The 126284-nt window shown below is 41.3% G+C and overlaps 6 protein-coding genes across 6 annotated transcripts; 3 read left to right on the top strand and 3 right to left on the bottom strand.

The window, feature by feature from the left end:
* The first annotated feature begins 15393 nt into the window (after window positions 1–15393).
* WFDC11 (WAP four-disulfide core domain 11) lies at window positions 15394–83886 on the top strand. The gene is made up of 4 exons (XM_078057250.1): window positions 15394–15430; window positions 77721–77802; window positions 82386–82529; window positions 83563–83886. Exons 1-4 carry the CDS (start codon window positions 15401–15403, stop codon window positions 83742–83744), a joined length of 438 nt encoding a protein of 145 aa, XP_077913376.1. The 5' UTR covers window positions 15394–15400; the 3' UTR covers window positions 83745–83886.
* On the bottom strand, window positions 16753–34778 carry SPINT4 (serine peptidase inhibitor, Kunitz type 4). Its single transcript, XM_036103846.1, has 5 exons — window positions 34664–34778; window positions 33775–33952; window positions 17961–17991; window positions 17715–17783; window positions 16753–16896 (listed from the first exon to the last, which is right to left on the bottom strand). Exons 1-5 carry the CDS (start codon window positions 34776–34778, stop codon window positions 16753–16755), a joined length of 537 nt encoding a protein of 178 aa, XP_035959739.1.
* Window positions 52867–57094, bottom strand: WFDC13 (WAP four-disulfide core domain 13). Its single transcript, XM_078057420.1, has 3 exons — window positions 57007–57094; window positions 54221–54371; window positions 52867–52984 (listed from the first exon to the last, which is right to left on the bottom strand). Exons 1-3 carry the CDS (start codon window positions 57092–57094, stop codon window positions 52867–52869), a joined length of 357 nt encoding a protein of 118 aa, XP_077913546.1.
* WFDC10B (WAP four-disulfide core domain 10B) lies at window positions 62913–68970 on the top strand. The gene is made up of 3 exons (XM_078057419.1): window positions 62913–63000; window positions 63934–64063; window positions 68919–68970. The coding sequence occupies exons 1-3, from the start codon at window positions 62913–62915 to the stop codon at window positions 68968–68970; spliced, it is 270 nt and encodes an 89-aa protein (XP_077913545.1).
* Window positions 83887–100599: 16713 nt separating the features above from the next.
* WFDC9 (WAP four-disulfide core domain 9) lies at window positions 100600–110925 on the top strand. The gene is made up of 3 exons (XM_078057470.1): window positions 100600–100690; window positions 101684–101831; window positions 110799–110925. The coding sequence occupies exons 1-3, from the start codon at window positions 100600–100602 to the stop codon at window positions 110923–110925; spliced, it is 366 nt and encodes a 121-aa protein (XP_077913596.1).
* Window positions 110926–118763: 7838 nt separating this feature from the next.
* On the bottom strand, window positions 118764–120510 carry LOC118543096 (eppin-like). The gene is made up of 2 exons (XM_036103864.2): window positions 120420–120510; window positions 118764–118954 (listed from the first exon to the last, which is right to left on the bottom strand). The coding sequence occupies exons 1-2, from the start codon at window positions 120508–120510 to the stop codon at window positions 118764–118766; spliced, it is 282 nt and encodes a 93-aa protein (XP_035959757.2).
* Between the last annotated feature and the right edge of the window lie 5774 nt (window positions 120511–126284).

The raw sequence follows: 126284 nt of genomic DNA, 5'->3' as shown, positions 1-126284 counted from the left end.
TTCTGACAGTGTGAGGTGGTATCTCATTGTGGTTTTGATTTGTATTTCCCTGATGCTGAGTGATGTTGAGCATTTTTCATGTGTCTGTTGGTCATTTGTATGTCTGTGCATGTCTTCTGCCCATTTCTTGAGTAGATTTTTTGTTTGTTGGGTGTTGAGTTTGATAAGTTCTTTATAGATTTTGGATACTAGCCCTTTATCTGATGTGTCATTTGTGAATATCTCCTCCCATTCCATAGGTTGTCTTTTAGTTTTGTTGACTGTCTCCTTTGCTGTGCAAAAGCTTTTTATCCTGATGAAGTCCTAATAGTTCATTTTTGCTTTTGTTTCCCTTGCCTATGGAGACATATCTAGCAAGAAGTTGCTGTGACCGAGGTCAAAGAGGTCGCTGCCTGTGTTCTCTTCTAGGATTTTGATGGATTCCTGTCTCACATTTAGGGTTTTCATCCATTTTGAGTTTATTTTTGTGTATGATGTTAGAAAGTGATCCAGTTTCATTCTTCTGCATGTGGCTGTCCAATTTCCCCAACAACATTTGTTGAAGAGACCGTCTTTTTTCCCTTGGATATTCTTTCCTGCTTTGTCAAAGATTAGTTAACCATGGAGTTGAGGGTCCATTTCTGGGTTCTCTGTTCTGTTCCATTGATCTATGTGTCTGTTTTTGTGCCAGTACCATACTGTCTTGATGATTATAGCTTTATAACACAGCTTGAAGTCTGGAATCGTGATGCTTCCAGCTCTGGTTTTCTTTTTCAACATTAATTCAGCTATTCAGGACTTTTCTGGTTCTATACAAATTTTAGAATTGTTTGTTCCAGCATTGAAAAATGCTGGTGGTATTTTGATAGGGATTGCACTGAATGTGTATATTGCTTTGGGTAGCATAGACATTTTTTTTTTTTTGTAGTTTTTAATTTTATTATATTATGTTAGTCACCATACAATACATCATTAGTTTTTGATGTAGTGATCCACGATCCATTGTTTTCGTATAACACCCAGTGCTCCATGCAGTATGTGCCCTCCTTAATACCCATCACCGGGCTAACCAATCCCCCCTCCCCCCTCCCCTCTAGAACCCTGTTTGTTTCTCAGGTCCATAGTCTCTCATGGTTCATCTCTCCCTCCAATTCCCCCACCCATTTTTCCCTTCCTTCTCCTAATGTCCTCCATGTTATTCCTTATGTTCCACAAATAAGTGAAACCATATGATAATTGACTTTCTCTACTTGACTTATTTCGCTTACCATAATCTCCTCCAGTCCCATCCATGTTGATGTAAAAGTTGGGTATTCATCTTTTCTGATGGCTGAGTAATATTCCATTGTATATATGGACCACATCTTCTTTATCCATTCATCTGTTGAAGGGCATCTCAGCTCTTTCCACAGTTTGGCTATTGCGGACATTGCTGCTATGAACATTGGGGTGCATATGGCCCTTCTTTTCACTACATCTGTGTCTTTGGGGTAAATACCCAGTAGTAGCATAGACATTTTAACAATATTTGTTCTTCCAGTCCATGAGCATGGAATGTTTTTCCATTTCTTTGTGTCTTCCTCAATTTCTTTCCTAAGTGTTCTGTAGTTTTCAGAGTACAGATCCTTTACCTCTTTGGTTAGGTTTATTTCTAGGTATCTTATGGTTTTTGGTGTAATTGTAAATGGGATCAATTCCTTGATTTCTTTTTCTTCTGCTGCATTGTTAGTGCATAGAAATGCAGCAGACTTCTGTGCATTGTTTTTATATCCTGTGACTTTGCTGAATTCTTGTATCAGTTCTAGCAATTTTTTGGTGGAGTCTTTTGGGTTTTCTACATAGAGTATCATGTCATCTGCAAAGAGTGAGGGTTTGAATTCATCTGATTTGGATGCCTTTTTTTGTTGTTGTCTAATTGCTGAGGCAAAGACTTCCAGTACTATATTGAACAATAGTGGTGAGAGGGGTGCCTGGGTGGCTCAGTCGTTAAGCATCTGCCTTCGGCTCAGGTCATGATCCCGGGGTCCTGGGATCGAGCCCCACGTCGGGCTCCCCTGCTCCACGGGAAGCCTGCTTCTCCCTCTCCCACTCCCCCTGCTTGTGTTCCTGCTCTCGCTATCTCTCTCTCTGTGTCAAATAAATTAAAAAAAAAAATAGTGGTGAGAGTGGGCAACCCTGTTGTGTTCCTGACCTTAGGGGAAAAGCTCTCAGTTTTTCCTTGTGGAGGATGATATTTGCTGTGGATCTTTCCTATATGGCTTCTATGATATTGAGGTATGTTCCCTCTATTTCTACATTGTGGAGGGTTTTTATCAAGAAAGGATGCTGTATTTTGTCAAATGGTTTTTCTGCATCTATTGAAAGGATCATACGGTTCTTGTCCTTTCTTTTATTAATGTGGCATATCACATTGATTGATTTGTGGATGTTGAACCACCTCTGCAGCCCAGAAATAAATCTCACTTGGTCCTGGTGAATAATCCTTTTTAATGTACTCTTGGATCCTATTAGCTAGTATCTTGGTGAGAATTTTTGCATCCATGTTCATCAGGGATATTGGTCTGGAATTCTCCCTTTTTGTGGGGTGTTTGCTCGTTTTGGGGGTCAAGGTAATGCTGGCCTCATAGAATGAGTTTGGAAGTTTTCCTTCCATTTCTATTTTTTTCATCAGTTTCAGAAGAAAACTTATTAATTCTTCTTTAAATGTTTGGTAGAATTCCCCTGGGAAGCCATCTGGCCCTGGACTCTTGTTTGTTGGGAGATTTTTGATTACCGATTCAATTACTTTGCTGGTTATGGGTCTGTTCAGGTTTTCTATTTCTTCCTGTTTCAGCTTTGGTAGTTTATATGTTTCTAGGAATTTATCCATTTCTTCCAGATTGCCTACTTTGTTGTCATATAATTGCTTATAGTACTCTCTTATAATTATTTGTGTCTCTTTGGTGTTGGTTTTGATCTCTCCTCTTTCATTCATGATTTTATTTATTTGGCTCCCTTCTCTTTTCTTTTTGATAACTTTGGCTAGGGGTTTATCAATCTTGTTAGTTCTTTCAAAGAAGCAGCACCTAGTTTTGTTGATCTGTTCTACTGTTTTTTTGATTCCTATATCATTGATTTCTGCTCTAATCTTTATTATTTCTCTTCTCTTGCTGGATTTAGGCTTTATTTGCTGTTCTTTTTCCAGCTCCTTTAGGTGTAAGGTTGGGTTGTGTAGACTTTTCTTGCTTCTTGAGGAAGGCCTGTATTGCTATATACTTCCCTCTTAGGACTGCCTTTGCTGCATCCCAAAAGTTTGAACTGTTGTGTTTTCATTTTCATTTGCTTCCATGTATTTTTAAAATTCTTCTTTAATTTCCTGGGACGCCTGGGTGGCTCAGTCAGTTAAGCGTCTTCCTTCAGCTCAGGTCATGATCTCAGGATCCTGGGATTGAGCCCCTCATTGGGTTCCCTGCTCAGTGGGGAGCCTGCTTCTCCCTCTGCCTGATATGCCTGCTCTGCCGGCAGCTCTTCCTGCCTGTGCTCTCTCTCTCTGACAAATAAATAAATAAAATCTTAAAAAAAAATCTTCTTTAATTTCCTGATTGACTCATTCATTCTTTAGTAGGATGTTCTTTAACCTCCATGTATTTGTGGTCTTTCCAAATTTTTCTTGTGGTTGACTTCAAGCTTCATAGCATTGTGGTCTGAAAATATGCATGGTATGATCTCAATCATTTTGTACTTGTTGAGGCCTGATGTGATCCTGATGTGATCCTGATGTGATCTATTCTAGAGAATGTTCCATGTGTATTCACAAGAGTGTGTATTCTGCTGTTATAGGATGAACTGCTATGAATATGTCTGTTAAGTCCATCTGGTCCAGTATGTCATTCAAAGCCATTGTTTCCTTGTTGATTTTCTGCTTAGATGATCTGTGCATTGCTGTGAGTGGGGTGCTAAAGTCTTGCTACTATTATTGTATTATTATCAATGAGTTTCTTTATGTTTGTTATTAACTGATTTATATATTTAACTCATCCCAAGTTAGGAGCATAAATCTTTACAATTGTTAGATCTTCTTGTTGGATAGGCCCCTTTATTATGACATAGTGTTCTTCTTCATCTCTTATTACAGTCTTTGGTTTAAAATCTAGTTTGTTTGATGTAAGTATGGCTACTCTGGCCTTCTTTTGATGTCCATTAGCATGATAAATGGTTCCCCAACCCCTCACTTTCAATTTGGCAGTGTCTTGGGGCCAAAATGAGTCTCTGTAAGCAGCATATCGATGGTTTTTTTTTTTTTTTTTACATCCATTCTGATACCCTACGTCTTTTGGAGCATTTAGTCTATTTAGAGTATATTATTGAGTAATATATTTAGAGTAATTTAGTATATTATTGAGTATATATTTAGAGTAATTATTGAAAGATATGAATTTAGTGCCATTGTTTTACCTATAAAGTCACTGTTTCTGTAGATTGTCTCTGTTACTTTCTGGTCTTTGTTACTTTTAGTCTCTCTTTCCACACAAGGAGTCCCCTTTAATATTTCTTGCAGGGCTGGTTTAGTGTTTTACAAATTCCTTCAGTTTTTATTTGTCTTTTGTAACTCTTTATCTTGCCTTCTATTCTGAATGACAGCCTTGCTGGATAAAGTATTCTTGGCTGCATATTTTTCCCATTTAGCACATTGAATATATCATGCCAGTCCTTTCTGGCCTACCGGGTCTCTTTGGACAGGTCTGCTGCCAGCCTTATGTGTCTACCCTTGTATGTTAAGAACCTCTTGTCTGGAACTGCTTTCAGGATTTTCTCTTTATCTTTGTAATTTGCAAGTTTCACTATAATATGTTGAGGTGTTGACCTAGTTTTATTGATTTTGAGAGGAGTTCTCTGTGCTTCTTGGACTTGAATGCCTGTCTCCTTGTCCTTATTAGGGAAGTTATAATTTGTTCAAATAAACTTTCTGCCCCTTTTCCTCAGCTCTTTATCTTCTGGGACTCTTATAATATGCATATTATTTCTCCTTATGGAATTGCTGAGTTCCCTAGGTCTACCTTTGTGATCTCATAGTTTTCTTTCCTTCTTCTTTTCAGCTTCCTTATTTTCCATAATTTTATCTTCTGTATCACGGATCTGCTCTTCTGCTTCATTCATCCTCGTTTTTATGGCACCACTTGGGACTGCATCTTGGTAATAGCATTTTAATTTTGGCCTGACTAGATTTTAGTTCTTTTATCTCTACAGTAAGGGATTCTCTGGTGCTTTCTATGTTTTTTTTTTTTTTTTTTTGAAGTCCAGCTAGTATCTTTTTATTTATTTTATTATTTTATTATTTTATTTTTAAAGATTTTATTTATTTATTTATCAGAGAGAGAGAGAGAGCACAAGCAGCGGGGAGCGGCAGGCAGAGGGAGAAGCAGGCTCCCTCCTGAGCAGGGAGCCCGATGTGGGACTTGATCCCAGGACCCTGAGATCGTGACCTGAGCCGAAGGCAGAGGCTTAACCAACTGAGCCACCCAGGTGTCCCCAGCTAGTATCTTTTTAAACATTATTTTAAATTCTAGTTCAGACATCTTATTTATATCCATATTGATTAAATCTCTGGCAGAGAGTACTACCTTCTGTTCTTTCTTTTGGGGTGAATTTCTCTGTCTCTTCATTTTGTCCAGAGAAAAAAAGAACGAAAAAGAAAAAAGCAACAAAAACAACGACAACAACAACAACAATAACCAAAGGAAAAAAACCCTAGATCCTGGGTGTGTTTTGGTCTGCTTGTAAAAGAAACTAGATCCAAAATAAGAAAGAAAAACATATATATATATATATAAACCTATACATATATATATAACATATATAAATTATTTTATTATATATAACAAAATAAAATGCAATAAAAGGAAACAAAAATTAAAAAATATATAAAATATATATAAAAATAAAAATTGAAGAATAAAAAAATTGAAAAAATAAGAAAACTGAAAAAATAATACTAAAAGACTAAAGAATAAAAATACAAAGAATGCTATATACTGTTTTCCCCAGGAGCTGAAGTTTTGCAGCCCTCTATGATCAGTAAACTTGGTGCCAGCCATTTGTTTGTACTGGTCTTCTGGGGGAGGGGCCTGCTATGCTGATTCTCGGGTGGACTTGCCCTAGTGGAAAAGCGCCTCCAGTGTGCAGGGAGGCAGGGCTCCGGACTCCACTAAGTGGTGCTGTTTTGCTCTCTGAAGGCTTTCAGTACTGATGGGCAGGTGAATATGGCTGCACCCACGCTCTAGCCCCAGAACTGAAAATTTGCACCCACACTCTTCAGTGAGCCCTCACAGAAAAGCAATCAACTACTCTTGTCTCCCCAGTTTCCATCAGAACTCTGTGTTCGCCCAGCCTGTGACTGAGCCTTTTTATCTCAGGCACGCAACTGAGTTTCCAAACTCCAAAATTTAGGGACTCCCAGGCTTGAACCTGTGCTGTTCCTCCAGGGGTGGAGGGGTTGGGGGAGAGTGTCTTGCCATGCTTCTGCCTTTTGCTGGAACCCCAGGAAAGCAATTGCAGGACCGTGCAGTGGTTCACAGTTTATGGCAACACAGAGCAGAAAGCTGGCACCTAGACTCGCTGTTCTCAGCCGGCTTCCCCACTCCTATGCCTGGGAAGTCTGCTGCACTCAGGCACCACCTGTTCTTCTTGTGACCTCTCAGATCCTGAGACAATGCTATGCCACCTGGGATTCCACCTCACAGTGCTACCTGAGCACCTTTAAGCCAGACACATCCCCCACTGTAGCAGACTTCTAAAAGTTCCGATTTCACAAGCACTGAGTATCTCTTGAATGACAGTCAAACTTGTGCCACATTCCAAGATCTGCTGCACAAATTCCTTCTCTTTGGGAGCTTTTCAAAAGAGAAACCAAATCATTCTTAAACTACTTTTAATTCTTTGCCATATATGAGGGAATTTTTCCCTTCGAGTTTCTCTAGTGATCAGATATAACCTTGGGAAGAGACCAGATTCAGCACTGGAATCTTTTAGTCTGTCTTTGGTGTGTACCCCAAGACCCTGTTTTATGTTGTTATCTGTGTCCTCCTTTTACCAGTGATCACCCCCTCAAAATATCTCACTTGAATTTAATATGAAACTCATTTGGGTTTCTTGTAGATTGATGTTCTGTGTTACTCCTTGGGTATATAGTTCTGTAAAGGCTGCAAATATTGTATGGCTCTGTGCCATTTTACTGATGTTTATGGGCACTTGCGAACATCTTCCTTCAGCACCATGGACAGCACACAAAAACCTTCTTAGAAGCAAATTTAGGACTGAGCGAGAACGAAACTTGGACAATTACTTGAGCCCCCAGAAGAAATCTGAAACTCCGAGGCTAAAATGGACTTTGGGTAATAATTGTTTTCAGAGAGTATTTTACTTATAGTAATTCTTTGGAATACTAGACTATAGTTCTGAAAGAGTTTTCAAGGAAATTACACTCAAGTCCTGTTTATGTAACACTGTGTTTCACAATAGTCAGAGGGAGGAAAATCTCCAGAATCCATGAATGGACACCAGATAGGTTATACCCATGATGCCAGGCCTAGAAAAAAGTTTTCTGTGGATTCAGAATGGCCTGGGATACTAGACTTTGGCTCAATACCCAGAAGCTACCTTTTTCAGTTGCCCCTTTTTACACAGGAGCAATTCCTGGGTGAAGGGCTAGGGTGACATCTTGAACCTATGCTTTCTGCCAGTTCCCAAGATGGTTCCAAGACTCTGCCCAAAGTCCAGAGGCAGGGGTTGCCATTGTTGGGATTGACCTATAATGCCCATGTATGGATTTACCCTGGGCTACAGTGCCCCCGACTGTTTATGGTCCTTAAAATACTGGTCTACGCTGCTCATATTGCAGGACTCCTTTGTAAGCCTGGGTCCTTGATGAGAATATGAATATGGCAGTCAGGGCAAAGAGGAATGACCCTCCATACTCTGACTATAGAAGTTCAGCTTGGTTCAAGATCTGCAGCTTTCAGGTGTAAAGTCACAATTTCTATATTGCTGGCACCTGGGGCACTGAAGACATTTCCTAGAATATGAGCATTGTTGAGGGTTGAATGCTCATTGATTTGGGGCAGATGAAATAATTTAATGATGATTATTTTGGTGCCACTTAAATGTAAATCCACTGGGATCAGTGACAAAATACAGAAGCAAACTCAGTTTTGGCAGGTCATACCAAGGAGATATCAACAGTGACTGCCTTTATACAGACTGACTCATTACATGGTTTGGGCCTTCAGAGAGGTTACCTGTGGTTTACAGTGGAAGAATCTAGGATGGGAGAGATGAGTGAATTTAGACCAGGTCTGACATACAGGAATTTTTCAGTTGAAGTTTTATATATCTAATCAGTATGAAAGGCAAATCTGGGCAAGGAAATTAGGCAAGAATTCTGAATTTGAAAATCTTCCAGTAATAGTTCAATTTATTTACTCAGAATAATTTTGGCATACTTTTGCATAAAGAATATTCCTTTTTCCTTGTTTCTTCCTTCTGTCATGTTAAGCATCGCTTTTTCCACCAACTCTTTCTCTGTTAATAAATAAATGTAGTGATTGTTATGGTCTTTGGTAGAATCCATGGGTCCTTCACATCTCAGAAGAACTTCAGAGCTGTTTTTAATTCCTATATCCATCCTGATCCATAATCCATCCATAAAATTTTAGTGAGTAAATATAGTGCTATACTCCAAGGATATACAAATTAATAAATTGAGGTCTCTGCTCTTGATCCTGACCTATTGTGTAGCCATTCACTATAGATACTGAACTATTCTACCAACTCTCACTGTTTCTCTTTTAACTCTGCAACAATAAGAGTTGGAGGCCATCATGGTAGTAGCGAGATGCTGGGTGGAGAGCTAGGGGGTCTGGATCCACGTCCTACTTCTGAATGAGCTTGGCAAGTCTTTAGCCTCTCTTGGCTTCAATTTTCACATTTACAAAAGAGTTTTGTTGGATTAAATGACCGAGACGTTAAAATTTGTGCCTATGACTGATTGTCCCCAACCCAGGTATAATCCCTTGTCCCATTGCTCAGTCTCCCCTGGCCTTTTATTTGCTTTTCCCTGAAAAAAACAGGGTTTCTAGTATTTGGTGTCATTGGATGGGGTAAGGAACTGAGAGACTTACTTTTCAGGAATGCAATATTTTTCACAGATATATTTTTGTTTAAAGTTGTTTCTGTTGCCTCCACAGCCAGAGAAGACGAAGGGCTCACACAGAAATGTCAAGGTGTTGTAGTAGAATCTGGTGTAAATTGACTTACAGGTGCCGAATACCGGAGGATAGTTGCAGATTTCTGGGCATGAGAATCCTGGAGTCAGGTTTTCTTTTCTACTGCTAACTGGGCATTCTTTTCCTCATGGACTTAGATGACTGATGGCCATCAGCCCATGTGAATCTACCTGACACTTTTTCATTGGGAGAGTTCCTTCAGCATAAATTTCACTGTATATATAATATGGGACAATGATTTAGACTCTGGCCTGGGTCAGGGACTCAGATAAGTAATTGGAGAAGGACAATAAGGTAGCTCAACTACCCTAGAGCTAAAAGCAAGAGAGACCTGAGGCTTCTGCCCTCTCTTGCAGAATTTCATATTAAATATAATCCATTTCCTAACTCTCCACAGGCTTTCCCATGGCATTGGAAGTGAACATGTCATCTGCTCCCCCAAGGCCATAGGTCAGAGCCCTTACTTTGACTTCTCCAGAGTCTCTGCAAACACACAAGCTAAATAGGCCTTTGGCTATCTACATCTGCTCCTGAAGGATAGGATTAAAATGCTTAATTTGGCAGGAGATCTTCCTTTCCTCCACCAGTGTCTGTGTCCTCTCCCATCTAGCTCCCCTTTTTACCTACCATGCAGACTCACCTGGCCTCACTGAGACCATGGAGGTGGGTAGTCAGAGCAGGAACAATGATGGCCACGTTGGAGACAAAGAAGGAGTTAATGTCAGTCTTCCTCAAATCCAGCTATAGCCCTTACCCACAACTGGGAATTTGCCATGTTTACTCGAGTATTTCACACGTATTCATCATGATAAGTAGAGGTGAGTCAGAGTGGTCTTGTACCTACGTGTTAAGTAGAATTAAAGCTCATCTAATATGCACACCCCCCCCCACACACCCACACACACACCAGTAAAGGGGTTTCCTGGACCCTCCTGACATTAATCCAGTTTTCATAACCCCACTCCTCTTCCTCGGAAATCCCTTCAAAAAAAATTAAGTTGATTCTATTTTCTGTCTTCCTCCTTCTCCAATCCATAGACGGAATTGAATGAGACTTCTGGAATCAGATGCTTTAGAGCCGTATGGTTTGAGATAAAAGCAAGACTTCATTTCTGCTTGTCACCCAGGCTGCCTAGACCACCTTTGCCTTCACAGTGTTCCCCTGGGCTGCCCTTCCTATTTTGCCTTACTTCCAAGATGTCCGCTTTCACACAATTCTTTTCTGAGATGTTCAGGAAACAGGATGCCTGAAAGTGTCTGGAGGGGCATGGACAAGATGAGGAAACACAAAGAAAAGAGGATCCATTCAGGCTTCATGGTGTTGCAGACAGCAGATAGGAGAGTCCTGGACTGGGCTGACATTATATCTTCAGGGTGGCGTTCCTTCTCTTGGGAGGAGTTGAACCCATCTCTCTGATTTCATCCCCCCAGGACCCAAGCCTGGGCACGGTTCTGGTGTGTCCAGAATCAGCCTGGTGAGCAGAACACTAAGTGCTTGGGTACCCAACCATGTAGCATTGCATGTTCATGGTTTGTCACAGCTCTATTGGTGAGCCTCAGCCTCCCCCTTCTCTTCTTCATATCTAGGGCTCATGACTACTCCTGGTTTGGGGCATCAGCATTTCTATAATGAACAGTTGTAAATAAATTATTATCAGTGCTTTAATATATAAATTAAAAAATTTGAAAGTAAGTTAATGTGGGCTTGAACCTAAGAAAATGGAACAAAAACAGCAAAATAAATATAAAGAAAGTAGACAAGATACTGATGAATATAACAGTTGAAATTAATGAGTTAGAGGGGCGCCTGGGTGGCTCAGTCGTTAAGCGTCTGCCTTCGGCTCAGGTCATGATCCCAGAGTCCTGGGATCGAGCCCCGCATCGGGCTCCCTGCTCAGCGGGAAGTCTGCTTCTCCCTCTCCCACTCCCCCTGCTTGTGTTCCCTCTCTCGCTGTGTCTCTCTCTGTCAAATAAATAAATAAAATCTTTAAAAAAAAAAAAAAAGAAATTAATGAGTTAGAAAAAAGAAACAATACAATTGTCAAATAAAATGAAAAATTTGCACTTTAAAAGCATCATTAAAATAGACAAAACTTTAGCAAGAATGGCCAAGAAATACAGAGAAGTGAGCATTTTCAATACTAGGGATGTGAAAAGGATAGAACTCAAGCATGGAGGAGATGAAAAATTTACTGGGAAATAGTTTGTACATTTTTATGGTTAAAAGCATAAAATATCTCCACAAAATGAAATTACTCAAACTGACTCAATATACAGCAGAATGCCTGAATTCATTAATAAACATGCATGAAATTGAAGTAAATGCTGACTTTATGGGTGAGATGATTATACTGTAAGTTCTACCAAACACTGGTCAACACTTTTCTGTGTCTTTTAAACTGTTCTAGTAAAAATATTTAAAAATTACAGAAAATGAAAAGGTACAGATCTTCCTGGACTTACTATGTTCTGATAAACCCATTGTAAGTCAAAAATATTGTGGATCAAAACTACATTTAATACACCTAACTTACCAAACGTCATAGCTTAGCCTAGCCTACCTTGAATGTGCTCAGAACCCTTAGATTAGCCTACAGTTGGGCAAAATCATCTAAGCCAAAGCCTTTTTTAATAATTAAGTGTTTAATATCTCATATAGTTTATTGAATACTGTACTGAGAGTGGAAAGCAAAATGATTTTATGGGAGGACAATGGTGGCCATTGAAAGCTGAAATATCGTTAAGTTGAACCGTCATGAAGTTGAAGGCCATCTATGTCTATCCTCACCATTTTCTTTATTGAATTAGAGAAAGAGTTACTTCTCTCCTCAGTCCTTCCACTCAATCTCCAGTTTTTTCCCATATGCTTAGAAACCTATCTCTAAGTATCGGTAGTATTCTTTGCTCCTTTAAAAGCTAGAATCATCTTTTTGAGGGCAAATTATGTTTTACCCATCTACTACCCATGCGTGTCTCCCAAGGGTAGAACAAATCAGTATATTTCATATAGGAAATGGAGTGCCAATTAATTCATTAAGTGTGTTTCATTAAGAGAACTTTTATATTAGTTTTAAAAAAACAAAGACATAATTGAAATCATGCCATGCAGCTAGACCTGGGACTTGGCTTTATCTCTTAACATTATATTGCTGAGCCTCTTAAATAGCTACATGGATTATATCAATGTATCATAACTTATTTCACTTTTTTTGCATTAATGGCCAGTTGGGTTGTTTTTGATATTTAATTATAAATAATACTGTAATGAATATTCTTATACATGGGTCTTTATGTATAATTATTTCTATGGCATAAATTTTTAGAGGTGGGCTTCTGGGTCAAAAGCATATACATTTAAAAATTTAGTAGATAAGGGGCGCCTGGGTGGCTCAGTCGTTAAGCGTCTGCCTTCGGCTCAGGTCATGATCCCAGGGTCCTGGGATCGAGCCCCGCATCGGGCTCCCTGCTCCGCGGGAAGCCTGCTTCTCCCTCTCCCACTCCCCCTGCTTGTGTTCCCTCTCTCTCGCTGTGCCTCTCTGTCAAATAAATAAAATCTTTAAAAAAAAAAAAAAATTTAGTAGATAATACCCAATTCACTGCAGACTTGATAACACTTATTTTTTGGTAAATCTAATGAGTGAAAATAGCAGGCCATTGTTGTTTTAATTTAGATTTCCCTGGCTGCTAATGGGGATGAGATTAATTATTGACATTTTGAGTTTCCTCTTTCTCACACTTTGGTAATTTTTATGTTGGGATATCTTTTTTTCTTACAGATTTACAAGAATATTTTATAAATTATGAGTCTTTTTGAATTATTTTATTTTATTTTTTAAAATTTATTTATTTGATAGGGAGTGAGAGAGAGAGAGAGAGAGAACAAGCTGGGGGAGCAGCAGAGAGAGAGGTAGAAGCAGGCTCCTCACTGAGCAAGGAGCCCAATGTGGGACTCAGTCCCAGGACCCTGGGATCATGATCTGAGCCAAAGGCAGACACTTAACTGACTCAGCCACCCAGGCACCTCATAAATTATGAGTCTTTTTTTTTTTTTTTTAAAGATTTTATTTATTTATTTGACAGAGAGAGACACAGCGAGAGAGGGAACACAAGCAGGGGGAGTGGGAGAGGGAGAAGCAGGCTTCCGGCCGAGCAGGGAGCCCGATGCGGGGCTCGATCCCAGGACCCTGGGATCATGACCTGAGCCGAAGGCAGACGCTTAACGACTGAGCCACCCAGGCGCCCCTAAATTATGAGTCTTAATAGTTACATTTGCAAATATTTTCTTCCAGGGTATTATTTTCCCTCTTATCTTGTTGTGGTTTCTTCAATCAAGTACTTTAAATATTTATATAATTAAGTCTGTCATTCATAAACAAACAAATTTAGGGGGGTGCCTGGGTGGCTCAGTCAGTTAAGCGGCTGCCTTCAGCTCAGGTCATGATCTCAGGGTCCTGGGATCGAGCCCCATGTCTGGCTCTCTGCTCAGTCTGCTTCTCCCTCTTCCTCTGCCTGCCACTCCACCTGCTTGTGCTCTCTCTCTCTTTCTCTCAGATAAATAAATAAAATCTTAAACAAATGAAACAAAACAAAACAAACAAATTTAGGGGTTTCTGAGTTTTCTTAGAAAGTCCTCCATCAGCCCAAATCTAGAAAAATGTTTTTAAAAATATTTTCTTCTATTAGTTTATCATTTTATTTTACTTTTTTATATTTACAACCTTAATATATTTGAAATTTATTTTTGTATGTGATGCAGGTTAGAGATCTAATTTGACTATCGAATCAAATGAATAACAAATTGTCCTATCATTTATTGAAGAATATGTCAAATTTCCCTGACTTGAATGTTAACTTCATCATGTTCTCAATTATACTTGGATCTATTTCTGGATTTTCTATTTGATGTGTCTATGAATGTTTTTCTATTTCTGTACCAGCACTGCACTTTTTTTTTTAGATTTTATTTATTCATTTGTCAGAGAGAGAGTGAGCACGAGCACGAGGAGTGGCAGGCAGAGGGAGAACCAATTTGGGACTTGATCACAGGACCCTGGGATCATGACCTGAGCCGAAGGCAGACACTTAACCATCTGATCCACCCAGGCGTCCCTGCACTGTTTTTTTTTTTTCCTTAAATGAGATATAATTTACATACTCTAAAATTCACAAATTTAAAGTGGTTTTTAATATATTCACAAAATATATTCACAAAATTATCTAATTCCAGAACATTTTCATCACCCCAAAAAGAAACCCTATACCCTATTGTTCCAACCCCTGGCAATCACTAATCTTTCTGTCTCTATAAATTTGCTTTTTTCTGTATATTTCACATAAACAGAATCATACAATCTGGGGCCTTTTGTGTCTGGATTCTAACTTAGTATCATAGTATTTTCTTCCTTTCTTCCTTCCTTCCTTCCTTCTTTCCTTCCTTTCTTCCTTCTTTCCTACCAGCCTTCCTTCCTTCCTCTCTCCCTCCTTCCCTCCTTCCCTCTCTCCCTATGTCCCTCCTTCCCTCTCACTTTCCCTCTTTTAGATATTTGAAATATGACTTTATTCTGCTTCCAAATGAAAAAGAATGGGAGTGACAGAAATAAGAAGATTTCATCCTTCAATATTGTGTTGTGATTGCAGCAGTCTTATATTGGAAACTCAAGAAGGAAACACCTGCATTCTAAAGCAGCTAAATATGTGGGTCCAAAAAATGAAGGCACTTTTTTTAGGGGCCACATTCACTCAGAAGCCCATTCATTTCCTTCAGCATCCTAAAGACGAAGCACACATTCTCTGAGCTATATGTTACTGTGGCAGACAGGCCGCACCACTGATATCACAGTTTTCCTACAAAACCAGACTTCTAATGTGGGGTCCCAGCTTCATTTTCTCACAGGTCATCATCCTCATTTAGGAAAGCAGCTGTCTGAGCAACCTCTAAATCATGCTCCTATTGGGCTGGAAAAGGAGTGCATGTGAGTTGAAGAGTCAAGGGGTGGAAGGTAGTGAGTATTTGGTTTTGTCTGCTCAGCATTACATCCTCCCATTATATGCCTCTGGTAATGGCATCCCAATTTTTCTTCACAGAACTGTTCCTCCACCTATTGGACTCTCAATACTGGTGTCCTTTCCTTCCTGTGAGAGTGGGCAGGAACAACTCATGAATGGGAGGATTGGAAATTGTGAATATTTGGGTAAGAGTCAAGAAATTCAGGCTTTTCATCTGGATTTTGGTTCATATTGAACAAATCTTAATTTTATTCTCTTATTATGCCAAGATATTTTCTTTTTGCTAAGGAAGTCAATTATTATTTTGTATTTGAGCATTATGAATGAGAAGTTTATTTAAAAAGTCCAGCTTAGGGGCGCCTGGCTGACTCAGTTTGTAGAGCATGCAACTGTTGATTTTGGGGTCATGAGTTCAAGCCCCACATTAGGCGTAGAGCTTACTTAAAAAAAAAGTCAAGCTTCTATGTATAACTGTTTCAATTCTGTTATATATTATGACTCCACATCACCGTATGATTAATAATATAAATTCTATGTGAGCATATTGTTCACTGATAATGTGATCGATATACAATTACTTAGTTTCTCTGCAGTGCTAGGTCATGCATTGTTAGAGGGACCCAAATGAGACATGATTCCCTTCCTAAGGCTTTTATAATGGAATTTTATTAAGGACTTGAAACCTAGTCAATGAGTAAAGGCTAAGTGTCTGTTGTTGGCTGGAGTACATTCTCCACAGTGTGGAGAAAGGTCAGGGCCAGAGGTTAGAGTAAACAAAATCTGAAGGTGATAGTTTCATGTTTTCAACAGGGTCAGCATCTTCACTTCACCAGGTCATCAACTCCTATTAGGACAAGGCCGAGTAGTGGCAGGGCTGAGTGGGAGAGGCCCTAGGCTATGACGGAGAAATAAATATGTTCCAGAGTGTTGAATGCCTTGAATTCTTCCCCTGTGTGTTCAGAAGAAGGGCTATCTGATGACACTATTATTTAAATATGGGGTTCCTGAAGTTTCTGTACGGTCATGTGCAATGTGCTGAATGTGAATGTCCTGAACAGCAGGTCCCCAAGGAGAGGATAAAATGTTCCATTTCAGTGTGTGGGGTCTAAGACATTAAGTGAAAATGTTACGGAGTAGAAAACAGTGAGGGTCATTAACTCCCTCCTTTGTCTAGTAAAATCCTATGAAAGAAAGATACTTGAGAAAAGTCTGGAGTACCTAGTGAGCCCATTAGCAGTCCTTCAAAATAAGGAAGGAATCTACATTATGAGATGAGTAGGAGATAGCCCTAAAGGCATAAGTACATTTTATGAACAAGCCAGTCACACCCTTAGCCCATGAAATATATTCTTCTCGTTGTGTTGTGTTGTGTTGTCACAGACTTTGAAATCCACACTTATGGCTTCTTCAGGAATTCCCAAAGAGCAGATGACTAATGGTGAAAAAATTATCTGGTTTGCACAATCCTTCCATGATTAGTGTTTTAGGACAACTGGAGATGAACTGCTTAGATGTTGACAGCTCCTGTTCCCTGAACGACAGTGAGGAATGGAAATTTTCTCAGTGGGTAGAACTTGAGGAGATATCCATCCTTGTCCACTTTACCTGGAAGCAAAGATTGATTGATTTGTGGACAGTTGTAACGGCCTGCCTGTATTGGAAGGGTAGTGGAATAAGTAAGATTAGAAAATTGGTGAGAACAAGTTTTAGAGAAGGGAAATGTAAATGGAATTTCATTATGATACATAATCATTGCTGAAGAGTAATTTGTTCAATAAGTGGACCCATAATGTGAGACTATTCATGCTCCAGGTAACTGTTCATTAAAGATGCTCAATATAGAAGATATTTCTAAAAATAAAATGGGAGCAGATATGTCACTTTGTAAATGTCATTATATTCTTATTTATTTATTTATTTATTTATTTAATGTCATCATTTTCATGCTTGAGCAACCCATCACTTGGTCAATAGACTCATGGAAGTCATAGCCATAGTGTTAGACATGGAGGCTATGCATATATTTACCCAAAGAGACTTCTAACTCCTAAGTGTTCTGTTTGCTATGATATCAATCTATTACCGTTCTACAATAGGACCAAATAGTAGGTCACCTGGGACAGTTGTTACATGTATACTGGTATAATAAACTTAGACTTTTTTTATTGTGGTAAAATATACATAAGATTTACACTTTAACCACTTTTAAGTGTACGGTTCAGTGAATTAAGTACATTCACATTGTTGTACTACCATCACCACCAACCATCTCCAGACTTTTTTCATCATTCCTTTAGACTCGCTTTTTTCTCTTCCCATTATATCTTTGTCAATACCAACCTTAACGGACTGAGTGAATACCCTATAGTCATCCTAGTGAATAATATTATATTGTTCCTGACCATTTTAGGAATCTATTTCCCAGAATATGAAGTAGGGAAATATATTAATGCCCGTATATTCACTTACCTTATGTTTTCCTATCTCTAGAGGCATCTTGTCTTGCTCAAAGTTTCCTCCTACACTTTCATCTCCTACCTTATGAGACCAAAAAATGGGGGGAAAAACAAAGAAAAAAGACAGTAAATGGAAATCACAAAATAAGAGTGCTCAAATTTCATGCTTAGGGGAGACGAATCTGTAGGAATAGTCTTCCATCGCCTTGGTTTTCTGGCTTTCTGAATAAAGTCATTTTCCTTGCCACCAGCATCTTGCCTCTTGACACTTGCCTCCAAGTGCTGGGTTGCTACAGCGAAGAGAAAGAGCTTATATTCAGTTACAGATAAACAAACAGAATCCTGACAGAATTGGACCAGTTGGCAATCTGAATCATAATGTACGATTTTTAATATATCTTTATGAGAAACTAAAAGACCAATCAGACAAAAATTCTAAATAACATAAACAATTTTATTTTACATATATACAAAAATCCAAAAATAGATAATGTAGGTTATTCTAAGGACAATCGGATTGGAAGATAATGCAAACTCTTGTCTGAGCACCACACTCATACGTTGAACTATCTATTGAACATATCCACTTCCATGTTTTGGACAAGTCTTAAGCACATCCTGCCCCAAAACATGCTCATGATTTTATACCCTTCCCTTGTCTCCTGCCAGGCCTTTCCTCCTCTGTTCTTTTTTTTAAAGATTTTTTATTTATTTTTTAACAGAGAGACAGCAAGAGAGGGAACACACACAGGGGGAGTGAGAAAGGGAGAAGCAGGCCTCCCGCAGAGCAGGGAGCCCGATGCATGACCTGAACGAGGCAGACGCTTAACACCTGAGCCACCCAGGCACCCCTCCTCCTCTGTTCTTATATGTATTAGTGAATGACACATCCATCTACATAACCACGCTCACCAGGGAGTCATCCATACCTCCCTCTAATGCATATCCCCATGATCCTGTCTGATATAGGAAATGCTGGGGTTTGGAGTTAACGGCCAAGAAAGAATTCTTGAGATGTCTTTGGTGCCAAAAGGTGGTTTTATTAAAGCACGGGGGCAGGACTCATGGGCAGAAAGAACTGCACTGGGGTTGCGACCAGTGACGTTATATACTTTCAAGTTGGGAGGGGATTAAGGACGGCACAAGCCTCCAAGGTATTTTGGAAACAAGGTTTCCAGGATCCTGAGGGGCCTAGCTATTGTTCGGAAAAGATCATTTATTACTCTTTCGTAAAAGTCTCCATCATGAGACTTTTCAGATGTATATCAGTGGGCCATATGCTTGGAGGATGATTACCAACATGCATCTTGGGGGGTAGAGATAAAGGAAGTTGCCAAAGGAATTTTTATATGTTAAAGTAGACTTGCAGGATCCTGGGGGCTCGGGCTAGGATTGCCTCTTGCCCTTAGCAAAGTTTAACACTGAGGCAGCTGAGTTTCTAGAGGAATGTCACTCTGCCTTTTTCAAGGACTTGTCAATGGGCTGTAAGTAGTAAGGAAATTCAATTTTTTCTTTTGCCTTTGTTTCCCACATCACTATCTATTTACAAATCCTTTTAATTTTAAAGATGTATCCACTGTGTTCACTTCTGTTCTGAACAAAAGATTCACAACAGCCGTCCGTGTTTCGGTTTCGAAAAGGAAAGAAAACTTTATTATTATTATAGAAACCTAATAGAAACAGAAGAGGAAAGGAATCTACACATAGATGAAGGTAATAGTAGGCAATAAATGAGAATAAGGCAAAGTTATGTCAAATCGGGTACTTACAACATCCAATGTCGTTAGCTGGGGGAAGCCCCGTGGAAACAGTCAGGCTGGAGTCCTGATTGAGAGGCCTGGGTGGAGCATCCTCCCCTCAGGTGAGGCTTTCAATTGACCATCCCCTAAGGACCATATTTATAGGGCAAATAATAGGGTTTGAAATGAAACATTTGTTCACCCACATGCAGTTTGGAGCAAGCTGCATTTCTGTTATCATGTTTTTATATTTTCAAGGAGCCTGGGCTATGTGTGTCTGCCTCCCCTCCCAGATTCCATTCCAGGGGACCAGCCCAGCTCCTTCCTGGAGCAGGAGGCTGTGAGACAAGATTCGTGAGACAAGATTTGTGGCTCTTGGCGTCCAGAACTGAAGGGCCAGTTCTGACCTGGAGGCCAGCTAATGTATTTTATTTTGTTTTATTTTTTAAAAAGATTTTATTTATTTATTTGAGAGAGAGGGAAAGAGAGTGAGAGACAGAGAGAGAGAGTGAGAGGGAGAGAAAGAGGGAGAGAGAGCACAAGCAGGCAGAGCGGCAGGCAGAGGGAGTGGGAGAAGCAGGCTTCCCGCTGAGCAGGGAGCCTGATGTGGGGCTCTATCCCAGGACCCTGGGATCATGACCTGAGCTGAAGGCAGACGCTTAACCGACTGAGCCACCCAGGTGCCCCTATTTTATTTTATTAAAAATTTTTTTAAATTTAAATCCAATTAGGTTAATATATACTGTATTATTAGTTTCAGAAGTAGAATTTAGTGATTCTTCAGTTGCATAAAACAGCCAGTGCTCATTACATCAGGTGCCCTCCTTAATGGCCATTACCCGGTTACCTCATCCCCCCATCTCTACTCCAGCAACCCTCAGTTTGTTTCCTAGAGTTAAGAGTCTCTTATGGTTTACCTCCCATCTTATTTTATTTTTCCTTCCCTTCCCCTCTGTTCATCTGTTTTGTTTCTTCAATTCCACATAGGAGTGAAATCATATGGTATTTTTCTTTCTCTGACTGACTTATTTCGCTTAGCATAATACCCTCTAGTTCCACCCACATTGTTGCAAATGGCAAGATTTCATTCTTTTTTGGTGGCTGAGTATATTTCATTGTATATGTATACACCACATCTTGTTTATCCATTCATCTGTCAATGGACATCTGGGCTCTTTCCATATTTTGGCTATTGTGGACATTGCTGTTATAAACATTGTGGTACAGGTGCCCCATTGAATCACCATGTTTGTATCCTTTGGATAAATATCTAGTAGATACTAGCTGGGCTTGAATATTAAAAAACCAGGCTCTCGGGGTGCCTGGGTGGCTTAGTCGTTAAGCGTCTGCCTTCGGCTCAGGTCATGATCCCAGGGTCCTGGGATCGAGCCCCACATCGGGCTCCCCGCTCCGTGGGAAGCCTGCTTCTCCCTCTCCCACTCCCCCTGCTTGTGTTCCCTCTCTCGCTGTGTCTCTCTCTGTCAAATAAATAAATAAAATCTTTAAAAAAAAACAAAAAAAACCGAAAAACCCCCAGGCTCTCAAGGTTATTCACATGAGTCTCCCAAATAACATTTCTTAGCCTGCTTGTGTACATGTAGGTCCAGGTGGTCGGTTATGCGGGACAAATCACAGAAACATCTGTCCTTATAGAACAACTTCTCTCATCTCTACTTAACCCTCTCCAGCCCATGCTATAGTCATTCTGCCCTTGGATGTCTACCAGAGCTCTCAACTGGTCTCCCTCATTCTACCCTTGGTCTACTTTAGTTTACTCTCTATATAGAAATCAGAGTGAGTTAAAAAATTATTATTATTTTTTAAAGATTTTATTTATTTATTTGACAGAGAGACACAGTGAGAGAGGGAACACAAGCAGGGGGAGGGGGAGAGGGAGAAGCAGGCTTCTCGCTGAGCAGGGAGCCCGATGCGGGGCTTGATCCCAGGACTCTGGGATCATGACCTGAGCTGCAGGCAGACGCTTAATGACTGAGACACCAGGCGCCCCTAAAAAATTTATTTTAAAACAGTTTCACACTCATAGAATTGTAAGAAGATTATGGAGAACTGTCTTATACTCTTTTCTTAGAGATCCTATTTAAATTCTGCCAGTTGTTCTAGGATCCTCCTTTTTAATGGAAAGGATCAATCCAGAAGTATGTGTCACATCTAATTATCATGTCACTCTGGTCTTTTTCAGTTTGAATCAATTTCTTGGCATTTCTTGACTTTTATGACTTTTATGAGGTTTTGCAGATTATAGGCCGGGTATCTTGTATAATGTCCCTCAATTTGAGTTATACTAATATTTCCACATGATTAGGTGTAGGTTATGAATTTTTTAAAAAGATTTATTCAAAAACTAGTGATGTACTATGTGTTGGATAATTGAACATAATAAAAGATTTAAAAAATCCTTTAAAAAAGATTTATTTACTTATTTATTTATTTATTAGAGAGAGAGAGAGCATGTGTGTGCAAGATGGCGGAGAGGCAGAAGGAGAGAGAGAGGGAGAAAAGCAGACTCCCTGATGAGCGTGGAGCCCAACGTGGGGCTTAATCTCATGACCCTGAGCCCATGACCTGAGCTGAGATCAAGAGTCAGATGCTTAACTGACTGAGCTACCCAGGCACCTTAGTTATGAATTTTGACCAGAATATTAACAGATGCAGTGTTCTTGTCATTACATCATATTAAGTGGTTCACAATGTCTATTTGTCCCATTATTTGTGGTTGTGATTGTAGTCACTTGACTAAGATGGTGTCTGCCAGGTTTCTTTATTGTAAAACTGCTCTTTTGCCTTTGTTATTAAATATTTTGTGAGGAGATATTTACAGACTTTGCAAAAATTAAGTTTCTCATTGCGCTTGTGCTGACAGTAAGATTTTCCCTCCATTACCTTATCTGTCAGATTTTGGCTTGTATTCAGAATTGAGGGTATTTCTTTTTTCTTTTTTTAATAATGTTTATTTATTTATTTTTTAAGATTTTATTTATTTTTTTGACAGAGACACAGCGATACAGGAACACAAGCAGGTGGAGTAGGAAAGGGAGAACAGTCTCCCGTGGAGCAGGGAGCCCGATGTGGGGCTCGATCCCAGGATCCTGGGATGCTTAATGACTGAGCCACCCAGGTGCTCCATCACAAGGGTATTTCTTGAGTGACAACTAGATTTTGCAGAATGTTCCATGACCCTGGCCCTATCAAATCCCAACCCTATCATCATTATCATCTTCCTTCCTTCCTTCCTTCCTCCCTTATTTTTTTAAAAAATTGAGATATAATTGACATTTAACATTGTATAAGTTTAAGGTGTACAACATGATTTCTTATTTTCGCATATGTTGACTATAATCACTATGCTGTGCATTAGATCTCCAGGACTTATTTATCTACTATTTGCAAGTTTGTACTGTTAAACAAAAATCTTCCTAATTTCCCCAGCCTCCAGCCCCTGGCAACCACCATTCTACTCTCTGTATTTAAGAGTTTGGATTTTTTAGATTCTACATTTAGGTGATATTATATAGTATCTGTTTTCCTCTGTCTGTCTGACTTATTTCACTTAGCATAATGCCCTCAAAGTCCACCCATGTTTGTTGCAAATGGGGGAATTTCATTTTTTTCATGGCTGATTGACATTCCATTTTATATATATAAAATGGAACATTTTATTTATTTTTTCAAATTTTTATTTAAATTCTAGTTAGTTAACATATAGTATAATATTGGTTTCAGGAGTAGAATTTAGTGATTCATCACTTACATATAACACCCAGTGCTCAACACAAATGCCGTCTTAATACCTATCACCCATTTAGCCCATCCCCTGCAAACATCCCCTCCATCAACCCTCAGTTTGTTCTCTATAGTTGAGAGTCTCTTATGGTTTGCTCCTTTCTCTAGTATCTTGTTGAGCATTTTTGTATCCATGTTCATCAGGAATTTTGGCTTGTAATTCTTCTTTTTCATGTGGTCTTTGTCTGCTTTTGGAATCAAGATAATGCTGGCTTCATAGAAAGAGTTTGGAAGTTTTCCTTCCATTTCTATTTTTTGGTAACAATTTGAAAAGAATAGGTATTAATTCTTCTTTAAATGTCTGGTAGAATTCCTCTGGGAAGCCATCTGGCCCTGGACTTTTGTTTGTTGGGAGATTTTTCATTACTGATTCAATTTCTTTGCTGGTTATGGGTCTGTTCAAATTTTCTATTTCTTCCTGTTTCAGTTTTGGTAGTTTGTATGTTTCTAGGAATTTGTCCATTTCTTCCAGATTGCTCATATAATTGGCATTCTCTTATAATTGTTTGTAATCCTGTGGTGTTGGTTGTGATCTCTCTTTCATTTGTCATTTTATTTATTTGGGTCCTTTTTCTGTTCTTTTTGATAAATCTGGCTATGAGTTTATCAATTTTATTAATTTTTTCAAAGAACCAGCTCTTAGTTTCATTAATCTCTTCTACTGTTTTTTTTTGTTTTGTTTTGTTTCTATATCATTTATTCCTTCTCTAATTTTTATTATTTCCCTTATTCTGTTGGCTTTAGGCTTTATTTGCTGTTCCTTTTCTAGCTCCTGCAGATGTAAGGTTAGGTTGTGTATTTGAGACTTTTCTTGCTTCCTGAGGTAGGCCTGTATTGCCATATACTTCCCTCTTATGACTGTCTTTGCTGGATCCCAAAGGTTCTGGATTGTCATGTTTTCATTTTCATTTGCTTCCATGTATTTTTTTATTCTTTAATTTCTGGTTAACCCATTCATTCTTTAGTAGGATGTTCTTTAACCTCCATGTATTTGTGGTCTTTCCAATTTTTTTCTTGTGGTTGACTTCAAGTTTCATAGCATTGTGGTCTGAAAATATGCATGGTATGATCTCAATCTTTTTGTACTTGTTGAGGCCTGATTTGTGGCCCAGTATGTGATCTATTCTGGAGAATGTTCCATGTGCATTCAAAAAGAGTGCGTATTCTGCTGTTTTAGGATGAAATGCTGTGAATATGTCTGTTTAGTCCATCTCGTCCAGTGTGTCATTCAAAGCCATTGTTTCCTTATTGATTTTCTGCTTAGATGATCTGTCCATTGTTGTGAGTGGGGTGTTAAAGTCCCCTACTATTATTGTATTGTTATCAATGAGTTTCTTATGTCTGTTATTAATTGATTTATATATTTGGGTGCTCCCAAGTTGGGGGCATAAATACTTACAATTGTTAGATCTTCTTTTGGATAGACCTCTTAATTATGATATAATGCCCTGTTTCATCTCTTATAACAGTCTTTGGTTTAAAATCTAATTTGTCTGATATAAGTATAGTTACTCTGGCTTTCTTTTGACATCCATTAGCATGATGAAATGTTCTCCACCCCCTCACTTTCAATCTGGAGGTGTCTTTAGGTCTAAAATGAGTCTCTTGTAGGCAGCATATAGATGGGTCTTGTTTTTTTCATCCATTTTGATAACCTATGTCTTTTTACTGGAGCATTTAGTCCACTTACATTCAGAGTGATTATTGAATGATATGAATTTAGTGCCATTTGTATTACCTGTAAAGTCTTTGTTTCTAGAGATTTTCTTTGTTCCTTTCTAGTCTTTGTTGTTTTTGGTCTTTCTTTCCCACTCAAAGAGTCCCCTTTAATATTTCTTGCAGTTTAGTGGTCACGAACTCCTTTAGTTTTTGTTTGTCTGGGAAGCTGTTTATCTCTCCTTCTATTCTGAATGACAGCCTTGCTGGATAAAGTATTCTTGGCTGCATATTTTTTCTATTCAGAACATTGAATATATCATGCCACTCTCTTCTGGCCTTCCAGTTTCTATGGATAGGTCTGCTGCTAACCTGATTTGTCTTCCCTTGTAGTTAGGGATTTCTTTTCCCTTGTTGCTTTAAGGATTCTTTCCTTATCTCTGTATGTTGCAAATTTTACCAAGATATGTCTTGGAGTTGACTGGCTTTTGTTGATTTTGATGGGAGTTCTGGGTGTTCTGGATTTGGATGTCTGTTTCTTTCCCCAGATTAGGGAAGTTTCCAGCATAATTTGCTCAAATAAACCTTCTGCCTCTTTTCCCCTCTTTTTTTCTTCTGGGACTCCTATGATAGGAATGTTATTATGCTTTATGGAGTCACTGAGTTCCCTCAGTCTACACTTGTGGTTGAATACTTTTCTTTCCCTCTTCTTTTCAGCTTCCTTATTTTACATAATTTTATATTCTATGTCACTTATTTGTTCCTCTACTTCTTCCATCCTTGTGGTCATTACATCCAGTCAGTTTTGTACCTTGGTTATAGCATTTTTTTTGGTTTGACTAGCTTTTAGTTCTTTTATCTCTGCAGTAAGGGTTTCTCTGGTTTCTTCTATGCTTTTCTCAAGCCCAGTAGTATCCTTATGATTGTTGTTTTAAATTCTGGTTCAGGCATATTACTTATATCTATTTTGATTATCTCCCTGGCCGCGACCTCTTCTTATTCTTTCTTCTGGGATGAATTCCTCCATCTTGGCATTTTGTCTAGGTCTCTATCTTTTGTTTGTATGCCTGCGCCTTGTCCCATTTCCACCAGAGCTGAAGCTTTGCAGCACTCTATGGTCAGTAGACTTGGTGTGTGTATGGAGGGAGGCTTTGTGCTAGTCTCTTGGGGAGGGACCTGCAGCTGTTCTGGCTCTCAGTCACGCTTACCCTATTAAAAAAGGCACCTGTAGAGCACAGGGGGGTGGGGCTTGGTGTCAGCAGCTCAAGCCTCTGCTGTGTGCACTCTGCTGCTGAAGTCCATCTGTGCTGATGGGAGGGGTGAAAAATGGCACTGGCCGGCTCTCTTCCCTGGAGAGGGGAGCTCGCACCAGCTGCTGTTCAGGAAGCTCTCACAGAAGAGTGAACAGTCTCCCCTCTTTTGTCCCAGGCTTTGTCAGATTCCTGCCTTCACCCTGTCTGTGTCCATATGGACTGCCCTCCCAGCAGTGGCACAGTGCTCCTGTGTTTTATCTCAGGTGTGCAGCTGGGTTTCAAAACTCCCAAATTTTAGGGACCACAGACCAGCACTGATCCTCTGGGGGAGTGTCTTGCTGAGCTGTGGCTAGTACTGGTTTGTCCCAGAAAAGCAGTTGCATGACTGTGCAAGGGTTTGGATTTTATGGTAAAGCATAGCAAAAAGCGGGCATCCAGGTGAGTTGCCCTCAGCAGGTGTCTCTGCTTGTATGCTAATGAACGGGGCAGTGCAATGGTGCCCATTGGCTCTTCTGTACCCTGAGAGGCAGTGCCACCTCTCCCAAATGCACCCCAAGAAGGGAAACTGTCTCTCCCAACATGACCCAGGGGATTCTCAGAGCACGCTGTCTGCTCCCAGGCCTCTGGCCTCCTCCACAGGAACACCACTATACCTGCCAGGCTCCACCTGGTGAAGGTGCAGGCTTCTAAAACTTTAGTCTTTGAGCTCCACTGCTTCTAAAAACTTGCAATAATCAGCCCCTCTTGTTTTCCCAGTCAGTGGTTTTGGGGAAATGTTTTTCTTGTGCAATCCGCAGCATGCTGCTTTCTCTCTCTCTTTCTCTCTCTCCTCTCTCTGTGATCAAGTCTCCCTCCCCTCCACGGCCCTGTGATTCTTTTCTCCCCCAAATCACACCACTGCATCTCCTACCTTCCACCATGTGGCCTCTTTTCTCCCTCTAGTTGTGCAGTTTGTTCTCTCAGTTCTCAGATCGATTTCCTGGGTGTTCAGAATGATTTGATAATTATATAGCTGTGTTCGAGGGCTGAGGCAAGCATAAGGTCCTTCTGCTATGCTGCCATCTTAATTCCTCTCCTATAATGGAATATTATATATATATAATCTTTATCTAGTCATCTGTTGACAGACTCTTAGGTTGTTTCCATACGTTGATTGCTGAGAATAATGCTGCAGTAAACATGGGAGTGCAGAAATCTCTTTGATATCTGGTTTTCATTTCCTTTGGATATATACCTCGCAGGCTACAGGGAGATGGTAGGGGTATATGTCCACTTGTTTCCCGAGTCTCTGGGGAGGATCACAGCTAGCTTCTTGATGTGTACTAAATTAGAAGCCTGACTTTCAGGCAGCAACTTTCAAAGTATGCAGATGGGCCCCTTTTGGGGAAGGACTAGAAGAAGGCAATTTTGCCTGATTCCTCTGCATTGAACCCTGGGGGGATAGTCACAGTGAGTACTCATACACCCATTAACAACTGCTACTTTGTTTGCTATAGGCTTGTGGGTCTTGTTCCTCACTGGCTATCAGAACTAAGTGTTTTGGGGGCCCATCCCTTAGATGGGAGTCTTTTAAAAAATATTTATTTATTTACTTGTGAGAGAAAGAGAGAGAGAGAGCAGGGGGGAGGTGCAGAGAGAGTCTCAAGCAGCCTCTGTGCTGAGCATGGAGCCCAATGTGGGGCTCAATCTCAGGACCCTGAGCTGAAACCAAGAGTTGGATGCTCAACCAACTGAGCCACCCAGGGGCACCAGATGGGAATGTTAAAAGTTGGGGCACTAAATTTGTTTTCAAAACACTTTGCTCCTCAGGAAAAGGCTGGGAGTTCCTTTCTGATTGTACAGCACTGTGCTGGGGGTGGGATTTATGATGAGAGTGTCTCAGGCTTTCCTACCTGTTTCAATATTAGTATGTTCTCATTTGCCCAGTGTATAGGAGTCACTCAGCTAGTTTCTGGATTTGTTTGTTTCTTTCTTTTCTTTCTTTTTTTTTTTTAAGATTTTATTTATTTATTTGACAGAGAGATAGAGAGAGAGAGCACAAGCGGGTGGAGCAGCAGGCAGAGGGAGAGGGAGAAGCAGGCTCCCCGCCAAGCAGGGAGCCTCATGTGAGGCTCGATCCCAGGATCGTAACCCGAGCTGAAGGCAGACGCTTAACCGACTGAGCCACCCAGGAGCCCCTGGATTTCTTTCAGAAGTAATTGTTTCATGTGTCGTTGTACATTCAGTGTGTTCATGGGAGGAGGGGAGTTCAGGAGCATCCTATGTTGCCATCTTGGTTGATCCCCCACCTCCTCCCTTTTAAAGGACAGTTTTGCCAGATATAGGGTTCTTGGTTGACAGGCTTTTTTCTTCTAGCATTTTTACTCTATTAGCCCACTGCTTACTGACTTCTAAAGTTTCTGATGAGAAATCTGCTGTTATCATAATGAAGATCTGTTGCATGTGATGTGTCACTTTTCTCTTGCTGCTTCCAAGATTCTCTCTTTGTCTTTAGCTTTTGGAAGTTTGATTATAATGTGTCTCAGTGTGCATTTTTTTAAGTTCATCTCACTTGCAGTTTGTTGAACTTCTTGGATATTTATATTCATATCTTTCATCAAATTTGGGAGGCTTTCAATCATTTATTTCTTCAAACACTGTCTCTGGTCTTTTTTCTCTCTTCCTCTGGGACTCCCACAATGCATATGTTCGTTTACTTAATGATGTACAAATATCTCTTAGGTTCTGTTCACTTTTCTTCAATCTTTTTTCTTTCTGTTCTTTATTTTTTAAAAAAGATTTTATTTATTTATTTATTTTAGAGAGAGAGAGAGGACAAGTGGAGGGAGAAGCAGTGAGAGAGGGGAGAGAATTTGAAGCAGACTCTGTGCTGACCACAGTGGGAAAAAGGGCACTGACCCTTTAAACACTGGGAAGTTACTTTAGCATGAGGGGGAGGGGCTTGCAATAATAAGGGGAGGTGCTTCTTTGTGTGCACTATGTGATGGGAGACAGCAATTAGTGATCAGAGCATATATCCCTGATACTTGGAGGAGAAGTTCCTTTTCTGCCCACCTGGCTGCTGCAAGCTGTGTTTAAGCTGCTCCAGGAAAATGTGAATAGCTGCTTGGCATAGGATGAGGGTGGGGAATGTGTAGCTACTAGTGTGCTAAGAGCTGAAATTGATTGAAATTAATTGCAGTTACCATCCAAGCCTTCCCCTGGAAGTTACAAACCTCAATAGACTCCAGTCCTGAATATAGTTACATCAGACATATTCTGTCAGTGCCATTGTTATCTAGGTGGGGAGACAGATTCCTGGTGCTTCCTACTCTGTCATATTCCCCTACCTTAATTTTCATATTTTAAAATTTCTTTATTCTTTTCTAATATTTCAAAGGGCTCCTTGACCTAATCTACCATCACTAATTCATACTTTGGCTGTATCCTTTATATTTATCTCAGTTATCATGTCATTTATGTCACCTCTTTTATTTTCCAAATCCTATTATTTTTTATTGGTTCTTCTTTGTTAACATATGTCCCTGCTTTAACATATCAATACCCACTCTTATCTAGTTGAGAATATTATTTCATTTATTTCCTCATTTAATTCTGGGTTAATTAATTAATTAATTATTATTATGTTAAGTTAGCCACCATACAGTACATCATTAGTTTTTGATGTAGTGTTCAGTGATTCATTAGTTGTGTGTGACACCCAGTATTTTATATTGGCTATTTGGCTTGTTGTTTCTCTTTGTGTACATGTTTGTAGCAAATTTTATTGTGATCATTTGTCCATGAAAATGTGAGCTGTTTTTGCTTTTATTGTATATGTTAACCTTGAACTAAAAACTACCAGTTATTTTACCAGCAAAAGACAGATTTATTGGGGAATGAAAGAGAATTGCAGTCTGGACAAACAAGCTATGGTCAAACTTGTAGGCAAGTTTGGGGAACAAAGGAGAGGTATTTTTTTTTTTCTAAATTTTATTTTATTATGTTATGTTAATCACCATACATTACATCATTAGTTTTTTTTTAAAAATTTTTATTGTTATGTTAGTCACCATACATTATGTCATTAGTTTTTGATGTAGTGTTCCATGATTCATTGTGTGCATATAACACCCAGTGCTCCATTCAATACATGCCCTCTTTAATACCTATCACCAGGCTAACCCATCCCCCCACACTCCTCCCCAGAGGTATGTTTTTTTAAGGAGAAGAGGAGTAGGTTGGGAAGGCTGTTATAAACTAAAAGTCTGCTGGAGTAAACTGGGAGTTCAAAGTATGGTGGCTTCTCATTGGCTGAGCTGTTGCCCAGAGGGATAAGGAAAGTGCATTTTTCCTGTGGTAGAGTAGTATCCACATGCAAGGTCAAGTTGGTCTCTTCCTGTTGGGTCTACAGTTGACTAGGAGTGGTAGAGCTCCCCATCCCGACACCTCCCAACTCCATTTTGGTGAGGTTTCCCATTACTAATTTTCATATGTATGTGGTAGAGGGATGGTTGGTAGGGTAACTTGCATGTCTTTTGGGTGATTTAAAGTAGGTGGTGGAAAATTCCAGTCAAAACTCCACAATGATACAATCTGGGCTTATTTACACCCATTTGTTACTTCCTAAATAATACTTTTCTTCTTTCTTCCCCTCTGCTTGTGGAACATATCTACTTTTCTGCCCTACATCTGTTTTCTATGGCAATTTTTTCTTAGGTTTAGCTATCTGTCTGTCAGCATGGATAGGAAGAAGAAAAATAATAAACTCTGTGTCTACCTAGTCCAGTTGTACCTGTTTTTATACACTTCTTACTATACCTGGGCTCTGGAACCACCATTTTGTTATTTTAGTTGCACTTGTGGCACCTTGTAGGTATTACTGCTTTGGCTATTGAGCAGACAATGATAGATCCAGATTTTTGTGGTGAGGAGAATAACACAACTCAAAAGCCTTCACCAACTCATTCTTTTATTGTTGGTGCCCAGCAATCTGTCTTGGGCATTTATTTCATTTTCTCACCAAGATAGCACTGCCCTCTTTCATCAAAAAATTCTTAATCTTGATTTTAGTTATTTATATCCATACGTCTTTTTTTCTTTTTTAAGAGAGTGAGAGAGCATGAGAAGGGGGTGGGCAAAGGGAGAGGGAGAGAGAGAATTTGAAGCAGACTCCATGCCCAGCACAGGGCCCGACTAGGGGCTTGACCTCATAACCCTGAGATCATGACCTGCGCCAAAATCAAGAGTTGGATGCTTAACTAACTGAGCTACCCAGGCGCCCCCATATACCTTCCTTTTACTTGTCTGGCTTTTCCAGGATTTGGTTGGAAGAGGAAACAAACAGGGGGTGGGAATGTTATTTATTTTATTTTATTTTATTTTATTTTATTTTATTATTATGTTATGTTAATCACCATACATTACATCATTAGTTTTTGATGTAGTGTTCCATGATTCATTGTTTGTGTATGGGATGTTATTTTATCCCTGAAAGACTTTTTATTTTTGGGACACCCAGCTTTGTGACTCACAACAGGAAAATCTCAAAACTTTCATTTATGTTAACCAGTCAGGTTAACCTAGTTCCTATTATTTCAGGGTCCACAGCATGTCTCCAGCAGCTGATTTGGTTTAAGAATAATTTAGAATTCCCAGGTCTTCACCAAAGATGGAACATGCCAGAATTTGGGTTTCACCTGTTCAGAATAAACCCTGTTTGGATGATGGTCTGATCTTGAAGTAATCAGAGCTCTTGCAGGAAATGGTCTCAATTTAGGGCATTAGTTTTCCTATTCTTAAGATTGAGAAAAGACAGGCTTGCATATCTAGTTACAGGATCTCACTGGTTTATAATGCCTCTGATGTTGGCCCTAGCTACCAATAGTCCAGGTTGCATTCACAGGTGAGGGATTGGACTTGGTCAATAAGATGGACAGGGAAGGTATGCCAGAAAGGGATGCTTGAATAAACTCAGAGATGAAATGGTTAGGCTGTGTGTCCTACAGCTGGGAAGATCATGGCCATGTTGAGCCTTGTAGCATTATATTCAGACTTGGCAACTAGTGTTTGGGTGATTATTCTCTTGGTAGCTAAAACACAGTCATTGGATTGAAATTGACAGTTGTCAGCCAAGTCAAATTTCAATGATTGAGGTACTAAACAATGTTTAAGTAACTACTTATTAATAGGGACCAATTCAAGAGGCTAGTTAAACTAACTGGGGCTCCTGACTTGGTGGGCATGAATCAGGAAACATCACAAAGAAACATTGGTTATGAGTGCAAGGACATGTCATGTGAATGTGAGGTTCACTGCTCAGTTTGGTTTCAAGGACAAAAAGGAGCACTGGTTTGGTACTTTGGTACTACAAACTAGCTCATCCTGAGGAGGGAGGTGATAAAAACCTGTACAGATCTAGCTTGTCACACCTGAAACATTGTGTGTACATATGAGGAATGGTTCAGAGGGGAAAAGGCAGCTAAAGGATGGGACCGGCGGACATTCAACTCTGGATAAGGCAGGGGGAGGGACATTTAGCGAGTAGGGAAGGCTCACACAAAGTTGCTTTTATTTTAATGGTCATACAGTTATTTCTCAGCAAAGAGCATACTCAAGTCAGGAAAATGGCAAACAGATGGAAGTTTCCAGGATAATGGAAATATTACAAAGATCTTAAAATTGGTTTGAATTTTCTTAAAACTATGTTTCAGAATGGTGTATCAACCCTGACATTTGGCTTTTTTCCCCTGTTTAAGCAAAAACAAACAAACAAACAAACAAACAACAACAAAAAACAGATCTGTGTTATAGATTTTGGAAAGTCTCCCTGGATTAATTTAAGTCATTTTTATCCCAGGGGAAGTCCAGAGATTCCATATCTTTCAATGTCCCTCCTGTTACATTGATTGATCCCTTATTCTTTCATTCCCTTAAAACTTAGTCATTATCTACTATGTGCCAGGCATTGCAAAAATGCACTAGGGTTATTAAATAAATAAAGCAAAATTTCTGTTTTTGAGTTACTCCCAAGGTCACTTTCCATCTCACTCTCCTGGAAATCAGCCATACCAAAGCCTTGTTAGCCTCCAAGGACCTTCTTCTAGTTCCAATGACTGGGAAATGGTTAAAGTGTGGGCTGTGAGCTTAGTTGTATAAACAGCATGTTGCTACGGAGAGTTCACAGGTCTGGGATTACAAGGATTGGGTTTGGGTGAACTTGTGCATGTAAAATGGTCAAGCCTTGGGTGACCATCAGATTTGGTTAGAAACCTTGCTGTGTCATTTAATGTGAACTTGGGTCAGTTAGTTAACTCTACTGGACTTGGTTTCTTCATCTGCCACTTTAATGATATAAATCTACCTTAGGGTGATTTTAATTTTAAATTATACCAATATATGTAAATTGCTTAGTGCAATGCCTGGCACATGGTAATTATTCAATAAATGGTGACTATTGTTTTTTCTTCTGGACTTTTGATTTCCTAACTGAAAAATGACAAATGATCCTGAGATCCAACCCAACTATTAAGCTTTTTGATAAGGACAATCCTCCCTCTTCCCATCCCAAACCAGGGATCTTAGTCTCTCAGAGACTCTCCTTTTCCTCTCCCCCAAGGACCAAGGGCAAGATGGGATTCCTTACGTTATTTTGTATTCTTCGACACAGGCTATGTTGCATTCTATTTTAAGCTTGTAGTTGTTAAGGTTGCCATTACATCCGGAGAAGACAAAACTTTCACATCTTTTGGAGGTTTTGTTGTAGAAATATCTAAAATGAATTTCAAAGCAGCTGCCAGCATCCATATCCATTTTGCAGGGATCTGCATGAGAGGTTCCCATTGAGTTAGGGAGAATTAGTTAGGACTCAGCCAGAGATCTTGCCTTACAGGGCCCTTAAAAATTCCTCACATTAGTTTGGAAGTGGGTGGTAAGTGATTGAGTGACTTGACCAAGGGCATACATTTGCTAAGTGGCCGGGCCAGGATTTGGGGTGTCTGACTCACAGTGTAGACTGTGCCACCTCCCCATGCTCCAGAAGCACCGAGCCTGTACATATTACCTGTGGAAGAAACCTTCATTATCTTTCACATCTACATTGTGAGCTTCTGTAAATAGGGACCATGGGTTCAAGTGTTCTCTATGCACCCAGAACCCAGATATTGAAAATGCCTCAGTTTGCTCAGTTTCCAATCCCCCTTTACTCTCCTCTCAATACATATTCTTAAATGGTCTGGGATCTTTGAAATTTGTCATGAAACCCCTAATTTAAAATACTTCTGGTCCTTTGGACCGCCTACAAAAGACAGCCCCATCTGGAAAGGACTTATTTGCATCATCGTTTGTTTTTTCTCATCAGACATCCACAAGATCCCTAGAGTAAGTAATGCCCATAGTCAAAGGACTAAGAGTCTATGGGTCTTAGCACAAAAGGAGGACCTTCCTGGACCAGCTGGATATTACTCTTTTTTTTTGACACTTTTTCCCTCATTCATAATTGGTCTTTGCATTTATTTTCTGCTTCAAGTTCATACCTTTGAGGTCTCCACATATCATTTCAGCAAGTTTAGCAACACCACCCATTAATGGGGTACTCAGCAAGAGGAAGATGAAGAGCCCTAGGAGAAATCCCAACTCAGCAGACTTCATGATGCAGCAAGTAGGAGGTAGAAAAGTCTTGGTATCAGCTGATGTTATATTTTGGGCTTGTTACTTGAGATGGCTGAGCCCACTTACCCCAGGGGCCAGGACTGGGCATTACTAGGCATTGAGTTGAACAGTGAATGCTTGGGTACCCAGCCATGAAGCTGAAGGTCTCAGGCCAGTTAAACTCCTGATAGTGAGTCCCATGTTCATCTAGATACCATAGAAATGAAAGGATAAGAGCTTCTAGCATACGTTTAACCACGGAGGATAGAATGATTAGAGTAAAGAATTAAAAAAGGATTGCTTCCTTTCCTCTCTTCAGCCTTCCACAACAAGGAAGAGACTGATTCTAGTAAACAGGAAGAATTTAATAAGAACAATAGTAATAATGATAGTAACTAACCCCTATGGTAATTCCTTCATGCCAGGCACTATTATCTATCCATATGCACAAAATCATTATATTTCAAAAAAAGCACATGCACCTCACGAGTTAGGTGCAATTATCACCATCACAGATGAAGAAATGGAGACCGAGGTTAAGTTATATGTGCAAGGTCACTCATCTATTATGTAGTGGAATCAAGATTTGAACTCACTATACTATATTGCCTAGGAATATGAGACACCTTAATTTTGTTTTCTTGGAAGACTTTTGAAATTTTGGCTTTCACACTGAAACTCTTAAACTACCTGAAGTTGATTATTTTTGGTCAAGTATGAAATAATGGTCCAATTTAATTTTTCAATGGCTTTGGACCCATTTATTGATGAGTCCCTCTTTTATCCAGTTATATAATAACTTCTCTTACACATGTGGGATTATTTCTGAGCTCTTTATTTCACTCCTGTATATTCCTGCCCCAAAGCCATTCTTAATTACTTGAATTTTGTATTATCTTAGGATTTTGCATATTCACATACATTTTAGGGTCAATTTGTCAAGTTCTTCAAAAGACCCATCTTGGATATTGATTTTATTTTATTTTTAAAAGATTTTATTTATTTATTTGACAGAGATAACGAGAGCAGGAACACAAGCAGGGGGAGTGGGAGAGGGAGAAGGCTTCCCGCTGAGCAGGGAGCCCAATGGGGGGCTCGATCCCAGGACCCTGGGATCATGACCTGAGCCAAAGGCAGACGCTTAACGACTGAGCCACCCAGGCGCCCCTTGGATATTGATTTTAATTGCATTGGATTTATAGGTCAATTTGAGGAGAATGACATCCTTACAATATTATCTTAGGTATATACAATAATCTGTATATTGGTTTTCTTAATATCTTCCATCTGTATTGGTTTTCTTAATATCTTCCAAGAAAGGCTTACAATATTTCCCAAACAGGTCTTCTAATCTTATTTATATTTTTGGTATCATTGTAAATGGTATCTTTATACATTATATTTCTTTCTATTTGTTTCTGATGTACAAAAATGTAATTTATGTTATATATTAATCTTATGTGTAGCATAAACATTTCCTTAATGAGTAGTGATGTTGAACACCTTTTTATGTACTTGTTGGCTATTCATTCGTCTCTTAGAAAATTGTCGATTCAGGTCCTTTGCTCATTTAAAAATCAGAGTATTTGGCCTTTTTCTCCCCCTAATGAGTTGTATGAGTTCCTTATATATTTTGGACATTAACTCCTTACCTGATATATGGTTTGCAAATATATTCTCTCAATCCATAGATTGCTTTTTCATTTTGTTGATTGTTTCCTTTGCTTGCAGAAGTTTTTAATTTGATGTTTATGCTTACTTTTGTTTATGCTTGCTTGTTACTTGTTTATGCTTGCTTTTGTTGCTTGTGCTTTTAGTGTCTTGTCCAAAAAATCATTGCCAAAGACTAATATCAAGGAGCTTTTTCCTTATGCTTTTCTTCTATGAGTTTTACAGTGTCAGGTCTTATGTTTAAGTCCATATCCATTTCAAATTAATTTTCATGAGTGGTGTAAGATACAGGTCCATTTTCATCATTTTGCATGTGGATATGTAGTTTTCCCAGCATCATTTATTGAAGAGACTATCCTTTTCCCATTGTGTATTCTTGGTTCCCTTGTCAGGTATTAGTTGACCGTATACACGTGGGTTTATTTTTGGGCTTTTGGTTCAGTTTCATTGGTCTATGGGTCTGTTTTTATGCAAGTGCAATAATGTTTTGATTACTGTAGCTTTTTCCCCAATTAATTAACATATAGTGTATTATTAGTTTCAGGGTAGAGTTTAGTGATTCATCAGTTGCATGAACACCCAGCACTCATTGCTTCACGTGCCCTCCTTAATGCCCATTCCCCTGTTGCCCCACCCCCCACCCACCACCCCTCTAGCAACCCTCAGTTTATTTCCTAGAGTTAAGGATCTCTTATGAATTCCTGTAGCTTTTATTTTTATTATTTTTTAAAGATTTTATTTATTTATTTGACACAGAGAGAGATAGTGAGAGAAGGAACACAAGCAGAGGGAGAGGGAGAAGCAGGCCTCCCGCTGAGCAGGGAGCCCGATGCAGGGCTCGATCCCAGGACCCCGGGATCATGACCTGAGCTGAAGGCAGTCACTTAACCTACTGAGCCACCCAGGCACCCCTCCTGTAACTTTTAAATGTAGTTTGAAATCAGGAAATGTGATGCCTCCGGCTTTGTTTATCTTTCTCAAGTTCCTTTGGCTATTTGGGGTCTTTTATGGTCCATATGAATTTTAGGATTGTTTTTTCTAGTTTTGTGAAAAATGTCATTGGAATTTAATAGGGATTGCACAGAATCTATAACTCACTTTGGGTAGTGGAAGGGAAAATCACATTCTTCCTGTGTGCCCTTCACTCTCCCGACTCTACAATAACAACAGAGCCTCACTTCTGAGATCAGGTGTGTGTGTGTGTGTTTCCACACATCAAGCAATTCTGCAACACCAGCCTTACAATTTAACTAAATTCTGACACTATTTACCTGGAAATATCATCAGATCCCACAGATTAAGGGCTCACAAGACTGCACCTCCTTTACCCACACCAGATACTAATGGCAAGTCCAAGCTGTTACCTAGGCTTCTGACCAACCGGCTATAGGTTGGGGGGTCCCATGACCCTCTCCTTGGGTTTGAATAATTTGCTACAGCAGTTCACAGAATTCAGGAACAGTTTATCTACTGTGTTACTGATTTGTTATAAAAAGATATAATAGGTTTCATGGAGCTTGAAGCCTGTACAATTTTGGGAACCTTATTTTAGAAAAACAATGGGGGCGCCTGGGTGGCTCAGTCGTTAAGCGTCTGCCTTTGGCTCGGGTCGTGATCCCGGTGTCCTGGGATCGAGCCCCACATCAGGCTCCCTGCTCCGCGGGAAGCCTGCTTCTCCCTCTCCCGCTCCCGCTCCCCCTGCTTGTGTTCCCTCTCTTGCTGTGTCTCTCTCTGTCAAATAAATAAAATCTTAAAAAAACAAAACAACAACAAAAAAAACAATGCAGTGCAACAATGCAAAAACTACAGATAAGAAATTAGGTATGTAAGTCAATATTTATTTGGAATGAAAAAAGAAATTATAGGGCTCCTGGGTGGCTCAGTCAGTTAAGCATCTGCCTTTGGCTCAGGTCATGATCCTGGAGTCCCCGGATTGAGCCCCGATTTGGGCTCCCTGCTCAGTGGGGAGTCTGCTTCTTCCTCTCCCTCTGCCCCTCCCCCTGCTCCTTCTCTCTCTCTCTCTCTCTCACTCACTCTCTCTCTCTGAAATAAATAAATAAAATCTTTTAAAAAAAGAAATTATAACAAATCACAAGCTTACAATAGCTTATAAATACATCAAACATCATGAATCCTAGAAATATAACATTTCATTACTGTTATTTAAAATATTTTTTAATACCATTTTCCTATATTTTCTGGCTGATTATTCTTTGACCACCTCTTCTCATGACAGCGATTTTTTATATCTTATTTCTAGAGAGAGAACAGAAAGATAATTCAGTTTTTGCTCTAGCATGGCTGATAAAAGTCTTAAAGTTATAGTCCTGGAGAGCTAATGCACAGCATAGTGATTATAGTCAACAATGCTGTATTATAACCTTCAAAGTTGCTAAGAGACCAGATTGTAATCATTCTTACCACAAAAAAGAAATAACAATTATGTGACTCAGTAGAGGTGCTAGTTAATGCTATAGTGCTAATCATATTGCAGTATATAAATGTATCAAATCAACACAATGTAAACCTTAAATTTGCACAGTGTCATATCTCAGTTATATCTCAATAAAAAATTAAATTATTGGTATTGGGAAAGATCCTTTCTAGATTTATAACATTGGTAATGCCACATCTATAACTTTCTTCATAGTTTCTGGTTCGGGTGGTGCTATATGCCTGGGACAAACCCTTGGAGAATTCTAGCTCTTTGATCTTGATCTAATGGACTCTCATTGCAACCTAATAGCCACTGATCCAGCTCCACTAAGTCCTCACCACCCTCGCTGTGCCTGTCTTAGGTTCATGATATGGGCATGGAACCTTGAACCCTGGCTCCAAGCATGTTGCAGTGCAACATCTTATTGCTATTTCTTCTTAAGGTCAAATATGGGAGCATTTTGCTTGATGGCAAGCAAGGCAGATCGTCAGTGTGGGCTGCCCAGACGTGAATACAGAATTAACTTAAGACCACTGTTAAGATATGCTCCCACAGCCCCCCACTCTTCTAGCCCCCACCCTGGGTTGGGACAGTGCTTCCTGCTTCCATGTTTGGGTGGTGTTGCTCCTTCCTGTCCTCATCCTGAGAGAAGCAAGCGAGGGGCCTGGAGCTTAAGCTACATGAGTTTCATGGTAAATTAGTCTTTTCTGCCAAACTCAAGATCTCTTCAGAAGTCAGATTATTTGGGGAGAGTGGTCTCAAATCTACTGCTTCTCAATGCCTTCCTAAAAATGGACTAAGAAAAATAATATTGTGGGGGCCTGTAGGGAAGAAAAGATAATTAGCACATTTTTTCTTCTGGATTCTTTAAACACATCCATGGGTTATGCCATGTAGGGCCTCCAAGGAACTGAACTCTCTGTTGTCAGTGTATGCTTCATAACCCTTAAAGAAGTAGCCCCCCCACCAGGAAACTTCCTGGAATCTGACATGAGGCTGTCATGGAGAGTGTTGTTCACCTCACTACCCCGTGTTCTCTCTTTGAGAACATGTGAAAGAGCTTGTCTCTTTTGCCATTTACTACCATGATAATTTCCACTGTTCCTGAGTATCTTTTTGGGCTGACTTTATGCTCACTCTAAAGGTTGTAACTGTGCTGCCTTTATTGGGCTCTTACTACAAAAGCTTGGGGCCAACTTTTATGATAATTCCTAGCAAGTGTCCGTGACCCTGTAGCATGCACTTGCTATGCTCATCTCCTGCATAGTTCTACCATACTTTATAATTTTTGTATCTTCTTTCCTCTATCTTTCTTATATAGGCTAAACTTGTTTGTTTACATTTTAAAATTTTTGATTTTTAAAAGATTTTTATTTATTTGAGTGAGAGAGAGATGAGGGGGAAGCATTTGTGCAAGCAGGGGGAGAGGTGGGGGGAGGAGAGGGAGAAGCAGACTCTGTGCTGAGCATGGAACCCAACATGGGGCTGGATCTCAGGACCCTGAGATCATGACCTGAGCTGAAATCAAGAGTCTGACACTCAACTGACTGAGCCACCCAGGAGTCCCTAAATTTGCTTTTTATTTTATTTGTTTATTTTCAAAGATTTTATTTATATATTTCACAGAGAGAGAGAGAGACAGCGCACAAGCAGGGGGAGTGGCAGGCAGAGGGAGAGGGAGAAGCAGGCTCCCCGAGGAGTAGGGAGCCAGATGCAGGGCTCAATTTCAGGACCCTGGAATCATGACCTGAGCCAAAGGTGGATGCTTAAATGACTGAGTCACCCAGGCCCCCCTAAATTTGTTTTTAAAAATATTATGTATTATGAATCCTGGTAAGCTCCCCTAAATATTTCAAAACAAGGTTGAATGTCAATAAATAAAACCATAAACTGATTTGAACCTGGGTCTTCATATTAAATTAAAATTTTTTTTCAGGACACCATGCAGCTTTGAAGGTGTAAAGAATGGGATGGGGCCCCGAGGACACAGGTCCCCCTTGGTTCATTAGCTACTTGGCACATCCTGTCCTGCCCAAGGGCTGAGAGGTAGTGAAGTGGGAAAGATAGGAACTAAATGCAAGAGGAGCCACCAAAAGATTAAGTCCCAACCTAAAAGAATAGTCTCAGCTCAGATAAAAGTTCTCCCATCTTGTCCTAATAGCACCAAGTAGGAAGTTCATCTGAGCCCTTCTGGGTGCTTTACTCACTGCTCCAGATTATTAGACTTGATGATACGAGCAGGACTGAGACCCCAGGAGGGGTTACATTCCTGCCCTAGGCTTTACCCTAAAAAAGAGTTAAATATTGTGAGGCTAGACTCTAGGTTAGGATTTCCCAATGCCCTAGGAGGTATTCGTTCCCGTAGTTAGAACCCATAATTTTGTTCTCAATTCAGGAAGGAGCTCCCCCAAAATGACAAAAGATTGATGGAATGTAGGAGCTATCTCTGACTTTACTGAGTGGACAGTTTTCTGGAATGTGGTCCAGGGGAGTAACTTGGTACTTTGTGTTTGATCAAAGCTTAATAAACTGACTCCAGTTGATAGTGAGAATAGACATGCCGATAATATAGACAAATCCACCTGAGTCAGGAAGTGTGTACCTGGAAGGGGGACTACCGTGAAGCTAATGATATCAGAACTTCATGGAATCGCAACTGTTTCCCTGGCCAATGCTCCTGATATATCATCTTTCTTTCAGCATAAATGTTCCCAGGCAAGTCTTGAATGCTTGGATATGAGAGAAGAGGTGGCATTCTAAGACATGGGTCCATGAGTACATGCAATAGATGGAGGAGTTCTGCTTACTTGAGTATGGACACTATGTGACAAGGGGTCTGAGAGCAAGAGAAGTGTACTGCATGCTTCTGCATCAGATGCTGTGCCCAGTCCATTAAGCTCATTAGGACAAAACAAGACCCAAGATACTGTACTTTGATTCTACCAGTGCTGCTTTCTTTCCTGTGGCCTTGAATCCATCCTCCCTTTCTCTGGCTATCAGTTATTCTAACTTTAAAATGCAAGGATTAGACCAAATAATTGCACAGAATCCTTCTGGTTCTGAGGTTGTGGGAAGAAAGAATGTGGATTGTGTCTGTGTCCAACCATGAGTTTGAGGGTGAAAAAGGAAAAAGTCTGGGGTGGTGGGTAATAAAAACATAGAATTAAAAGACAGTGGGGAAACTGGGTAGAGAGAAGTATTTCAGCTGCTTGGCACTGCCATGCTGGAGATATGGACCCAGACATGGTAGAACCTGGCCATGAAAAGCTTGATGCCTGTTTGTTGGTTCCATGGACAGAAATGAGGACACAAATTTGATATTAGGTGGAACCATGAAATCCCTTGCAGTCAAGGAGTCTGGGGCCAGACTCTGGGGTTTGGGTTATTGTGGCCCTGATTTCCTTCCCAGACCCTGGTACACATATGTCCTCTTCTTTGACAAATCCCAGAGCCCAGGAGTCTTGGAGTTGGCTGACCCAAAGTTAGCATTTAATAAGTCTCAGTTGTTGGGATCTTATTTGTGTTGCTGTGTATTTTTCTTCTTGAGTCTTTTAGAGGAGGGACCTTTTGGGCTCCAATTACTCCCCCATCAAAATAACACCCTCACTCTTTCCTTCCTTAGTCCAGTGTGCTGAACTCAAGAAAATTGGCCATTTTTTCTGAACTATTCTGATCGTACTTTGAGCTTGACATCCAAGTTGCCAGAAGTGCACAAGGGAGAATGCAGTTGTTTTAACTATAGCTTTCTGACCAAAGAGGCATGTGAGGGCACCTGTGCATTCTCCAAGTAGGAATCTCACAAGGTACAGGAGTTCAGAGGTTCTGCTGTTAGGTTATAAGAGCCATAGATGAAGAAACCGAAGGTAAGAATTTGGTGGGGGGTTCACATGAGTGATGGCCTAGAAAAGGATTTTCTTTGATTTTCAAATGAACAGTGGCATCTAGTGCTAATTGTTTGCAAAATTTAGGAAGAATCATGATTAAAATTCCAAGTGTCTCTTCATAGCTCTTCCTATTAAGGCTGCTTGAGTTGTTGTGTTGCTGTCCTTTTAACTCTTGGGACTTCTGAACAGGGGAGCTCATCCTCATATCCTCCGTTTACTGTTTACCCCACCATCTCACCCCTTGTGTCTTGTGTTATATGCCTGTGGTAAGTGAGGGATTTCCAAGCAGATACCCCTGGCCCCAGGGAGTTTTTAGCATTTGAGCCCCAGGAAAAAACTTGATATGTTGTGAACAAATATAGCTCTCAGGAGCATTCTCAGATATGCTCCAAGGATCTCACTGTATCTTGCCAGGGTCCCTGTATTGTACACACCCTGTGTATTTCTCCATGAGGACTGTGCTTCTGAATTTTTTCTGTCATATTTGTATGGAAACTGCCATGCCAAGTCACTAGAACCAGAACACACAAGGCTAACTGGGAAAGGATCTAAATTCATAGATCCACACAGATAATTTTGTCCCAATGTCACTGTGACTTCTTTCTGCTTCCTTGGTCAATGCAGATGCACGATATTGTATTTATTAGCTTAATACTACTTGCTTAAATGGTGCTTCCCACCACTGCTCCAAAAGATTCCCTGGATTTGTTTAATGGAAAGTTTCTGCCCTTAACTCCCTTCTTGGTCATCTGACAGTAGGACCAGCTTCTCTGATTGATTCCTGCTTTAAAGTTTTCTCAAGCAACTCAGCCCGTGCTGATACACTACTATACTTATTATTTGTATCTTGAATTAACGCCCACTTTTCCCAAAGCCTTCAAGTTTCTTCATACCTCTATTATGTAGCATTCTTGTGCAATAGTCAATCTCCTGTTTAAGATCCTTGACTGAAATAATTCCTTGTATATAGTCAGACATTCACTTAGTTCTGCTCAAATTGACAAAGTTTGTTCCAATAAGGAGGTGTGGATGGGACACAAAAGGACTTAGTAAAGTTCCCATCAGGAGAGTCCCGTATTCCAACAAGGGCTAAATCTCCGACCCCTATTTTTTCTTTTACCACATTCCCTTGACTCTTACTTTTGCTCTTCCTGACTGCAATTTTTTTCCTGTATTCACCATCTCCACAGAGAATACCTCATTAGTGCTTTGCTTCTTTCTCATTATTTAAATGGTGGAAATAAGAAGTACAGCCTTATTCTTATCCTTCTGCTCCCATCTTTTTAGCTCCCCTCCCTCCTGCCCATTGGTTCCAGTGTAATGTTCACACTATACTATCATAGTTTTCTAAAAATTTCAGACTCCTTCAGAAGGAACATTTCTTTCTTTTTTTTTTTTTTTGAAATGCAAAGTATGAGTACATTGGATTCATTATGCATTTATAGTAATTAAGTTAATCTCTTTCTTGTAAGCCTTATCAAATCCATCATTATATATCTACTTTCATCCAATGGCCTCCAGGTGGACAGACTGTACTTCTTCTATATTTCCTGGGTCTTTGATTTTAGAATTGATCCTGTTGCTTGCTTTGGTCAAGGAATAATACCAGCCTTGAAATATGCTTGCAGAGTTGGATTTCCACTTTGAGCTCTACATTTTACCATAAGAAGAGTGTTTCTTGAGAAACTATTGGTCCAAAAAGAAGGAGAGACAGAGGGATCAAAAGTGGGCTCTACTCTCAGCCTGGATCCAAGCTCAGCCAAACCCAGTTTAGATTAGTTAGACATCTGTTTTTCTGCTGATGTGTGTGAGAGAGAAATAAACTTTTATTGTTGCTGCCACTGAGATTTACTGGTGGGGGATTGTTACTGAACAATGCTGACTAAAGCACCCATGCAAAAAATTCTAATGTAAATATTACCTGCTCACATAATATAAAATAATAGGAGAACATAGGCAATGGGAAATAACTAAAACAAACACACACATATATAATACTAATGACATTTATATTTAAAAACATCCATGATCCAGCAAAGAAGAGAAAATTATGGTCCTCTTTTCTAATCAGGAAGTGGTGGCTGATATTCATGACTTCTTCCTCACACTATTCATCCACATTCCCTTTTCTTTCACCCAGCAATGCATCAGATGGTTAGTGTTGTTGTTTTTTAAACCTGGTAGAATGTTCCAAATCTTCATTTCTGAAGCATGTGAGCTTTTTGTGGCTCTGTCTGTATCGGTTGCTGTAATCTTCTATTATGCCAGACTTAGAAAGTTCCTGTGTTCTAGCTCTCATTCCCGCCTCATTGTTGAGTAGCAGTCCTATTTCTCCTTTGTAATGGTGACTAATTGCGATAGCCAACAGGGAAACCCCTTGATTTGTTCAGCGAGATAAGGAGCGTGAAGTAGTCGCCTGGCAGTCTTAACTCCATAACATTCGATGGAGGAATTCTGCCCTGGGATACAAAACAACAACAACAACAACAACAACAAAACCAAACCCCCAAGCCCCCAAACCCCCCAAAACCAAACTGGCAGATCACAATTGCCATTGTTGGGGACACTCTTGGAGTCTTAGAAGAAAGATTTGTGGTAAGACAGAAGGGGAACTGGGAATCTTGGGTTGATGAGTCTTTGGAAAGCTTTTAGTCTATCCTTCCTCAAAGCATTTCCATAACCCATCCCCCTTAGTCCAAGGGGTGTTTTTGTTTCCAGACTGCAGCATTCCGTGATGAGGTGAAGCACTCTGTGCTGATTTCTTCTATAACTGCCCCTGGCAACACACTCAAGATGTCCACAGCTGGTAGCCTTCTTGCTGAAGTTTTTCCTAGATGTCTCAAGCCTGGCTACTCTGTTATTTCCTTGGCTCACAAGAAGACTCAGGCTTCCTCGCCTTTTCAGACTCTGGATGGGAAGAATCTCCCATCACTTCTCACCATCTAGATAATAGTCTCTATGCCTTTCAGCCTCAAGGGACACACCTCAATGTCTTCCAAGCACTCTTTCATGCCCTGCTTGGACAGCAGCATGGTAGAGGATCTCCTGTTCCTGCAGTTCAGCTGCACTCAACATGGTGGGACTAGGTGACCACAAATTTCCAAGTTGGTATATTCACAAGGGATTTGCAGGGGGGCAACAACATCTTCCACAGTTGCTGGAGACTTAGAGGAATCAAGATCATTGTTAAATTATCTGATCCTTCATCATGTGGTTTAATCATATTATCTCTCAGGGATGGACTACTTTCCAGAGCTATGCCTTGTTCCATCTTAGAAGATGTTACAAAGGTCAGAGACATGACGTTTATCTTCTTTGGGAGCTAATTTATGTGGAACCTAGAGAAATTTTTTAAAAACATAGAGTTTAAGGTGGAAGGTACACTTTGATTCTTTTCTAAAACAAGAATTTTTGTTAAAAGAAGGATCAGGAAAACATGAACAGTGATAGTAACATTCTCCTTAGACTCTACCAGGCGCTGTGGTACATGTTTTACCTGCATCATCTCATCTGGTCTCATGACACACATGAAGGTAGGTGTTATTCAACGACATTTACAGATGAAGAGACTGAGGCCCCAAGGAGTTGGAGAAGCCCAGCTTCCCCAGGCCAGCAAGGACAAAGCTAGACTGAGTCCCAGAACAGCTAGGACCTTTAGGCTTTACTCTGTCCTACCATCTTTTATAAATGGATATTTCCAAGCTTTTTTTTTGGTGGGGGTTGTTTTTCAGCCTATTCTAAGTTTCCAAAAGCAAATATAAATTTGTCTTTAAGAAAAATAATGTATAAAAGGAAGCTGAGTCCAGCCCACAAAGGAAAGTAGTCAGCTGATATCTGAGGGGTTCTGGACTATGCAATGAAGGTTTTCCTTTTTTTTTTTTTAAGATTTTATTTATTTATATGACAGAGAGAGAGAGAGCACAAGCAGGGGGAGCGGCAGAGGGAGAGGTAGAAGCAGGCTCCCTACTGAAGAGAGAGCCCCACATGGGGCTCAATCCCAGGACCCTGGGATCATGACCTGAGCTGAGGGCAGGTGTCCCCGCAATGAAGATTTTCTTTGTGAAAAAATAAATAAATAAATAAAAAGATTTTCTTTGTGAGTTGGGATGCCCGGGTGGCTCAGTTGGTTAAGCATCTGACTTCGTCTCAGGTCATGATCCCAGGGTCCTGGGATCAAGTCTCACATCGGTCTCCCTGCTCAGCGGGGAGCCTGCTTCTCTCTCCCCCCCTGCCTGCCACTCCCCCTGCCTGTGCTCGCTTGCTCTCTGTCAAATAAATAAATAAAATCTTTAAAAAAATATTTTCTTTGTGAGAAAAAGGCATCAAGTGTTAGGATTAGTCTACTCCTTGCTGCCTTCCTTCCTATTCCGTTTGAAAAGTCAGAATTGTATCCTCACTATGTGCGAGGTATGGTGTTAGGTTCTAGGGTTCTGTGGCAAAGAAGTCTGACACAGTTCCTGTTTTTATGAGATTCATTCTCTAGATAGAGAAAACATTAAGTTAAATGATGATAGGACAATGTGATAAGAGTTTCTATAAGGGCAAGATACAGCCCTTTAAAAGGACACAGAGTGGCCCATTCCATCTGGGGTGAATTGGTGAAGGTTCCCCAGAGATTTTTATTTAATATGAGGCTTGAAGCATGAGTGGGAGCTCATCAGGAGAGTGGAAGGAAGACATTCTGGTGGACAGAAAAACTAGAGTTTGACCATAGAGGGACAGAGGGCATGGGGCCTTGGAGGAAACCAAGCTGAATGAGGCAGCTTTCTAAGTGTGAAGGGCAATGAGGGGTTATGAGGCCTGAGCTGGAAGCAGGGGGAAGAGTGTCAATGAGAAATTTCAGCGGAAACAGGAAAACGTGCAGATCAATTCAGCAGCAGTGAGATTGACTGCCCAAGGTGGCAATCCCTTGGGAAGAGGGCTTCCCAAGCATTGCGTTTGTGTTCCAGCTCCACCACTGGCCCGTTGGCTAATGCTGTGCATGTGACTTTAACTCTATGGTCTTCAATTTCCTTGTTTGTAAACTGGGTATTACGGTTGCTGTGAGGACCAGATGAGGTGAAGCATGTCATGGCTAAAATATTAGCTCACATTGAAAAAGTTGGAAGCCCTTGGCAATGCCCACCGGAGCCCAGGTCTTATGGAAGATGCTGGCAAGGTCTGCTTGGGCTGTTCTGTCTTCCATTCTGAAACCACAGGAAGCTCGACACTGCACTCTCTGGGAATAAGATGAGCACTTTTCTCAGGTCCTCAAGGGCACTGCCATCTCCTCCCTTACCCAAGCTTCCCAGCCAACACCAGGACCTCCAGAGCAGTCATGGTCAGTCGAGGGGAACTGTTCTGCAGAAGACAGGCTGCAGGATTGGGGAGAGCAAACATTCTGATGTGTGGATCTAACAGATATTACAGTTAATGCGATACATCAAAGGGCATGGTCTTAGCCGAGCCTACCAGAAGATAATAGGATGGGGATGCCTGTTTCTATAGAAGACGCACTCAGGTTTACAGCAGTGTTTTTCTGCTTGTCCAAGATGAAGTCTTGTCTCTCTGGGCAATGCTTTGAGATGAGGCTTGCTAAGGCTCATATGCCCATAGCCATGCAACCCTGAAACTATAATAAAAATACTCTGTATCTTTGCACCAGCCACCTTCTGTTACCTTTCACCTGGATAGAACACCTGGGTTCTTACTTCGAGCTCAGTATCTTCGCACTGGCTGGGCCATGGATTATGTGACAATGCTGATGCGCTGATGGGTGGCCAGGGTGTGGCCTGAGAGGTTAATCATGTACAAGGCACAGAGGAAGTTAGCAGGGCTGACTCACCAGGGTCTGAACATGGTGGTGTTCATGCACGTAAACTCCTCCACTGGCCTTCACTTGTCACCATTTATCAAACTCCTTTGTACAGGGTGAATAAAAGGACTGTCTAAGGTGAAATACCCCTTGGCAACTCTGGTGACTTCAGAAGGACAGTTAGAAGACCTTAAGTTCCTCCTTTTTCCCCAAAAAGTCTGAGACAAAACCCACCAACTTATGAATTGTAGCTTGGTTTCAGTGGTGGAGTTACAGAGGATTCTATTTTGCTCTCTTGTTTTCTTGTAACATTGGTAAAATAATAAAGATGATCCCCCTTTTTTAAAGGGGAAAAATCTGGAACCTAGAAAGAATGAATTGCTGGCAGCTTCTAACCTTTACAGAGCCTTTGCAAGGATCAAGTTCTTCCATTCCACATGGCTTCATGTAATTCTCACAAAACCTGACATATGGATGTTCTCTTCCTCTCTCACGTGAGGAAGCTGATGGTCTCAGAGCTGTGGAGTGAGCTGACTAAGGCCACATGGAGTGCGAAGGGCTCAGCTTGACTCCCCCCACCCCGACATTATTACCCCAAAGGCCGGCAGAGCCTGTTCCTTGGCAACGGCTCAGATGTGAGCGCCCTGTGTTCCCCCCCGGGGCCATGACTCTGCCTCCTTTTGTTGCTCTGTGTGCCAGAACCCTCCGTGGACCGCATCTTGCTCCAGGGAATGAGAGCATAGCCTGGTGTGTTGGGAGGGGCGGATAATGGAGGAGGGGGCAATCGGGATGACATTGCCGGGATATCAGAGAGGCTAGAGGAGGAAAACTGGAAAAGCCCACACTGGGAAGGCCAGGCTAAACCCCAATACTTACAAAATGCTCTTGGAAACATGCCTCAGTTGCCAACCATGATGTTTCTTGTTTTTTAAAAATTTTTATTTAAATTCAATTTGGTTAGCATACACTGTGTTATTACTTTCAGGGGTAGAATTTGGTGATTCATCAGTTGCATATAACACCCTGTGCTCATTCCATGAAGTGTCCTTCTTAATGCCCATCACCCTTGTTGCCCCATCCCCCCACCCACCTCCTCCCCAGAAACCCTCAGTTTGTTTCCTAGAGTTAAGAATCTTTTATATTTTGCCTCCCTCTCTGTTTTTGCCTTATTTTATTTTTCCTTCCCTTCCCCTCTGTTCATCTCTTTGGTTTCTTAAATTCCACATATGAGTGAAATCCTATGGTATTTATCTTCCTCTGACTGACTTATTTCACTTAGCATAATACCCTCTAGTTCCATCCACGTCGTTGCAAATGGCAAGATTTCATTCTTTCTGATGGCTGAGTAATATTCCTCGTGTGTGTGTGTGTGTGTGTGTGCGCGCGCGCGCGCGTGCGCGCATTCTTTATCCATTCAGCTGTCGATGGACATCTGGACTCTTTCCATAGTTTGGTTATTGTGGACATTGCTGCTAAAAACATTAGGGTGCACGTGCCCCTTTGAATCACTATGTTTGTATCCTTTGGATAAATACCTACCAGTGGGATTGCTGGGTCCTAGGGTAATTCTATTTTTAACTTTTTTTTTTTTTTAAGATTTTGTTTATTTATTTGACAGAGAGAGACACAGTGAGAGAGGGAACACAAGCAGGGGGAGTGGGAGAGGGAGAAGCAGGCCTCCCGTGGAGCAGGGAGCCCGATGCGGGGCTCAATCCCAGGACCCTGGGATCATGACCTGAGCCGAAGGAAGATGCTTAACGACTGAGCCACCCAGGCGCCACCTATTTTTAACTTTTTGAGGAACCTCCATACTGTTTTCCAGTGTGGCTGCACCAGTTTGCATTCCCATCAACAATGTAAGAGGGTTACCCTTTACCTCCTCACCAACATTTGTTGTTTCTTGAGTTGTTAATTTTAGCCATTCTGACTGGTGTGAGGTGGTATCTCACTGTGGTTTTGATTTGTAGTTCCCTGATGCTGAGTGATGTTGAGCATTTTTCATGTGTCTGTTGGCCATTTGTATGTCTTCTTTGGAAAAATGTCTGTTCATGTCTTCTATCCATTTCTTGAGTGGATTTTTTTGTTTGTTGGGTGTTGAGTTTGATAAGTTCTTTTTATTATGTTCAATTAGCCAACATATAGTACATCATTAGTTTTTGATATAGTGCTCAAAGATTCATTAGTTGCATATAACACCCAGTTCTTTAGAGATTTTGGATACTAACCCTTTATCTGATAAGACATTTGTGAATATCTTCTCCCATTCCATAAGTTGCCTTTTAGTTTTGTTGACTGTCTCCTTTGCTGTGCAAAAGCTTTTTATCCTGATGAAGTCCTAATGGTTCATTTTTGCTTTTGTTTCCCTTGCCTTTGGAGACGTGTCTAGCAAGAAGTTGCTGTGGCCGAGGTCAAAGAGGTTGCTGCCTGTGTTCTCTTCTAGGATTTTGATGGATTCCTGTCTCACATTTAGTTCTTTCATCCATTTTGAGTTTACATTTGTGTATGATGTAGGAAAGTGATCCAGTTTTATTCTTCTGCATGTGACTGTCCAGTTTTCCCAACACCATTTGTTGAGGAGACTGTCTTTTTTCCCTTGGATATTCTTTCCTGCTTTGTCAAAGATTAGTTGATCATGGAGTTGAGGGTTCATTTCTGGGTTCTCTATTCTGTTCCATTGATCTATGTGTCTGTTTTTGTGCCAGTACCATGCTGTCTTGATGATTACAGCTTTGTAATAAAGCTTGAAGTCTGGAATCGTGATGCTTCCAGCTCTGGTTTTCTTTTTCAACATTAATTTGGCTATTTGGGGTCTTTCTGGTTCCACGCAAATTTTAGAATTGTTTGTTCCAGCTCTATAAAAAATGCTAGTGGTATTTTGATAGGGACTGCATTGAATGTGTAGATTGCTTTGGGTAGCATAGACATTTTAACAATATTTGTTCTTCCAATCCATGAGCATGGAATGCTTTTCCATTTCTTTTGATCAGAGTGCAGATCCTTTACCTCTTTGGTTAGGTTTATTCCTAGGTATCTTATGGTTTTTGGTGCAATTGTAAATGGGGTCAACTCCTTTATTTCTCTTTCTTCTGCTTCATTGTTAGTGTATAGAAATGCAGCAGACTTTTATGTATTGATTCTATATCCTGTGACTTTGCTGAATTCCTGTATCAGCTCTAGCAATTTTTTGGTGGAGTCTTTTGGGTTTTCTACTATAGAGTATCATGTCATCTGCAAAGAGTGAGAGTTTGAATTCATCTGATTTGGATGCCTTTTAGTTCTTTTTGTGTCTAACTGCTGAGGCTAGAACTTCCAGTACTATGTTGAAAAACAGTGGTGAGAGTGGACATCCCTGTTGTGTTCCTGACCTTAGGGGAAAAGCTCTCAGTTTTTCCCTGTGGAGGATGATATTTGCTGTGGATCTTTTGTATATGGCTTCTATGATATTGAGGTATGTTCTCTCTATTTCTACATTGTGGAGGGTTTTTATCAAGAAAGGATGCTGTATTTTGTCAAATGGTTTTTCTGCATCTATTGAGAGGATCATATGGTTCTTGTCCTTTCTTTTATTAATGTGGCATATCACATTGATTGATTTGTAGATGTTGAAACACCTCTGCAGCCTAGAAATAAATCCCACTTGGTCATGGTGAATAATCCTTTTAATGTACTCTTGGATCCTATTAGCTAGTATCTTGGTGAGAATTTTTGCATCCATGTTCATCAGGGATATTGGTCTGGAATTCTCCTTTTTTTGTGGGGTGTTTGTCTGGTTTTGGGGATCAAGGTAATGCTGGCCTCATAGAATGAGTTTGGAAGTTTTCCTTCCATTTCTATTTTTTTCATCAGTTTCAGAAGAAAACTTATTAATTCTTCTTTAAATGTTTGTAGAATTCCCCCTGGGAAGCAAACAAACTCTTGTTTGTTGGGAGATTTTTGATTACTGGTTCAATTTCTTTGCTGGTTGTGGGTCTGTTCAGGTTTTCTACTTCTTCCTGTTTCAGCTTTGGTAGTTTATATGTTTCTAGGAATTTATCCATTTCTTCCAGATTGCCTAATTTGTTGGCATATAATTGCTTATAATACTCTCTTATAATTATTTGTATTTCTTTGGTGTTGGTTGTGATCTCTTCTCTTTCATTCATGATTTTATTTATTTGGGTTCTTTCTCTTTTCTTTTTGATAAGTTTGGCTAGGGGGTTATCAATCTTGTTAATTCTTTCAAAGAAGCAGCTCCTAGTTTTGTTGATCTGTTCTACTGTTTTTTGATTCCTGTATCATTGTTTTCTATCATTGTTTTCTGCACTAATCTTTATTATTTCTCTTCTCTTCCTGGATTGAGGCTTTATTTGATGTTCTTTTTCCAGCTCCTTTAGGTGTACGTTTAAGTTGTGCCGTATTTCTTATGTTCTTGTGTCTGGTTCTGTAGAAGAAAAATATTCTCAAATATTCTCTGGTGAAGTTTTGTCTTAGAAATATAATACTTAATTTTCCATTACTTCCCTCATTAAAACTAGACCATGAAGCTAAGTTTTCTTGTCATAGGGAAAGCAGAACTTCAACAAACCAGGTGACAACAAAGAATCATACTTATGCTTCTGCACTGCACTGTAGAGCCATGAAAGGTGTGAAGTTTCATTGTAAAGTCCAGCCTCTTAAGAGAGAAATGGTTGCCTAACTGCAAAATTTACTGAGTAATCACTAAGTGGCATGTAATGTCTTTAGAGTTTGCATGGGTTATCTATTTTCATGTCACTATTATTGTTCCAGTATTAAAGATAAGGAAGCTGATGCTCAGAGAGAGATTGATTAATTTATCTGAGGTCACTCAACTAAGAAGTGGTAGGGCTAGGATTTGAGTCTAGGTATGTGGCTCTGGGCCCCTACTTCATCACTCTGTACCTTGTCTCATATGTTGGGTATTGTGCTCAGGGCAGGGAATAGAGCAGAGAACAAGACCATTTAGAAGGTCACTGGTTGAATCTCTTGCCTTGTGGGTCTTTGTACCGACTTTGCAAGGCCAAAATAAAGAGTCCTCATCTTATGCATGAGAAAGAAAGGCAAACATGGGTAATTGTCTTGCTCAAGGTTGTAGAAAGACATAGCTGAAAGATAGAATTAAAAACCAGGTGTCTCATAGCTCTCTAATGCCCTTTCTCTGCTCTGGGGGCACTTCCATTCAGCAGATATGGGGCCAGGGCTAATGCCTCGGCAGTTAACCAAAGCTTTGCTCAGGCTGCAGGATCTCCAGAGCCCAGGAACACTGGGGGCTAAAGGATGATATTTGGTGAAAGAGGGAAAGCAAAAACAAAGAAAACAGATTGGCTTTGGGATTTTGATGAGACATACAGTCCCAGATGTAATGTCCCAGGCTTCAGGATAAAGGTGGATTCTGGGACAGGGCAGGGTCTGTGGATGGAGGGGTTTGTGGGTGTGTTCAGAGAGGCATATTTAGAGATTCACAGATGTGGTGATGAGAAGGATTATGTAGTTTGGGAATGGAGGAAGGCTCTTTTATTCAGGGCATTAAAGAAAATTATTCTTGGCAAAGAGAAGGAGAATGTTAGAAAAATAGACCCACTGTAGGGGCTGGTAAGAGACTCTTCTGTTGAGCTCCCCAAGGCAGCTGGGTCAGAATTGGGCACGAGAAGCCCCTTACCTGTCATGATTTATATTGTTGTTTAATGTACAGACTATCCCACAGAAGGAAGAACAGCACTGAAGTCCGTTTTGGCAATCTTCCTGCAATGTACAGAATTGAGTACAGTTTCCAGGATCCGATCTGCAGGGTGGGGGTTCCAAGATATTCCCTGGAACACAGAACAGGAAAGAGAAGGGCCTAAACAACAGGCTGGAGTAGCATTCAGAACTCCCAAAGCCCAGGTAACTGCCAGAAAACCAGCCACACTGATCTTCCTCCTGTGGTCATAGGGAGGTGGAATCAGATTTTGTCCTTAGCTGCTGCCTTTCTCTGAGTTCTTGGCAGGGAAAACTGAGGCTTGGGTATCGGGATTGGAGACAGAGGTCAGCAGCACCCTGCACCCATTGGGGATTCACCATCCTTGCAGATCAAATACCTCATAGACTGTAGTTGGGTCCAGTTCAAGGGAATGAACAGTGTGTAGTGAGCAAGAGAGGGGTGTGTAGGTGCATTTGCACGGACTCATTGTGTAGTCCCAAGCAAGTTGTACAACTTCTTACTAACAACATAGTTTATCCTAGGATTGACCTAACATGTACTATTTGTGTGTAGGAAGAATGAGGGGGAAGGAAGATTTTGGGAAAGGATGAAGACCACACAGTACTGAAGATACTGGCATCAGAATGTTAGAACCCAAATCACAAATTATTTCATGGGATTGAGGGTGGGTATGTTGGAATGGGGTGCAAAGATTGGTTTCTCTTTCTTCCTGGGTCTCTCTCTCTCTTTTAAAGATTTTATTTATTTATTTATCAGAGAGAGAGAGAGGGAGAGCGCACAAGCAGGGGAAGCAGCAGGCAGAGGGAAAAGCAGGCTCTCCGCCGATCAAGGAGCCTGATGCGGGGTTCCATCCCAGGACCCTGGGATCATGACCTGAGCTGAAGGCAGACGCTTAACTGACTGAGCCACCCAGGCATCCCCCCAGGTCTCTTCTGATAAGGAAGCCAGAGCACCAAGATGCCCCCACTTTCTATTATTAGAGAAGAATAAGCATCTTCATGCTAACATCTTATTTCCCCCATCCCTCAGTACTCAGGTCCAAGTCAAGACCACCTCCACCAGGAGATCCTGCTGCAGGGCTCCAACTCAAAACCTTCTCTCTGTTCCTGAACTCCAAGGCATTAAGGATAGGTACAATTAGCCCCTTTATCAAAGCCCAGCCAGGCCCTAATTTTTGTACCTTGTGACTTGTCCTTTCTTTGGGGCAAATGCCGTAGGTGGAGCATTCTATAAGCCCTGTTGACTTATTGCTTTGCAAGTATTTGCAATTAGAAGGGGGTCCATAGGACATCATACTGACCTGGAGGGAACAAGTGATGAATGAAGCTGGGGCTGTAATTGTAACAGCAAGTAACACCAGAGAAAAAAGCCAAAGCCCAAGCTGTTGACAATTTAGCAGAGACCAGTATGCAGCACTCACCCTGATCTCCCAGTCATCCCGTGGGTCACTAGATCGGTGCAAGAAATTCAAACTGATCCCCACTTTGGGGAGGAGCTTGGGGATCAATGGAATAGTGTGAGGAAGGAGTCTGTGAGCCAAGGATCTCAGAGAGATGGATCTTCTCAAGTTTTGTGTCCTTTTCTAGGTATGTGATCCCAGTCTTACTCACAAAGACTTACCAGTCTTTCAGGAGCCCTTTTTGTGTTTCTCTTCAAATTTTAGCCCTTAGTTCTCCAAATTAAGTCTGCCCTCATTCTCTTGCATCTAGCTTGGCCTCCCTCAGTCTTACAAATCTGTGTGCCTTCTCTGAGACCCCTAAAACAGGAACTTGCCTCCCTAGACACCTGAAATAGTACACGCTTTCCTCTTCTGAGCCCTCAGTATTCTGAGGATGCTCTCCCCATAGAAGAATGCAGGTGGATAATAGTTCATTTCCCATTTGGCATTGGTTAAGGTCAACGTAACCATGGTCAGCGCTCTTGTTAGGTTGAGCTGGGCTGTGGTGGCTGCTGAGATGGGCTCTGTACTTTGTCACTGATGCTGGTCACTGGTAATTGTGCAGGTACCTCTGAATGTTTAAATTGTAAGGAATAAATTGTAAGACTTTCTTTCCTTCTCTCCCAAACATTCTCCAAGGCAGAGATTATGTAGGTTCCAGCTTGAGTTCTACCAACTTAATTTTCCTCTCTGTTTTTTAAAAAGATTTATTTATTTATTTGGGGGGTGGTAAGAAGCAGAAGGAGAGAGAATCTCAAGCAAACTCCTTGCTGACCACAGAGCCCTATGCGGGGCTCAATCTCACGGGAAGATCACAGCCTGAGCCGAAACCAAGAGTCAGACGCTTAACCAACTGAGCCACCCAGGCACCCCTCCTCTCTGTTTTATTGCTTGAAAAGTTGGCGCAAGCATCCGTGAAGAAACTAGGGCAGCAAGAATACACTGGATGATGAGGCTGATAACATTTACAGCAGTTAATTCTTATGGAGCGTTTATCATGGTCCATTAAGAGTGCTCTGTGTGTACATGCATTATCTCAGTTTCTCCTCCCAACTGTCCCAGTGTCATTATATCCATTGCGAACATAAAATCTGAGGTCCAGACACTTTGTCCAGAACCACGCAGGAAGCACACAGCAGGGATTCACACCTGGATTTTACTGACAATAAAACTTGGACCCTTGAACATGATACTGTATTTTTTCACAATGTTTATCCTCAGCCCTCAGATCCTCTCATCTCTATAGAAGCTGCTCCCCGCCCCCCGCCCCCCCCCGCCGGCCCCGGAGCCCAGACCCAGCACTTACTCATCAAATGTTCCTTGGGGCTCCCAGGCACCTGCTGTGGTGTTAAGTGAATCAACAGAAGAAGCTGCAGAAGCAGCACAGGCTTCATGCTGTTGGCAGGATGATGGGTGAGTCCTGGCTGAGGACTGCTGGGTTTGACCAGGCACAGCTAAGAGGAGGAGAAAGGGAAAGAGGGCCAAGTAAAGGCATGCTGTGACCAGCCTTGCACTGTGTATTCCAATGACAGATATCCAAGTACCTCCCAGCCACGCCCACCCCAGGGCCAGGTAGCGTTTTCAAATCTACACCCCTTTCATCCCCTAATCTTGTCCTTGTTATGTCTTTCCTCTCTCTAGGTCTTGTTAAGATCCTTTCACAAAGGGCACGTACTGCATAGAGCACTGGGTGTTATACACAAGCAATGAATCATGGATCACCACATCAAAAACTAATGATGTATTGTATGGTGACTAATATAGCATAAAAAAAAAAAGCCCTAAAAAATAATAATTTTCCCATGTAGAGTTCTGGCATGTCTTTGTTATATTTATTCCTAGAGGCTTGGCCTTTTAAAGTAAAATTGTAAGGAGTGGGTAACTTTTTAGTTATTTCTTTCTGTTTGTTGCTATTGCAGAGAAATAACTTTTATGTATTGATCTGTTACTAGCTACCTTGCTAAATTTTCCCACCGTTCATTTTAATTTCTTGGAGTGTTCCTTGTAGTGTTCTGGGTAGTCAATCATCATCTGCAAATTATGACAATTGTATATTTTCTCTTCAAACTTTATGCCATTTTAAATGCCTCCTTGTGTAGGCCAGGACCTCCATACATTACTGTAGAGAAGTAAGGATGTGCATATTCTTGTCTGATACCTGATTTAAAATGAAAGCTTCTCAAATGTCCCCTTTTAGGATAGGGTCTGTTTTAGGTTTCTCATAAACATCTTTTATCAAGTTTAGAACGTTCTCTTTAATTCCTGACAACAAGAAAATTTTCCTTAATTTATGTGAAATTATATTTACTGCTTTTTTCTGTTGATGTGTTGAATTACATTTCAGATTTCTTTTTTTTGTTTTGTTTTATTTATTTGTGAGGGAGAGGGAGAGAGGGGGAGAGAGAATGCACAAGTGGGAGGGGCAGAGGGGGAGAGAGAGAGAGAGAAAATCCCAAGCAGACTCTGTGCTGAGCTCAGAGCCCGATGCGGGGCTTGACCCCATGACCCTGAGATCACCACCCAAACCAAAACCAAGACTCCGTCGCTCAACTGACTGCACTACCCAGACACTCCCATTTCAGATTTTCTAACATTAAACCATTCTTGCATTTCTCCCATAATCGAATGTGATTATTGGATATTATCATTTTCATATCATTTGGTTCAGTTTGCTATTTTTAAGGAATTTTACATCTATGTTCGTAAGAGAGCTGGGCCTGTAACCTTCCTTTCTCACACTGTCCTTGACTGGTTTTATAGTAAGTTTGCACTGACCTCATAGAAAGTGCTGAATAGCAGCCCCTATTTATCAAATCTGTGGAAAGTTTTGTGTAAGTTACTTGAACCCTTAATTTCTTTTTTTTCCTTCTTGCACAAATATGCTCACTTGCACCTTGTTGTTTTCACTTAACAATATATCCTGAAAATTACCCTAAGGCAGTTCATAATAATTTCCCCCCTTTTTAGAACTGCAGTCTACACCACTACGTGCACACAAACTTAGTCATTCAGCCAATCTCCTTTAGAGGGGCATTTATGTATTTTCCAAGATTTTGCTTTTACAAATATGCTTCAGTGAACAGCCATGTGCATATTTTCTGTATTGTTGGAGGTATAACATCCAGGTAAATTTCTGCAGGTGTAATTGTTGCTTAAAAGTGTAGATTGATACATAGTTTTCTTGGATATCACTAAATTCTACTCCATAAAATTTATACTATTTTGTACTGCCACCAACCATGTGAGCATGGGTGTTTCCCACAACGGAATGTATGGTTGTGTTTTTTAATTTTTGCCAAACTAAGTGAGAAATGTTATCTCTGCAGTTGCTGATGTTCATTCACGTTGTAGTATATTCCGGTACTTCATTGCTTTTTATATCTCAATAATAATCCATTGCATGTATATACCACAATTTGCTTATGCATTCATCTGTTGATGGACATTTGGGTTGTTTCCACCCTTTGGTGATTGCAAAGAGTGCAGTGTGAAAGTTTGTGTACAAGTATTTTTTTAGTACCTATTTTCAATCCTTTTGGGTATATATCTAGCAGTGGAATTGATGGCTCATATGTTTAACTTTTGAGGAAATTTCAACTGCTCCCATGGTTGTTGGGCTATTCAACATTTTTTTTTATCACTAGTGCATTAAGAGTTCCAATTTCTCCACTTCCTTGCCAACTCTTACTATTTTCATTTTTTTGGATTATAGCCCTCCATGTGATTGTGAAGTAGTATCTAATTGTGGTTTTGATTTGCATTTCCCTAATGATGTTGAGAATCTTTTCATATGCTTGCTGTATCTTCATTGGAGAAGTGTCTATTCAAGTCCTTTGAAATTTTATAACTGGGCTGTTTATGTTTCTTGAATTGTAAGAGTTCTTTTTATATCTTGGCTATGAGACCTTTATCAAACATATAATTTTCAAGTATTTTTCCCACTTTATGTGTTGTTTTTTTTCACTTTTTGATAGAGTCTTTTGATGCACAAGTGTTCTTAGCTTTGATGAAGTCCAATTTATCTATTTTGTTGATGTTATTGCCATGCTTTTGATGCCATTTCTAATGATCCATTGCCTAATCCAAGGTCGTGATGATTTACTTCTACACTTTCATCTTGGAATTTTATAGCTCTTATATTTAAATCATTGACCAACCTTGAATTAATTTTTGTATATGATGTGAGATAGGGATCCAATTTTATTATTTTCCATGTGAATATCAAGAGTCCCCATACCATTTGTTGATGTGACTATTCTTAGTTTTGATACCCTGTTAAAAATCATTGGCCATAGATGTGTGGGTTTATTTCTGGACTCTGAATTATATTTATCAATCTATATGTCTGTCCTTATGCCAGTACCACACTATTTTGATTATTATAGCTTTATAGTAAGTTTTGAAATTGAGAAATGTGAGTCCTCCAATTTGTAGTACTTTATTAATATTGTTTTGTGTGCATGGCATACCCCTCGAAATTCCATATGAATTTGAGGATTGGCTTCTTCATGTCTGAAAGGAAAAAAAGCCATTGAAATTTTATTTGGGATTACATTGTGTTGTCATTTTAATGTCCTAGATCTTCCAATCCACAAATATGGAATGTCTTTTAATTTATTTAGGTCTTCCTTAATGTCTTCCAGCAATGTTTTGTATTTTTTGGTGCACAAGTTTTTCACCTTCATGGTTAAACTTATTCCTAGGTATTTTATCCTTTTATATCTTATTGGAAGTTGAATTGTTTTCTTAATTTTGTTTCTGGATTGCTAATTGCTGGTGTATAGAAACACAGTTGATATTTGTGTCTTATTTTTGTACTTTGCAACTTTGCTGAATTTATTAGTTCTACTAATTTTTTGTGTGTGGATTCTTCCCCAATTTCTCTATGTAGGATCATGTCATTTGCAAATAGACAGAGTTTTATTTCTTCCTTTCCAACTTAGATGGCTTTTTTTCTTGCTTAATTGCTTTGGCTAAAACTTCCAGTACAATATTGACTAACAGTAATGAAAGCTGAATTTTCATCTTATTCCTGATCTGGGGAGGAAAGCTTTCACTCTTTCACCATTGAATATGATGATAGTTGTGTATTTTTCATAGATACCTTTAATCATGGTATCTATGAGGAAGTTCCTTCTATTCCTAGTTTTGTGAATGTGGTGCGTTTTGTAAAATGCCTTTTCTGTTTCAGTTGAGATGATCATGTGATTTTTACCCCTTCATTCTTTTTTTTTTTTTTATTTGACAGGGAGAGAGACAGCGAAAGAGGGAACACAAGCAGGGGGAGTGGGAGAGGGAGAAGCAGGCTCCCCACTGAGCAGGGAGCCTGATGCAGGGCTCGATCCCAGGACCCTGGGATCATGCCCTTTCGTTCTATTAGTGAGTTTTATTACATATCACTGCAACTATAAGTACAAGTATTGCAGATTTTTTTTTATTATTATGTTATGTTAATCACCATACATTACATCATTAGTTTTTGATGTAGTGTTCCATGATTCATTATTTGCGTATAAAACCCAGTGCTCCATGCAGAACGCGCCCTCTTTAATACCCCTCACCAGGCTAACCCATCCTCCCACCCCCCTCCCCTCTAGAACCCTCAGTTTGTTTTTCAGAGTCCATCGTATTGCAGATTTTAAAAATAAACTATACCTGTGTACTGAAGGAGACTGTATTAGGAGTTTAGAACATCAGAATAGGGTTCAACTCTTCACTACCATCTTCTTCCCAGGTTCAATGACTATTGGGAGTCAAGTATCCCCAGGTTTCCCCTTTTTCTCTTCTTAGGGGAAAGTCAACTTTGCTTCTGAGAGCCTACAATATTTCTCCACAATATTTATGTTCAATGACCACCTCTTCCTGGAGAACCTGCCCTGAGCTCTTGGCTGATGAATTTCCTCTTCTGTCTGAACTCTAAGATACTTACAGTGTGCCCCTATTCTTCCCATGTCCTCCTCTAGTCTCTCTCTAGATAGCATATTATATTATATTAATTAATTATAATTAATATATATTAATAAATCTGGAAAATACATGTTAGTATATATATTTTCCAGCTTTATTAAGATATACTTGATATATTTCAGATTTTTTTCAAGCTGGGAAAGTACATGTGTGTAATATATCTAATTATATATAAATTATGTAATATATTGTTTTCTATTATTATCTTATTAAGATATAACTGACATAAGGTGTACAATATGTTGGTTTGAAATGCTTACATATTGCAAAATGATCTAACACCTCTGTCACATCACATAATTATCATTTCTTATTTGTGGTGAGAACACATAAGATTTACTCTCTTAGCAACTTTTTTTTTTTTAAGATTTACTTATTTGAGAGAGAAAGAGTGAGCGAGAGAGAGAGAGAGAAGGAGCGGGGGGGGGCAGAGGGAGAGGGAGAAGCAGACTCCCCAGTGAGTGGGGAGCCCAACATGGGGCTTGATCCCGGAACTCCAGAATCATGACCTGACCCAAAGGCAGACGCTTAACCAACTGAGACACCCAGGCGCCCTCTCTTAGCAACTTTCAAGTAGATTGAATGTAAGTGTTGTTACCGATAAATATTATGCTGTATGTTAGATAGCCAGAATCGGTTCATCTTACAATTGGAAGTTTATACCCTTTGCCAACATTTCCCCATTCCCCAATCTCCAGCCAATGGTAACCATCATTCTACTCCCTGTTTCTAACAGTTCAGCATTTTTAATTTCCATAAGGAGGTGATATCATACAATATTTGTCCTTTTTTGTCTGACATTTTACTTATCACAATGCCTCAAGTTTTATCCAAGTTGTCAAAAATGGCAGGATTTCCTTCCTTCTTAGAGCTGAAAAACATATATATATATAACACTGTATCTTCTTCATCTATATTCATCCATTGATGAGCTGAGGTTGTTTATATATCTTCCTACAAAAATAATGTTTTCTTCTTTTCTGTAAATTATTTTGTAATTAGAATATAGAAATATATCTTTCAGGGAGAAATTCTGTTTGCAAAGGAGGGGGTTAGTCATGTGAGAGCAGGAATCCTCTGCAGAAGCCCAAGTCCCACAGAGAACAGGCTGTGGTAAGGGCAGGCAAAGGGGCGGAAACAGGGCTCCTTGTTTGGCCAGTGGAAGCAGGGAGGAGCCCAGGATAACCACCCAGCTCTCCAGGGAAGTCTGTGCCAGACTGAGCGCTCTCCACTCTGCCCAGAGTCATGCCAACCCAGGCTCTGCTGCTCATCCTGCTCCTCTGTGTGCTGCTGCAGGCCCAGGGAGGGTACCGGAAACTGAAGATGATGCGGAGTAGGTGATGGACTAGGGTACAGGGAGGGGAAGGGGGCCAGGAAGGGCTGTGTCCTTTCTGAGGAGGACCTGAGAATTGGAACCTTTCAGCACATCCTGCTCAGGCCACAGCACTATGAAGACTCTGGGTCCTCCCAAACCATGGCCCTCTGGCCCCTTTACGCAGCCCTGGGAACAGTGATGGGGGTGCTGGGGGAACCTACGTCTTTTGATTCTCCATTCCAAATACCCAGACATAAACGGTACATAGAGTAGTGAAAGGTACATCACGGGCTGAGAATCACATGGGGAAACCAAACAACTATTCTTAGATTTCTGCACATGTGTGACACGTTATATCCAGAAATGTTGGTGGGAGTAGGTGTAGAATGAAAGGACCATGGGAAAGCAAGTTTTGGGGTGTACAGGGTCAAGTCAAAATTATCATCGGAGGGACCAGGATGGTGGCAGTGGAAGGGAAATAGTGCAAGTGGTATTTTCTCGGAAGAAGCAAGGGCCCTGGAGAAAGTGACCGTGACCGGAGAGAGGGGGCAGAGTGGGAAGTCATCTTCCTCTCTGGACCCTGCAAATTCTGGAGAGTGGGGAGGATCTGCAGGATGTCTCAGTCTCTGCTGAGTTCTCAGAGTGTAGATTCTATGGTGATGGGGGGGGACTTCATCAAGGCCATGACTAACATGGGAGACAGGGTCCTGGCTGCAGAGAATGCAGAGGGCCCAGGAAGGCCAAGTATTGAGATCTGTTGGGGGGAAATGGAGGGATATAAGATTTAAGATACTACCAATCACTAGGATTGAGTGAAGGGCAGAGAGTGAGTTCTCTGAAAGTTCAAGAGCATCATGAGTAGGACCTGGGTTCTGGAGTCTTTGAGGGAGGATTTGAAAGGAGAGCTCTCAAGGGATCTGGTTGCACTGACCCTGTTCCTGCTCCTTTTAGATCTAAAAGCCTGTGAGAAGAAGCCCAGCGTGGATCTTTGCAGCAGTCATTGTTCGTATTTTCTAGATTGTCCACGAGAAAATACCATATGCTGTTCAACCTACTGTGGGAATGTTTGCATGAGCCTCCAGTGAGTGGGTGAGGGGGTTGGGCTGTGCCTCCTGTTCCCCCAACCCTTTTTTCAGAACAAATCAGGAGGATCTCAGATCCCGGGCACCAGGATGCCAACAGGAATGCACCCTCCCCCGTCTGAACTGCTTGTTCCTGTCAAATAAACCAGAACAACTGTCCACAGACCTGCTCATTTTAGTCCCAGTGCTTGTGATCATCGAAGACCCAGTGCAGACCCTAAAGTGGCCCCCTCTCGTGGTCCAGGTCTCCGATCTCTCTCCCCTTGTCATTCTTCTCTATTCTCTCTCCTGTTGGCCCCCGCACCCTGCCAGGTCCCCAGGGCCCAGCCTCATTGTTGATCTGCTCACTGAACCAGTACTCCCAGGGAGAAACTGCTCGTGTATGGTATCTCCAATGCTAACCAGAACATTCCTCAGCCTGGGGTCAGAAGGGCCAAGTTAAACATGAGGCAGGTGGAGGCTAGACCCTGGCCACAGAGTAGGAGGTCCCCAGGGAGGCTTCTTCTTAAATTTGACCCACCCCCACCCCGTTCTCCCCATTCTCCTTGTGAGGTTCAGATAACTGTCCTTTTACAATGAAGAAAACCAATCCGAGGGAAGTTAAGGCACATGCTCGAGGCAAAAGAGAGTGAGTGGTCATGATGTGGCTAGAGGACGATGTTTGTCTGGACCTCCTGTTTGCTCACAGCTCCTCCATTATGGGGAGACCATGTGCATGGAAGTGAGTGTCCACACTAACATCTCCCACCCCATCCACCATCAATATGGCCACTCTTGGGATGGGGCCTGGAACGAGGTGCCAGGACCTGAGACTCCAGGGCCTTCCCTCAACTGAATAGTCCCCACCTTTCCCCAAGCCCCCTCCATAGGGTCTCATTCTGTCCCTTTTCTAATCCAGGGAGAAACCACATGATGGGCAACAGGTGACTAAAGGTGATGCTACTAAGGATTAATTGGCTACTAAGGGTGGCTATGGGTGTTGCCCATGGTCTCAGGGAGAATCGGTGGACCTTAATCACTGAGGGACAGACTCCGGACCACTCTGTGCAAGCACAGCTGCTCTGAGGTGGTCCTGGGGCTAAATCCAGGGACTAGGTCACATGTGCCCAGTGGGGACATGGAGTCAAGTGGGAAGAACCCTAGCAGGCAGGCAGGTGGGCCTTGCCGGAGGTAGGTGTGCAGTATCACACTCCAGTCCAGTGTTTCCTGCTGGGCATCAGTGAAGGCTTGTCCAGAGGAGGAAACCCGCCTCTCTCAGGCCAGAGCCTCTGGCCCACCTCAGAAGCATCCCAGGGCTCCTGGTATCAGAGGAGCTTCTCCACCTCTCCTCGGACCTGCCCTTGGACCAGGAGACCTTACGAAAGAGATCATGATCAAGCAGCCCTTGGACCAGGAGACCTTAGGAAAGAGATTATGATCAACCAGTAGCACAGACATCATCAGACACAGGTGGGCGGTGAGAGCATGCTCTGCAGGAGCTCTGACTTGGTGCTTCCTCACATAGCCTGACTCTGCAAGCATCTTCCCAGTGCTTGGCCATGCTCCAAACACCCTGGGAGAGACTATTAAGAGACAAGGCAAGGTTACCTGCCAGGGCCCACACAGGGAGTGACCTTCCACTTCTACAACCAGTGCTCCCTACCATGTGGGTACACCATGCTGCCGGCTGACCTATTCCTTACCACTGGCATGAGCACCTCGGACCATGAATTCTACTGGAAGCAGCTGGTCTTCTCCATCGTGATAACTGGTGTCCTGGCTGTGTTCCACAGAGCTCTCTGGACACTCACTCTACCCTGCCCCAGTGGACTCAGAGGCTACACCTAGAATGCTTTGACTGGAGGAGTGCTTGCCTGGCCAGCACTCCATGTTCTGTCCTATGGAAGAGCTGTGTGCCCCTATGGTAGGTCGAGAGGAGGAGACGGGACCCCTGCAAGGCCTTGACTCTCATGGAGGCAGAGGAGGGAGCAAAGGTTAATTCTGCCATGACTTGGGTGTCCAAAAAGCCAAGTCCCAGCCTGCAGATATTCGTTGATCAGGCTGGTCTGTCTGTGACAAGCACACGGCCTCACCGTTGTCGGGTTTCTGCAGTAATTGTTCTCCTCTCCTGCTCCAACCATGCTCCTAGCAAATTCTCTCTTCTCAATCCCTCTTCCTGATCATCAGAAGTAGCTCTCTCACATGTAGAGACTCAGCACACAACTTCACTCTCTTATTCAGGATGAAGTCATCTCCTCGGCCCTGTGACATAATAGAGCTTGAAGAGACTTTGATCACTGAATATCCCACAGGACATCATGCTGCTCTTTCAGGTCATTTACATTGTGCCAACTGGCCATGGGGAAATAGTAGGTATCCTAAGTGCTTTACCATGTGCATGCCAGAGTGTAGGAGATACACCTGATGATATCCCAGACTTTCCATATTGGTGAATTTCCAGAGATCTAGTGGCCTGGGGCTGATGGGGACAGTTTTTTTTTTTTTTAATTTTTTTTATTGTTATGTTAATCCCCATACATTACATCATTAGTTTTAGATATAGTGTTCCATGATTCATTGTTTGTGCATAACACCCAGTGCTCCATGCAGAACGTGCCCTCCTCAATACCCATCACCAGGCTAACCCATCCTCCCACCCCCCTCCCCTCTAGAACCCTCAGTTTGTTTTTCAGAGTCCATTGTCTCTCATGGTTCTTCTCCCCCTCCGATTTCCCCCCCTTCATTCTTCCCCTCCTGCTACATTCTTCTTCTTCTTTTTTTCTTTCTTAACATATATTGCATTATTTGTTTCAGAGGTACAGATCTGAGATTCAACAGTCTTGCACAATTCACAGCACTTACCAGAGCACATACCCTCCCCAGTGTCCATCACCCAGTCACCCCATCCCTCCCACCCCACCCCCCACTCCAGCAACCCTCAGTTTGTTTCCTGAGATTAAGAATTCCTCATATCAGTGAGGTCATATGATACATGTCTTTCTCTGTTTGACTTATTTCGCTCAGCATAATACCCTCCAATTCCATCCACGTCGTTGCAAATGGCAAGATCTCATTCCTTTTGATGGCTGCATAATATTCCATTGTATATATATACCACATCTTCTTTATCCATTCATCTGTTGATGGACATCTTGGCTCTTTCCACAGTTTGGGGACAGTCTTTTGAGACAGGAGACAAGTTTCTGCACCTTGTATTGCTTACCGTTTAGAAAGACACACCGTGTGGTGGGCCTCTTTGGATTTTGCGGATAATATCGGCCACTTTTGGGCATTCTCCTTTCATCTATTTCCTTGGGGAATGGAAGGCTGCTAGTTTTGAGTGAGACTTAGATTACAAAAAGATTCTGCAGTAAGCCCAGGATGTGTTGAAAGTTGCCTGCCAGCTGGGTCTTAGCACCTAGCATATGCATTTTATTAAATGTGTCTGTGGTAGATTAGGATGCTGATAGAACCATTGCATGTCCAAGTAGAAGAATCACAGAACACACACTTGGATTATTGAGGTCAGGCCTTGTCCTCTTCTTTTTTTTTTTTTTTTAAGATTTTATTTATTTATTTGAGAGAGAGAGAATGAGAGAGAGAGAGAGAGAGCACAAAAGTGGGGAGGGTCAGAGGGAGAAGCAGATTCCCTGCTGAGAAGGGAGCCTGATGCAGGACTCGATCCCGGGACTCCAGGATCATGACCTGAGCCGAAGGCAGTCGCTTAACCAACTGAGCCACCCAGGCGCCCCAGGCCTTGTCCTCTTCTGTTGATGGGTGCTTTCCATTTGAGAAGCAGCTCTCTACTTGCTAGTGGACCCTGGTAAAAGACTGCATGCCTGACCATGGGACATCGAGTCACTCTACAACTAGAATTTTCCATCAGAAATTAGGAGTTATCTGACCTATGAAATCTTAAAATGGGATGTGCATAGAGTCAGTCCATCATCAAATGCAAATGGTATAAATGAGAATGGGCCCAATCAGACCATTTCTTCTGGAAATGAGTAACCTATGCAATGAAGTGTTTGGGCCCTAAAGACCCACTGATATCTCCTCTTGCTTCATTCTTGCCCGTTGCCACTAAGTCTCCAAAGGACCTTCCCTTTCCACACCACCATGCATTCCCTAAGAAGTGGTGTCTTCCCATGTCTGCCTGTTTGCATCCCTCCTACTTTCCAATCCCTTCCTTACACTTTTTCAGGAACCAGAGATCTCATCTACCAGGTGTCAGCTTTGCCCTGGGTATTCCTCCATTCATTTTCAGACTTTCATTTTGTGAGGGTGATTTTACCTGTGTTCTATGCTAAGCCTTCTGCTCCTATCTCCTCATTTCCATGCAGTATCTGCAGTCTGTTTGTGTATGTCTCTGCTGTTAACCTTAAAAATAAAACCGTCAGCTATTTTACCAGCAAAAATGGGTTAATTTGGGAATAGCAGAGAATTGCAATTCAGGGCAAACTAGCTTTGGCAGAACCATAGGCAAGTCCAGAGATCAAAGGAGAGAAATACTCCTTTATAGAGGAAAATGGGAATTAATTGGGAGTTCCAAGTAAAATGGGCTTTTTATTGCCTGAGTTGTGATAGTCTCTTATTGGCTGGACTATTGCCAGGGGAGGAGGAAAACCTTCCTGTCTCTTGCTGTAACCACAAAGTACTAAGTAGCTAAGTAAGGTGTGATCCATTTGCAAGGAACATGTCCTGTTGGGTCTGCAATTGAGGACGATTAGTATGGTGTGAGAGCTCCCCCTGGTGGCCTCCCAACTCCATTTCAGTGAGGTTTTCCCTTATGAATTTTCACCCTGAATCTCTAGGGACTCCAACAGTACTAATCCGAATCTGCTGGATTTGAGTGTTTTATTTCTTTGCTCACAGATTGCTTGAAATTTGTAGCATTCGCTATTTCCTCACTAGACTGCGGCTATGAGTTATGGATTGATTTATTTGCTTTCCTTGTTGATCTGTATGTTTTTTTTTGTTTGTTTGTTTCTATTAGTTTCAGAGGTAGAATTTAGTGATTCATCAGTTGCATATAACACCCAGTCTAATTACATCAAGTGCCATCCTTAATGCCCATCACCCAGTTACTCCATCCCCCACCCACTTCCCCTCCAGCAACCCTCACTTTGTTTCCTAGAGTTCAATGTCTTATGGTTTGCCTCCCTCTCAATTTTTTCTTTTTTTTTTTTTAAGATTTTATTTATTTGAGAGAGAAAGCAAGAGAGAGAAGGAGAGAGAGAGAACGAGCAGGGGGGAGGGGCAGAAGGAGAGGGAGAGGCAGGCTCCCCACTGAGCAGGGACCCTGATGCAGGACTCGATCCCAGGATCCTGGGATCATGACCTGAGCCAGAGGCAGATGCTTAACCAACTGAGCCACCCAGGCGCCCTCAATTTTCATCTTATTTTATTTTTCCTTCCCTTCCCCTCTGTTCATCTGTCTTGTTTCTTAAAATCCACATATGAGCGAAATCCTATCCTTTATCTTCCTCTGACTGACTTATTTCACTTAGCATAATACCCTCTAATTCTATCCAGGTCATTGCAAATGGCAAGATTTCATTCTTTTTGATGGTTGAGTAATATTCCACTGTAAATACATACCACATCTTGTTTATCCATTCATCTGTTGATGGACATCTTGGGCTCTTTCTATATTTTGGCTATTGTGGACATTGCTGCTATAAATATTGAGGTGCATGCGCCCCTTCGAATCACTATGTTTGTATCCTTTGGATAAATACCTACTAGTGCGATTGCTGGGTCCTAAGAAAGTTCTACTTCTAACTTTTCGAGGAACCTCCATACTGTTTTCCAGAGTGGCTGCACCAGTTTACATTCCCACCAATAGTATAAGAGGGTTCCCCTTTCTCCACATCCTAGCCAACATCTTTTGTTTCTTGAGTTGTTAATTTTAGCCATTCTGACTGGTATGAGGTGGTATCTCACTGTGGTTTTGATTTGTATTTCCCTGATGCCGAGTGATGTTGAGCATTTTTCATGTGTCTGTTGGCCATTTGTGTCTTCTTTGGAGAAATGCCTGTTCATGTCTTCTGCCCATTTCTTGAGTAGATTTTTTATTTGTTGGGTGTTGAGTGAGATAAGTTCTTTATAGATTTTGAATACTAGCCCTTTATCTGATATATCATTTGCAGATATCTTCTCCCATTCCATAGGTTGCCTTTTAGTTCTGTTGACTCTCTCCTTTGCTATGCAAAAGATTTTTTATCTTGATGAAGTCCCAATAGTTCATTTTTGCTTTTGTTTCTCTTGGAGACATGTTTAGCAAGAAGTTGCTGTGGCTGAGGTCAAAGAGGTTGCTGCCTGTGTTGTCCTCTAGAATTTTGATAGATTCCTGTCTCACATTTAGGTCTTTCATCCATTTTGAGTCTATTTTTGTGTATGGTGTCAGGAAATGGTCCAGTTTCATTCTTCTGCATGTGGCTGTCCAATTCCCCCAACACCATTTGTTGAAGAGGCTGTATTTTTTCCATTGGATATTCTTTCCTGCTTTGTCAAAGATTAGTTGACCATAGAGTTGAGGGTTCATTTCTGGGTTCTCTATTCTGTTTCGTTGATCTATGTGTCTGTTTTTGTGCCAGTACCATACTGTCTTGATGATTACAGCTTTGTAATACAGCTTGAAGTCTGGAATCGTGATGCTTCCAGCTCTGGTTTTCTTTTTCTACATTAATTTGGCTATTCGGGGTCTTTCTGGTTCCATGCAAATTTTAGGATTGTTTGTTCCAGCTCTATGAAAAATGCTTATGGTACTGCCATACTGTTTTCTACAGAAGCTGCACCATTGTACATTCATTCCCATCAACACTGTACAAGGTCCCACATCTCCACATCCTTGTTAATACTTGTTTTTTTGTTTTGATAGTAGCCATCCTAATGGGTGTGAGATGGTATCTCATTGAAGTTTTGATTTGCATTTCCATAATGATTAGTAATGTGGAGCACATTTTCATGTGCTTGTTGGCCTTTTGCACATCTTCTCTGGAGAAATGTCTATTCCAGTCTTTGACTATTTTTAAATCTAGTTGTTTGTTTTTTTGATGTTGAGTTTTAGGAGCTGTGTCCATATTCTGGATATTAATTCTTTATCAGATGTATGGTTTACAAATATTTTCTCCCATTCCATGGGTAGTCTTTTTATTCTGTTGATAGTGTCTTTTGATGCACAAAATTTTTAAATTTTCAATTTGTTTATTTTTTCTTTTACCTGTGTCTCTCTTGCTGTATCCAAGAAATCACTGCTAAATCCAATGACACTAAGATTTTCCCTGGGTTTTCCTGTAAGAGTTTTGTAGTTTTAGGTTTTACATTTATGTCTTTGATCCATTCTGATTTGATTTTTGTATATGGTGTTAGGTGAAGGTCCAATGTCATTCACTTGCAGCTGAATATGTAGTTTTCCTAGCACCATGTGTTGAAAACACTGTCCTTTCCCCATTGACTGGTCTTGGCATCTTTGTCAAAAAATCATTGACTCTACATTCAAAGGTTTATTTCTGGGTTCTTCATTCTATTCCATTGGTTTATATGTCTGTCTTTACTCCAGTATCACACTGTTTTAATCACTGAAGCTCTGTATTAAGCTTTGAAATCAAGAACTGTAAGCCCTCCAGCTTTATTCTTCTTTTTCAAGATTATTTTGGCTATTTGGAGTCCCTTTGGGATACCATACATATTTTAGTATGGGTTTTTCTATTTATGCAAAAACATCATTGGGATTTTAAAAGGGATTGCATTGAATCTGCAGGTCACTTTGAGTAGTATTGACATCTTAATTTAATTCCTCCCATCTGTAAACATTGGATGTATTTCCATTTATTTATGTCTTCAATTTCTTTCAGCAATGTTTTGTAGTTTTCGTTTTACAAGTCTTTCATCTCCTTGGTTAAGTTAATTCCTGAATGTTTTATTCTTTTTGATGATATCATAAATGGAAATTTTTTCATAATCTCCTTTTCAGGTTGTTCGTTGTTAGTATATAGAAATGCACCTGATTTTTGTGTGTTGACTTTGTATCCTGCTACTTTTCTGAATTCATTTATTAGCCCTAACAGATTTTTCTTTGTGTGAAATCTTTAGGGTTCTCTACATATAAGATCCTATAATATGCATACAGAGCTAGGTTGACTTCTTTTTCAGTTTGGATGACTTTTATTTCTTTTTCTTTTCTAATTGTTCTAGCTAGAACTTCCAGTACTATGTTGAATAGAAGTGGTAAAAGCAGTCATCCTTCTCTTCTTCCTGATCTTAGAGGAAACACTTTCTTTCACCACTGAATATGATATTGGCTGTGGGTTTTTCATATATGGCTTTTATTATATCAAGGTAGTGTTTTTCTATTCCTAGTTTGTTTTTATTATGAAAGGGTGTTAAAATTTGTTGAATGCTTTTTCTGCATCAATTGAGATGATCATGTGGTTTTTCCTCCCTTCATTCTGTTAATATGGTATATTATATTGATTGATTTTCATATATTGAACTACCTTTACATTTCAGGAATAAATTTAACTTGATCATGATGTATAATCCTTTTAATACACTGCTTAATTCAGTTTGATAGTATTTTGTTAAGGTCTAGAACTTTTCTTTGGTGGAGAGTTTTGCTGAGATTTTTAATTACTGATTAAATTTTTTAATTAGTTATAAGTATATCCAGATTTTCCATACTGCATGACTTAGTCTTGGTAGGGTTTGTGTTTCTAAGAATGTGTCTATTTCGTTTAGGTTATCCTATTGTTGGCATACAATTGCAATCAGTAGTAATGTCCTTACTTTCATTTCTGATGTTATTAACTTGCATAGTTACTTTTCCCCCCTTAGTCCATCTAGTTAAATGTCAATTTTATTGATTTTTTTCAAAGAACCAGCTTTTGGCTTCATTGATTTTCTTTATTGTTTTTCTATTTTGTTGATCTGTGCTTAATCGTTATTATTTCCTTCTTTGTGCTAGCTTTGGGTTAGTTTGTTCTTTTTCTAGTTCAAGTTATAAAGTTAAGTTGTTCATTGAAATCTTTCTTGTTTTTTTCTCCACATTTTTATTTAAATTCCAGTTAGTTAATATACAGTGTAATATTAGTTTCAGGTATAGAATTTAGTGATTCATCACTTACATACAACACCCAGTGCTCATCATGACAAGTGCCCTCCTTAATACCCATTACCTATTTTTTTGGGGGGGGGGGAGAATTTTTATTTATTTATTTTTATGGTTTTTTTAACTTTTTAAAATTTAAATTCAATTAATTAACATATAATGTATTATTGGTTTCAGAGATAGAGGTCAGTGATTCATCAGTCTAAACATTACCTATTTAACCCATCTCCTTGTCCACCTCCCATCCGGTAACCATTAGTTTGTTTTCTATAGTTAAGAGTCTGTTTCTTGGTTTCTTGTTTTTCTCTCTCTCTTTTTCCGCTTTGCTCATTTATTTTGCTTCTTTCTTTTTTTAAAATATTTTATTTTTTTTAAGTGATCTTTACACACAACGTGGAGCTTGAACTCACAACCATGAGATCAAGAGTTGCATGCTCCACTGACTGAGCCAGCCATGCACCCCTGTTTTGTTTCTTAAATTCCACATATAAGTGAAATTATATATTGTCTTTCTCTAACTGACTTATTTCACTTAGCATGATACTCTCTATCTCCATCCATGCAAGATTGCATTCTTTTTTATGGATGAGTAATATTACTCTGTGTGTGTACATATATACATATATACCACCTCTTCTTTATCTATTCACTCATCAATGGACACTTGGGCTGTTTCCACATTTGGTTATTGTAGACAATGCTGCTATAAACATTGGGGTGCATATATACCTTTGAATTAGTATTTTTATATTCTTTGGGTAAATACCTAGTAGTGCAATTGCTGCATGGTAGGGTAGTTCTGTTTTTAATTTTTTGAGGAACCTCCATGCTGTTTTCCAGAGTAGCTGCATCAACAGTGTAAGAGGGTTCCCCTTTCTCCACATCTTTGCCAACACCTCTTGTTTTTAAATATAAACATTTATAGCTGTCAGTTTCTTTTTGCTGTGTCACATACATTTTGATATATTGCATTTCAGTTTTAATTCAACTCTAAGTATTTTCTAATTTTCCTTATGGTTTCTTTGATCTATTGGTTTTTTAAGAGTGTGTTGTTTAATTTCCACAACTTCATGAATTTTACAGTTTTACTTATGTTATGGTTTTTACCTTCAACTCATTGTGGTTAGATAATATCTATCTTTTAAAATCTCTTGAGACTTGATTTGTGGTATAACATATGGTCTCTCCCAGAGAGTGTCCCATGTGCACTTGAGAAGAATGTGTGTGCTATTGTTGCATTGAATATTCTCGATATGTTTGTTAGATCTAATTGTTTTATTGTGTTGTTTAAATACTCTATTTCCTTACTTATCTTCTGTCTAGTTGGTCTATTATTAAGAGGGGGTATTGAAGTCTCCAATTATTATTGTAGAACTATCTACTTTTCCATTGTGTCAGTTTAGGCTTCATATATTTTGATGATTGTCATTAGGTACATGAATGATTATAATTGTAATTATACAATTCTTGTTATATCGAACCTTTTATTAATATACAATGTCCTTTCCCACCAACAGTGTAAGAGGGTTTCCCTTCCTCCACAACCTCTCCAACATTTGTTGTTTCTTGCCTTCTCAATTTTTGCCATTCTAATTGGTGTAAGGTGGTATTTCAATGTAGTTTTGATTTGAATTTCCCTGATGGGAATGCAAGTTGGTACAGCCACTTTGGAAAACAGTGTGAAGTTTCCTCAAAAAATTAAAAATAGAGATACCCTATGACCCAGCAATTGCACTACTGGGTATTTACCCCAAAGATACAGATGTAGTGAAAAGAAGGGCCATGTGCACCCCAGTGTTCATAGCAGCAATGTCCACTGTAGCCAAACTGTGGAAAGAGCCGAGATGCCCTTCAACAGATGAATGGATAAAGAAGATGTGGTCCATATATACAATGGACTATTAGCCATCAGAAAGGATGAATACCTAACTTTCGCATCAACATGGATGGGACTGGAGGAGATTATGCTTAGTGAAAGAAGTCAGGCAGAGAAAGTCAATTATCATATGGTTTCACTTACTTGTGGAACATAAGAAATAGCATGGAGGACATTAGGAGAAGGAAGGGAAAAATGAAGGGGGGGGGAATCGGAGGGGGAGATGAACCATGAGAGACTATGGACTCCAGGAATCAAACTGAGGGTTTTAGAGGGGAGGGGGGTGGGGGATGGGTTAGCCCATTGATGGGTATTAAGGAGGGCACGTATTGCATGGAGCACTGGGTGTTATAAGCAAACAATGAACCATGGAACACTACATCAAAAACTAATGATGTACTGTATGGTGACTAACATAACATAATAAAAAAATTTAAAAAATACACAATGTCCTTTGTCCCTTGTAATCTTTATTTAAGGTCTATTTGGTCTGATATTAGTATAGGCACTCCTGCTCTCTTTTGACTACTATTTGTATGGAATATGTTTTTCCATCCTTTTACTTTCAATCTATTTGTGTCTTTGGACCTAAAGCAAGTGTCTTGTAGACAACATATGGTTGGATCATGCTTTTTTATTTATTCCACCAATCTGACTTTTGATTGGATAGTTTAACCCATTTTCATTTAAAGTAATTATTGATAAGGAGGGACTTACTTCTGTCAGTTTCCCATTTATTTTCTATGTGCCTTATAGCTTTTTTGGTCATCTATCTCTATATCTATATATAGATAATAGGTGGATGTACACAAAAATGTTAGCACAGGATGACAAAATTAACAGTAGCTTTTAAATTTCTCTGTCATTTAAAAATTTTTGCAAGGTATATGCATTAAGCATGAGGTCCTCTTTTAGTAGTACATAAGCACAAATGGTATTCTAGAAAGAAACCATTTTTTTCTACAGGAAGAAGTAAATGGGATGAAGTGATGAGAGCCCTTACAAAGAGGTGAAGGCCAAGGATATATTGTAAAGTGGGGAGAGACAAGGAAACAGACCTAGAGAAAAAAAAAGAAGTTTGGACAATCCATAACGTTTGCTTCTTTCTTGCTCTCCATTCTTTCCATTCTAGCTAAGCCACTCTGTGAATACTTTAAGCCAGGACTTACCCAGTGCTATCCATACTCAGCTTGGCCCCTGGAGTTCCCCTCCCCACTATGCTCATCAACTATTATTGTAAGCACACCTGGAGGGAGTAATCTTGGTGATGGGAAATGGGTCCAAGGAATATCATGGCTTGCAGTCCCAAGAGAATCTGCAGGCTTGACCATCTGACATACATGGTTCTAAACTCACTTCCTTTTAAATCCTGTACCTGGCACTTACTAGCTGTGTGGCCTTGGGCAAGTTGCTTAACTCTTCTGTGCCTCAGTTTTTGCATCTGTAAAATAGGAATAATAGTAGGACTAAACTCATAATATCATTGAGAGTATGTATTAGTTAATACATGTTAAATATCCGACACATAGTGAATTTGTTGTTTTTTTTTTTAATTTTATTATGTTATGTGAGTCACCATACAATACATCATTAGTTTTTGATGTGGTGATCCATGATTCATTGTTTGTGTATAACACCTTGTGCTCCATGCAGTACGTGCCCTCCTTAATACCCATCACTGGGCTAACCAATCCCCCCTCCCCCCTCCCCTCTAAAACCCTGTTTGTTTCTCAGGTCCATAGTCTCTCATGGTTCATCTCTCCCTCCAATTCCCCCCGCCCATTTTTCCCTTCCTTCTCTTAATGTCCTCCATGCTATTCCTTATGTTCCACAAATAAGTGAAACCATATGATAATTGACTTTCTCTGCTTGACTTATTTCACTTAGCATAATCTCCTCCAGTCCCATCCACGTTGATGTAAAAGTTGGGTATTCATCCTTTCTGATGGCTGAATAATATTGGTTTTACACTGAATAATTCTTGACACTCCATTGGGTAAGTGTTTCTTTTGTTTATTTAACAAACATAGCATGACCTCTATGCCAGACATTGGCTCTAAGTGCTTAACAGATAATCACTCATGGAACCCTCACAAAAACCTTATGAGGAAAGTGCTGTTATTATCCCCATTTAGCATATAAGGAAATTGAGGCACAGAGAGGGTTAGTGACTTGCCCAAAGTTAAGTGGGAGCTAGGATTTGGATCCAGCTTAAGTCTGCGTTTTAAATCTCTATGTTATGTAGCCTTTTGCAAGCTCTCTTGGTAGACCTCTCTCTTCTTATCAGCACAAAAGCCACAAGACGTTGGTGATAAGGTAGATGTAGGCTAATGCTAGCAATGGAGAAATTAGTATCAAGGATGGATGGGGCTTTACAAAGTCTTCACACGGATGCTGGAGAAAAACAGATACATAAATCCTTTCCCACCTCCACAATCGCCCAGACTTCCAGAAATGTATGTGTTGGTGGAGAGGAGTCTCCTGCAGTTCCACAGTGTTCTGTTTCAGTCTATATTCTCTGCCGCAAAAAAAGAAAAAAGGAAGTACTCTTTGAATAGGAATTCAGTGATAATGTTCTGAATGTACCCAACTATAGCTTGGGGCAGAACTCACAGATCTGCCACAGCCAGAACCATGATTATATTCTGAGTCTTTAAAATCTGTTCTGTTCATCGTCTGCCCTGTGCAGGGGCTCTGTGGTTCCCAGAAGCCAGGAAGAAGATCCACCAGCCAAATAATTACCAGCCCTTCCAACTTGAACATCTTCAGAGGTAGGTAGAGGTCAGAATCCTGGGGCTAGAAGTGGGAACCAGCAAACACTTGTTTGTGGCTTGGTTGGATGAGTTCCCTGTCCAAATCATGCTCCAGATCATGCCAACACTATCCCTGTATGGAAGAGATTCTTATCTTTGTTGTTCAAATGGAGAAACCAAGGGGCGCTTGGGTGGCTCAGTCGGTTAAGCATCTACCTTTGGCTCAGGTCATGATCTCGGAGTCCTGGGATTGAGCCCTGTGACAGGCTCCCTGCTCAGTGGGGAGTCTGCCCCCCCTTCTCTCTCCCTCTTGCCCTCTCACCCTGTCATGCTCTCTCTCTCTCTCAAATAAATAAAATTTGTAAAAAAAGATTTATTTATTTATTTATTTGACAGAGAGAAACACAGTGAGAGAGGGAACACAAGCAGGGGGAGTGGGAGAGGGAGAAGCAGGCCTCCTGCAGAGCAGGGAGCCTGATGGGGACTCGATCCCAGACCCTGGGATCATGACCTGAGCGGAAGGCAGATGCTTAACGACTGAACCACCCAGGTGCCCCTCAAATAAATAAATAAAATCTTAAAAAACGGAGAAACCAAGAGAAAGAGAGAGGAAGATGACGTAGATGAACACTGTGTCCCTTCACGTGTGATATCCTGAGAAGGACACTATGTAATGCCTACCTAGGTATTCCCACTGAGAATGTATAACCTGAGTCTGTCTAATCATGAAGAAATTTCAGACAAATCACAAAATGAGGAATGTTAAACTAAAAAAAAGTTTGGCTGTATTCTTCAAAAATTTCAATGTCGTAAGAGACAAAGGATGTTATTGGGTGAATTTATAAAATGGAAAACTGATGGTAGCTTAGATAAATATAGAAAAGTATATTTTACCACTGTTAAATTTAATGAAATTGATTAATTGCACTATGATCATGTAAGAGAATTACATGATTAATTGCACTATGATCATGTAAGAGAACCTACTATAATACTGACTGAAATATTATTCCTAAATAAGGGCCATGATATGTGATATCTACTCTGAAGTTGTTCATAAAAATATAATATATAAATATATATGAAATATATATATGTAAGATGGAGAAGGGGAGAGAAAGAGGAGGTAATTATGGATAAATTCTTAAAATAGGTGATCCTAAGCAAATGGTGTACAGATGCTCTTGGTACTATTCTTACTTGTAACTTTGGAATTATTTCCAAAGAATAGTTCTTAAAAAGTTAAAGACAACTCATCTAATGGTCCACATGCCTCAAATTTTATTTTCCTATTTTCTAATTTTTCACATATGCCAAAGAAGAGAATAAGTTAGCCCTTCTAAAGAGTTTTGCACCTTTGGAAACGTCTCTACATATTGTGTCTATTTTTGAGCATTTGAAGAGATTTCAACCAATGTATGTAGGTTATCTTCTGCTTTGTTGAAAATGTGGAAGCAAAAATAAAGATTTTGAGGGAAAATTGGTCACTTGCCGGGAAAGAGACAATTACTCTCCTGTGACTATATAATTCATAGTATCCAGACTTCTCTTTTATCTTTGTTTCCTTTATCTGTCCTTCTGTTTGGCCTCGGGAGTGTGAAGCACCAGACTGGGAGTGAGAGAGAAGTGGGGAGAGGGCTGAAAATTTGGGGGAACAGTAGGTAACCTCTTCCTTCAGAACCCTGAATCTCATCACTAGTGAGCTGCCTAAAATAACAGCTAGCACTTATTTTGCATATTCTGTGTTCCAGGTCCTTGACCCTCTCTTATCTTTCCTCTTTCACATTGATATCCACCTATTATTATGTATTTCTTTTATATATCTTGTTTATTTTCTGTCCCCTGTACTAGAATGTAAGCTTTACAAGGGCAGGCATTTTTTGTAATTTTGTTCATTACTATATCCTCAGTGTTTGAAAGAGTGGCTTATAGTAGTCACTAAATATAAGTATTTGTGGGATGAATAAATTGAGGACAGATGAGTGAAATATGGGCCCCCACTTACTCACCAGAATTAATTTCAAATAGGTTAAATTTTTTTTTTTTAAAGAAAAGACCACAATAAAGTTAATGAGATGAACATTCACTCCTCTAGAGAAGAAAAGAGTCCGAGCCTAAAAATAATAACAATAACGGCCATTTGTTTTGCACATTCTGTGTGCTAGACCCTATGCTTGGTGCTTCATAGACTCCACATTTGCAATGTGGATTCTAACATTGCCCCCATGTTACAGGTGGGGAAGCTGAGGCTCTGAGAAATTAGGTAGTAGACCAATCCCAAAACTTAAATTAAGCTCAATGCGTTGGGGTTGGGTTTCAAGCCCAGGTCTCTCTGACTCCAGTGCTGATATTTTGTTCTCTGTTCTACACAATACTGACAGTCTTCAGTGTGGTAACAAGTGGGAGAGAATTTCCTTTTTATGGTGAGACAAGATGGGCACAATAAACCAGTCTTAATGGAGAAGAAAACTGGCAACAGCTATGTAGGGTTTGAAATAAGCAGTACCCTTTACTCAGCACTTCTAGATCTCTACATTTGTGCTCTGAAGCTAATACCAGATTTAACTGAATTTTAGTTGCAAGTTGGTGCCTATTGATTTTTTTTTTCTAAAGAAGGGAAATTATAAATTTTCAGATGTCTTATGATCAATGGGACCATTTGAATGATATGTGTAACTAGCATATTGGGAAAATATTCACAGGGAGTGTTACTGATAATCTGTTGAAAAGTTTGTCCTTTGTCTCATTTAAATTTACTCATTAAAGTGACTTCTTTTCCTGCCTCTGTATGAGAGCTTGGGTATAGAACTTCAATTTTCTAGACACTGCCTAAACTTAGAATATATTAAAAAAAAGTCTAAGCCCAGGCAATAGTCAAAATACTAAAATTGAATTAAAATCGTGGCTTCCGCCACACCTAGAAACCTGCAATTGGAGAAGAGAGTGACCAGTTTTCCTCTCCTCCTGCAGATGGCTAAGTGCCATTTTGGAAGTGGACAAGGGAGAAGAGATGAGGAGGTCAGGACAGTTCTTTCTGGCAGGGAGTATTGTACTTTTGTGCTTTGTGCTTTCTGGGCTTAGTATTGCTTATAGTTGACTCTGTTGTTGGTGGTTTCATGGGTTCTTTGAGTCTTCCCCCAACCCCAACTGATGGAAGTTTCTTACCTATGGTTGTCTTGATATGGCTGAACCCACCTCCTTTCTGACACTTTTCCCAGACCCTAGCATCTGACCAGTCACTTCCTACTTCCTTCTGCTGAGGTCCCATGGCCTTCCCAGGCAGCCTGCCTGACATGAATCTAGTGCAAATCCACACTGGCTTTCTTGCATACATTGCGTTATCAAATGCCATAGTGGAGGCTTAGCCTCTTGCTGTGGCCATAAGTCACTTCAGCCAGCCTCCTGCCCTTTGTTTCCCTGGTGTGACTCAGACATCTGCCTATGTCTCCGCAAAACCTTGGGGCACATATAAAGCTCTATGGGAGGTATTCTTAAAGCCTTTCTAGTGACTTGAGATTAAAAGAGCACAACATTCTTTAAAAACAAGACAGAAAGATGACGAAAAAGGGGTTGGTGACTCTTAAAATCCTGACTTGTTTTAAACGTGGAAAATGGCCAGGTACTTGACGTATTTTTTGCAGGTGATTTTTGAGCAGATTTTCTTTAAATCTTAAGTTGACTTGTCTCACAAGCTCATTTTAGGGGCTATCCAAAGGTCTTGGCCAAAACTTTAATTTTAATATCATGTTACATATTTTTATTATTTAAAAAAATTTTAAATTAAAATTTTCTTTTAGAGAGAGAGAGAGTGAGAGCATGCAAGCCGGGGGGTGGGGGAGGAGCAGAAGAGAGAGAATCTTTTTTCTTTTTTTTTTTTTTAAAGATTTTATTTATTTATTTGACAGAGAGACACAGCGAGAGAGGGAACACAAGCAGGGGGAGTGGGAAAGGGAGCCCGATGCGGGGCTCGATCCCGGGACCCTGGGATCATGACCTGAGCCGAAGGCAGACGTTTAACGACTGAGCCACCCAGGCGCCCCGAAGAGAGAGAATCTTAAGCAGGCTCCAAGCTCAGCACAGAGCCCGACACGGGGCTCAATCTCACGACCCCGAAATCATGACCTGAGCAGAAATCAAGAGTCGGATGCTTAACTGACTGAGCCACTCAGGCGCCCCGAATATCATGTTACACATTTTTAAATAAAAAGTCAACATATAGACAGCAAGCCTGATATGATTTCAGTTTTATGTGCACATATAGAAGACAGAATAACATAGTCCAACATAGTGGGGTTGCTAGAAATATTTCATTGTCTTCTTTGTACTTTTTTATGTTTTAAGTATTTTGTCAGCTGGATTTGAATTATCTTTTCATCAAGGGAAGGCAACACATTTTTAAAATAATTTTTTTTTCTGTAAAAGGAAAGCATGAAGTGTGAGATGCAGAGAAACCTTTTAGCAAAGCCAGTGTTCAGCTTAGGTGTGTGCCTGTTGTTGGGTGGGTGGGGGGCAAGGAGGAATAAGTAGACAAAGAGTAAAGAATTTCTATAAGCGCTTCTTCTTGCTTCACAACTCTGTTTATATCTCTTGATTTCCAACAGCAACTGGAAAGGGGATAAACATCCGGACAGTATATATTCAGACACGTACAGTCAGCATCATGAAGCTCTGGACACCTCAACTCGTGACATTCCTCTGTATGGAGCTACTATCTGTGCTGGGAGTGATGAAGGAAAAATACAGCTGTAAGTGATTAGCCTGGGGGTGGGGGTACTGTGTCATGGGGGTACTGTGCTTGTTCCTGGACAAGCGAAGGGGTATCGTGTCTGGCACATCTGACCCAGGACTCAGGACCCACCTTCCCTGGGTCACCTATTAAAGTTTCAGAGACTTTTTTAATGCACAGAGATCTAAGGAATGTCCAAGTTGAGGTCCTTCGATGCTTCCTCTTCCAACCTTGAAAGTGGCAATGGGTACCTGTCACCTTTTATATACATTCAATTAGTTATAAAGACATATTATTTTTCCATGTCAGGCTACCATATCTTTCCATACCTCCAGAAGCTCTGTGTCTTAGCTGTGTGTACTTCAATGAGTACTATAGGGGGATTTCTTAATATATACCCTTAGTTTCAGTGGCAGATCTTTTAGAATGTGAGAAGATAGAAAAGAGACATGAGATGTGTCTCTAGTGGGGCAAAGTTGAGGGCCATATGATGAGAAAATGGAATCAGTGGAGGGTGCCAAGAAAATGGGTGAGAGAGAGAAAAATTTGGTGAGAAGCTGTTCTTAAAGGCAGGGTCAACAAGAAAGAGAAGAAAAAGGGAGAGAATCTCTTCCTTAGTCTCCCTGGTCTGGCTTCCCACACTAGGAAGTAGGTATAGTGATGAGGCTAGAGGCTGCCTTGGGCCCTGAGGTCTCCTATTACAGAAATGTAGATTTTGTAGAAGGACACATGAGTGTGTGTGTGTGGGGGGGGATTTTTTTTTTTTTAAAATTTTAATTAAAAATTTTTTAAATAATAAAAATATGTAACATGATATTATATATCTATATCTAGGAGGCTTGACGAGGGCCCAGAGGCCTGTGGGAGCAGAGAAGGCAGAGATCTGTGAAGATGTAACGAGGAGGCTCAGTACAGGGATTTTCTCATAAGGCAGATGGATACCTGGGTGGGGCTAGGATTCTAGAAGGGGCTGTTAAGCTTATGAAGGACTTCTCTTCCCACCTTGGCTATGTGGCCCCTGTCAGCCTCTTTCTATCTCATGTCAATTACAGGGGATGAAATGTTCATTGAGGAATGCTGGGGAGAGCCAAGTGTCATTGAATGTACCAAGAAGTGCTCTAGAGCCCTTAAATGTACAAACAAAAATTACACATGCTGCTGGACCTATTGTGGAAACATCTGTTGGAAAAATAAAGTGAGTTGGGAGGTGTGCTTGGGCATGGGTCTTCACTGATTCTCAGATGCTGTTATTCATAAACAGAAGACTGAAGTACCCCAAATCCTAGGCACAAAAATAGTGGATGATAATATCCCCTAAGCCTGGACAGCAGTTCAGTGGCAAATAAACCAAGACACCAGCTTGGGGCACATTGTTTCTTTCATTATATAATCAATGCCTATGTTGTCTTCGTTATATTACTCAATTGTTTGCTCTCTTCCCAATTTTTGTCCAAATTTCTAACCATTGCCTCCATAGTCAGACCTTTCAATGAACCCTTTTGGCCCAGCCAGGCCCCAAATCTCTACATTTCTCTGTTCAATGAACCAAACCCACCTCCCCACCCCAGAAGTGTACAATTCTTGGTGTTACATAAAGTACTCAGGTCGGGCGTTTGGTGGGGATGGGTAATATTAAGCTTGGGAATGAATGCTTGTTCCTCAGAGTTCCCTTAGCCTCTGAGTATATAACCTTTCTGTCTTGCAGGAAATCTTTGCATGAGGTCTAAACCCTAACCTCCCAGCAGGACACCGGTCTGTTCACACTGAGGGCTGGGCAAGAGCAAATCCTTGACAAATAAACTCATTTATCAGCAGTGGCTTTTGGCTTTTTCAACTCCCTTCCACTCTCTTTGATTGCCCTGTTATACCCCCCAAATTGTTTGCATCCTACAGGCTACATAGCTTCTAACTCTTGCTTCCTCATTTGATTACCTTAGAACTGAGGCTAATCTCATGGGTTTCACAGAATAGAAGTTTATTTCTAGTATGTCATTTTCATATGGGTAACTGGCAAGTAGCTCTTTCATTTGGTTTTTCAGAGAGCAGATCTCTGGTAAGTTTGTTTCTCACAGGGTATGGGTAAACAATTCTTTTTTTTTTTTTAGAGAGAGAGAGAAAGAGAGAGAGAGAAAGCGTGCATGAGCAGGGGGCAGGGAAAGAGGGAGAGGGAGAGAGAGAATCCCAAGCAGGCCTCATGCCCAGCTGGGAGCTGGACACGGGGCTTGATCTCATGATCCTGAGATCATGATCTGAGCCAAAATCAAGAAAGGGACACTTAACCGACTGAGCCACCCAGGCACCCCTGCGTAAAAATTCTAAAATGACTTTACATGTATATAAGATGTATATAAGATAGTATATAAGATTGGACAAATAAGTAAATAACCGGGGATGATGGGAGCCTTGTTTCTAACTGTAAGAGAGAAGAAGTCACAAATAAGCAAAATGGAAGGCTAGATGAGCCCTGGGGGTACTGGATTTGAGTCAGAGACATCAATATGAACCCTCATTCAGCTCAATATATATACAGAGAGATGCAGAAGTAAAATAGACGAGTGTATACATGGATTAGTTACACATGTGTATATTTCCTGGCTATGCCTGGGAACAGTGATAACACAGTAGCAATAAGCACACCAGGAGCCCAGATCTTGGTTTTTATTACCATTCTCCAATAAATGGACCAAGGCTTCTTGGAGAAATGGCTGATTCTAGAACGAGGCTTAGAAAATACAAGATGACACTGGAGTATCTTTTAGGGTCAGAAAGTAAGGAAATGTTATAAAGTCAAAGAATGGGAAACAGGAAACAACCTTAAAGAGTTCCCAGTAGCCAAAGCCTAGAACAATTTGAGCATAAAACTGTCTCTGCTGGTCTATTAAAACAAGATGTTAGAAAGTTAATAAAAAATATTAGACAACTTCAATGTAAAACTACTATTAAAGAAAACAGAATGAATGAAAATGGAAACATTTCTGCGGAAAAAAAAATCTCCCACCAGAAACATCTTGTCAGGGAGAAGGGAAATACAACACCTGCAACTTTAATTAAATAAACATCTGTAAACAAAGATTTTAACAGATAAAAAAATACCTTGAATCAGAAATTTAAAAACTCAGCACATAAGTAGCCAAAAATCCAGGAAGACCTGAAATAAGAGGTGGACAGAACAAAAAAATCAAAGAAAAAGTTAAATGTCATCTCAGAAATAAAGATTGTTACAAGATTTCAAGACAGAATAAATTCAACTGAACTACAAGAGGCATTGAAAAAGAATGAAAGAAGACAATATTCAACTAATGAATCATTGAACATTATATCAAAAATTAATGATGTACTATACCGTGGCTAACTGAATTTAAATTAAAAAAAAGAAATAAATGCAAAATAAAATGCAAAAAGTAAAAACAACAAGAGAAAGATTAATAAAGAAGATGGATAAAGAAAACCTAAATAAATAAATATAATTGGAGTTTTCAAAAAAAACCCCACAAAGCTAACAATATTTAAAACTAGAAAGCATTCCATCAATAAAGGAAACCTGAATCCACATAAAAAGGAACCTCCATATACCCAGCAACAGTGACCCAGAATATCCTTAGAATTCAGATGCATGGTGTTCTCTCATGTAGATTCTTCTACCTTCTCACACCCACCCACTAATGCTTTCCAGGAAGTGAACCCTTCCCAAGCTAAGACACTGGACAGACACTACACTCACTGATGGGTATACACTCCTAGAGAATGTAATTTTAATGGTAGGATTTTAGGCTTATAAATAACTTCCTCAAGATAGAGCCTTCCTTAAATCCTGCATGTCATGCCCATATGCCCATTCTAATTATATTTGGGCCAAAGAGCATTTCTTAGTGGTAGATCTTGCACTCAGCATCTAAAGACAACACTTGCATTCCAGATAACTTCCTATAACTCCTGAATTAGGCACCCTGGGTTTGTTATGACACAGTTTACTACCAGAGGCGGTGGTGGGCACACTTTGTGGGTGCAGGCATCAGTATGACCCACTTGTGAGCATTGGGGGCACCCAAAGGATGGAAATGAGGCAGGAGTTGACCATCATCATGGTGTATGAGATGCGGAAGATACTTCTAGAGTCCTCCCATCTGCACTGACATAGAGAAGGAGCATGGCTGGAGCATGAGGAGAGAACAATTACTGCAGAAACCATGACAACCTCGAGGCCGTGTATTTGTCACAGACAGACCAGCCTGATCAACAATTCTCCGCAGGCTGGGACTTGGCTTTTTGAACACCCAAGTCATGGCATAATTTACGTTTGCTCCCTCCTCTGCCTCCATGAGAGTCAAGGCCTTGCAGGGGTCCCGTCTCCTCCTCTCGACCTACCATAGGGGCACACAGCTCTTCCATAGGACAGAACATGGAGTGCTGGCCAGGCAAGCACTCCTCCAGTCAAAGCATTCTAGGTGTAGCCTCTGAGTCCACTGGGGCAGGGTAGAGTGAGTGTCCAGAGAGCTCTGTGGAACACAGCCGGGACACCAGTTATCACGATGGAGAAGACCAGCTGCTTCCAGTAGAATTCATGGTCCGAGGTGCTCATGCCAGTGGTAAGGAATAGGTCAGCCGGCAGCATGGTGTACCCACATGGTAGGGAGCACTGGTTGTAGAAGTGGAAGGTCACTCCCTGTGTGGGCCCTGGCAGGTAACCTTGCCTTGTCTCTTAATAGTCTCTCCCAGGGTGTTTGGAGCATGGCCAAGCACTGGGAAGATGCTTGCAGAGTCAGGCTATGTGAGGAAGCACCAAGTCAGAGCTCCTGCAGAGCATGCTCTCACCGCCCACCTGTGTCTGATGATGTCTGTGCTACTGGTTGATCATAATCTCTTTCCTAAGGTCTCCTGGTCCAAGGGCTGCTTGATCATGATCTCTTTCGTAAGGTCTCCTGGTCCAAGGGCAGGTCCGAGGAGAGGTGGAGAAGCTCCTCTGATACCAGGAGCCCTGGGATGCTTCTGAGGTGGGCCAGAGGCTCTGGCCTGAGAGAGGCGGGTTTCCTCCTCTGGACAAGCCTTCACTGATGCCCAGCAGGAAACACTGGACTGGAGTGTGATACTGCACACCTACCTCCAGCAAGGCGCACCTGCCTGCCTGCTGGGGTTCTTTCCACTTGACTCCATGTCCCCACTGGGCACATGTGACCTAGTCCCTGGATTTAGCCCCAGGACCACCTCAGAGCAGCTGTGCTTGCACAGAGTGGTCCGGAGTCTGTCCCTCAGTGATTAAGGTCCACCGATTCTCCCTGAGACCATGGGCAACACCCATAGCCACCCTTAGTAGCCAATTAATCCTTAGTAGCATCACCTTTAGTCACCTGTTGCCCATCATGTGGTTTCTCCCTGGATTAGAAAAGGGACAGAATGAGACCCTATGGAGGGGGCTTGGGGAAAGGTGGGGACTATTCAGTTGAGGGAAAGCCCTGGAGTCTCAGGTCCTGACACCTCGTTCCAGGCCCCATCCCAAGAGTGGCCATATTGATGGTGGATGGAGTGGGAGATGTTAGTGTGGACACTCACTTTCATGCACATGGTCTCCCCATAATGGAGGAGCTGTGAGCAAACAGGAGGTCCCGACAAACATCGTCCTCTAGCCACATCATGACCGCTCACTCTCTTTTGCCTCGAGCATGTGCCTTAACTTCCCTCGGATTGGTTTTCTTCATTGTAAAAGGACAATTATCTGAACCTCACAAGGAGAATGGGGAGAACGGGGTGGGGGTGGGTCAAGTTTAAGAAGAAACCTCCCTGGGGACCTCCTCCTCTGTGGCCAGGGTCTAGCCTCCACCTGCCTCATGTTTAACTTGGCCCTTCTGACCCCAGGCTGAGGAATGTTCTGGTTAGCATTGGAGATACCATACACGAGCAGTTTCTCCCTGGGAGTACTGGTTCAGTGAGCAGATCAACAATGAGGCTGGGCCCTGGGGACCTGGCAGGAGTGGGGGCCAACGGGAGAGAGAATAGAGAAGAATGACAAGGGGAGAGAGATCAGAGACCTGGACCAAGAGAGGGGGCCACTTTGGGGTGTGCACTGGGTTTTCGATGATCACAAGCACTGGGACTAAAATGAGCAGGTCTGTGGACATTTGTTCTGGTTTATTTGACAGGAACAAGCAGTTCAGACGGGGGAGGGTGCATTCCTGTTGGCATCCTGGTGCCCGGGATCTGAGATCCTCCTGATTTGTTCTGAAAAAAGGGTTGGGGGAACAGGAGGCACAGCCCAACCCCCTCACCCACTCACTGGAGGCTCATGCAAACATTCCCACAGTAGGTTGAACAGCATATGGTATTTTCTCGTGGACAATCTAGAAAATACGAACAATGACTGCTGCAAAGGTCCACGCCGGGCTTCTTCTCACAGGCTTTTAGATCTAAAAGGAGCAGGAACAGGGTCAGTGCAACCAGATCCCTTGAGAGCTCTCCTTTCAAATCCTCCCTCAAAGACTCCAGAACCCAGGTCCTACTCATGATGCTCTTGGACTTTCAGAGAACTCACTCTCTGCCCTTCACTCAATCCTAGTGATTGGTAGTATCTTAAATCTTATATCCCTCCATTTCCCCCCAACAGATCTCAATACTTGGCCTTCCTGGGCCCTCTGCATACTCTGCAGCCAGGACCCTGTCTCCCATGTTAGTCATGGCCTTGATGAAGTCCCCCCCACCATAGAATCTACACTCTGAGAACTCAGCAGAGACTGAGACATCCTGCAGATCCTCCCCACTCTCCAGAATTTGCAGGGTCCAGAGAGGAAGATGACTCCCCACTCTGCCCCCTCTCTCCGGTCACGGTCACTTTCTCCAGGGCCCTTGCTTCTTCCCAGAAAATACCACTTGCACTATTTCCCTTCCACTGCCACCATCCTGGTCCCTCTGATGATAATTTTGACTTGACCCTGTACACCCCAAAACTTGCTTTCCCATGATCCTTTCATTCTACACTTACTCCCACCAACATTTCTGGATGTAACGTGTCACATGTGTGCAGAAATCTAAGAATAGTTGTTTGGTTTCCCCATGTGATTCTCAGCCCATGATGTACCTTTCACTACTTTATGTACCGTTTATGTCTGGGTATTTGGAATGGAGAATCAAAAGACGTAGGTTCCCCCACCACCCCCATCACTGTTCCCAGGGCTGGGTAAAGGGGTCAGAGGGTCATGGTTTGGGTGGACCCAGAGTCTTCATAGTGCTGTGGTCTGAGCAGGATGTGCTGAAAGGTTCCAATTCCCAGGTCCTCCTCAGAAAGGACACAGCCCTTCCTGGCCCCCTTCCCCTCCCTGTACCCTAGTCCATCACCTACTCTGCATCTTCTTCAGTTTCCGGTACCGTCCCTGGGCCTGCAGCAGCACACAGAGGAGCAGGATGAGCAGCAGAGCCTGGGTTGGCATGACTCTGGGCAGAGTGGAGAGCGCTCAGTCTGGCACAGACTTCCCTGGAGAGCTGGGTGGTTATCCTGGGCTCCTCCCTGCTTCCACTGGCCAAACAAGGAACCCTGTTTCCTCTCCTTTGCCTGCCCTTACTACAACCTGTTCTCTGTGGGACTTGGGCTTCTGCAGAGGATTCCTGCTCTCACATGACTAACCTCCTCTTTTGCAAACATTTTTTTCCTACTTTCTAATTATAAGATAATATACAGAAAAAGAGAAAAGTATAATTTTAAAAAAATTATAGTAATCTAAGTGTAGAGAGTTAACATGTGTCTTTTTATTACCATTCCATTTTTTTTCTTTGCAGATTTAAAATAAGCAATCTATTGTTTTCTCACATTTGGAATCACCCACCTATTGTTACCCATCCAGTCCCACCCTCATTTAAACAGGTAAATATTTCACAATGCAGTTTTCCACACTTACACACGTCTCACTTAAAATCAATGCCTATTGTCAAGCATTTGCATTGTACTAATCACTGAGTATCTAGGCAATATATTATGTTGAGCATTTTCAACCATAAATCTTTTTTAATTTTTTAAAAGTATTTTTTAAGATTTTATTTATTTGTTTGTCAGAAAGAGAGACAGAGAGAGCACAAGCCTGGGGAGCAACAGGCTCCCCACTGAGCAAGGAGCCCGATGCAAGGCGAGACTTGATCCCAGGACCATGGGATCATGACCTGAGCCAAAGGCAGACGTTTAACCAACTGAGCCACCTAGGCATCCCCATAAATCCTTTTTTAAAGATATATTTATTTATTTTAGAGAGAGAGAGAGGGAACGGGGGAGGGACAGAGGGAAAGGGAGAGAGAGAATCTTAAGCAGACCTCAAGTTGAATAAGGAGCCTGACACAGGGCTCAATCTCACAACCCTGAGATCATGACCTGAGCCGAATCCAAGAGTCAGACGCTTAACTGATTGAGCCACCTAGGTGCTCCACAACCATAAATGTTTTATTTTTTAGATTAATATAGGAAAGGTGGAATTTATGGGTGTAAGAGTTAAGTAGGTATTCTAAGTATAAGTAAATAAATACACACATGTATGCATGTATACCTATATATACACACACATATATATGGAGAGAGAGGGAGACAGAGAACTGGTTTTATAATTAAACATGTTTAAATCATGTTTAATTCAACAGAGGATGAGTGTCAATTTCCTCAAAACTTGTAACGCACCACAGGGTAAGTTGGGAGATAATGGGCAGGAATCAGCCCTCTATTGTCTATAAAAATTTGAGTAGCAGAGAAATGTTCATAGGTTTTGTGCTAAGACAGATGGGGAGTTGAATCCTAACCCCAATATTCGACAGTGTCATAACACCGGGACAATCCTATGACCTCTATAGATTTAGTTCACTCATTAATTCTTGGCACCTCCATGGTGAAGATGAAATAAGATGACATCTATAAACACCTTCATAGCACCTGGCACTCAGTAGGTGCCCAATGTAGTACATTTGTCTGATCTCCAATCTTGCTTCCCAACCTCACAAAGCAAGCCCCAGGGACCAGAAGAATTCTCTTATCTCTTATTTTATACTGGGTATTAAGACCCGGCCCTGGTATTGGACTCTTAGAAGAAAAACCTTTTGGTCCAGGAGTCGGGGGGATTTGCAAGCTTATCCAAGCAGATCCGTCAACTCCACATGGATTGGTGGCAGAGCCAGGAGTAGATATAGGAACTCAAAACAGCCATTTCAAATGAACTACCTCTATTCTCTGAAAGAACAGAAAATATGGGGAATTTGTTCTGGTTTAATGGAGAGAGGGGGTGAATCCTGAGTCAGGGACCTTTTCTGTTCTGTGAGGTCAGAGTCAATTACTCGACCTTGTCCTTCAACCAAAGTTATTTCTTCCTGTTGACAGCCTCCACCACCTACTCCCTTGGGGGACACCCCTCAGCCTTTCCTTCTCCCCTGCCTCCTTGTTTACCCTAGTGACTGTGGACAGATCTCCACAAACTGTCTCCTCTTTCAATGTTTTCTGGGTGGGATAGTTTTACCCAAAGAGATGTAATCTTCACCGTTTAACCTGAAGTCAATTGTACAGACCTCCCTCTCAAAAAAGGATTCCTAAGGGATGCTTAAATTTCCATCATCAGCCATTTTTTCTTTGGAGATTGGATCCCTTTACAAATGCAAATACTGTATGGTCTCATGTATATGTGGCCAGAAAACAAAGACAGCCCAAACTCATTCATACAAAGAATAGTTTGGTGGTTGCCAGCGGTGGCAGGTAAGGTGTGAAGAAAATGGTGACAAGGGTCCAAAGGTACAAACTTCCAGTTATAATATAAATAAGTCTTGGGGATGTACTGTACAGCATGGTGACTATTGTTCAATAGTGTATTGTATATTGAAGAGTTGCTAAGAGAGTAGGTCTTAAGACTCTCATCACTGGTACGCCTGGGTAGCTCAGTTGGTTAAGCATCTGACTTCAGCTCAAGTCATGATCTCAGGGTCCTGGGATCAATCCCCAGGTCAGGCTCCGTGCTGATCAGGGAGTCTGCTTGTCCCTCTGCCCCTCCCTACTCCTTCTACTGAGGCTCTCTCTCTGGCTCTCTCTCAAATAAAAACATAAAATCTTTTAAAAAAAAAGCTCTTTCACAAGTAAAAAAAAATGTGTAATCCTGTGGTGATGAATGCTAGCTAAATTTATTGTGGTGATGATTTCACTATATAAACACCGAATCATTATGCTGTATATCTGAAACTAATATGTTATATGTCAATTATGTCTCAATTAAAATGTGCAAATACCTGTGGAGTAAGCAATCACCAGGATTTATGGAGAGCTCAGGAATGGGGACTATGAGAGTAGACACCAACAACACAACCTTACAGTTTTAGAAGAACACATAGGCACATTATGGGTCAAAAATACATGAGCAGGTATTACATATATGTGCGTATATGTATATATACATCATATATATGTATAATATGATGTATATATACATAGTAATGTGTATGTATGTATACACAAATCCATATCCATACATGTACATGTATATATACATACACATATGTAGGTATATGTAATATATATATATGTCTGTTTATATGTATATGTGTATAAGTGTGTGTGTGTATATGTGTTGTGTATGTGTTGTGTGTATATATGTGTGTGTATACGTGTATGTGTATATACATGTGTAATATCTGTATGTATTTGTGCATGTGTGTATAAAATATACACATAGTGAGAGTGAGAGCAGGAGCTTGCTGTTTTCATAAATTTTACAAGCTTTATTGCACACCCATCTGAATGATCCAGAACCAAGTGTGGCAGAAATCCTGGGAGGAACCTCCTTGACATTCTTAGTGACTGTGCTCCTCAAACAGCCCACTAAGGAACCCCAACATCTGGGCCAGACTTAGGGCAGGGCTGTGAGTGCCCTGCCCAGAACATCATTTTCCAGCCATAGAAAGTGAGCACTTGGGAATCCACAATTCAATCATTTTAGGTGTGGCACCATTTGCAGCCCCCAACAAAGTTCCCTTCCTCTTGCTCCCACACCTTTGTACCCAGGCCCCCAAATTCTACTTTTTGTCTCTATACAGTCCACTCTCCTCAGCCAAGTCTCCAGAATCCTGACATACGTTTTCCACTCCTCAGTGCATCCGACGTATCCTGGGAAAAAGATCACCATACATAGATGTCTCCAGTCAGTGTATGAAATATTCCTGGACATAGAGTTTGAAAGAAGGAGGTCTGTTCCTTGGGAGCCCTGGCCCTTGCCCACTTGACTCTTCTTTTTTTTCTAATAAGCTCCAAAACATGGGTATGGTAGCTCCTCTCTGATATTTGGTGGGCAAATCCCCCCAGCCCTCAACTCACAAACTTGTGCCAAGATGTTGTTGTTAGATTTGATCACTTCACTTCCGTCATTTGCTGGGTGGTCATCTGTCTTTCCTGAAGTCCTTCCTATTCGGTCTCTTTGTAGCCACATAAAACCCCCACGGCATTTGGTGGGAGATGGCGTTATGCTTTAATTAGCAAAAGAGAATCAATACAGAGAAGGTATTGGGTGGGACCTTATTAGCACAAAGGAAGTCCAAGGCAAATAGATACACAAAATGCCCTTCACTCCCCACCTATGGGTAGACTCAGATGCATCAATAAAGACACAAGACTTGGGTCTGTTTGGGTGGACAGGACTGTGATAAGGTACACAGTGTTCCTCCTAGCTTAGGAGGACGTACTGCTCATATCAAAGAAAATCCAATACTTGGGAATGGGAGAGTATCAAAGGAAAGAGTCTGTGATATGGCCAACATGTAGTTCCTGGGCAGAACTTACAGATCTGCCACTACCCAAATCACCATTAAGTTCTAGGCCTTTGAACGTTGTTTTTCTGCTCCTCTGGCCCTGGTCCCAGGCCACAACCTCCTCTCCCCCTCCCCAAGTAAGAAGAGGCCACATAAAAGAGCTGTCAGCCAGTTACTGCAGACACTCAACTCAACACCTTGAGAGGTAAGTGTGGGTAAGAGTCTGGAGGCAGGAGCTTTAATTTGTGGCTTGCTTGGATGAGTTTTCTGCCCAGGTGGTGTCAACACTATTCCTGTGAGATGGAGATTATTGTCTCTGGTGTTCCAAAAAGAAAATTGAGAAAGAGGTGACACACCTGTCTGAGGTTCCACAGGTAAAAGGGGCAAACACGAAACAAGGTACCAGTATTCCTGATTCTAAGTCCAAAACTTTCTCCTCTTTAACATTATCTGGAAAGCCCCAGGATCCTGAATTCTGAGGGGAGCAGTCTTTCTGTGTCTTTGTGATGCCTGGGGGCCTTGTCATTGTCCTACACTCTATCTCAAGACGACCAAAGAATTCACCCAGAATTCTGTATGTGAGTAGTACCCAACCTGGGTATGATTATATTTCTCTTCTCTGGCTCAGTTAGTGCACCTGAGGTGTGCAAAGAAGGGCATTGGGCATGCCCAGGATCCTAAGCACCCTTTAAGGGAGGAACTCAGAAAACTGGACTAAGAGTAAGACCTTTTTTCATTGAACATATCTCAAAGTTCTGGAAAACTTAGATCTAGAATGATATTTTTAGATATAAATAAATAGCTTCATGGCACCAGCCTTCCTCCTTCTCTGTGCAAAGGCCGTGTCCAGGAATCCAGCCCACCCCAGTGCATGTTCTCCTTCACCCAGCTACCTCCTACCTCGTATTGCCACCTGTAAGTGGATGACAGAGCATCTGCATTGCTCATCTACCTTGCTATGCACTGCTGCCTTCAGAGGATCACAAGAACACTCTGAGCCAGGCTCAAGAACTGGGTATCCTGCCACCTCAAACTGGCTTTCTGGGGCAAACTATGTGAGTGATTTATAGGATTTCTGGCAACCTACCATGCTCAAAGATAGCTCACCTTTGCCTGGAACTTCACCAATGAGGTTGTATCCTTTGGCAAATATTGCCTGATGGTAAATGAAGTCTCAATACCTTCACTTGACAGTTTTCCTTCATGAAGCCATGCTGAGGCCAGCTGGAAGGGACACGGGTTCTGAATGGAGAAGGTTGGAGACCAGATGTAAGCATGTAAGATGGAAGACCCCAATGTCTGATCTTTTACATTTTAAAGACTTCTTTCCTCCTTTGCTTTCTCTCCATAATCTCCTTCCCTTGTTCTTCTCCCCACGTCTCCTAAATCCAACCTGCTCAAAGTCAATGTGTCAAAAATTCACATGTCTAAAACTTGCATTTTTCTAGCTTCTAAATTTCACTTCTTCTGAAAAGAGATTGTGTTTTCAAAGTCCCCTTTGAAGAATTTTGCTCCTTTTAAATGATCTCTAGCGGGACACTTGCTTTTGAGCAGAGGAATTTTGGTTGATTCTTCTAGAACATAGTTGTTCGCTAGAACTTTCAGGGATGATGGAAAAAGCTGTATGTCTGAGCTGTCTAATATAATAGCCACTACTGGGGCGCCTGGGTGGCTTAGTCAGTTAAATGTCTGCCTTCGGCTCAGGTCATGATCTCAGGGTCCTGGAGTTGAGCCCCAAGTGGGGCTCCTTGCTCAGTGGGGAGTCTGCTTCTCCCTCTCCCTCTGCCTGCTGCTCTGCCTGCTTGTGCTCTCTCTCTCTCTCTCTCTGTGTCAATAAATAAATAAAATCCTAATTAAAAAAAATAGCCACTAGCCACATGTGGCTATTGAATGCTTGAGATGACTGGAAGCTGAATTTTAAATTTAATTAAAATCATCTCATGTGGGTAGTGGCTACCATACTGGACAGTGCAGAGGAGGCACTTCTGCTTGGTGGATAACTTTTGAAGAAATATCAAGACTTCCAGGGAGAAGGACAATCACTGCCTTGTGACCATGTAATTCATAACATTGGAATTTTACTCTTTTTTTGGGCTTTTTTATTTTTCTTCCTCTTTGCTTTCAGGATGGTGAAGAAGCAGATCAAGGCTAAAGGGGACAGATGGGAGAGCTCTGGGAATTTTGAGTGGTAATTAAGGCTCTTCTTTCCTTGCCCCATCTTCCCCATCCCTCAGCTGCCAGTTGTCAGCAGGCTATTTCCTCTTCTGCTTCATTGTTTTCTCCTTAACAATGACTACCATCTTTGTCCTTCCTTATTATATTGTTTAGTTAGAATGTCAGCTCTATGAATGTAAGGATTTTTTATTTTATTTTATTTTATTTTATTTTGTTAATCACCATGCATTACATCCTTAGTTTTTGATGTAGTGTTCCATGATTCATTGTTTGCATATAACACCCAGTGCTCCATGCAATACATGCCCTCCTTAATACCCATCACTGGGCTAACCCATCCCGCACCCCCCTCCCCTCTAAAACACTCAGTTTGATTCCTGGAGTCCATAGTCTCTCATGGTTCATCCTCCCCTCCGATTTCCCCCCCTTCATTTTTCCCTTCCTACTATCTTCTTCTTCTTCTTTTTTTTTTTTTAACATATAATGTATTATTTGTTTCAGAGGTACAGGTCTGTGATTCATCAGTCTTACACAATTCACAGCGCTCACCACAATACATACCCTCCCCAGTGTCCATCACCCAGCCACCCCATCCTTACCAGCCCCCACCACTCCAGCAACCCTCAGTTTGTTTCCTGAGATTAAGAGTCTCTTATGGTTGGGGTGCCTGGGTGGCTCAGTCGTTAAGCATCTGCCTTCGGCTCAGGTCATGATCCCAGGGTCCTGAGATCGAGCCCCGCATCGGGCTCCCTGCTCGGCGGGAAGCATGCTTCTCCCTCTCCCACTCCCCCTGCTTGTGTTCCCTCTCTCGCTGTCTCTCTGTCAAATAAATAAATAAAATCTTTAAAAAAAAAAAAAAAGAGTCTCTTATGGTTTGTCTCCTTCTCTGGTATCATCTTGTTTCATTTTTTCCTCCCTTCCCTTATGCTCCTCTGTCTTGTTTCTTAAATTCCTCATATCAGTGAGATCATATGATACTTGTCTTTCTCTGACTGACTTATTTCACTTAGCATAATACCCTCTAGTTCCACCCGAATGTAAGGATTTTTGTCTGTTTTGTTCACCACTCTATTCCAGTACCTAGAACTTGTAATTAGACACTTAATAGATATTTATTTATTTATTTTGAGATAGAGATAGAGATAGATAGATAGATGATAGATAGATAGATAGAACTCACGCATGAGCAGGAGGGCGGAGTAGGGGCAGAGGGAGAGAGAGAATCTCAAGTAGGCTTCATGCCCAGAACAGAGCTCGACCTGGGGCTGGATCTCACTTCCCAGAGATCATGACCTGAGGCAAAATCAAGAGCCAGACGCTTAACTGACTGTACCACCCAGGCACCCCTTAACAGGTACCTATTAAATGAATGAACTCCACCTCTACTCACACAAGTTAAATTCTAGGCATTTTAAAATGTAAAGTGTAAAAGAAAAAAACTTAAAAAATTAAATGAAAATAGATTTCAAACATCTAGACGAGAGGAAATTCTGAGCTTAATACTAAAAGCTACCATTTATTGAGTGTATACTATGTTCTGGGTCCTATGCTGAGTGTTTCTTATACATTAGATTATTTGATCCTAGTAACCTAATGAGATGAGTATGGATATTATTTCTATGATACAGAAATACAGATGAGGAAGCTGAGGCTCCAGGAATTATGTGATCAGCCCAGTTTCCACAGCTAAAAGTTGGGGGGTGCGGGAGTTGGGATTCTAGTTCAGGCCAATTTGACCCTGTTGCATATGTTCCTTCCTCACTAAAATACTGGATTTCTGCTAGTGTGGTAGCAGAAATTTCCTTTGTATTGCCTTGAGTAGAACAGGAGGTGTGGTAACACACATATGATATCCAGTTGGTGGAAGTATAACCCAACCCTTAGTAAGAAAATGTGGCAGACATTGTCCAAAGCCTGAAATAGACAACATCTTTTGCTCAGCCATCTTTCTTTATTAACTCATATATATAAAAATAATAGTGCATAAGCGAAAGCTGTAGCTATAAGGAGGTTCATCAGGACATTTTTATAACAAAAAGAAATTGGAACTATTTGAGTTTTCATGATATGGGAGGAATGATTGTGATATTGATAGTTGAATTGTTGGCATGACTTGTATGATGTGATCCTATTAATTTGTCTCTCCTGCCTGTATACTTTATTCAGATGGGCTAGTTGTCTCCTTGCCTCTTCAGGAAGACTTAGGTAGGTCCCAAAATTTTGTGGGACTCTTCAGTCACAAAACATCTCAACTTAATAATTAAATGTGCAGGCCCATGTAATTAGCCACAACTCCACACATCGTTGAGAACTGTGGACTCTCCCCTCCCTCAGAAGTTCTAGTTGTGAAAAAGGATATGGTCAGTATCTCCATCTTGGGCTCTTTGTGATTCTGTTCCTTCACCCCTGTCTGCTATAAAAAGTTTCTGTCTCCTAGGTAGTACAGGCACAAAGAACCAATAAGTGGGAGTAGGACAGTTCTCACACAGTACATACTATCATAAGCTGGCTTTGTGCTTCTGGCACTCATTTATGGGAGATTTCAAGGGTTCACTGCAGACATAAAATGGCATCTGGCCATTTACAATTCAGATGTACCCCAACTGCGGCTCTCTTCTTTAGTACTAAAGGCCAATTTAGCTAGATTTCTTACCCTTTAGATTCTTTAGTCATGACTCAGGTCTACAGGATCCCTACAGACTTCTGGAGACGCACAGTAAGCTCCCTGAGTAGTATCTACAAAGCCTTTTACTCAACTTGGAATTAGAAGACAGCTTCCCCACTTCCTCAAACAGAGCTTTTTACCAATAAAATCTTTGAAACCCTGTCTACCATTCCTTCAACTTTGGATCATCTATTTAGATGAAAGGTTTAAGAGTCCCCTGACCAGTTCTTGACCATCAACTTTCTCAAGTCCTAAGTAGTAACCCATGTCACATAACTCACTCTGGAATCACTCTGGTACTCTGACTTAGGGTCTGGACTAACAATTCCATTATATTATCCAATTACATATGTTCTTAAGTAAACAAATCAGGACACTTGATGTGTTCTACTGTTCTAAGTTCATAAATATAATGAGTACAACAAAAAGGGACATACATATACTGGTTATCCTTGGGTGGTGGAAATCCTAATCCTTATCTATTTCCTTTTTGCCTTTTTTGGTTGTTTTTGACAAATTGTACAAGCTGAAGATTTATTGCTTTTTAATCGGAAAAAAGCAATGCATTTTTTAAAAAAAATTTATTTATTTCTTTGACAGAGAGAGCGAGAGAGCACAAACAGGGGGAACAGTAGAGGGAGAGGGAGAAGCAGGATCCCTGCCAAGCAGGGAGCCTGATGCGGGGCTCGATCCCAGGACCCTAAGATCATGACCTGAGCTGAAGGCAGACGTTTAACTGACTGAACCACCCAGGCGTCCCCAGCAATGAATTTTTTTAAAGATTTTTTATTTATTTGCTTGACAGAGAGAGACACAGCGAGAGAGCGAAGACAAGCAGGGGGAGTGGGAGAGGGACTCTCCCTCTCCACAGAGAGAGCGATAGAGCACAAGCACGGGGAACAGTAGAGGGAGAGGGAAAAGCAGGCTCCCTGCTGAGTGGGGAGCCCAATGCGGGGCTCCATCCCAGGACTCTGGGATCATGACCTGAGCCGAAGGCAGCCGCTTAACAACTGAGCCACCCAGGCTCCCCCAGCAATGAATTTTTTTTTAAAGGTTTTATTTATTTGACAGAGAGAAAGACAGCCAGAGAGGGAACACAAGCAGGGGGAGTGGGAGAGGGAGAAGCAGGCTTCCCGCGGAGCAGGGAGCCTGATGCGGGGCTCGATACCAGGGCCCTGGGATCATGACCTGAGCCAAAGGCAGACACTTAACGACTGAGCCACCCAGGCGCCCCTCCCAGCAACGAATTTTTAAAAGAAATATTTTTGCAAAGGAAGTGGCATGTAATTTGAGATGGGAAAGTAGCCTGGGGAAGCCGATGGCTAGCTTGATATGTTGTTAGGTGCCAGAGGGTGAGAAGCAGAAGTAGGAGAAAGAATAACCCAATATTCAGAAACACTTTCTCTCTCTTTCTAATCCTAGTCTCCTTAATTTCTGTTCTACCTCTAGTGGCATTGGGAGAAGACCTATCTTCTTTCAAAGCTTAACCCAAACACACAGAGAGATGACCATGAAGCCCTGGGTTCTCCTACTCGTCATGCTCATCTATGGGATTGTGATGCTTCTGCCTGTGCTGGGAAGCCTCAAGAACAAGACTTTTTGTAGGTGGTATGACACGGGAGGAGGGGGTCTGCCCAAGCCTGGGATGTCTGGTGTAAGTGATTCTGGGACCACCTTTCCTGGATCACAACGCTCCTTAAAGCAGAGACATCCAAGAAAGATTTAGGTTGGATGTTCCCAATTTGGTGCCCTTCCAGCTCCCCTTCTGAGCTGAAAGTGATAATAGGTATACTGAAAGAGAAAATAGCTTAGTCTATAAGTCCATCCCATAAGCTAGCAGGAAATGATATTTTCCAATGTTAGACTACCTTAGGCAGGGGAAACACCAACACAGAGCTTTCCTCTGAGCCCATATTTTCAGATTTCTGTGCCTTTGATGAATTCCAATAGGGCAATATTATTTACTTGGAAGGGAAAAATCTTTTAGAATATGAAAAAGTGGAAAAGACAAAAAAGGGATCCTTAGGAGTCAAAGTTTGTGGTCAGATGATTAAATGGGGATAATGAAGGGAGGGTTATGGGCCAGTGAAAGAGATGGAATTTGGGGAGAGGCTGAGTGCTTAGCAGGTATGAGTACAGAAGCAAATAGACAAGGGAGAAAATAGGTACCCATTCTCCCCCAGCTCAGTTTTCCATTCTGTAAATTGGGTATGGAAAGTAGAGCTAGACAATATTGCCATCCTTGAAATCCCAAGTCCAGTGAGAACAGACTTGGTGAGGTGGTGCCATAGATGGTGAGGTTGTCCTGGGTCCTATCTTTAGGGAGCTTGGGGAGGACCCAAAGGCCTGCAGTTCTGTGGGGACATGTGAAAAGAGGGAAGGCATGTGATGTAAGAAGGGTCTCCTGTGAAAAGACACAGCTAAAATTCAAGGAAAGGAATTTCTTAAAATGTAGAGAAACATTTTGTTTATGACTTTGAGCTCAGGTTTCAGAGCTAGGGGAATGTTAAGCTTGAGAAGCATTTCTTCTCTAAGTCGTGGGTGGATGGATCTACCATCTACCATCATCTACCATCTACCATCTACCATCTCAGTTCCAGCTGGAAGAATAGTCACTGAGCAGTGCTGGGTACAGCCTCCATTAAAGTATTGTGAGAAGAGGTGCACTAAATTACAAGAGTGTTTATCTCCCAATCATACATGCTGTTGGACCTTCTGTGGAAACATCTGCTTGGACAATAGGTGAGTTGGTTAGAGTGGGAAGTTCGGGCGTGGACATGCTTCCTCACTACTGGTCAGAAGCTGTGACATGGAATAGATATACCCAAATCCTGCTCAAAGAAACAGGCAGGATAAGGCAATGTCCTCCTATCTCCATATCTAGCTGCCATTTGGGGCAAAAAACCCAAGACACCAATGTGGGGCGGGGGGGGGCTCCACTTTCCATCCTTTGTTTTCATTCAGTTCCCCCAAAGGCTCACCCGTCTGTTTGTTCATCCCTCTTTTGTCCAAGGCCATGACTATTGCCTCCTTGGTCTGGCGTCTCCATTGGCCCCTTGTTTCAGACAGGGCCCAGAGAGACCCAGTGTCTACCTATCTGCCCAATTGGCAAATCTCTTGGGAGAAATTGCTTAAAATGGGTAACTCCTGATCTTACAGGAAGAATTTCTGTTCCCATTGACAGGGACTGGGGTGGTATTAAGTTTGGGAATGGAGGTCCCCAGGATTCCCTGACTTTTAACCACTTGACTTGTCTCTTCCAGAGAACCCTTTAAATCCATGCTAAATACCTAGGTTCTAGCTGGCACACCACTAGTGTGGGCTAGAGGATAACCATGTAGTCTAAGAAGTAAGAAGAGTGCTTCCTGGATCCCTGTTGGGTTATTCACTTGCCTGGCTGAGGACCCTTCATTATCCCCTTCATCTCTCTATCCTGAGAAGGTTCAAGTCTCTGCCAAATAAACTGATAACCAACCTGAGGGCTCTGCATTGTCTCATACTCCATTCCTGTGGTTCCCTTTTGTCTTTACAATGACCAACAGTTGTTCCTATCCAACTCTGCCTTCCCTGTTAGACCTATATATTAGTCAATAGACCCACATTTGTAGCAAAAAATGCAGAGATTTATAAAAACCTCACTAAACAGAGTAAAAGTTTATTCTCATTCACAATACATTTCACTGTGGGTGGTCGGTGAACGACCCCCATGCCATGCATGAGTCAAGGACCCTGAATCCTTCTATCTATAACTCATCCTTTCCCAGGGACTCCACCACATCCAGCCAGCATATGGAAGAAGAACGGGCAGCATGGAGGCTCCTACAGAAGGGTTTTAATGGCCAGGCCTAGAAGTGGAGCTCTGTTCCCATCCACATTCTATTTGCCCTAATGTAGTCAGAGGGTTGCCTTATTTGCAAAGGAGACTGGGAAATACAGTCTAGCTGTATGCCCAAGGACAACAGAAAGCAGGATTTGGTGAACTCATGGTGGTCTCTGAACTGTATACTGAACTGTATACTTATGCAAAGCCAAATGCCTCAGCAAGACGCAAGACGCAAGACCCTGGCCTCCACATCACTGTCTAATGGAACAAGCACTTCCCCCCCAGCATGAGAGAAGGCATTCTTGCCCTCAAGGTGGGCACTCTGAGCTTCCAGAGTGATCTTCCTTCTGCAATCTCCATATCCGCTCACTCCCACCTGTTTTGTCTGCCTGGTAGTTTTATTATTCATATCCTGAGCTGTCTGCTCATTCCAGGCAGGCTTTCCAGCCCATACTGTTCCCCTAGATTATATTGAATTTCTACCATTAGTATCTTGAAGATCATTTTAAAAATATAACTTCCCTTGGATGAGAAGATAATAAAGTCCCTACAGTGTATTCATATCTGTGCCTTTTCCCGGTCCAGAGAATGAGATATTCTCTTTTAGATGGGATGAGTCAGCATATCACACTTATCAACTGTAGACCCCATGGAAAGGTTCCAGAATGGGATACAGCCAAGACCAAGGCCAGGCAAGGGACTAAGGCCTAACAGAACACTGGTCAGTGTCCTAGAGCTCAGAGTAAGGAAAAGGCACAAGGACTCAGGGGCTCAGGTAAACATCCTTCAGGAGTGGGGCTTTGTCTTGACCTTCAGGGATAAGGAGCACTTGGAGCTCGATTGAGTGAAAGTGGTTATTCCTTCCTGACCAAAGAAGTAAGAGAAGAACAAGAGGTTAGGGACCCCCAGTGGAAGGACCAGGGAAGGAAAGCGTTGTCCACTTGAGGATCCTGGATATTACGGGGAAAGAAAAGCTATTTTTCCTCTATCCTTCTGGGTTCTTGGCGGAGACCCCCTGCAATAAGAGACAGATTAGCAGGAGAAAAAGGAACAGAAGTTTACTAATATGTGTACCTCCGCTTTACATGGGACGGACCAGGAAAACTGAGTAACTGCCCCAAATGGTCCAAGCCATCTTCTTCAATACCATCTTCAGCTAAAGACAAAAGATGTGGAAAGGAAGGGGAAGGTCAGTTATGTGAGGTCACCAGGAAAGCACAGTGGTTGTTGGCTCATGCCAACCTCATTCATAAGGTTTTACTTCTCTAGAAAATATTTCCATTTAGTAATGTGGTGAAGATGATCTGGATAATGTACAGCACGTGTAAACAGTGTGAGCATGGAACAAGCTGAAGTGTGATGCAGGGACTATACATCCTCTTGCTTGGGTTTACAGACAACTTAAACATTTTTGCATGCACAGCTCCTTAGGGAATATTTTTTAAAGATCTGAATAAGTGTGATGCAGGTAAAATCAAACTGTTACATTTAACCTCTTCAGTGCGTCCACAATTGGATATTTTTTTCCTCCAACAGTGTGATGGAGCTTCTCTGTTACATGACAGAGCTCTGTCATCTGTAGGTGATTGTCTAAATGAGTGTTCTCCAGTGGCTCCCGGACTGTGGCTGAGGGGGGTTAGAGTCAGTTCGCAAGCTGCGTCAGGGTGCCATGCCAAGGCTGAGGTCTCTATGCCAATGTCCCAACCCATGGGTCAGACTCCTCCCGGGTCCCTTGGTGTATGCTGCTGGATCCGCAGCTTCCACTAAGGTACTTTGGTCTGTGGGTGGATGCCAAATTATTGTGTTGCGGGGGTGGGGGGTTTCAAGCAGGGGAGTCATATTCAGCCATCTTGTTGATGTCACTCCTGAGAAGTACGTTAATGGAATGGACTGATATATAATAGTGGGATTACAGAAATTGTAAATTAAGTATGCTGAGCACTGGGTGTTACACGCAAACAAGAATCATGGAACACTACATCAAAAACTAATGAAGTACTGTATGGTGACTAACATAACATAATAAAAAAAAAAGTTAAAACAATTAAAAAATGAAATGTGCTGGTATCATTTAGGAGCTAATTCATGTGAAACACAGACAATGCTGGGGAAATTCAGGCTTAGAAAAAGTTATTGCACTTCAAATTTTGTAATCAAGTTTTAAATGTCTCTGGTGATTTTAAATTTCCATTTACTTACATTTTCTGATATTCTTTTTTAAAAAAGATTTTATTTATTTGAGAGAGAGAGAGAGAATGAGCAGGGGGGAGGGCAGAGTGAGAGGGAGAAGCAGACTCCCTGCTGAACAAGGAGCCGGACGAGGGGCTTGATAATAAGACCCTGAGATCAGGACCGAAGACAGATGCTTAACCGACTTAACCGCCCAGGCTCCCCCATTTTCTGATATTCTTAAATGGCTTTTAAGATATACTAAAAACACTTATACAGTAAATATGTATGGTTTTTTGGGGGGGAGGTCAACTCTAAAGCTATATTTTGTGAAAAAAGAATGACATAATTATCTATCTAGGTAATGGATAACTGATCATATCTTATTAGTTTTCTTAGTACTTTTCTGTGTTTTTCAGATTTCTAAAATAAGAAATGATAAATTATGAAGAATTCATTTCAGCAATGAGAGGAGTAGAAAACATAAGAGAAGGAAAGTACCTCAGGAGAAGCCAGTGCCCAGCCAAGAAGTGGTGCCTGGAGGAGATGAGGCAGAACCAGATGGGGCAGTGAGAGTCGAGTCACGTGTTCTCCCAACTCCACACCCCAAAGCCCTTCGCTACCCCCTGCAGGACCTAGTAAAATCCTGGGTCTCCTGCCAGGCTCACACTCAAACATCCAGAGTTAACATCATGAAGTGGTTGGTTCTCCAGCTGCTGACACTCTACTGCCTGATGATCATGCCAGTGACAGGAAAGATGAAAGAAAGAGTTGAGGTTGAAACTCAGCGTCCAGTTTACAGTAGGTACTCTGATTTAGCTTCAAACTGAAGAGGGGGTAGAAAACAAGGAACCAGGGACTGGCATATGTGAAAGCATTGGTTCCTTTTTTAAGCCAGGATACCTGAGGAAAGCTGAATGTGCAGTTCTCAAGTTTGATGGTCTCCTGATGTTACGAGAAACAATGTTTTTATGTGTGTGGTGGGGACTGTGGTGGCTACAAGGTGTTTTGGTTGAGGAGGACCCGTAGCAGTGGAAAACTCCATAGGGTTCAAAGCCCACATGGAGGGTGCCTAGCTTGAGCCACCGGGAGTTTGTGTCCTCCAGTTAGCGGCTCCAAGGATGAGCACCAAATTGGGAAAGGGTACTAATTATTTCTTGAAATATACCCTTTGTTTAGGGAATTGAGTATTTTAGAATATTGGGCACGGGGAGGAGAAATAAAACGGGTGCTTACCAAGAGAAGTTTGGAATCACTAGGCCAAAAAAAATGAAATCAGCAGAATTGAGCGTAGTGGGTCCATAATTGCTGGCAAAGGTTTCTGGGGAAACAGCTAGGTTTGGAAGGCTGTCTCAGCCAGACAGGGAAAAGTACAAGATAGTTCCTCCTCTTCTCTGGGACTCTGTTCTTCCCAACCTGTAAAATGAGAGCAGGAGACCAGAGGATCTCTTGGGCCTCTTTGTTCTGAGAACTGGGTCTCAGGATTCAGGTCCTGTGATGTTCAATTCCACGGAGGTGGCTTCATGGTTGCTGGGTTTGCTATGGAGTGGGAGCTGGATTTTGACTCTAGGAATGGAAAGCCACCCAGATCCCTGGGCAGGCAGAAGAAGAGAAACCAATAGAGTGGGTGCTGGGGCCTTAGAGGGGCTGATAATAGTGAGAAAAACTCTTCTTGGAGTCACTGCTCATGTGTTCCTTCTCAGTTGTACCAAAACCGGAACTATTACACTGTGCGAATATGCCCAACTACCATGATTGCCAGAGAAAGTGCGAGTTTTACTCGGATTGTATTATTGGCTATGAATGCTGCTTGTCCATCTGTGGAAAAATCTGCATGAAAATCCCAGAACCTGGTAGGATCTAAGAATCACCCCTCTCTTGCCATTGGGTTCTCAAAGACCATGGAACCCCTAACCATGAGGGAACAGACAGAAGAAGACTATGCCTCCCCAGTCCTGGTACCCATTCCAACCTGGAACTCCCACCTCTTCCTCCAACCCAAACCCCCATTGTCCACTTTCAGGCCTGCCTGATTAATCCAAACCTCAGGAGATCTGACATTTATGTCTCTTTGCTCACTGGACTTAAAACATCCTGAGAGAAGCCTTGTATAGGCATCTCCTAAACCTCAGAAATATCCCTGCCCCCAGGGTTTGGGTGGATCTGTTACCCTCAAAGAAATGTGTTTCATCAGACTGTGTGGCCACTGAATACCTACCCTTTCTCTCTTCCAGAGACCAGCACTAACAACAATAACCCCAGCAGCACAGTGGTTTCTACTGTCGTTCCTTTAAACACCAGTGAGATGTCGAGTATACCTAAAGGGCGACCGACTAATTCTACCTGATGTCCAGTAGTACCATTGTCTTGTCCCAGCTGGGAGGCAAGGGGAGGGAGGAGGTAGGGTCCCAGGGCAATGTCCCTCCTCCTTGCCAACCCTCTTCTCTGAACCATTATACTATCAGTCTCAATTCCTTGAAAAATAAACTATGGCAATAACCCAGAACCTCTGTTTCTTCTTCTGTAGTCCCAGTACCAATCACTCCCTCCACTTTTTCCTAAGCCCCCAACCCCTGCCTCCCAGTGGATTTCCCTGCCTTCTCACCATTCAGAAGATTGAACTCCTAGTCAAGATTCCTGGACTCTCTTTGTTCATTGACTACCATCTCTGGGGAAAACTGTTTATGTGTGGGATGTTCTTATGGCTACAGAAAACACCATCCCTTTGGGTTCCCGGACCTTCTCAGTGCAGCCTTTCTTTCCTTATTTCGGGCCTGTGATTCTAGTAGGTTCCCACAAGTGGCCTCCCTTTTAACTAATCCAGGGAAGTACAATCTTCCTTACAGGTGATAGCACCCATGGTCTAGAACTGAAAGGAAATGTCATTGGCTTCTCCAAGCTCTCCTCTCAGACAATGTCTTTTTTGTTTTGTTTTGTTTTTGTTTTTTTCAAGGAAGAAGTTTTCAATTACCATGAAATTGCTTGAGGCTTTTGTAAGCTCTTTTTTCTTTTCTTTTATTTAAAATCAATTAATTGACATACAGTGTATTATTAGTTTCAGAGGTTCAGCTTAGTGATTAGTCAATTGCATATAACACCCAGTGCTCAGACAATGCCTTATTTGTTAGCATTACTTACTCAATCACTTGGGATCTATAGGAGTATTTCCAAATGTAAATAATCCTAGGAAGAATAGGCAACCTTTAGAAGGTTATAGAGAGCCCACATTGTGCTCAGGCTTGTGGTAAGGACCTCTCCTCATGAGTGGAGGTGTGATTATCTGTTGGTATATAGCAAAGGAAGGGTTAAGTCTTATGATCCAAACAAGCAGAAACCAGGATGAGGCATGGAAAGAAGGGATGATTGGGATATACAGTCAGTACCCTAAGGTATAAATACAGAGGGGTCATTATGCTCATCGTGGTGTCACGTTTCTTGAAAGAAGAGATGCTTAATCCTACCTTGAGGGATAGGGAAGAATTGGGGTAACTCAGAATGAAAGCTAGTTTTCCTCCATGACAAGATTAAATATAGACTGCGGGGAGAAGGAAGAGAACTTGAAGAAAAGGAAAGGTTGTTACCCTAGCCTCCTCCTGCCCCCAACACCAGCAGATGGAGTTGTGGATAAGGTTGGATTATGAATTTGGTATTAAGCTCTATGACCCTAGCATATTGTAACTTGCCAACTTTTCCTTTTTGGTCTATGTTGTTATACCCATAAAAACTGCAGAACACAAGTATTACTTGCTAAAATTAACAAAGGAAAACAAGCAAGCACAGACTGGTGGCTGATCCTACCAAAGTCCCCTCAGGAGGTTGATGACAAATAGATATGTAGACCTCATTCTCTAAATGCCCCTGTACTTGAGTTTCCTGAAATACATATATGTCAGGGGCCAGAGATGTGCTTAAAATAGGGGGTCTAGTGGGAGTAAGGTTGGGGAGGGATGCTGTGCAGAAAGAGTGATAATTGACATGGGCAAAGGAGGACAGGTCCATAGTGTTCTCCTGGATTAACAGTGGGTGACTGCCTTAGGACAAAACCAATGAACTATTTCCTGATAAGCAATTAGCAAAAAGAAGCAGTTGAGAAAAACTCTGGAACCACCAGGCAGATAGGACACACTTAATCAGTAGGTGCATTAAGGAACACAGTGAGCCTTTGCACTTGGGTGTCTCACTTCAAAGCCCAGAGTTAACCCACTCTGGAAGCAGAATTGGGAGGTGACCAGTATCCAAATGTGGAGCTGGGAGACCCCAAATGACCTCATTTTGCTTTCTTGGAAGGATTGGTCACAAGTAAACTGGCCTGCCATTGCCAGAAGCATAATTGGCCAGCAGATAATTTTAACATGCTTTCCAGCAACTGATAGGCTAGGAAGACAAAACAAAACAAAATACAACCAACCCAGTAAGGATCTAGAAGGTTTGAACAACACAAATGAAAAGTGACTTACTTGTATCAAAACGAATTCAGAATTACTGGGAAATATACTGTCTTTACAAGAGCAAATGGAACATTTTTAAAAAAGGAAAACTGAGGCACAGGGCACCTGTTTGGCTTAGTCCCTGGCTTGTGAGGATAAGCCCCACGTTGGGTGTAGAGATTACTTAAAACTAAAATCTTAGCAGAGGAATGAAAGAACAAAAGAAAGAACGGAAGAAAGAATGAAAGAAAGAACAACAGAAAGAAAGAAAGAAAGAAAGAGAGAGAGAGAGGACTGAGGTCAGTGAGGTTCTGTGCCGTGGCTGAGCCAACACCACATAGCTGGTAAGTGGGGGATCCATGACGTGAACTTAGGTCCAACTCCAAGCACTGTTTTTGACCATTCCATGCCACTTCATGAATGATCTTCACCTGATCTCATCTAATCCTCACAGTGATAGCAAAGCTGCCAGGTAGGTTGTATGGTTTCCATTTTCCAGATGAGGAAACTGAGGCTCCAAGATACAGCTACAGTGAAAAGTTACAAAGCCAGTTCAAAGAATCAGTGTCACTGGGTTTGGGGTCATAATTGTCATTACTGAACAGTCCAGGCACTGTTGTAAAATTCGGGGAGGATACAGGATTAGAATTCTGGAGACAAAAGTGAATAAATTGCTACAAATCTTACTCTTAGGCAGCCACGTAGTATGGTTTCAGGAGATCTGGAAAGTACTCTACCCCTTGCCCACTGTTCCACCAATAACATAGGTACATTCCTGGGCATAACGATGTTCTCTGTCTCTCTCTCTCTTTCTGTCTCCCTTCCTTTCTGCCTCCATCATTCTCTTGCTGTTTTCAAAATGCATGTGGTCTCAGAGAGGTAACATGGCAAGGCATTATCAGTTCTTCACATCACTAAATTAAAAAGTACATAAGGACCAGGAAGAGACATGTGGAAATGGGGGTTGAATGAGTAGGAGAGGGTCATCATTTATGGGGTGCTCTGGGAGTATCAGAAGCTAGGCTTGGATAACACCAGAAGGAATCCAAGGAATCCTTTTGTTAACCGGTGGTCATCTGGGATTTTTTTGCTTCTGGGGCTCTAAGACCCTGTGGGTCCTGCCCAGGCCCTCCTGAAAAATCTCATACCATCAGTTTCTTGTCATCAGTGGAACAAGGAAAAGGTGTTCCCTTGTGTCTGGGCTTGCCCTGGGAATGACAGTGGGCAAACCAGCCCTGCAACTGTTCCAGACAAATCCCTGTAATCATTCATATGTGACCTCTCATGTAGGAGCAAGACAGTGGACAAGTGTCTTGGTGGGACACCGTCCAGTACTGTGACAGAGTGTGGGGCCACTGGCAGGGTCCTGGGCCTGGGTCTGAAGGTCCTACCCTACTCTTCACGTGACCTCAGATAAACCCATTCACCACTGCACAATTTGGTTGGTTTCCTCATCTGTGAAGTGAGAGAAGTGGTGGGCTGTCTTCATGGTTCTCAGCACATGCTCTGTGTCTCTGTTTGGCTTGTGCTTAATCCCCATGCCTCTTCTCATGCCACACAGGCACCTTCCTCTCCATAGTTCCACCTTTTCCTGTAGGAATGTAGCTCCTGCTGCTTCTCTCTCTCTCTCTCTTTGGAGGAGAAGACTTCATTGCCAATCAAAAGAGTCAAATATGTGTTCAAAGAAGCTGCAGCCACCTCTCCTTAGGAGGCCTTCCTGGGACTGAGGGGCAGACAGGAGGCAAAGACTCCTGTTGTATGAGGTCACTTCCTCTCTGGCTTCAGAGAACTAGCCCTTGTCATCCATGTGGGCCCTTCGAGTCCTTCCTTCACCTGCTCGCCTCAAATTATTTCCCTAGCTTTACCTGATATGTGCCTTTTCCAAGTTTATTTTTTTTTCTTGAGACAGAGAGAGATAGATAGATAGAGAGTCTTAAGTAAGCTCCATACCCAGCTGGCTGTTTTGTGAGCACTGCCTGAAGAGTGGAGGATGTGAACTCCCCACTCTGGGGATGAGGGAGCTGGGTGACACCATTTCCCCTGCCCATCAACACTGACAAACTTCAGTGAGCAACACAGTGCCCCCAGTGGAAGCTGGAGTCAGTTATGCCAAGCCTGCCTCCCTGCACCCTGCAGGTGCAAGTTAGCCTGAGAACCACACAGGGGCCTCTCCCCAGAAGACCAGCACAAACCCCTCACATCCACTGAGTCTGTTCATCGAGGGCTGCAAAGCTTCAGCTCTAGGGGAAATAAGATCTAGCCTCTTAACAAGCAGACTAAAACACGCCTAGTTAAAACTTGCCACAGCATGGACAAGATCCAAACACCCCACTGCAGGCAAGGAGAAACTCTGCAGAGGATTAACCTGAGGGAAAGAACAGCCAAAACATAACAGCAGAGTGCACACTCTGAAACACTTCCTAAAGTGCCAGGCCCTGGATCCCTCCTCCTCCTCCTTCAAAGATTTTATTTATTTATTTGAGAGAGAGAGAGAGAGAAAGCACAAGAAGGGGGAGGGGCAGAGGGAGAAGCAGTCTCCCCACTGAGCAGGGAGCCTGATACAGGGCTCAATCCCAGGAACCTGGGATCATGACCTGAGCCGAAGGCAGATGCTTAACTGAGCCACCCAGGAACCCCAGCACCTCTTAATATATCCATTACTCTCAGGAGCAGGAAATAAAACAAGTTCTCCTAACACACAAAACACAGTGACCTAGACATAATGACAAGATGGAGGAATTCACCTCAAAAGAAAGAACAGGAAGAGATCATGGCCAGAGATCTAATAAAAACAGATTTAAACAATATGCCCACACCAGAATTTAAAACAGCAATCATAAGGATGCTAGCTGGGCTTGAGAAAAGCATAGAGGACACTAGAGAATTCCTTTCTGCAGAGTAAGAGAACTAAAAACTAGTCAGCCGAAATAAAAAATACTATAACTGAGATGCAAAACTGACTGGATGTAATGACAACAAGGATGGATGAAGCAGAGGAACAAATAAGTGATACAGAAGATATAATTATGGGAAATAATGAAGCTGAAGAGAAGAGGGAAAGAAATGTATTGGATCACAAATGTAGACTTAGGGAACTCAGCGGCTCCATAAAGCATAGTAGCATTCCTATCATAGGAGTCCCAGAAGACGAGAGAGTAAAAGGAGCAGAAGGTTTTTTTGAGCAAATTATAGCTGGGGGCGCCTGGGTGGCTCAGTCGTTAAGCGTCTGACTTCGGCTCAGGTCATGATTCCAGGGTCCTGGGATTGAGCCCTGCATAGGGCTCCCTGCTCCACAGGGAGCCTGCTTCTCCCTCTCCCACTCCCCCTGCTTGTGTTCCCTCTCTCGCTGTATCTCTCTCTGTCAAGTAAATAAATAAAATCTTTAAAAAAATTATAGCTGAAAACTTCCCTAATCAGGGGACGGAAACAGTAATCCAAATCCAGGAAGCACAGAGAACTCCCATCAAATTCAACAAATCCAGCCAACACCAAGACATATTGTAGTAAAATTTGCAAAATATAGGGATAAGGAAAGAATCCTGAAGATAGCAAGGGAAAAGAAATCCCTAACCTACAAGGAAAGAGAGAGAGAAGTTCGCAGCAGATTTGTCCACAGAAACGTGGCAGGCCAGAAGAGAGTGGCATGATATATTTAATGCGCTGAAGGGGAAAAATGTGCAGCCAAGAATACCTTATCCAGCAAGGCTGTCATTCAGAATAGAAGGAGAGATGAACAGCTTCCCAGACAAACAAAAACTAAAGGAGTTCGTGACCACCAAACCAGCCCTGCAAGAAATATTAAAGGGGACACCTTAAATGGGAAAGAAAGACGAAAAGCAACAAAGACTACATAGAATAATCTTCAGAAACAGCAACTTTACAGGTAATACATTGACACTAAACTCTTATCTATCACTAATGACTCTGAATGTAAATGGACTAAATGTTCCAATTAAAAGACATACTGTATCAAAATAGATTAAAAAAAAAAAGACCCTTCTAAATGCTGCTTAGAAGAGACTCATTTCAGACCTAAAGACACCTCCAGATTGAAAGTGAGGATATGGAAAACCATCTATCGTGCTAATGGATGTCAAAAGAAACGTGGAGTAGCCATACTTATATCAGACAAACTAGATTTTAAACCAAAGACTGTAATAAGAGATGAAGAAAGACATTATATCATAATTAAGGGATCTATCCAAAAGAAGATCTAATGATTGTAAATATTTATGCCCCCAGTTTGGGAACACCCAAATATACAAATCTATTAATAACAAACATAAAGAAACTCATTGATAATAATACAATAATAGCAGGGAACTTTAATACCTCACTTAGAGCAATGGAACAGATCATCTAAGCAGAAAACCAACAAGGAAACAATGGTTTTGAATGACATATTGGACCAGATAGACTTAACAGACATTCATAACATTTCATCCTAAAGCATCAGAATCCACACTCTTTTTGAATGCACATGGAACATTCTCCAGAACAGATCACATACTGGGTCACAAATCAGCCCTCAACAAATACAAACAGATTGAGATCATACCATGCATATTTTCAGACCACAATGCTATGACACTTGAAATCAACCACAAGAAAAATTTGGAAAGACCACAAATACATGGAGGTTAAAGAACATCCTACTAAAGAATGAATGAGTTAACCAGAAAATTAAAGAAGAAATAAAAAAAATACATGGAAGCAAATGAAAATGAAAACATGACAGTCCGAAACCTCTGGGATGTAGCAAAGGCAATCCTAAGAGGGAAGTATATACAGGCCTTCTTCAAGAAGCAAGAAAATTCTCAAATATACAACCTAACCTTACACCTAAAGGAGTGAGGAAATGAACAGCAAATAAAGCCAGCAGAGGAAGGGAAATAAGATTAGAACAGAAATAAAGATATAGAAACAAACAAAAAAACCCAGTAGAATGGATTAATGAAGCTAAGAGCTGGTTCTTTGAAAGAATTAATAAATTTGATAAACCCCTAGCCAGACTTATCAATAAGAAAAGAGAAAGGACCCAAATAAATAAAATCACAAATTAAAGAGGAGAGATCACAACCAACACAAAAGAAATACAATTATAAGGGAATATTATGAAAAATTATATGCCAACAAACTGGGCAATCTAGAAGAAATGGACAAATTCTTAGAAACGTAGGAACTACCAAAACTGAAACAGGAAGAAATAGAAAATTTGAACAGACCCATAACAAGCAAGGAAATCGAATCAGTAATCAAAAATCTCCCAACAAACAAAAGTCCAGGCCTGGATGTCTTCCCAGGGGAATTCTACCAGGCATTTAAAGAAGAGTTAATACCTATTCTTCTCAAACTGTTCCCAACAATAGAAATGGAAGGAAAACTTCCAAATTAATTCTATGAGGCCAGCATTACCTTGATTCCAAAACCAAACAAACATCCCACAAAAAAGGATAATTGCAGGCCAATATCCCTGATGAACATGGATGCAAAAATTCTTACCAAGATAATAGCTAATAGGATCCAAGAGTACATTAAAAGGATTATTCACCAGGACCAAATGGGATTTATTCCTGGGATGCAGAGGTGGTTCAATATCCACAAATCAATCAATGTGATATGCCACATTAATAAAAGAAAAGACAAGAACCGTATGATCCTCTCAATAGATGCAGAAAAAGCATTTGACAAGATACAGCATTTGTTCTTAATAAAAACTCTCAACAAGTAGCTATAGATGGAACATATCTCAACATCATAAAGGCCATATATGAAAGACCCACAGCGAATATCATCCTCAATGGAAAAAACTTAGAGTTTTCTTCTATGGTCAGGAACAAGACAGGGATGTCCACTCTCACCATTATTATTTAACATAGTACTGGAAGTCTTAGCCTCAGCAATCAGACAACAAAAAGAAATAAAAGGCATCCAAATTAGGAAGGAAGAAGTCAAACTTTCACTCTTTGCAGGTGACATGATACTCTATGTAGAAAACCCAAAAGACTCCACCAAAAAAACTGCTAGAACTGATACAGGAATTCAGCAAAGTTGCAGGATATAAAAACAATGCACAGAAATCTGTTGCATTTCTATTCACAATAGTGAAGCAGCAAAAAAAGAAATCAAGGAATGATCCCATTTACAAATGCACCAAAACTCATAAGATACCTAGGAATAAACCTAACTAAAGAGGTAAAAGATCTGTACTCTGAAAATGTAGAGCACTTATGAAAGAAATTGAAGAGGACACAAAGAAATGGGAAAACTTTCATGCTTATGTATTGGAAGAAAAAACATTGTCAAAATATCCATACTACCCAAAGCAATGTACACATTCAATGCAATCCCTATCAAAATACCACCAGCATTTTTCACAGAGCTAGAACAAATAATCCTAAAATTTGTATGGAACCAGAAAAGACCCTGAATAGCTAAAGCAATCCTGAAAAGGGAGAAGGAAAGCTGGAGGCATCACGATTCCAGACTTCAAGCTATATTACAAATCCGTAGTCATCAAGACAGTATGGTACTGGCACAAAAACAGACACATAGATCAATGGAACAGAATAGAAAACCCAGAAACGGACCCACAACTCTATGGTCAACTAATCTTTGACAAAGCAGGAAAGAAAATCCAGTGGAAAAAATACACCTCTTCAACTAATGGTGTTGGGGAAATTGGACAGCCACATGCAGAAGAATGAAACTGGACCACTTTTTTATGCCATACACAAAAATAAATTCAAAATGGATGAAAGACCTAAATGTGAGACAGGAAGCCATCAAACTCCTAGAGGAGAACACAGGCAGCATCCTCTTTGACCTTGGCCACAGCAACTTCTTACCTGACAGGTCTCCAGAGGCAAGAGAAACAAAAGCAGAAATGAACTATTGGGACTTCATCAAGATAAAAAGTTTCTGCACAGAGAAGGAAACAATCAAGAAAACCAAAACACTGCATAAGTACTGGGAGAAGATGTTGGCAAATGACATCTCTGATAAAGGGTTAGTATTCAAAATTTACAAAGAACTTATCAAACTCAACAACCAAAAACCAAGTAATCCAGTTAAAAAATGGGCAGAAGACATTAACACACATTTTTCCAAAGAAGACATACAGCTGGCTAACAGACACTTGAAAAGATACTCAACATCACTCATCATCAGGGAAATATAAATCAAAACCATGGTGAGATACCACTTCACACCCATCAGAATGGCTAAAATTAACAACACAGGAAACAATAGAGGTTGGCAAGGATGTGGAGAAAGGGAAACTCTTTTACGCTGTTTGTGGGAATGCCAACTGGTGCAGTCATTCTGGAGAACAGTATGGAGGTTCCTCAAAAAGTTAAAAATAGAACTACCCTACGATCCAGCAATTGCACTGCTAGGTATTTAACCAAAAGATACAAAAATACAGATTTGAAGGGGTACATGAACCCCAATGTTTACAGCAGCATTATCAACAACTGCCAAACTATGGAGAGAGCCCACATGTCCATCAACCGATGAATGGATAAAGAAGATGTGGTATATATATATATAATGGAACATTACTCAGCCATCAAAAAGAATGAAATCTTGCCATTTGCAGTGACATGGATGGAGCTAGAGTATATTATGCTAAGTGAAATAAATCAGTCAGAGAAAGACAAATACCACATGATTTCACTTATAGGTGGAAATTAGTAAACAAAACAGATGGATCTGTGGAAGGGAAAAAAGAGAAAGAGAGAGTGGGAGGAAAACCATAAGAGACTCTTTTTTATGGTTTATTTTAATTTTTTAATTTTTAAAATTTAAATTCAATTTAATTAACTTATAGCATATTATTAGTTTCAGAGGTAGAATTTGGTGCTTCATCAGTTGTGTATAACACCCAGTGCTCATCACATCAAGTCCCTCTCAACCATCACCCAGTTAACCCATCCCCCCACCCACCTCCCCTCCAGTAACCTTCTGTTTGTTTCCTATAGTTAAGAGTCTCTTATGGTTTGTTTCCCTTTCTGTTTTTGTTTTATTTTATTTTTCCTTCCCCTATATATATGCACATATATATATCAACATATATCAACATATATACATATATATCAACATATATATATATACACACATATATAATATACATATTTATATGCCACATCTTCTTTATCCATTCATCTGTCGATGCACATCTGGGCTCTTTCTATATTTTGGATATTGTGGACGTTACTGCTATAAACTTTGGGGTGCATGTGCTCCTTCAAATTACTATGTTTGTAACCTTTGGATAAATACCTAGTAGTGCAACTGCTGGGTGGTAGGGTAGCTCTCTTTTTAACTTTTTGAGGAACCTCCATACAGTTTTCCAGAGTGGCTGCACCAGTTTGCATTCCCACCAACAGTGTAAGAGGGTTCCCCTTTCTCCACCTCCTGGCCAACATCTGTTGTTTCCTGAGTTGTTAATTTTAGCCATTCTGACTGCTGAGAGGTAGTACTGAGGCTCCTAAGGATAGAGAACAAACTGAGGGTTGATGGAGGGAAGCGGGTAGGGGATGGGCTAAATGGGTGATGGGTATTAAGGAGGGCACTTGTTGACAAACCATAAGAGACTCTTAATCTCAGGAAACAAACTGAGGGTTGCTGGAGTGGAGGGAGGTGGGAGGGATGGGGTGGCTGGGTGATGGACATTGGGGAAGGTATGTGCTATGGTGAGCACTGTGAATTGTATAAGACTGATGAATCACAGACCTGTACCCCTGAAACAAATAATACATTACATGTTAATAAAAAAAAAGCCACACACACACAAAAAAAGGAGGGCACTTGTTGTGTGAGCACTGGGTGTTATATGTAAGTGATGAATCACTAAATTCTACTCCTGAAACCAATATTACATTATATGTTAACTAAAAAAAATAATGAAATAAATAATAAATAAAACTTTCAACTTCAAAAGAAAGAAGAAAGAAAGAAAGAAAGAAGAAAGAAAGAAAGAAAGAAAGAAAGAAAGAAAGAAAGAAAGAAAGAAAGAAAGAAAGAAAGAAGAAAGAAAGCTATAAGAGTAAAAAGCAACCAAGATACTATGTGTTTCAATCCTATAGTCATTTTCTCTTTGGGGAAACTGAGGACCAGACAGGATGAAGATACTACCTAATGTCACATATAATATCAGGGGCAGTGATGGCTCTTAATTGCAGGTCTCCCCAACCCAGCAATTTTGCTCAGAGACTAGCCCTTAGCAAAGCAGGGACGATGCCACCCACGTGGTCAGAAGGTGAGGGTGTGGGCAGAAGGGCTGGTTATTCTGAGGCTCTGAACATTACCTTGGTGGAGGTCTAAACATTTTTTTCCACAGCTGAAGATGCAACACTTCTTCTTGTTGTCCAGACATTGTCTGTCCTTTGTACATTCATCCCTTTCTTTGAATTCACATTTCTCTCGGATTCTGGGGCATCTCCCTAGGAAAAGGACAGTTTTACAACCATGAATGTATGAGGGCATGGTGTCCACTCTTCTCCCAAACTGAGGCAATTCTGGGGAGTCAGGGAAGCTTGCTTTCTCTTGGCTCATCCACAGGAGACCTTTTCCACAGGGTGCTCTCATGTATTTCCCAACACTGCGTCCACTACCTTCCCTTCTGACCACCACTTATTCTCTACCTTCTTACCCTGTCCCTAGTTCCACCCCCTAGTGTCATCCCCTCTAAGGCAGGATTTCTCAACCTTGCCCCTAGGGCCTCATCATTATTTATGGGAGGGGGAGGGCTGCCCTGTGCACTGTAGGATGTTTACAGCATCCTGGACCTCTATCCACTGGATGCCAATAGCACTCCCCAGTTGAACAACCAAAAATGTCTCCAGACATAGCAAATGTCCCCTGGAAGGCAAAATCACCCTACTGAAAGCCACTGGTCTAAGTTAATCTGGTCATTTTGGCCTCCTTGAGGAGTCAGTGTTTGGGAGTTCCTCCGGGGTGGGGGGCGGTGCTATTGCACAGTGATTAATATCCCTCACCCTGGCATCAGAGAATCCGGTTTTTAAACTCTACCTCTTGGCTTACCACTCACCTCTCCGAACCTTGGTTTCTTCACTTGTAAAATCATTTTAGCCTTACAGAGTCACTGAAGAAGAAATGAGACGAAGAGTGTAACGCTCAAATCATAGGAACTGATGCATAGCATCGTTAATTAACGTTAGTCAACGGTTTCCCATAAGCCAAGCACTTTTCTGCGCATTTTAAATGCTATCCATTTGAGTTCTACTGACAACCCCATTTTGCAGAGGAGGAGACAGAAGCACATGGAATTTAAGTAACTTGCCCAAGGTTATGGCTACTGAGTGGTGGAACCAGAATTTGGGCCCACCATGTCTGAATCCAGATCTCAAACTCCTTACTTTCTAAATGTTCAGTAAGTGGTAGCAATTATCATTATTACTATATAGTCATGGAGTATTACTGTCGTCAGTTCAAAGAAACTTCTGGATACTGTCTTTTATCCCAAAGTCAAGGCACCCCTGGGGATGCAGGAATACTTTATAGGACTACATTTGAAAGAATCAGGAGTTGATAGAGATGATATCCTGAGAAAGGGGCCTGTTTCTGTTGTGGGGTGAGGAAAGGTGTCCTAGGCTTCCCAAATTCCTATAGCCCCTCCCATAAACACTGGATCCTGTGACTCCTCCCTTCATCCCCAGTTGACCCTCACTTCAAAGGGACTGAAAGTGGGGGTTGCCTCAGGTCTGCAATTTTGCATTCACTGAAGGGATCTTCCATCAAGAGGGAAATTGGAAGAAATATTCCAAATATGTCCCCACCTGGGACCAGGGCTAACATGGTGGGAAGCAACTCGAGTTTTATTCTTTGTTCCTTCCTTCCAGCAACCTCCCCTCTCTCCAGGGTGAAGGCTGAGGCTCCAGTACTTACTGGGAAGGATCCAGTCAGTCACACCAGATCCCTGGACATTCACTAGAAGGGTACATAAGACCAGGATGCTCAAAAATCTAGAAGACTTCATTCTGAAGAAGAGCTGGCCTGTCTGGTGATTCCAGAACATGAAAATGTCTAGCTGCTTTTCTCCAGCCTATTTCTTCAGTAGTCAATATCTTGGATGTGAGAACTGGAGTCAAGCCAGACACCTCCTTTCCTGCTGGGAACACCAAGTTCCTGAGATCATCAATGTGACCAGCTGGCATCTACAGTGCACAGTCCTGGGGAAGGGTCTTTGATTGCATGGCTCCTGATCCTCAGCAGCCTGGGCTGTGCTGGGCCCTCTGGTCAACCAGGGGGAGTGGGCAAAACTTGTCTCACTTTTTTTTTTTTTTTTTTTTTAAAGATTTTATTTATTTATTCATGAGAGAGAGAGAGAGGCAGAGGCAGAGGGAGAAGCAGGGTCCCCGCGGAGCAGGGAGCCCGATGCGGGACTCGATCCCAGGACCCTGGGATCATGACCTGAGCCGAAGGCAGACGCTTAACCGACTGAGCCACCCAGGCATCCCTGTCTCACTTTCTAAGTGACCTCAGGACTCAATGCCACCATCAAGGGTCTTCTTCTTGATGACTCTGAGAGTTGTGGAATGTGCTTGTTCTCCATTCACTTTCCATTTTATCTGCATGCTGAGTGGCATGGCCCTTTTGTTTGTCTCTGACAATTTTCTAGGGATCTCTTGGTATCTCTTTGTTTTTCTGTGCTTCTCTGTGTCGGTGTCTGACTTACTTTCTTTTTCTGTGGGCCTCTCATGGTCTCTGTGTCCCTTTCTCCCTCTCCCACCCTTTCCTCCCTCCTTCTCCATTTTCTCCTCGGGTAGTTCATATTCTTTGACTAAGGCCAAAGTGTAAATGTGTTGCCACAGAGTGGGGTGTGGGGGAGGAACAGCCCGTCAGCTGAGTTTTCAGAATGTGTTTGTCGAGGTCCTATTGTTTGAGAGCAGTGGAGAATGTCAGAAGAGCTTATGGGGAGTGTCTCCCATCTGGCGCAAGCTCCTTGTTGTTTGAGGAGGAACTGGAAGATGGGGAGACCTGCCTGAGAGACTATACCCCAGTAAAGATCCATAGGCAGCAGAGTTGCTGGCTTCTGACTGGACTGGTGAAAGGTCTCTGGAGAGAGTGCTGGGGTACTTGGTAACTTTCCTGCAGGGAATCCATAATGCCAGCGAGTCCATCAGTCTTGGCAGAAGGAGAGACTCTCTTCAAAGTGTAAATGTCATCTGTAGGGTCCCCATTTCCTTCCTTAACTAGCTGTTGCACTTTGGGGCCAAGCTTTGTTCTCCATTTGTCCTACATGATGGGCAAAAGCCAGACAAAGCCAGCTTTATCATAAGTGAGTGACTATATGGTCACAAAATTTAGGATCACCAACAGAGTCCCCTATGGGAATCTGTGGTGTAGGTCTCAGCCTATTGACAGTGGTATTCTCTGCTAGGAAGGCCTGAGATGCCCTTGGGGCATATTTACTCAAAATGAGACCCACAGACATCCCCCTACCACCACTGGACCAGTGTTGTGGTTGGACCAGCCTTTGTGGTTTCATTATGATCACAGGACCCACCTCTGCCAAATCATCTGGGAACTTAAGAAAACGAGATTTATTGCTCACAAGTCCTGGAGGGTACATGGCAAGTCAGAGGGCCACACAGAAGGTTGTGGACAGAGAGAGGGGGAGAAAGTGCAGACTTGGGGCTCTCCCTTTATTCAGGTCCAAGGGTGGAATAGCTAAGGTTTCATGGGTTCCCTTTCTATTGGTGAACTTAAAGCATATAAAAGTGCAGATTAGGATGAGGGAAGGGAGAAGCAGTGTCACTCCAGTGATTAGTTGTCTGGGTTACTCGAGGCCTTTCTAAAAGGGGAACTTCATTAGTGAAGGCAGCTGGTTCCTTATCCTAGTTAGTATCTGTGTTACATAGCTGGGGATGTATTTATTTGAAATGGGTGTCTTTGAATGGATGCCTCAGCACCCAAAAGTTTAATGTCAGGCACTTACATTACAATGAAAAAGCTGAATATCAGGCACTTACACTACAGAGTCCCATCCCACCAGTTTCAGGAACCAGGTGGACCCCACAAAGGGATCAGGGAATAAATTTCTAATGAACAACCAAGATGTCTTGAGTGGTGCTCTCCCTCTTACTCTGTGTCCCTCCCAAACTCAGTCCAGGAGAGAACACAAAGCTGAACCACCTGGGTGGAAGGACTCTGAGGGCACAAGTCCCACACATAGGGATGATAAGGCCCAGAGGAATGCAGATGCTGACTCAATGTCACCAAGTGAGTGAGTGTCAGAGATAAAGGTAAAAGGGAATGGAGTGTCTGAGTTCTTGTCAGAGGTCACTATGGAATGTTCTGATACAAGTATGGATATAATATCTTACTATGGAGTTGAAGGTAGGGAGGAATAGTGCATAAAAGGGGATGAAGGTGATGTCTATAGTGGGGACGGAGGCTAAAGAGCTCCCAGGGTCTGTAAATGTCCAAATGGTTCCCAGGGCTCCCAAATAAGGCTGAATTCTTCTCTAAATTTTCTTTCTTTCTTTCTTTTTTTTTTTTAAGATTTTATTTATTTATTTGACAGAGAGAGACATAGCATGAGAGGGAACACAAGCAGGGGGAGCGGGAGAGGGAAAACAGGCTTCCCGTGGAGCAGGGATCCCGATGCGGGGCTCTATCCCAGGACCCTGGGATCATGATCTGAGCTGACAGCAGACACTTAATGACTGAGCCACCCAGTCGCCCCAAATTTTCTTGAATGTAAATGAAAATTCAGAATTTCAGGTAGTTCTATCTCTTCTGTCCTGCCTAATATCCCACCCCACCCAAGGATCTCACTTTCCAAGTGGGTGAGATGAAATTTATGCCTTTGGGGCCTAGGATGAATGATATTTTTGGGCCCTTCCCTCACCCAATTTCTTGAAGAAGGCTGAGTGAGGATCCATGTGGATCTTTGCCCTACTTCCCATCTCCTGTCACTGATGGTCATATTGCCCTCCCTCTATCTCAACCACACTTCTGTTCCAGCACCAATCCCCTGCTCAGAGTGAGGGACTCCAAAAGCGTACCAAGGTAGATGGCCTCTACCTGGAAATTCCTGCTTGTTAATTAGGCCAAGACACTTTGCTCAAACTTCCTGTCTCTGGCTTTCTGTGTTGTTCTCTGTGCCTCTAAGTGTACTACTGAGTTTCATGTTTATTTTCCCAAATAAACTCTGAGCTTCATTGAACAGGTCTGTGTCTAGAACCTAGTGCTTAGAACATTAATAGACCCAGAATAAACACTCAGTACAAACCACTGGATGAGCAAGGTCAATATGTGGATGGCTCATAGTATGTATGATGAATGGGAAGATGAAGAATATGAAGAAGGGTGGGTGGGGCTATCATGGATATTTGGGTGCGTGAATGCATGAACATGGATGGGTGGGTCAACGGCTGGGGAAGAAGTGGATTGGATTGAACATAAGGATGGATAGGTTAGTCATGGGATGAATGGGCCTATTGATGGAAACTCTTTGAATGAAAGGTAGATGAATAAATTGGTAGGTGGATGGAGGGCAGATGGGCATAGAAATGTTGGAGAAGTATGTTGATGGGAATGAGAGAATGTGTGTGTATGAAAGATGGATAAAGGCTGAGTATAAAACAGGCAGCTGGATAGGTAGAAAGAAGATGGGTGAGAAGGGGAAGTGGATAGATATACGAGTGAATGAATGGTTGGAAAGACAGATAAATTTAAAGTTATGTTTATGCAGGCTAGGTGAGTGGATGGATGTGTGAGTAAATGGATGGAATGATTGGTGGATAGGTGGGAGTGGGGTGGAAACATGAGTATATGAATGAAAACATTAATGAAAATTAAAGATATAAAAAGAATTATGTACAAAATAATGTATACCTCTCTAAAGTAATACATTTGAAAGTGGAGAGAAAATGGATGAATTTTAGCAACAGTTAAAAGACCAAAATTTACAGAAAAAGAGGTAGAGAGCCTGTACAGTCTATAAAATATGTACAAAAAAACTATATTTCATTATAGAAGAAACCTTACCTAGAGTTTTTGGAGTGAAATTTTGTCTAGCCTTCAAGGAATAGAGGATATCATTAAAAGTATTATTATGGAAGATAGTATTAAAAATATTACAGATCATAGGAAGTGCCTGGCTGGTTCCATTGGTAGAGCATGCAACTTTTGATTTTGGGGTGCGAGTTCAGGCCCCATGTTGGATGTAGACTTTGCTTAAAATAAAATAAAAAATAAGTTTAAAAACTTAAAATATTATAGATCATAGGGAGAAAAAGTACATTTCCCAATTCAGTTTTCCATGCTAGTTTGTTGAAAGCTGTATGACTCAAATAGCAAGACATACAGAAGTAATAGATCTGTTTTACTTTTGACTGTTGATGTGAAAATTCTGAACAAACTATTTGCTTAAAGAACCTTCAGTGTATTAATACAAGTATACCCTCTATATGATTAAGGTCAATCCAGGAATGCAAGGATGGCTCAACATATGAAAATTTAATAATATAAGCTCTTATACTAACAAATTAGAAGAGAAAAATCATTGCATGACTAGATGCTTAAAAGGTATTTGATAAAATTCCACAGTAATTTCCAATAGCACTTGTAAATGGATAAAAAGAAAACAACTAAGTGCAGTAAAATCTATTTATTCCAAAGCCAACAACAATGTCCTTTTATACAGCAAGAGATGCTGACTTTATTTTTTTTGATTTTGTTTTTCCATATTTTTATTATGTTCAGTTAGCCACTGTATAGTACCTCATTTGTTTTTGATGTAGTGTTCAATGATTCATTAGTTTCACATAACACCCAGTGCTCATCTCAACATGTGTCCTCCTTAAAGAAAGAGCCAAACAGGGGTAGATGTCATTGCCTTTATTTTCTTTAATTTCTTTTCTTCCCCCCCCCTTTTTTAAAATTTAAATTCAATTAGCCATGGTATAGTACATCATTGGTTTTACATAATGTTCAATGATTCATTAGTTCAGTATAACACCCAGTGCTCATCATATCACGTGTCCTCTTTAACGCCCATCACCTAGTTACCTCATCGCCCCACCCACCTCCCTATCCGCTAACCTCAGTTTGTTCCTTGGAGTTCAGAGTCTCATATGGTTTGTCTCCCTCTCTGATTTCTTCCCATTCGGTTCCCCCCCAACCCATATTGTCCTCTACACTATTCCATACATTTCACATATGAGTGAAACCATATGATAATTGTGTTTCTCTGATTGACATATTTTACTTAGCATAATACCCTCCAGTTCCATCCATGTTGATGTAAATGGTGGATATTCATCCTTTCAGATGGCTGAGTAATATTCCATTGCATATATGAACCACATCTTTATTCATTCATCCACTGAAGGACATCTTGGCTCCTTCCACAGTTTGGCTATTGTGGCATTGCTGCTATGAACATTGGGGTGCATATGGCCCTTCTTTTCCCTATGTCTGTATCTTTGGGGTAAATACCCAGTAGTACAATTGCTGGGTCATAGGGTAGCTCTATTTTTAATGTCCTGAGTAACTTCCATACTGTTTTCCAGAGTGGCTGTACCAGCTTGCGTTCTCACCAATAGTGTAAGAGGGTTCCCCTTTCTCCACATCCTTGCCAACATTTGTTCTTCCCTGTCTTGTTAATTTTAGACATTCAGACTGGTGTTAGGGGGTATCTCATTGTGGTTTTGGTTTGTATTTCCCTGATGACAGTGATGCGGAGCATTTTTTCATGTGTCTGTTGGCCATTTGTATGTCTTCTTTGGAGAAGTGTCTGTT

Source organism: Halichoerus grypus, chromosome 10 (assembly GCF_964656455.1).
Source record: "Halichoerus grypus chromosome 10, mHalGry1.hap1.1, whole genome shotgun sequence".
NCBI lineage: Eukaryota > Metazoa > Chordata > Mammalia > Carnivora > Phocidae > Halichoerus > Halichoerus grypus.
This window is presented reverse-complemented; position numbering and strand designations above follow the sequence as displayed.

What these genes read in the sequence shown, in the direction of transcription:
- WFDC11 (XM_078057250.1), top strand. Translation starts at nt 15,401, where the DNA reads ATGGGAGGATTGGAAATTGTGAATATTTGG. An exon ending in TGGAAATTGTGAATATTTGG is followed by an intron (nt 15,431 to 77,720) that starts GTAAGAGTCAAG and finishes TGCCCTGTGCAG; the next exon opens with GGGCTCTGTGGTTCCCAGAA. An exon ending in GATGAAGGAAAAATACAGCT is followed by an intron (nt 82,530 to 83,562) that starts GTAAGTGATTAG and finishes TGTCAATTACAG; the next exon opens with GGGATGAAATGTTCATTGAG.
- SPINT4 (XM_036103846.1), bottom strand. Translation starts at nt 34,778, where the DNA reads ATGAAGTCTGCTGAGTTGGGATTTCTCCTAGGGCTCTTCATCTTCCTC. An exon ending in TTGGAGGCAAGTGTCAAGAG is followed by an intron (nt 17,784 to 17,960) that starts GCAAGATGCTGG and finishes TGGTCTCATAAG; the next exon opens with GTAGGAGATGAAAGTGTAGG. An exon ending in TAGAGATAGGAAAACATAAG is followed by an intron (nt 16,897 to 17,714) that starts GTAAGTGAATAT and finishes CTTCCAATACAG; the next exon opens with GCAGGCCGTTACAACTGTCC.
- WFDC13 (XM_078057420.1), bottom strand. Translation starts at nt 57,094, where the DNA reads ATGAAGCCTGTGCTGCTTCTGCAGCTTCTTCTGTTGATTCACTTAACA. An exon ending in CCCCAAGGAACATTTGATGA is followed by an intron (nt 54,372 to 57,006) that starts GTAAGTGCTGGG and finishes TCTGTGTTCCAG; the next exon opens with GGAATATCTTGGAACCCCCA. An exon ending in AACAATATAAATCATGACAG is followed by an intron (nt 52,985 to 54,220) that starts GTAAGGGGCTTC and finishes TTTCTTCTACAG; the next exon opens with AACCAGACACAAGAACATAA.
- WFDC10B (XM_078057419.1), top strand. Translation starts at nt 62,913, where the DNA reads ATGCCAACCCAGGCTCTGCTGCTCATCCTGCTCCTCTGTGTGCTGCTG. An exon ending in GAAACTGAAGATGATGCGGA is followed by an intron (nt 63,001 to 63,933) that starts GTAGGTGATGGA and finishes TGCTCCTTTTAG; the next exon opens with ATCTAAAAGCCTGTGAGAAG. An exon ending in AATGTTTGCATGAGCCTCCA is followed by an intron (nt 64,064 to 68,918) that starts GTGAGTGGGTGA and finishes CTTTGCTCACAG; the next exon opens with ATTGCTTGAAATTTGTAGCA.
- WFDC9 (XM_078057470.1), top strand. Translation starts at nt 100,600, where the DNA reads ATGAAGCCCTGGGTTCTCCTACTCGTCATGCTCATCTATGGGATTGTG. An exon ending in CCTCAAGAACAAGACTTTTT is followed by an intron (nt 100,691 to 101,683) that starts GTAGGTGGTATG and finishes CTACCATCTCAG; the next exon opens with TTCCAGCTGGAAGAATAGTC. An exon ending in AACATCTGCTTGGACAATAG is followed by an intron (nt 101,832 to 110,798) that starts GTGAGTTGGTTA and finishes CCTCTCATGTAG; the next exon opens with GAGCAAGACAGTGGACAAGT.
- LOC118543096 (XM_036103864.2), bottom strand. Translation starts at nt 120,510, where the DNA reads ATGAAGTCTTCTAGATTTTTGAGCATCCTGGTCTTATGTACCCTTCTA. An exon ending in GACTGACTGGATCCTTCCCA is followed by an intron (nt 118,955 to 120,419) that starts GTAAGTACTGGA and finishes TCCTTTTCCTAG; the next exon opens with GGAGATGCCCCAGAATCCGA.